The sequence below is a fragment of the Eleutherodactylus coqui genome, chromosome 4 (assembly GCF_035609145.1).
Source record: "Eleutherodactylus coqui strain aEleCoq1 chromosome 4, aEleCoq1.hap1, whole genome shotgun sequence".
NCBI classification, from domain to species: Eukaryota; Metazoa; Chordata; class Amphibia; order Anura; family Eleutherodactylidae; genus Eleutherodactylus; species Eleutherodactylus coqui.
The window spans coordinates 214,601,766-214,745,944 of record NC_089840.1 but is presented as its reverse complement, the minus strand read 5'-3'; the positions used below and the strand labels follow the sequence as shown (position 1 = coordinate 214,745,944).

Here is a 144,179-nt window from a genome sequence, read left to right as displayed (position 1 = left end):
GGCAGTTTTTCACAGAGACGCCTGACGACCGACGAACAGTGGTGTGCAACCTTTGTCGCGCCAAGATCAGCCGGGGAGCCACCACCAACAGCCTCACCACCACCAGCATGCGCAGACATATGATGGCCAAGCACCCCACAAGGTGGGACGAAGGCCGTTCACCGCCTCCGGTTTGCACCGCTGCCTCTCCCCCTGTGCCCCAACCTGCCACTGAGATCCAACCCCGCTCTGAGGACACAGGCACTACCGTCTCCTGGCCTGCACCCACACCCTCACCTCCGCTGTCCTCGGCCCAATCCACCAATGTCTCGCACCGCACCGTCCAGCCGTCGCTAGCGCAAGTGTTTGAGCGCAAGCGCAAGTACGCCGCCACGCACCCGCACGCTCAAGCGTTAACCGTCCACATAGCCAAATTTATCAGCCTTGAGATGCTGCCGTATAGGGTTGTGGAAACGGAGTCCTTCAAAAGTATGATGGCGGCGGCGGCCCCGCGCTACTCAGTTCCCAGTCGCCACTACTTTTCCCGATGTGCCGTCCCAGCCCTGCATGACCACGTCTCCCGCAACATTGTACGCGCCCTCACCAACGCGGTTACTGCCAAGGTCCACTTAACAACGGACACGTGGACAAGCACAGGCGGGCAGGGCCACTACATCTCCCTGACGGCACATTGGGTGAATTTAGTGGAGGCTGGGACAGAGTCAGAGCCTGGGACCACTCACGTCCTACCCACCCCCAGAATTGCGGGGCCCCAGCTCGGTGGTGGTATCTGCAGCGGTGTATGCTTCCTCCACTAAAGCACCCTCCTCCTCCTCCTCCTCCACCGCAACCTCTGTCTCGCAATCAAGATGTGTCAGCAGCAGCAGCACGTCGCGAGCAGTCGGTGTCGCGCGGCGTGGCAGCACAGCGGTGGGCAAGCGTCAGCAGGCCGTGCTGAAACTACTCAGCTTAGGAGATAAGAGGCACACGGCCCACGAACTGCTGCAGGGTCTGACAGAGCAGACCGACCGCTGGCTTGCGCCGCTGAGCCTCCAACCGGGCATGGTCGTGTGTGACAACGGCCGTAACCTGGTGGCGGCTCTGCAGCTCGGCAGCCTCACGCACGTGCCATGCCTGGCCCACGTCTTTAATTTGGTGGTTCAGCGCTTTCTGAAAAGCTACCCACGCTTGTCAGACCTGCTCGTAAAGGTGCGCCGGCTCTGCGCACATTTCCGCAAGTCCCACACGGACGCTGCCACCCTGCGGACCCTGCAACATCGGTTTAATCTGCCAGTGCACCGACTGCTGTGCGACGTGCCCACACGGTGGAACTCTACGCTCCACATGTTGGCCAGGCTCTATGAGCAGCGTAGAGCTATAGTGGAATACCAACTCCAACATGGGCGGCGCAGTGGGAGTCAGCCTCCTCAATTATTTTCAGAAGAGTGGGCCTGGTTGGCAGACATCTGCCAGGTCCTTCGAAACTTTGAGCAGTCTACCCAGGTGGTGAGCGGCGATGCTGCAATCATTAGCGTCACCATTCCTCTGCTATGCATCTTGAGAAGTTCCCTGCAAAGCATAAAGGCAGACGCTTTGCGCTCGGAAACAGAGCCGGGGGAAGACAGTATGTCGCTGGATAGTCAGAGCACCCTCCTGTCTATATCTCAGCGCGTTCAGGAGGAGGAGGAGGAGCATGAGGAGGATGAGGAGGAGGGGGAAGAGACAGCTTGGCCCACTGCTGACGGTACCCATGCTGCTTGCCTGTCATCCTTTCAGCGTGTATGGCCTGAGGAGGAGGAGGAGGAGGGGGATCCTGAAAGTGATCTTCCTAGTGAAGACAGCCATGTGTTGCGTACAGGTACCCTGGCACACATGGCTGACTTCATGTTAGGATGCCTTTCTCGTGACCCTCGCGTTACACGCATTCTGGCCACTACAGATTACTGGGTGTACACACTGCTCGACCCACGGTATAAGGAGAACCTTTCCACTCTCATACCCGAAGAGGAAAGGGGTTCGAGAGTGTTGCTATACCACAGGACCCTGGCGGACAAACTGATGGTAAAATTCCCATACGACAGCGCTAGTGGCCGAAGGCGCAGTTCCGAGGGCCAGGTAGCAGGGGAGGTGCGGAGATCGAGCAGCATGTACAGCACAGGCAGGCCAACACTCTTTAAGGCCCTGGACAGCTTTATGGCTCCCCAGCAAGACTGTGTCACCGCTCCCCAGTCACGGCTCAGTCGGCGGGAGCACTGTAAAAGGATGGTGAGGGAGTACGTAGCCGATCGCACTACCGTCCTCCGTGACGCCTCTGCCACCTACAACTACTGGGTGTCGAAGCTGGACACGTGGCCTGAACTCGCGCTGTATGCCCTGGAGGTGCTTGCTTGTCCTGCGGCTAGCGTCTTGTCAGAGAGGGTGTTTAGTGCGGCTGGGGGAATCATCACAGATAAGCGTACCCGCCTGTCAACCGACAGTGCCGACAGGCTTACACTCATCAAGATGAACAAAGCCTGGATTTCCCCAGACTTCTCTTCTCCACCAGCGGACAGCAGCGACACCTAAGCAATACGTAGGCTGCACCCGCGGATGGAAGCATCGTTCTCTCTCACCATCCAAAATGGGGACATTTCTGCTTCATCAATCTGTGTATAATATTCCTCCTCCTGCTCCTCCTCCTGAAACCTCACGTAATCATGCCGAACGGGCAATTTTTCTTAGGGCCACAAGGCTCACTCATATAATTTTTCTAAACAATTTTTATACGTTTCAATGCTCTTAAAAGCGTTGAAACTTTAACTTGAACCAATTTTTCATTCAACTGGGCTGCCTCCAGGCCTAGTTACCACTTAAGCCACATTAACCAAAGCGATTAATGGGTTTCACCTGCCATCTTGGTTGGGCATGGCCAATTTTTTCTGAGGTACATTAGTACTGTTGGTACACCAATTTTTTTGGGCCCTCACCTACAGTGTAATCATAGTAATTTCTATGTTCTTCGCCTGCACTCATGGTACAGAAAGGTGTGTGGGGTTGGCCTACACTTTAGCTACATAAATGTAACTGGGGCCTTGTCTATACTGCAGCTACTGAAAGAGACTGTTATCTCCCTAAACTGCTGCAATGGGAATGTTACTGGGGCCTGTCTTGAGTGCTACTATTACTGAAATGGAACTAAGACTGCGCTCCCCCTATACTGCTGCTAGTGATATGTTAGTGGGGCCTGTCCCTAATGCTACCGCTGAAATGTTAATAATTCTGGGCTCTGCCTATACCGCTGCTAATGGTATGTCACTGGGGTGTGGAAACAGAGGCTTCACAAAGACATGATTGCGGCGAGGCCATTTCCCACCAACGCTGTTACTGTTAAGGTGCATATAACCACGGACACGTGTAAAGGACACATAGTGCCTCCAAAACATCCCCCTCCTCCTCCAACAATGAAAACATTCTTGGCAAATACCTTTGCATTGGTCCGTCTGGTGGCAGTCCAAGAATTTCACCTTTAACGACACAACAAGAGAGCACCACCACCATCCCCCCGCCACGGCCCACTTAATCCTGGCCACATTCCGAAAACCAACTACATAAAACCGCGCTACCAGGTCCGCAGTCACCACCACATTACCACCAACGAGGTTACTGTTAAGGTACATATTACCAGTCTGACTGGGGCATGCAGTGTGGGCCGAAGCCCACCTGCATTAAGCACGACATTACTACCTCAGCTGTGTTGGGCAATGCAATGGGATATTTTTATGTACCGCCGGTGGCTTCCTGGCACCCACCCATGCTGTGGGTCCACAGGGAGTTTAACCTACATCTGTCCACTTGTAAAGAACCCCAGTCAGACTGGGGCATGCAGTGTGGGCCGAAGCCCACCTGCATTAAGCACGACATTACTACCTCAGCTGTGTTGGGCAATGCAATGGGATATTTTTATGTACCGCCGGTGGGTTCCAGGGAGCCACCCATGCTGTGGGTGCACACAGAGTTTAACCTACATCTGTCCACTTGTAAAGAACCCCAGTCAGACTGGGGCATGCAGTGTGGGCCGAAGCCCACCTGCATTAAGCACGACATTACTACCTCAGCTATGTTGGGCAATGCAATGGGATATATTTATGTACCGCCGGTGGCTTCCTGGCACCCACCCATGCTGTGGGTCCACAGGGAATTATAAATGCATCTGTTTCCACTTCTAAAGAACCCCAGTCAGACTGGGGCATGCAGTGTGGGCCGAAGCCCACCTGCATTAAGCACGACATTACTACCTCAGCTGTGTTGGGCAATGCAATGGGATATTTTTATGTACCGCCGGTGGGTTCCAGGGAGCCACCCATGCTGTAGGTGCACACGGAGTTTAACCTACATCTGTCCACTTGTAAAGAACCCCAGTCAGACTGGGGCATGCAGTGTGGGCCGAAGCCCACCTGCATTAAGCACGACATTACTACCTCAGCTGTGTTGGGCAATGCAATGGGATATATTTATGTACCGCCGGTGGCTTCCTGGCACCCACCCATGTTGTGGGTCCACAGGGAATTATAAATGCATCTGTTTCCACTTCTAAAGAACCCCAGTCAGACTGGGTCATGCAGTGTGGGCCGAAGCCCACCTGTATTACGCACAACATTACTACCTCAGCTGTGTTGGGCAATGCAATGGGATATTTTCATGTACCGCCGGTGGCTTCCTGGCACCCACCCATGCTGTGGGTCCACAGGGAGTTTAACCTACATCTGTCCACTTGTAAAGAACCCCAGTCAGACTGGGGCATGCAGTGTGGGCCGAAGCCCACCTGTATTAAGCACGACATTACTACCTCAGCTGTGTTGGGCAATGCAGTGGGATATTTTTATGTACCGCCGGTGGGTTCCAGGGAGCCACCCATGCTGTAGGTGCACACGGAGTTTAACCTACATCTGTCCACTTGTAAAGAACCCCAGTCAGACTGGGGCATGCAGTGTGGGCCGAAGCCCACCTGCATTAAGCACGACATTACTACCTCAGCTGTGTTGGGCAATGCAATGGGATATATTTATGTACCGCCGGTGGCTTCCTGGCACCCACCCATGCTGTGGGTCCACAGGGAGTTGTAAATGCATCTGATTTCCACTTCTAAGGAACCCCAGTCAGACTGGGGCATGCAGTGTGGGCCGAAGCCCACCTGCATTAAGCACGACATTACTACCTCAGCTGTGATGGGCACTGCAATGGGATATTTTTATGTACCGCCGGTGGGTTCCAGGGAGCCACAGGGACTTCACAATAGGGAGTTGTACCTGCCTGTGACTATGAATTAAAAAGCCCGGTCTGACTGGGGCATGCAGACACCTTGACAGAATGAATAGTGTGTGGCACATAGGTTCCCCATTGCTATGCCCACGTGTGCAGCTCCTGATGGCGGTGGCACAGAATTATATTTCTCATTGCTTCTGTACAGCATTGTGGGCTATCGCCCCGCCCCTTTTAAAGAGGGTCGCTGCCTAGCCGTGCCAACCCTCTGCAGTGTGTGCCTGCGGTTCCTTCTCATGGCAGACGCACTTATAAATAGACATGAGGGTGGTGTGGCATGAGGGCAGCTGAAGGCTGCGCAGGGACAGTTTGGTGTGCGCTGTGGGGGGGGGGGGGGGGTTGGGCAGCATGTAACTCAGGAGAAGTGGCAGCGGAGTGTCATGCAGGCAGTGATTGTGCTTTGTTGGAGGTAGTGTGGTGCTTAGCTAAGGTATGCATTGCTAATGAGGGCTTTTCAAAAGTAAAAGTTGTTGGGAGGGGGGGGGGCCCACTCTTGCCGCTATTGTGGCTTATTAGTGGGACCTGTGAACTTGAGATGCAGCCCAACATGTAGCCCCTCGCCTGCCCTATCCGTTGCTGTGTCGTTCCCATCACTTTCTTGAATTGCTCAGATTTTCACACATGAAAACCTTAGCGAGCATCGGCGAAATACAAAAATGCTCGGGTCGCCCATTGACTTCAATGGGGTTCGTTACTCGAAACGAACCCCCGAGCATCGCGATAATTTCGTCCCGAGTAACGAGCACCCGAGCATTTTGGTGCTCGCTCATCTCTAATGCACATCACTTGCATAGTTTTTCTAATACAACACATTTTGGCCGTAGACAGACGGTTGTAGGCAAGTTGTGTCTGACTATTTAGGTCTGTGTGCTGACATGGTCCCTGCATATTGCTTGTAGTATTCTTGTTCATGAAAAACAGACGGTAATGGAACATGCAGTAACTTATCTTCATACGAATCATGAATCCATGTGAAAAATCGCCCATGCGAATAGCCTTGTAGACTATTATGGGGTCCTGTGCTGTCCGTAGAATACACAGATATCACATGGCCTGAATATATGGCCATGTGAGTGGGTTCTAAGGGTCCTTTTAGATGAGCCAATTCTTGTGTAAACAAGCGAACGAGCCAGTGATGTCACCGCTAGCTCCTTCTCTCTTGGGCAGCCTGTTTAGACCAGTAGGTACATCTTCGGCTCGTTCAATGAGAACGTTCAGAATCCTTCAGTCTTTCACATTCGCTGTTCAAGGGAAATAGAGGGACTAAACAATTGCTGTTTAAACCGAACGATGCAATGATAGTTTTTATGCCTGCATAAAGTGAACACCAAACGAAAAGCGAACGATTCTCGTTAGTCGTTGGCTCGCGTTTAGACCAAACCATTATCGTTCACTTTCACTTGCTTGAATGATTTTTTTAAAACATATTTGGCATATTTGTTGTGCACTTTATGCGCTCAATGCCCTCAACGTTCTCTGCAGTGGATAGCTCAACATCCACTGATGATTCAGAAGATAAATTAAGGTGAATGTCAAAATTAGAAAACCATCTCACCATCTGTTTATCGTTGATTACATGTGAACATTAACATACCAGCCATTTATATGACGAGCATTCCATAACTCCAACACCTCCCAAAGAGATTATTGGATTGCATGTAGTCACTTGTTGCCTCTGAGAAGGTGGGTTAGACCAACAGAACCAGTTAGAAATCTGCTACTGGCAGGTATCTACGACATTCTTCTAATCCCTGGCACAGTCTGACGGTAATGATATCTTTAGAGCAGAGTTAGCAGTCGCTACTGGGCCCCGGGGCTAAAGGCTCCTCTATTATATAAGAAGACGTCAGTATTATAAATGGCATATAGATGGTTAGGGGACTAAGACAGTTACAAAGTTTGCATTGGGGTCACTTATATTTAGCCTCTGCCTAACCTTTCTAGTGTTGTATCGATGGGCTTTTCAAGAGACCCAATGTAGTGGTCCAGAGTAAGCGAGGCCCCTCCATAATGTTAAATGTTTGCCCTGTTTAATCGTATTGTCAGTTTCTTCTGTGTTGTATGATTTGATGTGTATTGCACCTCTGCAGCACTGAATGGGTTATGTCTGAGAAATGTATCTTGTTGTATGTCATACGACTGTGGTATATATATGTGTTTGCAAAGTGGGTGCAAGTGAGTCTTGCAGAGAGAGCACTTCAGTTTAGAGTCTGTGGAAGTTAGCCAGCAACAGAGAAGTCAGTGAGTGAGCCACACAGACACTGTCTGGTCTGTGTGGTCTAGGATGGAAGAAGCTGAGAGGTATTCCTCAGCTTGGCCTGGGCCTGCACTACCCAGGATGTGCCAGTGCTACCTCTAAGCACTGAGAGTGACAGAGAAGGACGCCAGAAGAGTGAGTGATGACTGGTAGAGAGTAAGAAAGAAAGAGAGTTTGCCGGGAGCAGGATCTCACCAATAACTAGGACTGTGGATTGTCTGGATTACCACGAGAAGTCCTCCCTGTCACATCACCTTCTGAGAGTGTAAAGTGTTTCTGAACTGTTACTGTTATTTGTTGGAACTTTATTGGAATTAAGTAAATGGGCATTACTGACCATTCCTGTTATGTCCAGAAAGCTATCCCTCTGCGTGGACTACTTTATTTTCCCCTCAAAATTCACCACAGAGGATGGAACGGCGTTGTCATGAGTGACAACGCACTGTAAGGTAACCGCTAGTTACCCTTTCCCTGTAACCTCCCCCAGCAGTAACTTGGACCTGTCCTGAGCTACCCTCAGGGAAGGAGATGGCAGAGCCACCATGACAGAAAACTTTATCTACCCCGCCCTCTCTACCCCTACCATTGCCTCGAGTGTGGGCCCGCTCCTCGAACGCTGCACCAATAATGCAGAGGAAAGTTGTGGGAGGGCCCCCACTTTGTACTTTTGCATGCGGGCCCCTGAGCCCTCAGCTATGCCTCTGCTTTATAGTTTATCACTTGTATAGATTCTGAACATTTGTGATTTGCCAGGATACAAGGTTATATACACAAAAAGTAGATGACTGAGAAAATGTATCCAGCACTCATAAAAATATAGTGAGTGATGTAGGAAAAAGATAGACTTAGGCCGCCTGTACACGGGCGGAAATCCCGCGGCGGGATTTCTGCCACTGAAAGCCTGCATGAGAGTGCATTACAATACGCACTCCTATGCAGACGGCCGCGTCAAACCAATTAAGTTCAATTATATATATTTTTATATCTATCTCCACTACTTCCTGCTCTCCAAAGTGCTGTTCCTAATCTCTGTTCCCTATATACACAGAACAATCACTGTTTTAAAGACGCTCACCTAGTAGAGTGTTGGACCTCATTTGGCCTTCCGAAAAACAGCAGTCCATCCATCTGCATCAGAGGACTCAAGATTTGCGAAGAAAACCTTCCCCACATCATTCCTTCACCTACAGCAGTCAGAACTGCTGACAGGAAGGGTTCATCGATTCATGCCGCTTGCTCCAAATTCCGAGTCTCCTAGGGTGCAGCAGAAATCTGCATTCATCTGACCAGGAGATGTTTTTGAACTGCTCAGTGATCCAGTTTTTGTGCTCTTTTACCCACTGCAGACTCACCTTTCTATTTCTCTTTGGGTGCATATATATGTTGCTAATTTGCTGCGGATTTTGGCAAAGATTTTAGTGTAAAATTGAATTCAAAATGAAGGGGTGAACTGCAGATCTGCACCAAAATCCTCTGCAAAACAGTGACGTCTGAACGCACCCTTAGGCCTCATGTCCACTGGTTAAATAAGAATTAAAATCTGCAGCGTTTTTCCCGCACGCGGATCCGGGCCCCATAGGAATGCATTGACCACCTGCGGGTAGATAAATACCCGCGGATGGTAATTTAAAAATTTCTGGAGCATGATAAAAAATGGACATGCTCCATTTAGGTGCGGATCATGCATGCGGGAGCTCATAGAGCACATAGCTCAATTGATCTCCCGCATGAAAAATAAAAGACAATTACAGTGCATCCGCAGCCCAAATCTGCGTTACAAATCCGCAGCGGATCTGATTTTCTCCGTGGACATGAGGCCTAAGGCTCTGTGCCTCAGCTCAACTTTTGTGTGCCCTGAATGAAGCTTCTTAGCACACATATCGGTGTATTTTACTGTACTTTACCACCCGCATGGCTTGTTCATTTGTGCGCAGCAAACAAGACACACCGATTGAAATGACTACTTCATCTACTGAGTTCCAGATGGGTTCGTTTCCAGCATATTACGCATCTCCTTGCATATTGTCACTCGTTGACTTCTATGGGGACCTTTTATGTGCAAAAGCATAGAAAAGTAGAGCATTCTGCGCTTTTTTTGTGTGCAATTGAAATGCACGTACAAAATCCGCACATGTGAACGAACCCATAGAAAACAATGAGTTCTATTCTCTGTGTATTGCAATTTTGCACTCACAAATACATGTGCAAATACACCCGTGTGGAGCGACCATTTGGCACTTTTATCTGCACATTTCCGCCAGGTATTTGCACAATAGGCATCGTGTATCTGCGTGTTCATATGTGTGTTTTACTGTACCTTTTGCATGCAGAAAAACACACAACCTTGCTCCCATTCATTGAAATGAGGAATTAATCGAATTAGTTCAGTATGCGCTCTTTCCCTGTGCAAAAGCGTAGAAAAGTAGAGCATGCTGCATATTTATTTTGTGTGAACAAAATGTGTGCACAAAATATGCTAATGTGAACGAACCCATAGAAATTCATGTTTTTTCCCTTGCGTATTGCACATGCAAATTTATAGTGTATAATATGGCTACAAACGGACCTAAATAAGCTGGGGGCTTGGGCTGAAAAATGGCAAATGAAGTTCAATGTTGATAAATGTAAGGTTATGCACATGGGTAGAAGAAATGGATGTCACCAATATACACTAAATGGGATACTGCTAGGGAAAAGTGAGATGGAAAAAGACCTGGGGGTACTAGTGAATTGTAGACTAAACTTGAGTAATCAATGCCAGTCAGCTGCTGCAAAAGCTAATAAAGTCTTGGGGTGCATTAAAAGAGGTATAGGGGCGAAGGATGAGAACTAGAGATGAGCGAACACGTTCGGCTCCGCCCCTTTTTCGCCCGAACACCGAACTTTGCGAACACTTCAGTGTTCGGGCGAAAAAGTTCGGGGGCCGCCGTGGCAGCGCGGGGGGGTGCGGCGGGGAGTGGGGGGGAGAGGGAGAGAGAGAGGGCTCCCCCCTGTTCCCCGCTACTGCCGCCCGCGCCGCCGCGCATCTCCCCGCCCCCCGGCGGCACCCGGACACTTACGCGCGAACACTGCAGTGTTCGGCAAAGCCGGTGTCCGGGTGCGGATGTGTCCGTAACGGACACGTTCGCTCATCCCTAATGAGAACATTATTCTCCCACTATATAAGGCACTTGTCAGGCCTCACATGAAATACTGAGTAGAGTTCAGGTCACCGGTGCTCAGGAAAGATGTTACAGTGCTGGAGGGGGTTCAAAGAAGAGCAACTAAACTAATACACGGAATGAAGGGACTGGAATACCCTGAGAGGCTATCAAAATTGGGACTATGTACCCTGGAAAAACGACGTCTAAGGGGCGACCAAATAACTATATATAAATACATGAGGGGACAATACAAGGATCTCTCCCATGATCTGTTTATACCCAGGACTGCAAAGGTAACAAGAGGGCATCCGCTACGTCTAGAAGAAAGCAGGTTTCACCGCCAACACAGAAGGGGGTTCTTTACTGTAAGAGCAGTGAGACTGTGGAACTCTCTGCCTGAGGATGTGGTGATGGCAAAATCCATAGAGGAGTTTAAAAGGGGACTTGATGTCTTTCTAGAGGAGAAGGATATTACAGGATATCAATCTTAGGTTAATTGTTAATCCGGGTTTACAGGCAGGTAGGAACTATTAGGGGTTGATCCAGGGATTAGTCTTATTGCCATTAGGGAGTTGGGAAGGATTTTTTCCCCAAAAGGGCTAATTGGCTCCTGCCTCTTGGGGTTTTTTGCCTTCCTCTGGATCAACAACATAGGAGGATAAATAGGCTGAACTAGATGGACATTGTCTTCATTCGGCCTTACATACTATGTTACTATGTAAGACGCTGCGCAAATATGTTCGTGTGAATCCAGCCTCGGACAGTAATGGCATGGAAACTGGTTGCCCACTGTGGTAGCCCTTCCATGCTGGGCAATGATGAGTTGTGCATTTATACACATTAGTCAGAGCATCAGCATTGTATTCAGCTGCAATTTGCTTGACTGTGCAGCGCCTGCTAGAACGATTCTTGGCATCCTCCTCTGACCCCTTTTATCGACAAAATGTCTACATCCACACGATCCCCTTTCATGGATGTTTTTCCTTGATCATGCTATTTTCTGTATACTCTGTTAAACAAGAAAATACCAGAAGGTTGTCAGTTTTTATAATCCTGGCCCCAGCTAGTCTTGCACTGATGACCAGGCCTTGTTTGAAGTCACTCAGATCACTCAATTTTCCAGTCTAATATAGATTCATACTAAAATTGATCCATGAAAATCTTTCCTAATTCATTTTATGCTGCACTTCAGTGTCACGTGTCTAGTTTCCAATCGTGAAAAGGTGAGTGGCTCTAATAAAGTGACATTCAGCGTTACACAGCAAGTATGCAATGTCATTGGGCGGCACGCAGTAAATTACGTCCGTCTGAGCCAAGCCTTAGGCGTGCAGGGACTGCAGTCCGAGTGTATATTCAAGTCAACCAAATGCCTTGCTAAAAACTCCATCTTTATTCCCTGTATTGCTGTAAAAAGGAGTACCAGCAGATAAGTATGCTACGCGTTTTGGCAAAATATCCTTCTTCATGGCATAAAACCATGTACAATTAAGTAATTTAAATACTTGGCTGATTTCATCATGTGACCTTGGGGAGGGAGGTATTTAAATGACAATTAGTCACTAAAGTACTCAATTATCAAATCATTCAACAATAACTAATTGTCCTTCCAGCTAAATAAATATTTACATTCCTCACTCAATGGTGTAAGATCCATTGCCTAATGCAGAGTATTACCCAGCTCACTACCATGTATGCTCAATAACTTGCTGATTAGTGGGGTCTCACGACTGGAGAACAAGGATTCTGAGAATGGGGTTCCAGTATCCCTGTCAGGACTCGAACCTGGGAGCTCCTGTGCCCGAGGTGGCGCCTCTTCTGACAAAAGTATTGTAGTGGCCCAAAGTACATATATCTGGCCCCTCCATAATTGTCATACATGTCATGTCTTTTATGTGTATGCAGTGTGCAAAGTGTCTTGTCTGCTGTTATGTGTATTGCACAGCTGCAGCATGTAAGAGGTTAATGTCTGAAAGTGTCTGGGATATGTCTGGAAATTGTAACCAATTGTCTTGAACGTGATAATTGAATGCTATAAATATGAGTGATTGAGAGTTAGGTGTGGTATTCTGTCTTCTTCAAAGGTTGTGAGAGTGCCGATTGCATGGGGGTACCTTCAACCCTCATGTGCTGAAGGGATGGAAGCAGAAGAGAGGTATCCTGAGGTCCCCAATTCCAGGAACCATCTGTAAGGAGTGAGAGAGAAGAAAGGAGTCCGCTGTGCAGTGTTCATGCTACAGAGTACAAGTAAGTGTCAGTGGAGTGCTCCCTTCCCTCATCCTCCTCTAGATTGTTCCCTTTCCAGGAGCGGAATCTTACAGATAACTTAGCCTGAAGGTCCGATGTCATCCTGTGTTGTCCTCCCTGACCTTGCCTAACTGTAAATCCTGCACTGGCGTATGAAGCTTGTATCATAAGAAGTAAAGTTCCAGTCACTGCCCGTTTTCAGTGATTGAGGTATTTAAGCATAACAGTGTGTGGATTATTTCGACTGCCGGAGAACCAACGGTGAGAAGGAACGGTGGAGTCACGAGTGACAACTTCTATGTCTACTACACAACGCTATACAGGTAACCGCTTTCCCAGTGTTGCCTGGAAGAGGCCTAGCAGTACCTTGGCCGAGTTTGCATGTGTCCCTCCGGGGAGGAGTCTGGTAGAGCCACCGTGACAAGTGCCATCTCTACCCCGCCTGCTCCTCAGCGTTGGCCGTGTGTCTTTGTTTGCTGCGGGACATGCATCAGTCCTCTGGATAGCTCCTATGTAAAACCTTGCTCCTATTTCCATGCTATCGTGTTGCCCTGACTGTCTCCACCCTGTGTTTTCTCTAATTAGTCTTCCTATATAAACCTGGCCCTCCCTTAGTGCGCAATTATTGTGCTTTCAGCCTCGAGTCAGGCTCCTCCATTTGCCATGTACCCATCTCTGACTTACCTGACTACTCCACTTGCCTGCTCCTCTGTACTTCATAGCTGCTCCTGTGTACCGACCTCTGGCTTGCTTTACTACGCTATCCGCCCATACCGTTTACGACTAGAGACTCCGAACCTGATTGCTACAATCCCCCTCTTCATGTCCCACACACAGTGACATCACACTGAATGGATCGGTAGTCAAGCATGCACAGCCAGCGCTCCATTCATTTCAATGGGGCTGACAGAAATACCTGAGTACTTGTTGCTCGGTTATCCCTACAGTCCCATTGAAAATGAATGGTGTGGCAGCGCGCTTGCACTGCAAGGCTGCAGTGATGAGGAAGAGGGACACTGGACCCCTGTTCTTGGGAAAAATGGGAGTCTCAGCAGTGAGACCCCCACCAATCAGCAAGTTATCCCCTATCCTTTTGAAAGGGGATAACCTTTAATTCTGGGACAACCCCTTTAACGTTTTCTTGTCCTTTGATCAACTTAAAGGAGTTGCCCTGCATATAAAAATTAATCTACCCTGTTAGATATATAACATATGTTTTCAATTTGAATCAATTAAAAAATTGCTATTGTATCTAGGTATTGCTGTTACGTACTGGTTATGGGACCCCCTGCTATTGCAGATGATTCCCTCTCATAATGTTAACCTAATGTGCCCAGTGATGGTGGTCACACATGTTCCGGTCGAAGTTTCCGCCGCAGATACGGCTCAAAAAAGCATGCAGCGCTTTTTCTTCCATCTAAAAGCCAGGCAGCTGTGCATAAACCAAATGGACCCCATTATAGTCAATAGGGTCCTGAGAAAGAGCCATTCGGCTGTGGGGATTCCCCTTTACTACTCCCCTAACAGTGAAACTCTGAGCACAGATGTTGAAACCACCCTAACTCTATCCCAACTACATGTATCTGTCACATCTGTCTCCTGAGATCTGTTGTACTGCAGGTTCTCTGGAGCTTTCCTGCTCAGGTGTGGGGATTGTGCTGGCTGGGCTTGTGTGTGTCTCCAGTCAGCCAATCACTCCAGGTCAGTACACATATAAGCTGTCTTCCCAGGTGTGGGTGTGGTCAGCTTTCTCTGTTCTCATTCTCTCTCTCTCTGTGGTGTGAACAGGTTCTATGGCTGCAAGAAAGGTTTGTGTCTTGTGGTCTGGTTTGATTATGTCGCTGGGCTCCTGCTTAATGTAGGGACTAGCAGTATAGCCAGGAGCCATGATGTGACCCACTAGCTTCCATATTTTGGTCAAAATGTCAACAAATACATGGCATTTATAGCATTAACATCTGCTACTAGTGTTGGAATGTTTGCTGCTGTATAGTGTGATTATGGCTCTGTTTGTCTTGTAATCCTGTCCAGTTCTTCTTTTAAGTGGTAGCATATGTATGCATCCTAGCTTGGGTACGTGGGTTCCTAGAGGCAGCAAGGGCCCAGATCCGAAGACCGCTGGGCCGCTCCCTATTGGGGCGATGTCCCCACTAAGGCACTCAGATAGGGCTTTGGTCATCTTCCTTTGTAGAAGACAGGGAGATGTGTTAATCGGTAGTTGTTTTACCTGGTGTTCCCTATCCTTGGTAACGTTCATGTGGGCCCCGTGCTCACTTGCTCACATGAACATAACAGTATCCTCTACTACACAAAGGCAGAATGATTCTTTCTATTGTGCAGACCAGCCACTAAGAATAAGCGGGATAAAGTGGGATCGACCTCAGATCCACCTCCATACAAACCCCAAACCTCCATGACATAACTGTACATCATGGAGCATTAAGGGGTTAATTATTATTATTCCAGATTTTATTTAACTTCTCTCCTCTGTTGATTTGGGTCAAAACTTACAACTGATCCCCCCCCCCCCCCCCCCAATGTTAAAATGGTTCTGTATAAATTTTACAAACATATTCAGTATTGATGAGAATACAATATTTCATCGATTTTGACAAAAAATACTGAAAGAGCAACAGTAAAGGTGTGAACATAAATAAAGTGAAAAATTCCAAAAACGGAGATGACTTACCTGGTGTGATGGGTTTACCCAGGGCTAGGGCTGATCGTCACACCTGAAGTCCAAAGTAGCTTGTTAAAAACTGGATAGAGCAAGAAATTCCCTCATCATAAGGATGAAGAGCGTCAACGAGATATCTAAAGTAGATCTCAGTCACGTGTGTATGGAAATCAAAGCAGCTAAATAAGACCTGGCGCTCCAAAGGTTACAGCCATCCAAGATAGAAAGCCAATGTACTTACTTTACAGGGGGGTCTCCACTGAGAACACTCCCTTTATCCTGGTCTGCCAATATCTCAACATTTCTTAAGAGTCCAGATCCACAGTGGAGGTATATAGAGGACTTGATTTACTAATAATCTTATGTTTAGTGTAACGACCCAGACCTAAAAGGCGTATAAGCAGCGGGGCAGATATGAGATGGTAGTCACAGTGGCTCTACTTCTACTCCTGGCAGGTGGTAAAAATGGTGGTCATTGGGCAGAACTAAACCAGTGGTAAAATAATAAATAAAAATAGGCAGCTGTTACGGCCTGGTACCTGCGGAGTCGCATAGGGGAAGATGTTAATTTGTTGTGATGCCAGTCCGTATGTGGGAAGGGACCCATTCCGGACAAAAACTAAAAATACAAAAAGTTGAGAACTAAACAAAAATGTGCGTAGTGGCCCTGGCTCTCCTTTAGTGTTGTGTGGTACCTCAGTGCAGTTGTTGTAGGTGGCGGGAAGTACTTTAGGAAGCAGACTTTAGATGAAAAACAATTCCAAATTTTATTAGGAGAGTGTTCTTCGTCTCAATCGCAGTTACACCATTCCCATTACGTTGACATTATTTAGATCACAGAATCCATGTGTTTGCTGGCTAAATACTGCTTGTTTCTGTTTCTTTCTCCTACTAACACTCCAGCGTAAACTTTATTTCTTTTCCTTCCTCTTCTGTTCTCTCTCTTTTTTTCTTCTCACTCTTGATGTTCCTCTTCAGCAGCGCCAGACCCATTGAAAACATAGGGAGAATATCGCCATCTGGAGATTCCTTCATCGCTGCAGGGAGTCCCCTCATCACAGAACACTGTGATAGCAGTGACAGGGGATTCCTTCATCCAAGGGTTTCACCTTGTTCTTAATGAGGCTGGTGGCAGCAGGGCCGGCCCCATTGAAAACACAGTGAGAACATCACGATCCTCTGCTGCTTCTGTGATAGCAGCAGCAGGGAATTCCTTCATCCCGCGGGGAGTCCCCTCATCACTGAACACTGACAGCAGCGGCAGGGTGTTGTTCAGTGATGAGGGGCCCCTCCGAGGGGATGAAGGAATCCCCTGCCGCCCTATTAAAAGCAATGTGATGAAGGGATTCCCAGCAATGATGTGAGGTGGTTTTCACATGAAAACGCCTCTCATCCAGGGGTTTTTAGAAGGATTGTGAGTGCGATATCAGGTTATGAATCACAGCTCCATGTAGTTCTCACCAGTGTGCAGGAGCCCTTAAGCCGCTTTCACGCGGGCGACAAAATCACGTGCTTTTCTTGCGATGCGACAGTGCTACAAATTGCATGTATGTGAAGCTCATGCTTTTTTTATGGATTCCTTCATATTAGCGATGTTTTGTAGCCTGCAGCATTGCGGGAAAAATAATTGCGGTTTGCTAAATATTACCGCGATTTGCAATGTTTTGTAGACCATGATTCCCTATGGACCCTTCCTATTTGTTGCATTGCATGCAAACGCGGTTTTTGTGCAAAACAATGCGATTTCTACAGTAGGAAATCCTACTGTAAAAGCCCTAAAATAAGCCTTTGCTGCAGAAAAAACCCCAAATACATCACCTAAGAAGCGCTGTCAGCTCCACTGTGTCTTCTTTCAGGTCCTCAGCACTTGTCTTCAGGCATCTATTCCTGGTGAGGGATTTAAAATTCCCGTCTCCAGGTAGCGCTACCACTGATTGGCTCTCGAGCGCCGCGGTTCTGCCAATCAGAGCCTGAGAGGTGATGTATCTTTTTTTCTTTTTGCCGCTAGGGCTTATGTTCGGGGTGGGGCTTATATTTCAAGCCCTCCCCCTAAAATCCCAGCAAAAGAGTGCTAGAAAGTCACTTGACTTTGTAGTGACACCAAATCGCAATAGTGCCGCGAGAAGATGCAGCAATATCGCACAGAGCACAGGTGAGATATCGCTGCACTTTTCTAGGGACAATATTGCGTCGCCCCTGTGGGGGCAGCCGTACATCTGTAAGCCCAAGCTACACTACAAAGTGCTAAAATTTGATAAAGCCAGTCCAGTTAGGGTGCTTTCAAACTTGTGGTTGCGATATCACTGCGTTTTTAAAAACTTGTGATTTTTGGGCAATGCGTTTTTAACATTAGAATGTCCTATTGATATTCCCGTAAAATTCACGTTAAAAATTGCAGTATTATCACGATCGCAAGTGTGAAGGCACCCACACTGGATACTGGGCAAACGTTTGAGAGATATTAAAAGCGTCCAAAAGAACACCCTCATTAAGACTTTAACAATATGAGCTCGATGGAGTTTGCGATGTCACTGAGAACTACTATGCAAAGCAGTCCAAAGAAAATTGAGAAAACATTATGGCGCAAAATCATGGGGAAAAGATCACATCTGGACCTCATTAAGCTAAATAGCCTTTTAAATTATGACGGGGAGGTGTCGCACACGCATATGAACAGGTCCTGTGTGAGAATAAAAGTGCAGTTCTATGCGCAGATGCGCGCAAATACATTGGGCTGAGGCGAGCGTATTTGCAAAAACACTCATATAAAGACGCCCTAAATCTGTACCATGTGAGTTCTCTTGTAGGCCGTATTTACAAGGGTGATTTTCCCATGTGAGTTTCATGCACTGCAAGGTGCACAAAACTCGACAAAAATAGAACCCATTATTTTAAACTGCGCTATATAAATATGTGATTTTTCTTCCATAGCAATGCAGCAAAATGGAAAAACTGCAGCATGTACTATTTTTCTGTGATATCGCAGAAAACTCACCCTTTATTTGCAACGGGCAAGTTAAAAATCGCACTCGCATGAAACTGACATTGTACATTTGTAACATCATTTTTCCTATTGAAACAAAATGTATCACGCTTACATAGAAATTGCAGATTTAAAGAGTACGTTATTGGTCCATGTTTCTCCGACCACTTGCCCATGTAAATATGGCCTTCGAACTGACTTTTGCTAAGACTTCCCTGCCACCCGTTCTCTCCCTTCCCACTGGGGTGTAACAATGCAGGTGAATTTATTCAAAGGTCTATACTTCCAAATTTTAGGGGATGAGTTGCATTTTTAATGGCAGCAGTCTGAGGTACATATGATGTGTTGTATATCCTTTTTTAAATTTTTTTTGAGGGGTATAGAAAAAACTTCCATAAAAAGTCCAAAAATTCTGCCATTGCTTTTGGGATATGTTTTCTCGGCATTCACCGTTTAGTAAAAATATCTCGATAACTTCCTTCTCTGGATCAGCATGATTACTACTAGAGATGAGCGAGCATACTCGCTAAGGACAATTACTCGATCGAGCATTGTCCTTAGCGAGTACCTGCCTGCTCGGCAGAGAAGGTTCGGCTGCAAGCGCGGGTAACAGGTGAGTTGTGGCCATGAGCAGGGGGAGCGGGGGGAGAGAGGGAGAGAGAGATCTTCCCTCCGTTCCTCCCCGCTCTCCCCTGCCGTTCCCCGCCCGCCGCCCTCAGCCGAATCTTTGCTCATGAGTGGACAGGTACTCACTAAGGGCAAAGCTCGATCAAGTAATTGTCCTTAGCGAGTATGCTCGCTCATCTCTAATTACTACAATACCGGATTTATATAGGATTTAAAAAAAATGTTTTTCTGCTTTTGCACAATAAAAACACATTTTTAGGCCTTATTCAGATGACCGTATATCGGCCGGGTTTTCACGCCCGGCTGATATGGGGTGTTTCTCTCTGCAGGGGGAGGAGGCTGGAAGAGCTAGGGGCAGTACACTGAGCTCCCGCCCCCTTTCTGCCCCTCGGTACTATTTGCAATGGAAGGGAGAGGAGCTAACTTCTGGAACTTAGCTCTGCCCCACCCATTGCAAATAGGAGGGAAGGGCGGAAGCTCAGTGCACTGCCCCCGACTTTTCCAGCCTCCTCCCCCTGCAGAGAGGGACGCCGTATATTGGCCGGGCGTGAAAACCCAGCCGATATACAGTTGTCTGAAGCTGCCCATAAAGAAAAACAAATGGATCTGCATCGCCGCATTCTAAAACTCACTTTTATTTTTCTGGTAACGGAGCTCTATGAGGGCTTGTTTTTTGAGGGAAGAGTTGCACTTTTTTATTGAAAACAGCCTCACATCATTGCAGGGATGAAAGGAATCCGCTGCCACGACTGTTATAGGGGCAGCAGAGGATCGCGGCGTTCTCTCATTGCTTTCAATGGGGCTTGCGCTGCTGCTGTCGACCCCATTGAAAACAATGGGGTTGTTCGATCGCTAGTATAGTACACTGCATTACTTGTGTAGTGTATTCCACTAAGACTATATCAGCCTATTAGATTCCACAAGAGGCAGTGTCTAATAGGCCGAGTTACATGGCAGACATGGAAGCCTTTGTCAGGCTTCTGGCTGCCATGGGAACCCATGGGTACTTTGCAATCGCATTGTTGTGTGCCGATGGGTGACAGGAGGAGACACCTCCCCGGTCATCTGCTTACATGCTACAGTTGCTATTGATTGTGGCATGAAGGGGTTAAACTGCCAGGACCTGAGGTTTTTCCGTTACTTTCTGTTAGAACAGGAGCCTGGCTGTCAGTAGTCAGCTACTTCACCACCTAAAAAAGATGTATGTGCAAGTTTAAAGCCCATGAGAGAGCTTAGAAAAAAGGAGTATTGCCGTCTTTAATGGGTTAACGAAAAGGAGAATAAGCAAAAAAACAACATAATTGCAAGAGGAGTGGACTGTCTATGTCTTGCTCCTCATCTAAATATGAACCCGCTGACACCACACCAGATACTTCAGATGCTGTTAATATGGGAGCGAATAATTGCCATGCACCTGGGCCGTCTGCTCAGGCTCCGCTTTAACATGGAGATCAGCCCGCAAATGGAGAAGCAATAACAAATATCAAACCCGCAACGATCAGCAGAATATGGAAGGACTACGAATCAGGAGGATTTAGCGGTGGTCTATTTATCCGCTTACATATTATCTGAGCCATGGATCATATTGCTAAAGAAAGGGTTAAACTTTGTACCAGACCGAGGTTTAGACACTAGTCGATGTGAACAGATTTAGAATCCTAGACTGGTAGAGTTGGAAGGGACCTCCAGGGTCATCGGGTCCACCCCCTGCTCAGTGCAGGATCACTAAATCATTCTAGAGATGTTTGACCAGCCTCTGTTTGAACACTTCCATTGAAGGAGAACTCACCACCTCCCGTGGTAACCTGTTCCACTCATTCCATTGAAGGAGAACTCACCAGCTCCCAAGGCAACCTGTTCCACTCATTCTATTGAAGGAGAACCCACGATTCTTTTTCTTTTTACTCTAAAATAAGTAAAAAACAATAAGTAGGTGTATTGGAGAGCAGCTCAGAGTGATCTGCCACTCAGGTTTGAGAGCCTCACACTGACTATAAAGGTGGCCATACACAGTGGATTAAAGGGAACCTGTCATGTACGTTGCACTACTCTTCTGAGGGCAGCATAAAGTAGTGACTGGCATGCTGATTTCAGTGGTCTGTCATTTATGGTTTAACCCATTACCGCTCTAGGGCGTAAGTTTACGTCCTGGGAGCGGGGTACTTCCCGCAACAGGGCGTAAACTTACGTCTTGAGGATAGCGCGAGATCACACATGATCCCGGAGATCATCGGATATGCGCCCCCAGCTGTTAACCCCTTCCCTGCTGCGATCTAAGTAGATCGCGGCAGGGAAAGAATTCACGGAGGGAGTGCGCTCAGTCTGTGTCTTCGGCCGGCTCTCGCGATGTTATCGCGAGAGCCCGGCCTGTCGCCATGGCAACAGGACGCCAGACACTGGTGTCCTGTGTTGCCAGTGCCTGAGATTGCTCTATAAGCGATAAGGTATGGCAGAGCAGTAGCTCTGCCATGCCTTATTACAGTGATCATCAGGGCAGTGGTGAAAGTCCCTCAGAGGGACACAAATGTTGTAAAAAAAACAAAGATTAAAAAAATGAATTAAAAAAATGTAAAAAAACATTTTTTTATGCTTTTTCTGAGATTAGCATAAAAAACCCCCACATATTTGGTATTGTCACGTCTGTAACGACGCGTACAATAATTTGCCCATGCTGTTGACTGTGCAAGGAAAAAAGCGTTTAAAAAAACGCAAAAAAACTGAGGCAAAATGCTAATTTCCCCAGTCGTCTCCACGACAGCACCAATTGAGATTGCCTCCTCCTGATAGGACAGGAACACACTGAGAGGTTAAAAGCTCCCCCCCTTCCCCACTTTCCTCAGTGTCTTCCTGTCCTGCCAGGAGGCAGGATCTCTGAGAGGGGCTGGTGGAGAAGCCAGCCAGGATTACTTACAGGCGGATCGGAGGGCAGTGGGTCAGCCTGTCCTCCCTTCCCAGCCAGACGACTCCCGGGACGCCACATGGGGTGGTAACCCCCTGGCCAGGTTTCTCCCGCTGCGGCCCATGGGGGGTACAAAGCGGGAGCCTCAGTCCCCCTCGTCCTCCCTGCAGAAGTTACAGCACGGTGCTCCAGGAAGCCCTTTGACGGCGGGGGGCGGGGCGCCGCGTCACGTGTCCAGCGTGATGACTTCATTGCGTCTGCATCAGGAGCGGAGGGGGCGGGGCTTAGCGCAGGAGCACGAAAATTTTAAAAAAATAGGAACCTGAGAGAAGCCAGAACAAACCAGCACTACAGGTCGCAGGGTGTCTACAGCACCGGTATAGTAATGAGTGCTCCAGCCCCAGAGACAGCTGAAACCTCAGCCTCAGCGGCCGTAAGTAGCCAGTGCGGCAAAAAATACAGTGCAAATATCCAGTGTATTGTGTATGGAAAAATTGCATATTTACCCGCAAAAATGCTTTATTTGTCAGGGGGATAAAAAAGACATCCCCCCCCCCAGAACAAAACTCAGAAAATGCATGGAATGCGGGACAAGACTGCCAGCTACGTACCAGAGGCCTCTATGCAAGGCATGCGTAGCTAGGCTAGTCAGAGAGGAATCGGGGGGATTCATGGAGGACGTTAGGAAGCTGGTGAAAGAAGAGGTTAGATCAGCCCTAACGTCACAGCTGGCGCCGCCAGCGAAACGCCAGAAAAGGGCGTATGTTTCTGACAAGCCTTCCAACTCCGAGAGTTCTATCGGGTCGGAGCAAGAGGAACAGGCCTCTGAGGGGTCCTCAGATGAGGAGGACTATAAAAGATACTTATTCCATCAGGACGACTTAACGGAATTGATTAAGTCAGTCAGGGCTACACTAAAAATGGAAGAGCCCAGAGAACCACGTACCCTACAAGATGAGATATTCGGGGGACTAGGGGAGAGGCGCAAGCATACCTTCCCTGTCCACAAGAATATCACCAAAATAATCCAGAAAGAGTGGAGGAAACCAGACGCAAGCTCCTTCTCCACTAGAGGGGTAAAAAGAAGGTACCCATTCGAGGAGGAAGTTTGCGCAAGCTGGGAGGAGGTACCTAAGGTAGACGTCCCAGTGGCCAAAGTGGCCAGGAAAACGACCCTGCCCTTTGAGGACGCCGCGCAATTAAAAGATCCCATGGATCGCAAAGCTGAGGGCCTTCTAAAGAGATCATGGGAGGCAGCGGCAAACATACTTAGGCCAGGGATCGCAGCCACTTGGCTAGAACAGCTACAGCTACACCTAACCAATAAGATGCCGAGGGAACAGATCCTAAATTCCCTTCCGATCCTGCGTATGGCAACAAATTTCCTAGCGGACGCCGCGGCCGAAGCTGTCAAACTCTCGGCGAAAGCTACAGCCCGGTCTAACTCAGCCAGAAGAGTGTTATGGCTGAAATCGTGGTCAGGCGACCTAGCCTCAAAAAATAAGCTATGCGCCCTCCCATTCTACGGCCAGTTTTTGTTCGGACCGGACCTTGACAAGATTCTAGAGAAGGCGGCCGACAAAAAGAAGGGATTCCCAGAAGAAAAGCCACAGAAAGGGAAGACCTTCTTCCGGGCTCGAGTGCAACAGCCCGAGGCCTACCAAGGCAAGGGCAAGACAGGCCGCTGGAGTTACCCCAAGGGGGGCAGAGGAAGGAACATCCTCTTTAACCCCCACCAGGGGGAGCCAAAGCAGAGACCCTGACGCCATCCCTGTAGGGGTAAGGCTGGGGAGCTTTGTGGATCAATGGGCCGCGATTTACGAAGGCCCATGGATCCCAAAGATTTTACAGCAGGGATACCGGATAGAGCAGGTGTCCCTCCCCAGAAGAAAATTCATTATCACGGGAGGCTCCAAACAACAGTTACACCTACTAAGGCAAAGCGTTCGGGACCTGCAACAACTAAACGCAATATCCCCCGTACCGCAAAACGAGGAAACCCAGGGCCATTATTCCAGGCTCTTCCTAGTAAGTAAACCCTGCGGGAAACAGCTAGTGAACCTGAAACCTCTGAACACCTGCATCAGATACAGAAAATTCAAGATGGAGTCCATCTCCTCAACGATAAAGTTGATTCCCAAAGGAGCTTACATGGTATCCATCGATTTAAAGGATGCTTATTTCCACATACCGATCCACAAGGGGTCCCGGAAATACCTAAGGTTCGCAGTGGATATGGGCAAAGGAATAGAGCACCATCAATTCAGATGCCTGCCCTTCGGGATCTCCTCAGCACCCAGAATCTTCACCAAAATTATGGCAGGGGTAGCCGCCTACCTGAGGAAGAAGTCGGTCCTAATAGTACCCTACCTGGACGATATTTTAATAATAGCAGAGTCCAGAGAACTCCTAACAAAACACCTGGGGATAGTGCTAGAACTTCTCCAGTCCTTAGGATGGATCATAAACTGGGAAAAATCCAGCTTAGATCCCGACAAACAGAAAACGTTTCTGGGTATAACACTCGACTCAGAATCGCAATGCTCCTGCCTACCCGAGGAGAAAATACAAAAAATCCGACGTCTAGTCAAAACCTTTCTACGGAGACGATTATGCACAATTCGGGAAGCCATGTCTCTCCTGGGAAGCTTGACGTCATGCATTCCAGGAGTGGCATGGGCCCAGGCTCACACCAGAGCGCTGCAAGCCTCCGTCCTATCCACGTGGGACAAAAGGCAGTCCTCTCTAGGGACAAGAATGTACATCCCAAGCGCGGTGAAAACATCCCTGCGTTGGTGGACATCCCCAGAGAACCTGCGGAGAGGGGTTCATTGGCTACAAAACCCAGCCACTCACATCACAACGGATGCAAGCGCCTGGGGATGGGGAGCGCATGTGGGGAACCAGTTCTTTCAGGGCCCATGGCCTCAAAGGACAAAAGAACAGTCCTCAAATTACAGGGAACTACAGGCTGTATGGCAGGTCCTACAGCAGTTACGGAACTTGCTACGGAACCAGCATATAAAGATACTGTCAGACAATATCACCGCGGTCGCCCATATACGACACCAAGGGGGCACAAGATCTCCCACCCTGCAAAACATCGCACAGAAAATTTTCCACTGGGCAGAGGGCCGGATCCTCTCGATCACGGCAACCCATTTGAAGGGGACGCTAAACCAAAAAGCGGACTTTCTCAGCAGGAGGCAAATAGACCCAGGAGAATGGTCTCTCTCCCTGAAAGCATTCAGAATCCTGATCAACCAGTGGGGGACCCCACAATTGGACCTGTTCGCAACCAGGGAAAATGCCAAAGTAAGCAATTTCTTCTCCCTCTGGCCAGGAGATCGTCTGACAGCAGTAGACGCCCTAGGCCAAGACTGGGGAGAGGGGCTGGTGTTTGCCTTTCCTCTTATACCATTGATCCCCAGAGTCTTACAACATTTCAGAACCCAGGTATGCACACTAATCCTGGTGACCCCCTTCTGGCCCAAAAGAAGCTGGTTCGGTCTTCTAGTAACATTGAGCGTCCAGGACCCAGTCATCTTCCCTACCTGGACAGATCTTCTATCGCAGGGGCCACTGAACCATCTGAGCCTAGGCAAGCTCCACTTAACAGCATGGCTCTTGAGGAATCCTCACTAAAAGAGAAGGGATTCTCAGAGAGAGTAGTAGAAACGTTAATGTCCAGCAGAAAAGACTACCCACCTTATCTACCAGAAAGTTTGGAGAAGGTTTTCCCCATGGAGACAGGGAAGGGATCGCAGGGATTCTATCCCAGACATCCCTCTAATCTTAGAGTTCTTGCAGGAGGGCCTAGAGATGGGCCTCACTCCAAGAACCCTGAAGGTCCAGGTCGCAGCCCTTAGCGCCATATGTGACACAAAGTTCGCAGACAACAGATGGGTCAACAGGTTCCTAGCAGCAGCAACTAGATTACGGCCTAGGCCCATAAATCTTTTTCCAGACTGGAACCTTAATTAGGCCCTAAGGGCCATGACAACGGTACGATGCGAGCCGATCGCAGCACTACCCATAAAAATGCTTACTATCAAGACCATTTTCTTAGTAGCCATCACCTCCGCAAGACGGGTTAGCGAGCTGCAGGCCTTGTCCATTCGCCACCCGTTCCTGAAAATCTCGGACACCAAATTAGTATTTAAAACGGACCCGGCGTTTATGCCAAAAGTAGTATCACATTTTCATAGGTCCCAAGACATAATAATTCCCTCTTTCTTCAGTAAGCCTAAAAACGAGGAAGAAAAAACCCTAAGCTGCCTGGACGTTAGGAGAGCAGTCCTAGACTACATAGAGGCGACAAGCCACTGGAGACGGGACGATAACCTGTTCGTCCAGTTCAGTGGCCCAAATAAAGGGAGCAAAGCAGCGAAAAGCTCCATAGCCAGGTGGATCCGCCTGGCCATCATAGAGTCCTATAAAGCCCTCGGGAAGGAAATCCCCTTAGCTCTTAAAGACCATTCTACAAGGGCAGTAGCATCCTCATGGGCCGAACATAGCTCAGCCTCGGTCAAGCAGATATGCAAGGCCGCAGTCTGGAAGAAACCCCACACGGTCGTTAAACACTATAGGGTAAAAGTGCAGCAGGACGAGGACATGGCCTTCGGCCGCAAAGTCCTCTCGGCAGCAATCCCACCCTAGGGAAACTTTAGTTGGTACGTCTCAATTGGTGCTGTCGTGGAGACGACTGGGGAAAAAATAGATTATACCTACCCGATAATCGGGTTTCCAGGAGTCTCCACGACAGCACCCGTACCTTCACCCCCCCCCCCCTAAATTGATAGAAAAGAAACTATAGAATATAATATAAAAAATATATAATTTTATAAAAAAAAACAAAAAACCCCGGTTAAGGGAAAAAATTTAAGTTAAGCTCCTACCCCGGCAATTCGTTAGAATCCACTGAGGAAAGTGGGGAAAGGGGGGGGGGGGGAGCTTTTAACCTCTCAGTGAGTTCATGTCCTTTCAGGAGGAGGCAATCTCAATTGGTGCTGTCGTGGGGACTACTGGAAACCCGATTATCGGGTAGGTATAATCTATTTTTTTTTTAGCATTTTGCCTCACAAAAAACGCAATAAAAGTGAGCAAAAAAGCCGTATGTACCCCAAAATGGTACCAATAAAAACTACAGCTCGTTTTGCAAAAAATAAGCCCTCATAGAGCTCCATACATCAAAAAATAAAAAGTTACAGGACTTTGAATGCAGCGATTTAGAAAAAAAAAAGATTTCCAAAAAAAGGGGTTTTTATTGCAAAAAAGTAGAAAAACCTAAAAAAAATGTAAGAATTTTGGTATCATTGTAACCAAATAGAATGTCTCATTTATTCTGCATAATTAACGCTGTAAAAAAAAATTTAAAAATCTATGGCAGAATTGATGCGTTTTCTCTCCCTGCTATCATAAAAAAAAAATAAAAGTTTTACAATATAGTTAATGTACCCAAAAATGACACCGATAAAAACTACAGTTCGCCACGCAAAAAACAAGCCCTTATATGGCCGCGTCGACGGAAAAATAAAAAAAGAAAATCCGCCAAAAATTGTTGCGTCCTAAAGCCCAAAATAGGCCATGCCATTAAGGGGTTAAAGAACTGTGTGATTTTCATAACTTACATCTTTATACACGAGCCTGCGGCCTGAAAAGTCATGGTGGCCAGAAAAGAGTGACGGTGGCCGCTAACTATGAGCACCCACCGTAATTGACAGATTTCTAGCTCTGCTCTGTTACAGCTAGAAATGTGGCAGTCATGGCGAGTGGGCAGAGTTAGCGGCCACCGTCACTCTTCTCTGGCCACAGACTTGTGTATAAAGGTGTAAGTTATGAAAAAAAGAGTGTTATATTTTTAAGTGAGAAGAACGGTACTACGGATAGCAATGGCTCACATATCAGATAGGAGCTGCCTCCTAGTGGCCAGTTCCTGTAACTACAAACAGCCAGGATTGCTGGCAGACTGAACAATAAAACTAATCTTTTATATTAGAATTGAAGCTTCCTGCACAACTTTTAGACCCGCCTACTTTCCGGCTTTATATATTTTATATGGCACATCTCGCCCCCTGCTGCAAATGGACAGTTGACCCCCTGTGCCAAGATCAGAACCTGTCAGTCAGTCTGACTGATGGATTTTGCAAGAACTTCAGTCCTGCAGCTTGTAGTGTACAGCTATATACTGCAAGTCTAGGAAGAAAATGGGTTAAAAAGCTCCCATTACAAAAATTACCTCCGTGTAAAAGTTTGTTGATTTAAACAAATAATCTGCATGAATGTGCCAATATCCTTCAGGGCTCTCTCACACGGGCGACAGCGATATCGCCGCGAGAAACAAGCAGTGAAATCGCAGCTGTGTTCCCACAATTTTTGTGCATTATCGCTGCCGCTTACGAATTTCTCACGCGACTTTGTAGCATGATTTTGCTGCTATTTTTTTTTAATTTTTTTTTGGGGGGGGGGGGGGGGAGAAAGAGAATAGGACTTTCTCATGTTAGTCGCATTGCACGAAAATCGCGATTTTGTGCGTTGTGATGCAACAAAAATGAAGGCTCCGTAGGGGAACATGGGCTAAAAAGAAAATTGCAAATCATGGCAAAATGGAGCATGCCATGATTTTTTTTCATGCGAGATGGCATCAGAGAAAACATCACTAATGTGAAGGAACCCATTAGAAAGCATGGGTGTCACAAGTATGCGTTTTCACGTGCTATCGCATCACGGTAGAATCACCCAATTTTGTTGCCCCTGTAAAAGCAGGCTTAACCCTTTCCAATCCAATTTGTATCCTGGTTTTCCTAGGGGGCTTACTCTTTTTTTCTGCCATTATACAACGGCGCTATCTGCTGGCTAAAGCCAGTACTGCATGAAGTGACATGTTGGATAGGCTCCGACAGCAGAGAGGCTGGCAATATACAGTAAGAGAACTCTGACGGACGTCCTCCAACATCAGAGCTGTACAGCCTTAAATCATAATGTCTTCAGAGGTCTGACAGTGGATTAGAAAGGGTTAAGCAACATTCTAGGAAACATATATATATATATATATATATATATATATATATATATATATATATATTATACATAGGCTGCTTTCACACCTGGGTTAGGTCTAAGTTCAGGGTATCCATCTCTCTGCTCTGTTTTTGGAGGAGAAAAACTGAAATAAAATGGAAAGTAATGGATCATTTTTTCCCCATTGATTTTAATTGGGTTTAAAAAAAAAAAAGACAGAAAACAAATGGAAAGGCTTGGGCCTCATGTCCACGGGATAATTTTTATTTTAAATACGCAAATCCGTTTTTCCTGCTCGCGGATCCGCGCCCCATAGGGATGCATTGGACACCCGCAGGTAGTTAAATACCTGGGGATGTCATTTTTCCCGTCAGGCGCGGATCCGTGTGCGGGAAAAAAAATGGACATGCTCCATTTTCGTGCGGGTCTCCCATGGGGACGGCTCCCGCAGGCTTCCATTGAAGCCTATGGAAGCCGTCCGGATCCGCGGGAGACCAGAATTAAACTCACCTGCTCCGGACGATGCAGATGTTCCTTCCTTCACAGCCGGATCTTCTTTCTTCGGCCCGGCGGATGTGCCCGGCGCATGCGCGTGGCACACTGCCAGTATGCCGAGCACATCTGCCGGACCGAAGAAAGAAGATCCGGACGCTAAGGCAGGAAGATCCACATAGTCCGGAGCAGGTGAGTTTATTCTGATTTTTAGGCCTCATGTCCGCGGGGCAGGAGGGACCCGCTGCAGATTCTACATGAACAAGGCCTGATTTTCCCCGTGGAGATGAGGCCTTAAGCTTACTTCCGTTCTATTAGGTTTCCATATTTTTGGATAGGAAAATAGTGCAGTCTGAAGTGTTATTTTTCCGTCTGATACAACAGAAACCTAACGGAACGGAAGTAAACTGAAGTCTTTCGGTTTGCTTTCCGTTTTTTTGAAACCCAATTGACATCAATGGGAAAATATGGATCCGTTGTTTTCTGCATTATTCAGTTTCTCTCCTCTAAATGTAGAGCAGAGAGACGGAAACCCTGAACTGACCCAACGCAGGTGTAAAAAAAGCTGTTTCTATGATGTACACACTGCAGCAAAAATGACATGATAACGTTATTCTATGGGTCAGCACTACAATGCCAAATGTATAGAGTTTTTTTTTGTAATACCTTAAAAAAAGAAATATCTCTGGAAAAAATCTTTTCTTTTTCTGTCGACATCGTTGTTTCTGTTGGTACCATTTTGGAATGCATATGACTTTTTGATTGCCGTTTATTGCTTTTTTTTGTTGGAGACGGGGTGAGCAAAAAGCGCAATGCTTGCAGTTTTTTTTTCTTTTGTTCACCGTGCGGGGTAAATAATGGATTACTTGGATAGATCAGACTTTTATGGACACAGCAATACCAAATATGTTTTGTTTTTCTTTATTCAGATTTTTAAATTAAAAACATGACAATAGGGAGGGGGGTGTTAAACTTTTATTATTTTTTTCTTTTTTTTAATATATACTAAAACTTTTTTAAAGAGGGGACAAGAACTTGCGATGGTTTGATCGCTCCAGCAGTATGATGTAATACCATAGAGTTACATTATACTGCGATCTGACAGGCGATCTATCATGGCTTGACGGCAGCCCTACATGATTTACACTGAGTGACAATCGTTCAGATTCTCACTGCAAGCAAAAATCTGATCGATTTACCGGCCTGTGTAAGAGAGTCCTTACTATTGGTAAATCTGCCCCAAAATCAAAGCCAGGTCAGCATGGACGTTGCGCATTTTTTTGGTGATCTTTAGGCCGAATTAACACAGGCGACAAAATCGTGCAATTTTCTCGCAATGCGACAGCGCTACCAAACACATGTATATGAAGCCCATGCATTCCAGTGGGTTACTTCACATTTGCGCTGTTTTGTAGCCTGTGACATTGCAAGCAAAAAATTGCAGATTTCAAAAGATTGCCGCGATTTGCGATATTTTTGTAGCCCATGTTTCCCTATGCAGCCTTCCTTTCTGATGCGACTTTTTCAGTAGGAAATAAAATACATCACCTAACAGCCGCTGTCACGTCCGCCGCACATCTCCTCAGGTCCCCGACACTTGTTTGAAGTCTTCTGTCAGCACTTCCTGGATTGGGGGTTCAAAAACCCTGCCTCCAGAAAGCACTGGCTGTGATTGGTTCTCAAGCACCATGGCTCAGCCAATCAGAGCCAGCACACAATAAACCAATAACAGCCATTCATTGAATGGCTGTGATTGGTTCATCAAGTGCTGGCTCTAATTGGCTGAGCCGCGGCGCTTGAGAACCAATCAGAGGCAGCGTCTCCTGGAAGTGGAGTTTTTCAAACTTCTGACCAGGAAGCGCTGAGGGAAAACTAGGGCTACCTGTCCACGGGAGTTGCGATATCCTGCAGCAGATCTCTGCCGCGGGAGCCACTACCGGGGAGCAAGAGCCATCTGACGAATCTCTGCAGTGAGCCTATCTGACAGATAGGCTCACCGCAGAGAATCGATATTTTTCTCCGCTCGTGGACAGAGGGGCTGCCCTTTCCATAGCAACGCTAGGGAAAGCGTTCACTATTGTGAGCGATAATGCATTGCAGTACAGAAGTACTGCAATACATTACCATAGCGATCAGAGCTTTTCTGTCTCCTACAGGGACATATAAAATCTAAAAACAATGCAAAAAATAACAAAAAAATCCCTTGTTTGCGCATTTTATATATATAAAAAAAAGCACTTAAACCCACCCACCCCCACACACATATTTGGTATCATTGTATCCGTAATGACCTGTACAATAATCTGAATATACTATGTATCCTTCATGGCAAAAAACATTTAAAAAAAACCAAAAAAAAAACAAAGGCAAAATGCTTATTTTGTTCATTTTGCCTCCCAAAAAGCGTAATAAAAGTGATCACAATAGCTGTATGTACCCCAAATTGTACCAATAAAACCTACAACTCGTCACACAAAAAACAAGCCCCACTGAGCTCCATCAATGGAAAAATAAAAAAGTTATAGGACTTTGAATAAACAATGTAAAAAATATGTTTCCAAAATAAAAGGGTTGTTATTGTGCAAAAACTTAAAAAAAAACATTTTGGTATTGCCATAATTGTACTGACTCACGGAAAAAATGATCAAGACCACTCTCAGGCCTCACGTCCATAGCAAAAATGGAATTTTAAAAACCGTGCGGGTGTCCCGCACAAGCGATCCGCGTCCATAGGGAATCATTGGGCACCCGCAGATGTCATTTTCCCCCGGCGTGTGGATTGCATGTGAAGGAAAACAACCGCAGCAGGCTTCATTTTTGTGCGGTTTTCCGCATTGAAGCCAATGGAAGCCGTCTGGACCCGCAGTACAGATGCAGCTATCACTGTGTTTGTGCCGTGGGACCACAGGATAGAAGAAGTTTAAAAAAAAAAAGATGGCATTGCGCACGCGCCTGACACGCTGCAGGCGCCCCGAGCACATCCGCCGTGCAGCAGAAAGAAGATCCGGCCTGCACAGAGGAGAGCCCCGCAGCAGCCGGACAGGTAAGTATATTGTATTTTCTGGCCTCATGTCTGCGGGCCGGGTGGAATTCGCTGCAGGATTCTGCATGGGGAACCGTGCGACCCGTGGACATGAGGTCTCACACATGAACATGGCTAAGCGCTGTGATTTCGGCGCGGTGTGTTTTAGCGCACGCCATCATTGTGAGGGATGATGAGCTGTGCTAAACACCGAAAAATAGAGCAGACAGCGCTCGAAAATCACAGCGCAGGAAAGCGCCGTCTAGGGCTGCGTTTGAACGTATGTCTCCGAGGCCCTATTGAAATCCGTGGGAGCGTTATATCGCAATTACCACCGCATTCAAAACGCTGCGGTAATCGGGGTAAAACGCAACTGTGTGAGAGCGGCCTTATACTGCTGTAAAAAACAAGGGTAGAACTGATGTTTTCTCTCCCCGCCCTCCCCCCAAAAATAATCAGTTTTACAATTCTTTATAAGTACTCAAAAATGGTACCAATAAAAAGCTTGCCACGCAAAACACAAAAGTCATCTAGTCCGTATGGCCAAAATAGGCCGTGTCCTGAAGGGGTTAAAAAAATGTTAAAAATAGAAAGAAGAAATCGTCGACAACATGGCTCCTATGTGGAAGACACAGCTCTCTGGAACAGTTTTCCCTCTAGTGCTCGCTCTGGCAGGTTGCCCGGTGACAACAGTCAGGCCACGCCTCTTCCCACTATGCAGTTCGGTCGACGACTCCGGATTGGATACTTTTGAAAACAGACGGCGGTTTCGAGGCAGGAGAGCGGTGAGAGCGGCCGGAGCTTCGAGGTGCAGAGGACTGTGTGTCCACACTAGGTAAGGGCGGTAACGGTTCTCTGGCCGGTTCTGGCGGCCATAGTAACGTCTTCATGTGTAGCTACTGGGATTTACTGCCCCTGCTGCTATAGACCTGTGTGCCTCTAACCTGCGGCGCTGCAGCTGTTAGAAAACTACAACTCCCAGGGTGCCTTAACAGTAGCAGGCTACCAGGGCATGCTGGGAGTTGTAGTTCTCCAACTGCTGGAGCGCTGATCTGCTGTATGTGAGTTGTGGCTGATTTCTGTGACCCAGCAGGTGTATTATGTGCACATACATGCCATGATGGCGATTGGTGACACACAGCCAGCACGCAGTGTCATTGCGTCTCCTGCAGGTGGCGAGCAGTGAACTGCGCTCAAAAGTTGGTTATGCCTGTGTATTTTGCCCGCTCCTGGGTGCAGATACACTGTGTATTTGCGTATGGGGGAAAAAAAATGGTTAGCTTGGGGCCTGTGTATTTGCGCCGCAGGCTTCATGCGTATATGTGCCGGCCTGTTCACCTCAACCGCTTTTTGAGGTGCTTAATACGCACCAAAATCGGCCGTGCCGTGTATTTTTTTTATACCATTTTGGAGTAAATACGACATTTTTTTTAATGGTGACAAAAAAGCGCAATTCTGGCTTTTTCTTTCTTTCTGACAACGCCCACCGTTACTTTAATAGATGGGGCTTTCACAGACTCCAAATATGCTGCTGCTGTTTTTTTTTTTTTCTTCATATGGCAAGTGTTTTTATTTAAACTTTATTACTTTTTAAAATTATTAATAAAACTTTTTAAAACTAACTTATTTTTTTCCTTTGTCTCCGGAGGGGACAACGACTTGGGGTGTAATGTAATGCCATAGCATTAGATTATACCACAATCTGACAGAAGGCCCCCGGCTGCCATGGTAACCTCACAGCAACCGGCAATCTTATTGCAGGGGGCAGTGTGGGACCCCTGAACATCGGTCGAGGCATTTAAATAGTAACTGCTCCAATCAGCAGCGCGGCTGAGCGATTGGTATTTAAACCGAAAACGAACGAAAAACCAATTTATCGTTCGTCATTTGATCGTTGTCCGCATTTACACGGAATGGTTATGGTTCATTTTCTCTTGTTTGAATGTTTTTGTAACAGATAAGCGGCTCATAGTATCTTTAGTGGCTGAATTCAAATGTGAGATCCGTTTTTTTTCTGCCACGTAAGGTTTTCCAGTTATGGGGAATAATGTAATCCAATTGCCGTTATATTGTATTTTCTGGAATTATGCCTACACAATTAATCCAGTCGGCTCGCTGTTAACCTGCTTAATGAAAAACGATTGCGCAACCATTTCACAATCACACCGTGTGCTCACTGAACACTACAAGGGTAGGTTTATGTAACATATAGGGTATGTTTCCTCGTGGCAGAAACACTGCGGATCATCCAGCAGTAAGCTGTGATTAATGAACTGTGTTTTTACAGGTCATTGGTCAGACTAAAGAAAAGAATCAAAATCAGAAAACAAAAATACATGTTTAGTATCGCTGCATCCAAAAAAGTCCGATCTATCAATTATTTACCCCGCACGGTGAACGTTGTCCGAAGGGTAAAAAAAAATATATATATAATATATGAATATGGATGCCGGAAATGTGCTCTCTTTTTTTTTTTTTTGTCACTGTCTCCAAGAAAAGCAATAAAGAGATCAAAATGGTACTAACGCGAACTATAGGACGTCCCGCAAGAAATGAGCCCTCGCACAACTATGCTGACGGATAAATAAAGTTATTGCGCGCAGAAAATACCGTATATACCGGCGTATAAGACGACTTTTGAACCCCGAAAAATCTGCTCTGCAGTCGGGGGTCGTCTTATGCGCCGGTAATACAAAAAAAAAAAGTGTAAAATAAAAAAAAAAAAATCATTACTCACCTCCCCCGGCGTTCTGTCGCGCTCCGGCAGGATGTCGCTCGCTCCTCGTCCCCGGCGCAGCGTTGCTTTCTGAATGCGGGGCTTGAAATCCCCGCTTCCAGAAAGCTAATACACACGCCGGCAGCCATGACATCATTGAATGGCTGTGATTGGCTGAAGGCGCACGTGTTAGCAATCACACCCATTCAATGATGTCATTGAATGGCTGTAACTGGCTGCCGGCGTGTGTATTAGCTTTCTGGAAGCGGGGATTTCAAGCCCCGCATTCAGAAAGCAATGCTGCGCCGGGGACGAGGAGCGAGTGACATCCTGCCGGAGCGCGACAGAACGCCGGGGGAGGTGAGTAATGATTTTTTTTTTTTCTCCACTGTATACCGGCGTATAAGGTGAAAGTTGGGGGGTCGTCTTATACGCCCCGTCGCCTTATACGCCGGTATATACGGTAATAAAAAAAAAAAAAAAAGTCTTTGGAAAAAATTAGTATAGCAGAAAAAAAAACTACAGCTGCAGCTTGTGGCCTGTAGGAACAAGACGCACCGAAAGATGGTGGAATTTTTGTTTTGTATCCTTTTTTTTTCTTTTTCATTTTATTCCACATAGAACTTTGAAAAAGTTTTTCAGTACATTATATGGTGCATTAAATAGCACCATTGAAAACTACAACTCGTCCCGCAAAAACCAAGCCCTCATACAGCGATGTCGATGGATAAATAAAGGAGTAATGTTTTGTTGTTTTTTGTTTTTTAAATGGGGGGGGGGAATAAAAAAACGTGGTCACTAAGGGGTTAAACAACTTGAAAATTGTTTTAATTTTACAGAAACATTTGTTATTGTTGTTTTATGAAAATTTTTAAAAAATGTATTGCAGAGTGTAATCGGCCCTAAGGGCCCCCACACACTTGAGGTTTTAACATTTTTTTTTTATTTTTAACGCGATTGTCAATGGGGCTTCCTAATGTTACAAACGCGTCCCACAAACTTGCGCTGCGTCTTTAACATTAGAAAGTCCCATTGACAATCGCGTTAAAGCAATGCAAGTGTGTGGGATCCCGTACTCTTACAAATGGGGATCCCCTTTGCGTAAAATCGAATTTAGGATACTTTTACATGGGGCACTTAAAGGGGCTTTCCACAGCACTGGAGCGTGTCTCGGTGGTCCAACGCTACGTCACCTGACCAGAAGGCCAAGGGATATCCCTGTCGGGCCTTCTATTGGCTGCAGCAGCCACGTGGCTAAACGCATGTGATCGCTGCAGCGCTTGTAGACGATAGACCTAATTGTGTGTTTTTTGCGGGACGTCGTGTAACTTCTATTGATGCCATTTTGCAGTACAGAAGACCTTTTGATGGCTTTTTATTACCTTTTTTTCATCGAGACGGAGTGACAAAAACAAAAAACTCAGTTTTTTTAAATTGGAGCTCATGTTCACAGGTGGGTCAGATTCTGCAAGTGGGAGCCCGCAGGAGAATCCAACCTGCATACCTGTCCGGCTCTTCTTATTACCTTTAAATTTTTTATAACTTTTTATTACCTTTAAATTTTTTTTAACAATTATTAAAACTTTTTTTTAACTGCTTTTTACACTTTTAACCCTTTCCAATCCACTGCCTGACGTTTAAAGACATTCCGATGGAGGGCTGTACAGCTCTGATGTCGGAAGACGTCCGGCAGGGTATTCTTACTGTAGATTACTGGCCGCTCTGTTGTCGGGGACCTCTCCAGCATGCCACATACCGCAGTACTGGCTCTAGCCAACAGATGGCGCCATTGTATAATGGCAGAAAGAGAAAGTCCCCTAGGAAACCCTGAATCCAAAATTGGATTGCAAAGGGTTAATCCCCACAGACAACAAGAGCTTGCACTGGTTTGATCCCTCTGCAGTATAGAATTACATTGGTTGTCAGATCACGGCATAATCTATCAAGTACCCCATGATCGCATCCTGGGGAGCTGATCACAGTGGTAGTGCTGATTGCAGGTGTCAGCTGTAAGAAACAACTGGCACCTGCGTTGTATAGAGCAGGATCGGCTCCCAAACCCAGGTGGTGACAGGGTTAAGCACCAACAACAACTCCTACGACTGTGGCTCTTGTGCTTTCACACCAGAGCATTTCCAGCCTCCATTCGCTATAAACAGGCAGTCGTTCATAAATGGACTGCCTGTTTACACTGAGCAAGAAGTCGCCATTAGTCACCTCATTGCAGACGTGTTTGCCAGGGTCTGGTGGCTACTCAAATCTATGAATGGTGTCAGAAGAGTAGCACACAAGCATGAACAGGTCAAATAACGATGGAACCCCTATATTGTCAGCATATGGGGCTCCTGACCCCCGAAAGCACTAGCTGAGGTGTCCATACATGCATATCGCTGGCTTCGTTGTAGTTCATGGAAGTAGAGAGCCATTTTCAGCAACGGCCTCTATTCCTCTGTCAGGTAGGGGATTAAAAGTGCCGCAGGCAACATTGCTTGTTACATAGCACTTCAGTATGCCATACAGCATATGGCCCTGGTGGCAATGCCCCTTTACATTTGACTATGGCCCTTGATTTAGTATGACCATGTGGCTCTCGGACCAGAGTAAGTTGACCAGTGGGTTGCCTGAATGCTATACTTTAAATTATGTCTATGGAGAAGGGCGCCTAAGGCCACACTCACACATGCGCTCGGCAAAACGTAGGGAGGCTGAAAGTTTACCTATTGAGCGACAGCTGCAGCCTGAACATAAAGGGCCTGTCACACGGAAGATTCGTCCACCCGATCATGGCCGCTGTCGGACGCGCAAATGCTCACTTGTTGGCTGATCACCCCTTAACGTGGCACCAAAAATCAATGGTTTACTCGCCATATTGCCCTGTGTAAATGGGGACATGCTGCTCACAACAATGGAGCCGTGTGCCCAACCGATCGTCCCAATGACTATTTGGTAGTGCTGATTGCTCAATGGATCTGAGTGAGCCCTGATCAGCTCGCAAAAATATGGATCCACACTTCGAAAATCTGCAGGTGTAAAAGGATACGACTCGCTGGATCCAGAGGATTGCACTACAAAATAGCTCCAGTCTATAGACTCATGATTGTAGTGCAAGTCCACGTTACATGGAACTGGAACACGCCACCACTAGCGTGCTGTAGCCCCATACTGTGCGCTGTCCTGTGTGCGGGTTTCATTCAGATTTATTTTTTTCCTCTGTGCTCTTTCTAGTAACCATGGAGCCGTCTGATGGCAGCCACGCACCTCCGAGACCCTCATATCTTGGAATTGACATAACCAAGCCAGAAAGAGGATCTCCTCAAGAGCTTGAAGACATCCGGACAAACCTATCGCAGCAGTTCTTACTACAGGAGGATACTGTATGTAATTCCACCCGGGTAAGGATGATGATGGTTATGAATCGTTTATTTGTAGTCTCACTAAGGGTCCGTTTAGACAAGCCGATTCTTGTTTGACAAAGCGGGTGACATCACTGCTAACTCGTTGGCTCTCGTCCAGCCTGTATGGACAAGCGGGTGACATCACTGCTAACTCGTTGGCTCTGGTGCAGCCTGTATGGACAAGCGGGTGACATGACTGCTAACTCGTTGGCTCTGGTGCAGCCTGTATGGACAAGCGGGTGACATCACTGCTAACTCGTTGGCTCTGGTGCAGCCTGTATGGACAAGCGGATGACATCACTGCTAACTCGTTGGCTCTGGTGCAGCCTGTATGGACAAGCGGGTGACATCACTGCTAACTCGTTGGCTCTGGTGCAGCCTGTATGGACAAGCGGGTGACATGACTGCTAACTCGTTGGCTCTGGTGCAGCCTGTATGGACAAGCGGGTGACATCACTGCTAACTCGTTGGCTCTGGTGCAGCCTGTATGGACAAGCGGGTGACATGACTGCTAACTCGTTGGCTCTGGTGCAGCCTGTATGGACAAGCGGGTGACATCACTGCTAACTCGTTGGCTCTGGTGCAGCCTGTATGGACAAGCGGGTGACATCACTGCTAACTCGTTGGCTCTCGTCCAGCCTGTATGGACAAGCGGGTGACATCACTGCTAACTCGTTGGCTCTGGTGCAGCCTGTATGGACAAGCGGGTGACATGACTGCTAACTCGTTGGCTCTGGTGCAGCCTGTATGGACAAGCGGGTGACATCACTGCTAACTCGTTGGCTCTGGTGCAGCCTGTATGGACAAGCGGATGACATCACTGCTAACTCGTTGGCTCTGGTGCAGCCTGTATGGACAAGCGGCTGACATGACTGCTAACTCGTTGGCTCTGGTGCAGCCTGTATGGACAAGCGGCTGACATCACCGCTAAGTCGTTGGCTCTGGTGCAGCTGAGGAGTGGATTCAACTTAGGTCTAAGTACACCCTAGTTTTGGTATGTGGGTATCTGCTAGTACTCCTCCCTGCCCCCCCTACTGGGTATTTGCAATAACAGTGCTTCCTTTGATATCTTCTTGGAAGCTATCTAGTGGAAACTGCTGATTTGATGGACGGTTTAACCTAATAAGATCAGTTCTACTCATGCTGTCTTGATGTAAACTTTTAGGTCTACTCACCAGATTCATGCCTCTAGCAAACTTCGTCGGCACTGAAAAGTGCCTGCTAGAAAACAATCTAATGACGTATGCTGACATCTGTGCTAACATGAGCACTAACAAGCGCCTGCTAGGTTTCCTCCTAAGAGATTCATATCGCCTAAATCTAGTAGAGTAGCGTGTCTAGCAGACTTTGAGCGCTACAAAGTGCCTGCTAGACCAACCCTGTATGGACAAGCGGGTGCATCTTTGGCTCGTTGGAATCCGACACGGCCATGACTGAACACTGACTTCCACCAATGACAGTGTGGGAATGGGGAGGCCAGCAAGCATAAGAAGCTTATCTGTGGATTCCTCGTTCCCTATCCTATAAGCACCAAAGCTTAGTTTATGGTGTTTATAGGACATGACCGGTTTCCTTTGTTTTTACATGGACAGATGATCACAAATACGGGGGATGAACAATCGTTGCTATGATTGTTCATTTCCACATAGCATATCTCCGGTTTACTTCTGGGAATGTGCCGCTGACATGAGAAAATCCACTCGGCTGTTGAACAAGTTCTTGCTTGATCTTTGGCTGATTGTCAGTGTGTTCAGACGGGCTGATGATCAGGCAGGTGAAGGTTCATGCCCGATCCTTGGTAAGTGTAAAAGAGCCTTTAGTCAGGTTGCTATAATGTCAGGCAGATCCCATGAAATGCAGACCTTGGTTTAATCTGTTTCACAGCATGTCGGTCTACTGTACGACTGTATATTGTAATGATGGTTTGAGGGCGGCAGTTGATCAGTCAGTTTGCATATTGTTTACTTCCAGAATAGTTCATTGGATGGTAAAGAGCCCATGCAGGTCTACCTCCGCATACGACCCTTTACTGGGACAGAGAATGAACAGAAAGAATCTCAGGTGAGTGACACAGCTGGAGGTAAGGCTATTTTCACACTGCATTTTGCAATGTCCATCATATGTAAACTAGAGGATTTCTCAACATATACCGCAGCATAGGAACAATGTGGCATCTGTTGCCTCTAGACTCAAATGAAGGAAGTAGAAACATAAGCTGCACAATATGATTCCCCCCCCCCCCCCCCCCTCCCCAAGTGTCTTTGTATTGAATGGCACGGTAGGCTGCTCTGTTCCTTGCAGGGAACAGAAGGTGTATGACAAAGGCTGAAGTGACACTTGTGGCCTCCATAGGGATAAAGTGGAGCCATGTGATATGTTTGCTGTATGCACTGGGCGCTTTCCTGGTGGATCCTGCAAAGCCCAGTCCGAAAGTTACTTTAGGATGGGATTACATGTGACCGAAATGCTGCAGAATTCTGCAGCATTTCCTCATCTAAAACAGTCAAGATCCACATTTGTGCGGATTTTGACAGAAATTGGTTGCATGCCTGCAGCTGATTTCAGCAGGCACAGCGCTCGTCTCTGAAGTCTTTGGCTGTTGCTTCTTCAGTACTAAGCCCAGTGCTGCTGGTCACTCTGGCCCGTAGCGCTGTGGGGTGAAGGAAGCTCCGACTGCTGACTACTTCAGAGGTAAGCAGTGTGCCTGCACAGAAGCTGTAGGTTTTGACTGTTTTGAATGCGGAAATGCTGCAGAACGTCCACCGCAGATATTCCGCAGCAAATCAGTGACTTGTAAACACGCCTTAGGGGTATGTTTGCAGGACGCTGACTTGCTGCAGATTTTGTCGTGGATTTTGGTGCATGTCTGCAGCAGATTTCATACTTTTTATTTGAATTCAATTGGAAGGGCGAAATCTGCTGCAGAGCTGTGACAAAATCTGCAGCAAGTCAGCGACCTGTAAACCTACACTAAAGGGGTTTTCCATAGCTAAGATATTAATGACCCTTTCCTCAGGATCGGTCATCAGTATCACATTGGTGGGATCTCTAGCGGTGCACCCCCACCAATCATATGTTTGAAGAGCCCATTGACGTCTGGTTCATTGGTCACATGGTCAAAGGGCAGCTGTCTCATTACGGCGAATGGGATTCAGCTGCTGTACAAGGTACAGCCACGATGAATTGTATAGTGCTGTGCCTGGTATGAAGTGAAGCGGCTGCCACCTTCATCCAAGTACTATGACCACTTCAAACAGCTGACTAGTGGATTATAGAGTATTAGAACCCCAGTGATCTGATATTGAGGACCTAACCTGAGGATGGGTCATCAATATGTTAAAGTGGGGTTAAAGGGCTTTTCCAAAACCATTTTAATTTAGGCTCTTTTTGCAGTAATCTTGTTGGTGTTTTTTTTTAGGATTGTGTCAGCATCCCTGATCCCTGCAGTGTGCTGGTGAAGCCTCCTATCAGTTCCCAGGCTTGCCGACTGAGTGATCGAGCTAGCAGTTCAGTGGCGCAGAAGTTCACCTTTACTCATGTAAGAGCCTTACCACTGATAACGTATTCTGTAACTTGAGCAAGATGTTATGCTTTATGTAAAATAATGGTTACTGTATCGTTAACAGGTCTTTGGTCCTGAAACGACGCAAAGTGGTTTCTTCGAAGGTACTATAAAGAAGCAAGTGACTGACTTCATGAAAGGACACAATCGTCTCATCTTTACGTACGGTGTCACCAATGCTGGTAAAACGTTTACTTTCCAAGGTAAGCTCCACAGTGCAGAGATAATTGTCTTCATTGCCACAACCTAACAGAGGATGCAAACCTCTACATACCTAGATCAGGTTTTGGCTAAGTCTTCAGTTCACACCTGCGCTATTTTTGTGGTATGTTGAATGAAAATAATGGAAAGCCTAAAACTGGCACTTTGTCATTGGCAACACCTAATATACCCTTCTATTATAGATGACGTCTGATGGGTTTTTATCTTGACACTTGGGATTTTACTGGACAGAATAGCGCGGCGTGCTCCTCTGCTGCATCTGGTATTTTGTGGAGCTTGGAAAGTAGATACAGTTGTATTCAGTTTAAACAATACTCTGAGAAAAACAGCCTGGACTCCAACTGATACACTGTAACAAACTACGCAGGGGCTACTAAACTGTTTTTGCCGATAGATCATTGCCTGGACTGGAAATGACTGTATCCATTACAGCGCTGTGAGCAGGACTAGCTCTGCCTTTTGGATATAAACAAATATTTTCCTTCACTGACAGCAAACCTAAATCAAAATGGCTTGAAATATAAGCTCTACCCCAAAAATAAGCCCTAGCTACACTACGGGGGAAAAAAACAAACCAAAACGATACTCGCCTAGCAGGCGCTGTCCAGGTCCCTCTGGTGCTGCTGCAGTCTTCCGTGCAGCCCCCAACCCAGACAGAGCATCTCTTTCTGGTAATGTGACTTAAATACCACGCCTGCTGTCAGCAATTGCTCTGATTGGCTGAGGCAGCGCTCACGAACCAATCACAGCCATTCAATGAATGTCTGTGATTGATTCATCAAGCGGCGGGAAGTGTGACTTGTGAACTAATCGGAGCAATTGCTTGCGGGAGACAGTATATTCAAGCCATGTTACCAGGAAGAGATGCTCTGTCTGCGTTAGACTACACTGAAGCCTGCCGGAGACCAGCGGGAGAGACTCGCACTGCGCCTGCTGGGTGAGGATAAGACACCCCCTGAAAATAAGACCCCGTGCCTCTTTTGGGGCAAAAAATAATACACTGTTTTATTTTGGGGGAAACACAGTAGCTGATAACGGTGTAAATTGGCTGTGAGAAAAAATCCATTCTAAAATCTGTCATAATCTAGACCAACGGTACTTATTTCACGTAGTTTTTGATGCAGATTTTCCATTGCAAACAATCTGCACCATTTCCTTCTACGTGGAAGCGTGCCCATAATAAATTGTGTGAAGACTTTTAAGGCTCATGCCCACAGACTGAGCAGGGTACGCCTGCGGATTTACGCCGCAGGAGTATCGTGTTTAAAAACGTGAGTGATCGCGTAAATTCTGCGGTCTCCATTAATACAAGAATAACCTAATAGCTGCGGATTTCCGCCGAGGGAAACACTGCAGAAATTCGTTCGTGGGCATTAGCCCATGTTCTACGAGTCATAGGTGCAACAAAGAAGTATAACCTTTCTGGAAATGTACATGACAGTAAAATGTTGCGACTGCTATTGAGGCAGGGTAGCGTCTCCTGCTTGTAGTGACCACGGGAGGTTTTCAGTTTCTGTGGTGTTGTCAGGTCTGTGTTAGTAAATGTAATTCTCCATTCTAGGCACAAGATGGCGCCCTGTCTCCATAGGAAGCTTTTCACATAGATTGCATTGACAAAGATGAGATGGCTGAGCTGCTTTGCTTTTATAAAACTGTTTAGCCCCCTATTGGGCAGAGTCCGCACACTGCAAGCTTTCCAGTGCAGATTACACAGCAAGTCTTACATGCACATTTCACCCTGTATATTGCAGAGAGTGAAGGCTGCAGTGCAAATGCTGATGCCCTTAGTGATTCTGCAGTGTGTGAATTTACCATTGGAGTATTGAGCAACTAACTCTTTATCCTAATATGGTGAATGTTAATCAAGTGAGATCTCCTCCTCCTCCTCACTTATGCTTTATCATTTGTAATGTTTAAAATAGTTTCTTAACGTAATTCACTTTGGCCTCTTGGTAATTAATTATCGCAATGGGAAACAACAAAGCAGTCTTGCTCGCATGGCATACGAGTGCTATTCAGTGTCTTTAACCCCTTAGTGACGAAGCCTGTTTATGCCTTCGTGGCGGAGCCAAATTTTGGATATCTGACATGTCTCTTTAAAATAGAATAACTCCGTAAAGGTTTTGCATATCCAAGTGATTCTGACATTGTTTTTTCGCCACATGTTGTACTTCATCTAGGTGGTGAAAATAGTCCAATAGAGTTTATGAATATTTATTAAAAGTGCCAAAATTGGGAAAATTGTGGAAGAAAAGAATTTTCAATTGCAATATCTCAAATATGTGCAAACATACTGTTTACATTTTTGGCAAGATAGAAATATATATCTGTTTACTTTATTCTGGACGCACACATGAAACCCCCCTTTTTTTTTTTTTTACCATTTAGGAGACGTACAAATTTAACATTACTTTTCAGCATTTTGAGGAACACTTTGTTTTCCTACACCAAGCTAAGATTGCAAAGACTCATAGGTGTCACAATGATACCCCCACAAATGACCCCATTTTAAAAACTACACCACATAATGTATTCACTGAGGGGGGTCAGGAGTATTCTTACTCTAGTTTTTTGTTTTTTTTTTTTCTTCCAGGAATTAATGCAATTAAGAGGAGAAAAAATAAAATTTCATTTTTGAAACTGATGAAACTTCAACTTCAACTGGCCCCCCGTAACCTCTCCAGGCTCTCAGTTACTTTTGTTGGCTAGGAACTGTGAGACTTTAAATTTCCTGAGCAATCCTTGACTTTTGTGCATGCATCTGCCAGCTTGCTGACAGGGCGCATGTGCCAAAGCCAGGGTGTAAGGTCCACGGATAAAGATCCCATCGGGAGACATGCCCGGGGACCTTTTTTAGCTATGTAATTTCATCTCCCCTTATGGATATGATCCATAAGGTGAGATAAAACTAACTTTTTAAACTTTTTATTTGAAATTTTTTTTAACTTTACGTGATCACCGTTATCAATGGATAACAGTGATCATGTGACCAGGAACAGTTTACAGCGGTCCCCGGTCACATCTCGCTGCACACTGCACTCTGATCTCAGACATGCTTAAGAGTTGTTCATAACAGTAGAATAGCCAATCGCAGGCTTCAGTGGTGAAGTGGTAGCTTCTGTGACTGCTGTAGAAGTGGTCTTTTACTCTGCTCTGGGGGGGCTATTTTAAATGGGCAAATATGGCTTATTTTATCTTGTTTTAGATTCCCAGCCAGATGGATCAAGTGGATTGGAAAGGGTTAAAGGGCGTTTCCAGGACTTAATTTCCCTGCCATCCACTGCCATTTAATTTTCCTGCCACTCCCAGCTCTTATTTATTTTGGATGGGAAAGCGCACTTGTGGTTTCATTGGAATTACTCAACAGAAAAGGAACGGATAGGATTTTATTAGAACTTTTTATTTTTTGAAAATTAAATGTGTGTTATGAGCATTTCACATCAGGAAGATGACACTGGGGAACACAATTTTTGTCGCATCCGTAAACACGCTAGTTCTTAATATGAGTGTGCCGATCTCAAATCTGAAATGATTTTTTTTTTTTTTTTTTTTTTTTTTTTTTTTTTTCCTCTGAAAGCTACATTTTTTTTAAATTTTTTTTTTTTTGCAATTCAAGATTTTAGGTTTTCATCTTAATGTAAAATTTTCAACATTTAGTTTAACAAAACGAAGTAGAATGTCTTCTTGGGCATCATCCTGGTGAGAATATAATTTTATATAATGCAGTAAAAACTCTAACATATGATTGCATCAGAATTTGTCTACAATTTTGAAATAGTACAAATTAAACACTTAAGCATAAAATTTGCGCAAAACTAATTTAGATTCTCTTCAGGGAGGAATTTGTAGCTCTTACATCTGTGTACTTGCTGAGGACAATCTCGTTTGATGCTCCCGCAGTAGTTTGCCATCATATTCCTCTCCCATTGCCCCTGCTAACACTCTTCCATCGTCTTCAGATCTTGATGAAGGTGTTCTCCCTGCTCATCACTAATTTCTCCAAGGTTTTTGGGAAACTTATCAAGGTGACTGTTCAGGAAGTGAATCTAAAAGCTCCTGTTACATCCAATGTCGCTGAAGGCCAACAGCATCTTTTGAACCAGAAGTTCATAGTTTTCAGCTTTTTTGTTGTGAAAGAAGTTCTTTGTAACGGCCACAATAGACAGCCATGTTGCTCTCTCCTCCTTATTCATCTTCCTGGGAAATTCTTCGTCACGTATGAAGGTTCGAATTTGAGGTCCATCGAACACACCTGCTTTTATCTTCTCGAAAGAGAAGGCAGGAAAAGCAGAAACAATATGTTGAAGCACTCACTTTCTCTATTCAAAGTCTTAACAAACTGCTTCATTTAGCCAGGTTTGATGTGAAGCGGGGAAGGGGATGATCCTGTCTTGACTAACTATAGGTTCATTCACAATATTTGGAATCCCTACTTCCAGAGCTTCACGTTTCAGCCACTCCTTCTGTGTCTAGTGTTTTTTTCCAAGCTCGGCTGTCCCACAAACACAGAAAGCAAGGATACTTAGTGAAACCTCTCTGTTGTCCAAGGAGGAGATTTACCATTTTAGGATCCACACAAATGATCCAGTTATGCCCCTGATACTTCAGTAAGTCGAGGACAATTTTTATGTCATTATAATCTTCTCGCAAATGAACTGAATGACCAATTGGAACCGCTGCATAAACATTCCCGTTGTGTAAGAGAACACATTTAAGACTCCGTTTAGTGCTATCAAGAAATAGCTGCCATTCTGTTGGACTGTAAGTGGTAACACCTAACTGGCTGAGAAGACTACTGATATCATGACAGTAAACAAAGTGTTTGTCTTCAGAAAAGAAGTCCACAAAAATTTGTTCACGCTTCCTGAAATGGGATACTTGAGCTGACTGGTGAAGTACATTCTTTTCTTGAAGCCTCGAGGCTAGTAACTCGGCTGCTTTTTTTTGATAGGCCCAAATCTTTTACGAAGTCATTCAATTCCAGTTGGCCAAACTGCTCAGGGGTTAATGACTGGCATCAGAAGAAGATCCTTCAGATTCTACTACCATTTCCTCATGCATCTTATTAAAATCCCCTTGATCACCATGTTCACATTCTCCATCCATAGAAGAGACAAAACCATTGAAAACTGAAACTGGGCGTGTCTTGAGTGTGGGATAGGTTGTATAGCTGAAGGAATATTAGGATATGTGATCATATGCTGTTTTTTTTTTTTTTTTATCCAAATAATTTTTATTAACATTTTCAAACGAACAATACAACATTTTCTCACAGATTTTGTCCAGACGTGATTACATAAAATCCTCCAATCTCTCCCTTTGCCTGTTATCCAATAATAGCATACAATATTTACCACCGCTAGTCAAAGACAGTTCAAAATGTACACTGTATGTTATCACTTGAGCACACTACTGGATACAGGTTTGCTATGTTAGATAAGTTTAACCTTAACAAGTAGTATTTTTTTTATTTTTGATCAAGGAATAACAACAATACCTCATCTTGCTGAGGAACTTGAAAAGTTAGTTTGTAAACTGTTCTGGATCTTAGTATTTCTCCGGATTTTTAAAACAACTTTAAAACTTGAACTTTTGCCAGGAGCACCAAATCTCATTGAATTTATGTAGACTATTGTTGTTTTTTGCATGTATTTTTTCATAGTAATAATGATCCGTTACCATATCCAGTACCTCCGTTACTGTAGGGGGGGTCGCCACTCTCCATTTCCTTGCGATCATACTTTTTGCTGCCAGCAGGAAATGGCAAATCCATTTCCTATTTCTTGGAGGTATGGATTCGCATTCCACAAATAGTAAAGCTACTTGGGGAGACTTCATCAGCCTCACTCCTGTTATGGTTTGTATCCTGTTGAAGACCTCCCCCCAGTAAGGCTGAACCACCGGGCACGACCAAAATATGTGGTACAGAGTCCCCTCCCCCCCGCATCCTCTCCAGCAACCGCCATCCCCCCCTCCAAAACATCTAGCCATCTTTGCAGGAGTGTAATACCATCTAGAGATGATTTTCTGATGTGTCTGGAGTAAGCCAGCTGAGTGAGTAGCTTTGTTCGTCCAATTGAACGACCGCAGCCATTGGGCCGAGGAAAAGCTCTTTTTCAGATCTTTCTCCCAATTTATTAAATGCATTCTTTTTTGGTCATTCATGCCCCCAGAAATAGTCGTAAATTGTTTTGGTCAGTCGGCGCTGCCCAGACCTTGTTTTTTGAAGCAATAATTCTAGTTGAGTAGGGATAGAGCATTTCTCCAAATGGGATCTGTTTAGGAAGGAAACAACTTTTATGTATGAGAAGAGCTCTGAGTTGGGTAAACCAAACCTTCCTTGGAGATTATCAAATGTGAGTATTTCACCTTTCTCAAAGAGGTCTGATATCCATGTAAAACCTTTTTTAATCCATTCTTTAATGTTAATATCTTGTATGTAGTATATAAGGATTTCAAAGGGGAGCTTGGCTACTCCTGTTCTAGGAGTGGATCTATATATATGTGCAAGATCTTTCCAGCATTGCACGGTCCTAATCATTATTGGGGAAAGATCTTGTGCCACCGGATGTATGCTGATGTGAGGATTAAGTACCTCTATTATGGAGGCAAGGATGAGTAATCCTAGAGGTCTGTTTTGATTAATGTGTTTTTCTATATGGCCCCAAGGTGAGGATATAGGTTCTCTCAGCCATGCTCCAGCTTGACCTGCTATAGTAGCCTGATAGTATGACCAAAGATTTGGAACTCCGAGACCTCCCTGGTCTCTACGCAGATAAAGAATCGAGGCTGCCACTCTAGGCCTCTTCCCTCCCCAAATGAATGATAGAAGTTGTTTCTGGAGACTTTTAACTGCAGTTTTCGGGATAGGATATGCTAGCGTCCGGAAAAGGTACAGAATCTTCGGGAGAAAGATCATTTTGTATAATATTATTTTACCTACCCATGACAGCTCCTTCTTTGATATATTAGTCAAATCTAGGTTTAGTGAGTGAAATAGTGGGTTTAGGTTGGATGGAATGATGTTTGTTTTAGATTGGCATAGCTTGATCCCTAGATATGGTAGTTCCGCCGGCCATTTAAATGGGAATTCTTTTTGGATGTCTGATTTTAGTTTTTTGTCAATGTTTATTCCCAATATTAGTGATTTATCCGCATTGAGACTGTAGTAAGAGGCGGCACTGAAACGTGCAATGCACTCCCGTACTTCCCTCAGTGAGTTTAGAGGATCTTCCAAAGTTAGCACCACATCATCAGCAAATAATCCTATCTTGTGCTGTCTTATGTTATTAGGTATCCCTTTGATTTTTAAGTTGGTCCTAATTGCTTCTGCTAGTGGCTCAATTACCATTACAAATAGTAAGGGGGAGAGGGGGCACCCCTGCCGGGTGCCGTTCGTTATATAGAAAGGGGTGGACAGAGCGCCGTCCACCAAAATCCTTGCTGAGGGTCTCACGTAGAGTGGTCGAACCGCCTGCAGGAACTTTTCTCCCACATCGAATTTTTTGAGAACCGCGAAAGCGAATTCCCAGTGGACCCTATCGAACGCCTTCTCTGCATCCAGGGAAAGGAGGAGAGAAGGCGTCCGACTCGAGTCCATAATCCCCAACAGGTTCTGGGTTCTGCGCGCACCATCAGCTGCATTTCTGCCTTTTGTAAACCCATTTTGGTCGCTATGAATTACTTCTGGCAAAACCTCCAATAGCCGCAAGGCTAGGATTTTAGAGTAAAGCTTGGTATCAGAGTTCAAAAGCGAGATGGGTCTAAAGTTCGCTGGAGCTATAGGATCTTTGCCTGGTTTTGGTAAAGTTATTATGATTGCTTGTGCCATTTCCTCAGGCATCTCGCTTCTACTCATAAAGTCGTTAAATATAGAAGTCAGTCGGGGTGATAGAACAGACGCAAATGATTTATAGTATTCATTCGATAGACCGTCTGGTCCAGGGGATTTATAATTCTTAGATAGTGTAATTACCTTGTTGACCTCCTCTAATGAAATAGGTTTGTTTAAATCAGTGTTTAGTGGGCCTAGCGAAGGTAGGGATATGCTATCCAGGAACTGTCTTATGATCTCGGGAGTGGGTTGGGGGGTATCTTTACAGTTACTCAGGTTATATAATTTAGCATAAAATTTTTGGAATTGTTCCGCGATTTGTTGCGGGTGGGATATGCGCATATTAGGATTCGACGGGCATTTTAAGTATGGAATTTTAGTTTTTATTTGTCTTTTCTTGACTAGACTTGCCATCAGCTTCGAAGGCTTGTCTATGTTAGAATAATAATTTGCTTTTGAGAATACCTGGCCTTTATTATAGTTTTCTAGAAGTTCATTTCTTAGTTCCTTTCGCAAAGCACACAGTTCTGAATGTTTGTTATGGGGTGGGAGTTTTTGTTCTATTTCTTCTTGTATCTTAATTTTTTCCAGTAGGGAAGTAATTCTGGCTTGCTTGTTCTTTCTCTCTATGTTCTTTAATTTGATTAAGGTCCCCCTGATCACCGCCTTATGTGCATTCCAAATTGTAAATTTACCTGTTTCGGGATTTTCGTTTAGTTTAAAGTATTCCAGTAAGTCTTGCTTAATTAGTTCCTGGGTATGTGGTGTTTTAAATAAATTTATGTCGTTCCTCCAAATTCTAGTAGGGTTGAAAGGGGGGCCCACTTTAAGGATGATGCTAACTGGGGAGTGGTCTGACCATGTAGTTATACCTATAGACGATACTGTTACCGACGGAAGGGTCCATCTATCAACTAAAAATAGATCAATGCGGGAGAATGTTTTGAATCTGGGTGAAAAGAAAGTGTACTCCCTAGAAGAGGTGTTAAGGCATCGAAAAGCATCATACATACCCTCCCTAAGAAGCCATGGTTGTAAGATAGGTGCTGTCCTATGGCAAGCTGTTGAGTCTATTTCCTTGTTTGGTATAATGTTGAAATCCCCGCATATAATTAATTTACCTTTCTGTACTTTCCTCAGTTTTTTCATTATTTTATTTAGAAACGAAATTTGGGAACTATTAGGGGCATAAATATTGGCTATAGTAAGGGGGGTCTCGTTAAGTATTCCCTGGAGAATGATATATCTGCCCTTTACGTCAATAAATTGATTTTCTACTGAAAAGCGGAAACCTTCTCTGAAGGCTATAACCACTCCCGCATGTTTTTTGTTTTGGGCCGAGGCCGAGAAGACCTGAGGGAAGAGTTTATTTGTGAATTTGGACGATGCAAGCTCCGTAAAGTGTGTTTCCTGCACACATAGAATATCTGCTTTATTTATTCTTGCATCCCTCCAAATCATTGCTCTTTTAAAGGGAGTGTTGAGCCCTTTTGCATTTTGCGAGATTATCTTAATGGACATGGATATATATAGATAAAGCATATGATATGGATTTTTCCTGGCAACATAAAACAATCAACGTAACATAGAATGCATACTGTAGGTAAAAGAACAATTACGCGACTCTTCCCTTGCTCCATTTTTCTCAGTTGGGAACAGTAGAATAGGAAGAGGGCGCGCAACCTCAAACAAAGAATGCCTGAAAGTATTCAGGGTTAACCTGTTAAAAGGTGAGGGAGGGGTAAGAGTTCGCCTTGTAGAACAAACCCTCGGTTACTCACGTAAAATGTGAGCTCAGACCCTTGAACCATGCCTTTTGCATCAAGCGTTTGCTTCTCCTGCCAATGGAGTTGACGGCAGCACTCTCCTGCTGGTTTCTTTTTTGGAGAAAGGATGTTTGGACAGGTGCGCTTCCTCCAAAATCGGAATATTCCACTGCTGTAAGATCTTTTTTCCTGCTTCCAGAGAGGAGATAACATGCAAAGAGTTATTTCTGTATATTAAAATTTTTGTTGGGAAGCCCCACTTGTAAGGAATGTTCGCAGTCCGTAGGGAAGTAGTTATTTGCGAAAGAGCCCTCCTAGCTTTTATCGTAAGCTGCGACAAATCAGCGAATAAACTTATATTGGCATAGGCCGGTGGTAAAGAGTGACTTTGTCTGACTGCAAGCATCAGATTTTCTTTTATGTGATAAAAATGCAGTCTTGCTATCACATCTCTCGGCACTGAGTCCGGTAAGAAGCTTGGTTTAGCTAACCTATGTATTCTGTCAATTATGCAGTCCTGGTCGTTTGCATTGGGTAGAATTGACTTAATTAAATTGACAAGAAATTGCTTTAATTCTGACTGAGGAACACTTTCAGGAACCCCCCGTATCTTTACATTATTCCTCCTACTCCTGTCTTCTAGGTCTGCTAGCTTGTTCTTGATAGCTTCAACTTCCTCCTCCACTGTGTAATGGGCATCTATCAAACTATTGTGTGATGAAGTGATTTCACCCATTTTCGTTTCTAGGTGATCTGTGCGCCCTTCTAGTTCTTGTAGTGCTTTATTGGCAGATGATGATAGGGCTTGAATATCTCTTTGCAGAGAGCTATGAAGCGCTAGAATCATATTTTTGATGAAAGCCTCTGATGCTGGAGCATCAGAGGAAGGAACATTTAAGAGAAGCTCTTCTCCAAACTGTAATTTTTGCTGGCATGAGTTTGGAGATGGAGAAAGACAGGGTCTCTGCTTCTCTGGGCTTGTGGAGGGGGAGGATTGTAGGGAGGCAGATGGGGACCGGGAGCCTCTCGGCGCCATCTTGGATGGGCCTGCTACCTCGCTATGCAGTGCTTCATAATCATCACTCACCCCTTCTTGAGGGAGATCCCTCGGAGGTTTCTTCCGTGACTTCTCCTTATTAGCAGCTGACTGAGGCGCTCTCTCCGAGATATGTGCGGGAGAAAGCTGTACTTCCTCGCTGGCTCCGGAACGAGTGAGCGGCGCGGCGCCATCTTGTGTACTCCGCTGCGGCCTCCCCGAGCTCCGAGAGGAGAAGAAGTCCGACACTTTAGTAAGTGGAGTTTTTGTGTTCCTCCTTTTCGGCATCTCTTCTACCGGGCGTGCGGTGGCTTCTCTGCACCGTCCGACGGGTCTGGGGTCGCTGATAGTCGCTTTATAGGGTTTGTTGTAGCGGAGCAAGCCTTCACACGACTTCTCTCCGCTGCATCAGGCCACGCCCCCCATCATATGCTGTTTTTCTTGCTTATGCCCTTTGTATTAGTCAGGCAGAAATAAGTTACTGCTGTGGTTCTTGGGTTCACGCCACACCATGGGAATACCAAAAGGCATGCCTTTGTGTTTTCCTTTCGTCCGGTCATGAAGCATTTCCTCACAATTATGACACAATATGAGGAGCCCAATTCTTGTCTTGATCGCCAAGGGGAACTCGAAAATAGGCAACATAAGCACGTGTCACAAATGATATATTGTGCCTTTGACGTTAAAATGTGTAGCAGCCACATATATAACCGGTGTCAGGACTATTCTTACATTTATGACTACTCGAAGTCCTGATTCAATCTAAAATAAAAACAAAACGGGGTGTTTTTATCAGATAATTTTTTTACATTTAAAAACGACTACAATTATGTAAAAGTGATGATTGTAAAAGATTAATTCCCTTGTAGTTATGTTCAATCTAATTGTCGTTGCCCTTTAACTGTAACAAAAAGAAATTTAAATTGCATGAAAACTAGAACATGCACAAAAATGTCTTTGAGATTTGGAATCTGCAGAATGCAGACGTAAAAATATATAGAAATGGTTCTAAAACCAAAAAATGAAGAAGAAAAAATTGTTCCCCAGTGTAATTTGTAGAAGTCCTTTAAATATATGTATATTGATTTTATATAATAAGACTATTCATTTCTAATTTCACTAATGATATCCTAATCTGCAGAACAGCAGTGTGATGTCGGAGGCTGTTCTGCATATGTACATTAGAGCTCCATCAGAGGGCTGTCCTGCATAGTGTTAGAAACATGCTGGAGCTGTGTAGCTCCGATACTGGAGTGGAAGAGGGTCAAAGAAAGCTGTTGCATCCTATGAGTTAGGGCTGTTAGAGATATACATTTCTAATCTCTACTTCTCAGGTGTGTGCAGGCTACAAAGCAGTGAGTCTACTGCATGCACACAGCTGTGGCTTCGTAGGCAGAGAGGGAAGATAGGTGATTATTGAAAATCATGGCCCCCAGACTCAGCAGCCCTTGTCCTGTGAGCCCATAACTGTAGTTTTAAGGAGTCTAAAAAAAAAAGTCAGCACTACCCAATGGAGCTATATCACAATAGAAATATATAGGTGCACGTTAAACCATGGCTGCAACATACAGTAGAAGCAGAAACCAAAAATGGCAACAGCACGCAAAATAAATTTACTATCTGAGGTATACATACCCATAATCAATACTCTAACCACATTAAATAATGCAAGGTTTTTGGTATATAACTTGATTAAATTACACTGGCCCATCTACCAACGTCTAGGTGACCACCTGGTATTAGCGTTAGGACTAGAGATGAGCGAGTACCAAACTGCTCGGGTGCTCGTTACTCGAGTCGAACTTTTCATAATGCTTGAGAGCTCGTTTTGAGTAACGAACCCCACTGAAGTCAATGGGAGACTCAAGCATTTTTCAAGCTGACGATGCTCCGCATAGGAGAGGTTGTGTGAAACGCCTGAAAACATCAGACAGTCATTAAAATACCTCAGAAACGGATAGGGAACGGCAGGGGCAGCATGCATAGGTGCATCTGAGGCTCCCAGGTCGCACTATCAAGCCAAATTGGGGGCAAGAGCCTGCCAGTCACCCCCCTAACAGTTTACTTGAGACAGTCCATAGACAGCAAGGCTCACGCGCTGGCACATCTTAGCTAAGCATCACACTAGCTGCAACCAAGGCCAATCACCGCCTGCGGGTGACACCACTGCCTCTTCTCCTGTGTTACATGCTGGCTTTGCTGTCCAACCCCACCCCTCGCACGAGCCTGCGTTCACAGTGCACACAGAATTTTCCTGCGCAGCCTTCAGCTGCCCTCATGCCACACGCTGGCTTGATAGCCACACTACCCTCATGTCTATTTATAAGTGCCTCTGGTTCCTCCTCATCCAGTACGCACACACTGCAGTGGATTGGCAGGGCAAGGGCAGCGACCCTTTTTAATCAGAATTGATAAATTGATGTACAATCTTAATTACAATCCCGTGTCGCCTCCGTCACAAAATTGTCTGGAGCCGCAAACGTGGGCATAAAGGGGAATCTGATGCCAGTACTTCTACACGTCTCCATAATGCAGCAGTGCATACTAACACCAAAGATTGGTTTGAAGCTGGAGGTGTCGCTGTATTAGCCACCACAGGTATACAGTGACCCTGTGAAAGTCTCATTAAATCTGTTACGCTTCCTGTGAACGCTCCAATCCAGTATCCCAGTATCTCGGATAACTGGTAATTTTGTAACACGAGAGAGAATAATAATAATAAACTTTATTTGTATAGCGCCAACATATTCCGCAGCGCTTACATAGACAGGGGAATACAGAAAGACAAAAGTACAAACATAATACATGCTGACCAGTGCTGATCCCCAGACCCCAAGGAGAAGGAGGTGGCACAATAAGCCCAAGAAAACGTGACTGAGGTAGGAACCGCAATACTCTGTGTGGGAAGCACTTGAGCGGGCCCAGGGTCCGAGTCGGTCCCAGCCTCCACCTGGTTGACTCAATGTGCGTCAGTTACGGTTTCTTTCATCGCTCCAAAGACTGGATGAACCACGAAGAAGTTCCACCGGCCAAACCTGGCACAGTTGCATCACCCCCCCCCCCCCCCCCCCCAGGACCTCGGCCTCTGCCCAGACCCTCAGCAATCGTGGGCGTAAAGCGGACTCAGATGCTAGTGCTGCTGTGAACGTCTCATTAATTCAGTTACGCTTCTTTTGATTGGTCCAACCCATTGTCTCAGATAACTGTGGTAACACGACAGCATATATATGTTGACCAGCGCTGATCCCCAGACCCCAAACAGGAGGGGAAGGGGGCATAATTAGCCTGAGAAACCATGACCGAGGTAGGACCCGCAATCCTCTGTGTGGAAAGCAAGTTAGCAGGCCCAGGGTCAGGCTCGGTCCCAGCCTCCACCTTGTGTGACCCAATGTGCCGTGAGTTACATAGCTACGGGAAACCCATGTGTACCCACACAATTTATTCTGTGTATGTGTCAGATGGCTGAACAATGCAATGGGAAACCTTTGTGCGCCCACAGCATAGGCGAACCCATGAAACCCAAGGACAGTATTAAGCATGAAGAAAGAGTGCCCAAACATGGCAGAGTTTCACCCCGCCCAGGACCTTGGCCTCTGCCCACTCTTCTGCCCAATTCCGCTGTTTTCCACCGGTGGAGAAGAGAAGTCTGGTGAAATCCAGCATTTGTTCATCTTAATGAGTGTAAGCATATCGGCGTTGTCAGTTGACAGGCAGGTACGCTTATCTGTGATTTCCCCCCCAGCAGCACTAAACACCCTCTCTGATAAGATGCTAGCGGCAGGGCAGGCCAGCACCTCCAAGGCGTACGATCGGCTATGTACTCCCTCACCATCTTTTTACAGTGCTCCCTCCGACTCAGCCTTGACTAGGGAGTGGTGACAATCTGGCTGGGAAGCCATAAAACTGGCAAAGGCCTTAGAGTGTTCCCCTGCCTGCACTGGACATGCTGCGTGATCCCCGCGCCTCCCCTGCTAGTTGGCCCTCGGAACTATGTCTCCTACCGCTAGCGCTGTCAGATGGGAAATTTAGCATCAGTTTTTCCACCAGGGCCCTGTGGTATTGCTCTCGTACTTCTTTCCTGCTCAATTTGAGAGTGGAAAGTGGTTCTTATACTGTGGGTCGAGAAGGGCATACACCCAGTAATCCGTGTTGGCCAGAATCGTCTTACCCGAGGGTCACGAGAAAGGCAGCCTAACATGAAGTCAGCCATGTGTGCCAGGGTCCCAGTACGCTGACCTCACTAGAAGGAGGACTTTCATGATCCTCCTCTTTAGCCCATACACGCTTAACAGATGAGGGAAGCAGCATGGGACCCTCTACAGTGTGGCCAGCAGTCTCCTCCTCCTCCTCCTCCTCCTCCAAAATGCGCTGAGATACAGATGTGAGGGTTGTCTGGCTATCAAGCAACATACTGTCATCCCCCGTCTCCTGTTCTAACTGCAAAGCGTCAGCCTTTATGCTTTGCAGCGAACTTCTCAGCAGGCAAAGCAGCGGGATGGTAACGCTAATAATGGCCGCATCACTGCTCACAATTTGTGTAGACTCAAAGTTTCCGGGGACCTGACAGATGTCTGCCATCCATGCCCACTCCTCTGAAGAACTGCGGAGGCTGACTACCACTCTGCCGGCCATGGTGCAGCTGGTATTCCACAATTGCTCTACGCTGCTTCTAATGCCTGGCCAACATATGCAGCGTAGAATTCAAGCGTGTGGGCACGTCGCACAGCAGTCGATGCTCTGGCAGCTGGAACCGATGTTGCAGTGTCCTGAGGGTGGTAGCATCCGTGGTGGACACACGCGGCGCACCTTGCCGAGCAGGTCAGACAAGTGGGGGTAGTTTTTCAGAAACCATTGAACACGTGGACCAGGCATGGCACGTGTGTGAGGCTGCCGAGCTGCCACCAGGTTACGGCCATTGTCTCACACGACCATGCCTGGTTAGAGGCTCAGTGGCGAAAGCCAGAGGTTGGTCTGCTCCATCAAACCCTGTAACAGCTCTGGGGCGGTGTGCCTCTTGTCACCTAAGCTGATTAGTTTCAGCACGGCTTGCTGACGCTTGCCCACCGCAGTGCTGCTGCGCCTCGCGCTACAGACTGCTGGTGACGTGCTCCCACTTCTTAATTGAGAGGTGGAGGTGGCGAAGGTGTAGTGTCCCTGCCCGCCAGCACTTGTCCACATGTCCTTCATTAAGTGGACCTTCCTAGTAACCACGTTGTTGAGGGCACGGTTTATGTTCCGGGAGACCTGCTGGTGTAGGGCGGGGACCGCGCATCAGAAAAAATAGTGCCGACTGAGTACTAAGAGACCGCCGCCACCATCATGCTGCGGAAAGCCTCTGTTTCCACTAGCCTGTATGGCAGCATCTCCAGGCTGAGTAATTTGGCAATGTGCACTTTTAAAGATTGTGCATGTGGGTGGGTGTATTTCCGCTTTCGCTCCAACGCTTGTGTTAGCGACAGCTAAACGCTGCGCTGGGACACATTGGTGGAGGTGAGGGTGTGGGTGCAGGCTGGGAGGCGCTCTTGCCTGTGTCCTGGGAGGGGGATTGGATCTGTGTGGCAGGTTGTGGCACAGGGGAAGAGGCAGTGGTGTGACCCGGAGGCAGTGAATGGCCTTCGTTCCACCTTGTGGGGTGCTTGGCCATCATATGCTTGCGCATGCTGGTAGGGGTGGCTCCCCGGTGGATCTTGGTGCGGCACAGGTTGCACACCACTGTTCGGTCATCTGCGCTCTCACTAAAAAACATCCACACCTTTGAACACCTAGCCCTCTGCACGGAGGCTTGCCGCGAGGGGGTGCTGTAGGAAACAGTTGGGGGATTCTTTGCTCTGGCTCTGCCTCTCCTCATGACTAACCCAATGCCTCTTCCAACCTGTCCTGCTGCTGCACTTGCCTCCCCCTCTGACGGCCTGTCTTCAGTAGGCTTAGCAAACCAGGTGGGGTCAGTCACCTCATCGTCCGGCAGCTCTTCCTCTGAATCCTCTGTGCGCTCCTCCCTCAGACTTGCTGCCTTTACAACGACCTCACTGAGAGACAATGGTGTCTCATCATCCTCATCCACCAAAAGCTCTTGAGACAGTTGCCAGAAGTCCCCAGCCTCATCACCTGGACTCAGGGAAATTTCCAAATGTTGGGCATCGGTCACGACAAACTCCTCAGGTGGTTGAGGAACCGTATTTTCTATCCCATGGCAGGGACCCGAAAACAGTTCCTGGGAGTCTGCCTGCTCAGAATCTCTCCTATTCCTGTAGTGACAAGGCTGGGAGGAAGGAGGAGCAGCCTGAGGATTCAGAGGTGCAGTCCCTAATCCGGTAGGAGGAGCAGCCTGAGGATTCAGAGGTGCAGTCCCTAATCCGGTAGGAGTGGACTGCGTGGGAGACTGGGTGTTCGATACATTGCTGGACGCATTATCCGCGGTCCACGACAGGACCTGATCGCACTGCTGTGCTTGTAATAAAGGTCTACCACGCAAAATGTGAGATGAAGCTGGGGAGCGGAGAGATGCGGCGCTCTCCTAATCCCTCAGCAGCCGGCTCTGATTCACCCCGCCCAGGACCTTGGCCTCTGGCCACACCCTTACTTGGACGCCCACGTCCTCGAACCTTACCCCTACTCCTCATGTCGGATAAAGGATAGAGCAGGGCCCAAATAAATTAACCCACTGTGTAGCACTGAGAACTGTGGCTAATTCACCACACAGAGAGACTTGTAGATACCAGAGGCTCTATGCTGTGACAGAAAAAAATTAAACCGCTGTCTTGCGCTGATACCTAGGGGTAATTTACCACTCAGAGACTTGTAGATAATAGAGGCTGTATGGAGTGGCAGAAAAAAATTAACCCAGTGGATAGTGCTGATAACTGCGGCTACTTCACCGCACACAGACAATGAGAGATGTGAGATACTCTGCAGAGCCCCAGGAAAAATTAACCCACTGTTTAGCGCTGATAATTACAGCTAATTCACAGCACACAGCGAATGGGAGATGTTAGATGCTCTGCACTGGCCCTGCCAACAATTAACCGACTGTTTAGCAATGAAAACTGTGGCTAATTCACCGCACTCAGAGAATGGTAGATGTGAAATTCTCTGCACATGCCTAGATGCTTGAAAAAAAATTTGTGCACTACCGCTCCCAGCCAGCCAAAAAAAGTAATGCACACAATGAGGAGTAGTCCTAAGGAGGACTGTTTGGTTCTTGTAGTCAGGATCCCTGCCTAACCGCAACCTAATCCCTACTCTAACACTTTCCCTATCTCAGTAGCTCTTTCCCTAACCTCTGCCAACATGCGTCTGAGGCGAGCCGTGGGCGGCACCATTTTAAGTATTTGGTGGTCACCTGATCCCACCAGCCACTCGCTGCTGTAGACGTGCACAGGGTTAGCACGTCACAGCAGGAAGTGGTAATGCCTTCCCTGCATGCTTAGTGGCTAAAAAATGGGGAAATGAAATTGACTCGAGTACCGCGTGGTGCTCGACTCGAGTAGCGAGCATCTCAAGTAGCCTAAGACTCGAACGAGCATTAAGCTCAGATGAGTGTGCTCGCTCATCTCTAGTTAGGAGCCATCTGAAAGCCTGGTCACCTGGACATTGGTAGATGGGCCAATGTAATTTGATCAAATTATATACCAAGAACCTTGCATTATTTAATGTGGTTGGAGTAAAGATTATAGATATGTATACCTCTGATAGTAAACTTATTTTGCATGCTGTTGCCATTTTTGGCTTCTGCTTTAAGGAGTCTGTCATTGAGAATCTGCCAGACAACGTCACATCAACATTTAATTTATAGATGGGAAAATAAGGGGGAGCAACACACTGGTGGTACATCATGTAAAAACGGGGGTTTTCACACTGCTGATATACTGCTTAGACTATCTGGGCGTCCTACAGGCACTTGTGTGACGTTTTTGGAAAAACAAAAGGGGGGGGGCAATGGGGGTAGATTAAAGGCTAAAACTGTTCTGATGATCTTTTTGGCTTTAAGGCATGGGGGGAAAAAAACTACAGCGCTAAAAATGCCAATAATTGCTGTCTCGCTGTACTGAATGTCCATCGGCATTAGGATAAGGTTCTACACCCCCCTCCCCCCAGGAGTTTTGAAATTCTGTTCTTTTTGATCCTTTTTTAAGCTTCCTCTTTAGCTGGTAAGCCAGTATATATGTATACTTCAATTACAAAGCGTTCGGGGTGCTCTGCAAGCTGTTTTTCTTGTCTTTCCTGGTTTCTATTAATCCTTTTATTTATCTCTGTGCAAAAATGTTAAAACTGCAGCGTGGCCATATATTGTGCAAGTGGATCTAGTATTTTTTATACCGCGCTGTCGCTTGTTAACTCAAACAAGGTAATTCATCTTCAAGCCGAGCAGTAAAGTGGGACATCGCTCACAAACTTATTCTAAGCCATCTTTGTAGAGCTCTGCTACAAACCATATAATCGGCTTTCTAAATGATCCAACGGAGGGCTGTTAATCAGAGGCCTGAACTCTGCTGCTCGGGCAGTTTTCAATGAGTTTCTCTAGTTTTATGCATTTTCCCCACTTCTTGCTTGTTACGTACCGCCAAAACTGCAACTATTTACAGTTGTCTGAGAAGTCCCATTGATCTATTGACAGATGCTGTACTCTACTGTTGCCAATGGTTTGGGGATCGGAGATGATATACAGCCCTATTAATTTTTGATGCATTGCTTGGTCCTGTGTGTGGTCTGGTGTATTGATAATGCAATAACGGTGCCTGAAATTTAGTGTACTTCCAGCAATGCTCTCCTGGCCGATCAGGCATGGAGAGACCTAACGGAGGCAACCGTATGATTCCCAGCTAGAATAGTTTGTTCTGATTAATAAGACAAGCTCACAGTACTCGCCAGCCATCGTGTAAAGTCGCCTTTGGAACTAGTTCGTCTAGCGTGCAGTTTTGTCTCTGCACACCTGATATCAGATTAGCTAGGAGGTACACTTGAGGCTAACTTCACACTGGGGTGTGCAACATCGGGCCGTGAAACTTGGCCTGATATCGCACTTGCCAACGTGCAATGTCCCAGTGGATGACAGGTGTTTTTGTGTTAAAACCGCCTCCCATCACTTCAGGGAGGTAGCTGTCCTCCGGATCGGCAGGTGTTCCCTGTTTTCAATGGGGAAAACGTTGCATATCGCATACTGTGTGCAATGTCTTTTCCGGCTCCATTGAAAACAATGGCTGAGGCATTGCGAGGGAACGTCCAAAGATGTGATATACCGTGATTTTGCTCCAAATATAAGCCCTAGCTTCACTACATGAGGAGAGGGGTAAAAAACCCCAATACTTAGCAGGCAGCGTCCGGGTCCCTCACTCTGCTCTGCAGAGTCCCGGTAGCTTGCTTGCAATCCTCAGCAGCCAACGGAACATTGGTACCTGGTAACTGAGTTTGTAAACCCCGCCTCCAGGAAGCGATGGCTGACTGGCTGAGCCGCGGTGCTTAATAACGAATCACAGCCATCGCATGGAATGGCTGTGATTGGCTCAGCCGCAGCGTTCGAGAACCAATCGCAGCCATTCAATGTGATGGCTGTGATTGGCTGAGCCGCGGTGCTTGATAACCAATCATAGCCATCACACTGGTTGTGGTTGGCTCAGCTGCAGCGCTCAAGAACCAATCGCAGCCATTCAATGTGATTGCTATGATTGGTTATCGAGTGCCGCGGATCAGCCAATGCAGCGCTCGTTGAACCCATCAATTAGCCATCGCTTCCTGGAGGCGGGGTTAACAAACTCCTTTACCAGGAAGCTATCTTATGTAGGTGACTGCAAGATGGCTGTCAGAACTCCGCAGACCATCGGGAGGGACCTGGACCGTGCTAGGTAAGTGGCACACATTTTTTTTTTTTTTAAATAACCTTCCCATTTATTTCAATAGCATTTATTTCAATAGCAGCCTTGCAGACATGCGCTCGAGCACTATTTTCGAGGGTTGTTCTATTTTTTTGCATTTAGCGCACTTCATCAATGATTGAGTGTGCTAAAGCTGTTGTTGGAGGCAGGAATGCTGCCAGCGAAAGTTAAATTGCAACACTTTGCCTCTATTGTAAAACATCCCCCGAAAATAAGACCTGGTGCCTCTTTCGGGGCAAAAATTTAATACTGTCTTATTTTAAGGAAACGCTGTATAATTTCTTGATTTGTTATACAGATTAGTTGTTTAAGGGACGGCAGATTGTCAACCAGTATGGCCGCTACATTCAGTTATATAAACCACATAAAATCAAATGAAGAAAAAACAAGGCAGGAAATGGAGGACACCTAGTGATAGCTTTAAAAGTGGAACGCCACTCTTAAAGGACAACTTTGACAAACCCATTTTTTCCATTCCTGCCCCTTCACCTGATTGCCTGTCTCCTGTCTGATGCTTATCGGGCACCATCTTGATGCGGAGATTTCTCCCTAATCACGTTCTCTATGATCCAACACTCCCACGATGCATCAGCGCTGCAGCACATGACCAGCTAGAGCCAATACTATCTCTGCCGGATGGATAATATAATTATCGTTGCCCTCTCTATTCACATCGGTAAGCTACGGAACAGACGTATATAGTCAGGAGGATAAGCTGTGATCTCCTTCATTATAATTGTGTGACAGGAGCCTCTAATCATCAGCAGTAACTGTTATAGGGAGTGTCCTGTCTGCCTCTAAGAGCTCGTATGGTGGGGTCCATCATACAGGGGTTATGGTGAATACAAAACTTACTTTTTGAGTAGCATAAAGCCAAGTAAATCTCCGATGGCCAAAATGAGATCACATGACCCACCTGAGAGTTGACCGGGTTGTTTGCCTGGCATCACACGGACGGACGCAATATGCAGACAATAGAGATGAGCAAGCACCAAAATGCTCGAGTGCTCGTTACTTGAGTCGAACTTTCAGTGTTGCTCGAGAGTTCGTTTCGAGTAACGAACCCCATTGAAGTCAATGGGTGACTCGAGCATTTTTGTATATGACTGGTGCTCCGCTAAGGTTTTCATTTGTGAAAATCTTAGCAAATCACCAAAGTCATGTAAAAAACACATAAATGGATAGGGCAGGCGAGGAGCAACATGCAGGGCTGCATTTCGGGCTCCGAGGTCTCACTATTAAGCCACAATAGGGGCAAGAGTGAGACCCCCCCCCCCCCCCTCCCGCACTGTCAGCATAACGATCGTTCTCCTCTGCCACAGCTGTAACAGCTGTGGCAGAGAAGAACGATGTTAGCCCATTGAATTCAATGGAGCCGGCAATACAGCCGGCTCCATTGAAAGCAATGGGCTGCCGGCGAGCGCGGGATGAATTTTCGGGAAGGGCTTAAATATATAAACCCTTCCCTGCAATTCATCCAGAAATGTGTAAAAATAAAAAAAAAAAAATATATATATATATATATATATATATATATATATATATATATATATATATATACATATATACATATATACATATATACATACACTCACCTGGTCCCGGCAGACGGAGTTCAGCCACGGCCAGCTGGTAGTTCTCCTGAACTGCTCTCTGTAGTATTCAGCAGCCGGGGATTTAAAATCCCCGCCTGCTGAATGAGCTGCTCTGATTGGTCACACCCTGATTGGCTCAGCTCAGCTGTCATTCAGCTGAGAGCTGCGCTGAGCCAATCAGAGGCAGCACTCACTCACCCATTCATGAATGGGTGTGTGAGTGAGATCTGCCTCTGATTGGTCAGGCTGTGACCAATCAGAGGCAGCTCATTCAGCAGGCGGGGATTTTAAATCCCCGGCTGCTGAATACTACAGAGAGCAGTTCAGGAGAACTGCCAGCTGGCCTTGGCTGAACTCCGTCTGCCGGGACCAGGTGAGTATATATATTTTTTTTATTTTTACACATTTCTGGATGAATTGCAGGGAAGGGCTTATATATTTAAGCCCTTCCCGAATATTCATTGTGTGATCGCCGGCAGCCCATTGCTTTCAATGGAACCGGCTGTATTGCCGGCTCCATAGAATTCAATGGTCAGTGCTCGTTTAATCGAGACGAGCACCGCGTGGTGCTCGTCTCGAGTAACGAGCATCTCGAGCACCCTAATACTCGAACGAGCATCAAGCTCGGGAGAGTATGCTCGCTCATCTCTAGCAGACAATAGAACCCATTGATTTATATGGGTTCATTCACATGCATGTGTTTTGGGGTGTGCTTTTCCGCTGTCCAAAAAAACCCAAAAAGAAACATGTTCCATCTTAGTATTTGCACACTAATTGTGCAATTAGTACAGGGAAAAACCTATCTGGAACAACTCATTAGATGAATTGGCCATTTCAATCAGTGTGTTTTATGTCCTGTGTGCAAAACCTGCTCTGTTGGCAGAAAAAGTGCAGTAAATTACGCCAACATGCATGCAAAACCCCCTGTTCATGGCGCAAATAAGTTGCGCCAAGGCGTGCACAACTGCGTGTACTTCAATGTGAAGCTGGCATGTCAGAAAGTAGTAAGCGGGGTGATGCAAGCTGAGTTATACAGTATATACTGGGGGGGCTAGGTATGTAACGAATTAAGAGTGGCCCTTTAATAACGTCCTCCTGTATGACTGTTACGGTAGGAGATGCTATGACTGGTAGGGGTCCGACCCCTGTGCCTCTTGCCGATCCTGAGAAAGACCAGATTGAGGTCTCTTCTGACATTTCTTCTGCACAGTTGTGGCCCTCAGCTATGAACTGTGTAGCAGCCGGCAAAACTGCTCCTTTCAGGTAAAAGCGTATTCGGTCGTCTCGGCCTTAAACATAAACTACTTCACACTATATAGTAATTTAAAGTGGCTTGTCTGATACTTTTGCTTATTAGTTCCATAAAGGACGTCCCGATATTCCCACCTCAGTAACTTTGACACATCCTGATAGATTTGGGCATCACTTCTGCAGCTCCTCATCTCTTCCTAGAATCAGTGTCCCGTCTGGTGAGGCCGTCCCAATATCCAGGCAGACACTGAATAGGGGTGGCACCGCTCTCGCCATTCACTTCTGTGGGAGTTAATGGAACAAGCATGCTCGGTTTCTGTTAATCCGAAAGAAGTGAATGGAGAAAGCTGCACATGTGCACCTCCACTCTCTCCCCGCATCCACTGCCTGTTGGTGAGCCGGGAATCATGGGCCCCGTAGTTCTTTAGATAGGTGATGGATCCACATCGCCAGATATTTGACACATGTCTAGGATATTCCATAATTGCCTAAGATGTACATACCCCTGCAACTCTCTTAAGGACCAGGGTGTTTCAGTCCTAAAAGACCAGACGCTTTTCAGGGATTTTACCCATTTGCTGGTTTTTGTAACCATTTTTTTTCGACCATCTTTATCCCCCATGACGTGATAGATCCCTGGGGGGTCCTTCACATTGTGTGGTTTTTTTTTTGGTTTTTTTTCATGCCTCTTCATTGTAGCTGGAGCATCCATAGGAGCCCCAGTTACAGTGGAAGACCTTCCCCTGCAGTGACAGCAGTCACTAACAGCTGGTCTGGGTCTGCTAGAACCCTTCAGCTCTGCTGTGGTAGGAAACACCCCGGCGAGTCATGTCATTGTACAGTCGAATAGCAGAAGTAACACTTCTCCTTTACAGGCTACATGGCTATCAAATCGGCACTATGTAGCGAAGAGAGAAAGCAGAAGGCAGAAGCGTTAACTGCTTCTCCTCTGGGTCCTCCAGCTGTGTCTTACAGCTGACGACCTGACCTGCTCCTACTTCATTGCAGCAGCAGAGGCCTTAATCCCGTGCCGTACTTCTGCTATCTCGATTTACCGCACTTGGTCCTTAAAAGGTTAAGGCGGTCACACATGCACAAATGGGGCTCACTCAACGGTTCATACTCAACAGTATCCCTTTTAACCATTTGTGTGTGCCTATGGATTGCCATATACCGATTTAGTGATTGTTCTATTTTTCCATGCTGTAGACTTAAATTTGTCCTCTTTCTTGGCAGGTACAAAGTATGATGCCGGTGTATTACCAAGGTCAATGGAACTGCTTTTTAATACCATTAAAGGGAAGGTTTATTCTAAGATGGACATTAAGCCTACCCGATGTAGAGACTTCATCAGGCTGACAAAAGATCAAGTGAAGACAGAAAACGCAATGAAAAATAGTATCCTTCGTCACACAAAAGAGGTAGTGTATGTGTTGGCTCTTGTTTCTGTGTCTGATGGTTGCTCTAGATGCTATTCTATGTACATGTGGTTAACCTAAATGGGTACGGTCATCTAATAGGATATGCAGCGGCTGCTGGGGATTTGGAGCTCTGTATGTGGAAAACTGTGCCCTGACTGTTGTTTAGGTCTATACGGAAACTGGGGCCGAATTTCGATCGAACATATGATAAAAAGTGGAGGTTCTCTTTAGCCGTCGCCCCAACAATTATCTAATATGTATTGTCTGCTTAGATTGTGGGTTTGCTTTGTTTTTGGATGTAGACTTGGGAATAAAGGGCTAGCAAGACCCCCTCTTCACAGTAACGGAGCATCTTATACCCTAAAGTAAAGAGTTCTGTCGGCTTGTGGATGTTAGAGGGTACATTATTTTTTACCTCTGTGTTGTGGCTGCTGAATTATTATAGCATCTATCTAAAAGGCCAAGCCGGTGAGAATGTTTTTTTTTTTTTTATGTAGTATACATATGAGCTAGTTTTGCCTTGGTTGTTGTTGTTTTCTATCTGAAACTTCTGGCGTCTGTCTCCTCAGGTGGTCTTGGAATATCAGCTCTGACCATCTAAGATGTACTTGGGGTTATGTATTCAGTTTTTAGCCCTTTTTTTTTTTCTATTTTCACTCTGTTATGCTGTTGTGTAGACCCTATCACTGACACTGCCTAGAGGGGGTGGGGAAGGGACACAGACTATCTATTACTGATGGTCATACAGCTCATGTCACAGTTAGTTATAGTGGAGGAGATCACAGCTCATCCGTCTGACTGACTGTATACTTATGATCAGATGCTTATTTAGAAGAATGTAATGATTAAACTGTTCACCCAGCAGGCACAAGTAGTACAACTTGAACTTAAATGCTGTGCTGATGCATCACGGGATTGATTTGAAAGTGAAATTTTAACCATCAAGATGGTGTCTGATAAGCATCAGACAAGGGGCTGCACTGCATGAGAGAACAATATACAGAGAAGACCTCCAGAGTGACAGGCAATCAGTTGAGGGTGATGGGGATGGAAAAAAATGTGGTTTCACCGGAATGAGCCTTTTTAGAACTAAGGTTATCCACCAATTGTTTGTCAGGCTTTTTTTTCTTTTTTTTGCTTTGCCTGGGAACGAGCCTCTCACGTTTATGAGCAATTTTTTATTTTTCGTTCTTATATTATTAGACTTTTATATTTACATATAGCTCATATTAATTAACGGCTGACTCAGGGTAGCCTCTTTGGAGAAAGAGGGATTCATGTTTGCTATACAGGATCCAGTCATAAACGCATTTTAAAAGCCCCCACACTTACTGATGACACGTACAGAAGATGCCACATGGTGGCAGAAACCATACAATACATCACACAGACCGATTACTTACACAGATCTAATCAAATAGCAGATGTAATCCACCATGAGATTGTAGACAAGCACAAACTATCATACTCATGTTCCTTACAACAAGTACATTTCAGACAGTCCTAGAAAACAACATACACACATTGTATAGGACAGAGCAATAATGGCAGACCACACAATCGGCCACGACAGACCAGACATAACAAAACTACATCATCCCAAACACTCACAACATTCACAATGCATATACTGAGAAAATCGCTAGACACACTGAACCGGTGCAGGAGGTGAGATGTCCGCAGAGAACAGAGCGGGTACTTACCACCGGGGTGGGACTACATGCACTATACAAGTCTAGAAACTTTACACCTAAACAAAAACCTATTTAAGTTGCTGCAGAAAGCAGCCGAGTTAAACATTTCAACACACAATAACTTTTTTCTTTTTAGGTTGACTACCAGTGTAGCTTTCGGAGTAACAATAGTGGGACCGCTGGTGATGCAACAGAATTTGATGATGGTAAGATTGTGTGTTTGTGTGTGTGGCCGCTTGTCTTCTGCATTCAGCTGCTCCCCGATCGGAGCGCCCGGCTGTTATACAACCGAGTGGAGGATGCAGAAGACAAGCAGGGTGTCTCCGGTTGTCTTCTGCATCCAGCTGTTCCTCGCTCGGAGCGCCTGGCTGTTATACAACAGAGTGCTCCGAGCGGGATATGATGAACAGAGCTGGACAGCGGTGTTCTTCATACCCCAGCTGTGTTCAGGGAGTAGGATACAGCTGAAACAATAGTATCAGCTGTATCCCGCTGTGAATTCCTGATGAGGCTAATGGTTGTCTTTTAGCATGCTGAAAGATCAGCGACGCCTTAACGAAAACTGCTTGATGTCAGTGCAGTTATACACAATGATTATCGCTGAAAAGACAGATTTTGACACAATCGTTGTGTCTGAATGGACCTGTAGTGATGTCTGATCTCTGGAGGTGCCATTGATCAACAGAACAAGGCCCTGAGCCGCTGTTTCTCTAGAACACACTATTTTTACAGACCAGCATGGCTGCAGTCTGTGTCCTTGAGGGAGTGAACAGTAGAAGTGCTGATGGGTTCCCTCAAGGACCTGAAAGCTGCTTGGTGGTTTTGTGTTATGCTCTGCATTTACAAGAGCACTTCGCCATAATGGTGTATGAACATGTCTCCTTTTTCTGAAACGTCTTCTTCCATAGCCAGCGGATTATCAAACTCTGAATTTGACGAACACGCAAAGGAGTCTGAATTCAAGTTAGATGTTGACGGTTCTGTTAAATTCTCCGTCTGGATTTCCTTTTGTGAAATCTACAACGAGTTGATCTACGATCTTCTGGATCCCGTGTCAGGCGATAAGTGCTACAAGAGAAAAACCTTAAAGCTGGCTCAGGACCTAAAAGGATTCTCTTTTGTGAAAGGTGAGCTGTGGGCGCACGTTATAATTTGCTTTATATTCTGATACCCTGCGGTTCTAGTTCCATGTCCAGCAATATGCTGGATCCTTTCTGCTTAATTTACACTGAAATGTGCAGAATTATTTCCACACTTTGGTCACAGCAATCATGTCACTAATGGGAACATATGACCCCCCCGCAGAGAAGCCCCAGCTTTCTTCTTATACATCTAGTAGAAAATTTCAGGGTACATGTGCTATGCTTCTGTTTGCAGAGCCTATGTTCCAAAAATCAGGAGGCATGGTAGAAAAAAAATAGAGAGCTTTCTTCTGTTATAGCTACCGTGTTTCCCCGATAGTAAGACACCCCCGATTGTAAGACGTATCGGGGGTTTCAGGGGGGGTCGGCTAATATAAGCCGTACCCCGAAAGTAAGACATATGTCTTACTTTCGGGGAAACACGGGGGTATTGCCGCCTCCCTCTCATCTAGCTGCGCGCCGCCTCCTGCCCACGTCCGCACAGTCCCCCTCTCCATACGTCGCCGCGTCTGCCACCTCCCTCTGATCCCTACATAGGGGTTGTCCCGCGCCGAAACGGGTTTTTTTTTTCAACCCCCCCCCCCCCCCCCGGTTCGGCGCGGGACAACCCCGATGCAGGGGTTAAAAAAAAACAAAACGGTTAGTACTTACCCGAATCCCGGCGGCCCGGCGTCTTCATACTCACCTGCTGAAGATGGCCGCCGGGATCTTCTGTCTCGGTGGACCGCAGAGCTTCTGTGCGGTCCATTGCCGATTCCAGCCTCCTGATTGGCTGGATTCGGCACGTGACGGGGCGGAGCTACACGGAGCCGGCATCCAGCACGAGCGGCCCCATTGAAGAAAGCAGAAGACCCGGACTGCGCAAGCGCGTCTAATTTGGCCATTAGACGCCGAAAATTAGACGGCTCCATGGAAACGAGGACGCTAGCAACGGAGCAGGTAAGTGAAAAACTTCTTATAACTTCTGTATGGCTCATAATTAATGCACAATGTACATTACAAAGTGCATTAATATGGCCATACAGAAGTTTTTTCCAATTTTTTTCCAATATAAGACATACCCTGAAAGTAAGACATAGTGGGGCTTTTGGGGATAAAAAGAAAGTAAGACACTGTCTTACTTTTGGGGAAACACGGTATTATATAGGTTGAGCACATAAAGCCTCATGTCCACGACAGTGGTGGTAAAATGCTGCAGGTCTCCCCATAATGTTTACCGGTGTTGGTAAATACAGAGTTTGCTGGCAGAGACCTACTGTGCATGCGCACGCTCATACATAGTGCCCTTTTTTTTTTATGCCCTGCTCTGTGTCATAGCGGGTTGCGTATGATAACGCCACCCATACGCAATGTATTGTGTATAGACAGCGTTTGCAAAAGCTGCCTATACAAATGTCTAGGGATCATGCTATGTGGTACACCAAGAAATAGAGCATGCTGCGTATCTACATGCACATGTGCATTGATCAATGAAAGTCCATTTACTTTCATTGACTCCATTCACCGTGGCCGTGCATCATATGCTTAGTTCGTGGTGAAAAAACGTCGATGGACATGAGCCCTTAGGTTCAAAGTGTTTTATATAACATTCTGAAGACTTTAGTGTCACAACATAGATCATAGACCAATCTTGTGTAGGTCTGAGGTTGTGTAACCGTACTTGTTAATATATGGCAGCTGTTTGCTATGTAGTTTCCCTGATATATAAATGTTGCTTGTATTCCTCTGCAGATCTCCAATGGATACAGGTTACAGATGCTAAGGAGGCGTGCCGAATTCTTGCTCTGGGGAAAAAACTCCAAAGTATTGCTTTCACAAAACTGAATAGTTCTTCAAGTAGAAGGTAGTGTTTTCAAAGACAAATGCTGTTTTAGCGGGGCTCTTGACTTCTGTGAAGGCGGTGTTCATGGGTACAAGGAACAAATGTTAGACCTGCTATATATAGTATGCAAGAATATCCATGGAGACATTTGTGTCCTGTAAGGCCGCCTGCAGATGGCCAGGTCGGATCCGGCTGCGAGAATTCTCGCAGCGGGACCCGAGCATCTGCAGAGAGCAGCATGTCACTCACCTGCTCCCGCGGCCCGGCTCTTTCATGTGCCGGCTGCGAGCCCCGCACAGGAATAGAGCACGCCGCGATTTGTTTGCCGCGGCCAAATCGTGGCCGTCTGCCTAGAATTGCGTTTGTGAACGCAATCCTATGGCAGCTTCCAGGGGCGGAAATTCCGCGGGAAATCCCTCCACGGAATTTCCGCCCGTCTGCAGGCGGCCTAAGTGTGTTAGTACAAAAAAAAAACCGATTCCTTACAGTAAATTGACGTATAAATCTTGTAGCATTCTCCATCTAGATACACCTCAAAGAATGTGAACAAATGTGATCTATAATCCTAGCCACTAAGCTTTCTGCTGGAACAACCTGTCCTCGACTCCAGAAACCTATATGGAATAGTAACATTAAATGATCACTTCATGCTTTTTAATCACACGTTTATTTCTTCTGCAGTCACAGCATCTTTACTGTTCGTCTCATAAAAATCGAAGATGCAGATGCTCCTCGCGTGGTAAAAGTCAGCGAGTAAGTAAAGAAGTTATCTCCCTAAACTTCCTCCCTCCCCTTTCTCTCCAAGCCATCATTTTTGATCATGTTGAGGTCATTGGCCTACCTGTTGTACTTTCCAAAAGTCGGAAGTAGAGGAACTGCATGTGACAGAGATGGGGGGGGGGGGGGGGGGTGTAATACTTCACTTTTTCTTTTTTTTATTCCCTTGTCCACCTACTATACTGTGTGTTCTATGGGGTGCATATACTTTCCGCTTTAAATGTTCCCCTTATCACATTTGCACTTTAACTTTGTGTTTAATAACGAATCCCTTTACTTGCCTAAAATGATGCCTCTGTCCTGAGAAATCCTTCTAAAGTGCTGGCCTCTGGGGGTCCCAGTTCTTCCTAATTTGCCGTCCTCTGCCTGTTAAGTCCAAATTTTGTAACGGGGATAACCACATATATAGATGGGTATTGTATGATGCTGCTAATAGAAGTCTATGGAGAAGCGAGGAGGGAAACTGCAGGGGCAGAGAGACTCAGACATGACCGCTGCTGCAAATAATGGGTTACTTGGGAAAAAATGAAATAAACAATTGCTGCCAGCGGCCATACTTGCTGATCTGCAATTTAAAACGCGGCCAAATCTGCACCGACTACAGTGACTAAAATCTACTGTAGGTGCAGATTTAGCCACTGTGGAATTGCTGTGGCTAATTGGTACTCATGCAATTCCCTAGTTTTATAATTTAAATAATATATATATTGCACTGCAGCGATAATGGATTTCCTTTTTTTAAAATTTCTGGCTAATCACCATAAGCTAGTATTGTTTGAATTAGAGACCTTTTTTCTTGGCCTCTACTTAATCTTATTAGACAACAGGAATCAATGATTTTTATCTAATCCTTTAAAAAGACGGGCATGTAATGGTTTGGTTTTAGTCTAATCTTCTAAATATGGTGTTGTGTTGTTAGATTAACTCTGTGTGACTTGGCTGGTTCGGAAAGATGCACAAGAACTCAGAATGAAGGTGAAAGACTGAAAGAAAGCGGGAACATTAATACATCACTACTGATCCTTGGCAAATGCATCAACGCACTGAAGAACAGTCAGCAGTCCAAGTAGGTGTTTATCTGCAGTTCTGTCTGTGCCTTCTGTCTGTAAGACGTAAATAATGGCGCAATGCTGAAACAAGACTATTTGTATATCTAGATCCGAGGTCCCCAACCTTTTACACCACATGAGCCACATTCAACTCTGAGCGATGGGGGGGGGGGGGGGGGGGGGGGGAATCATTTAGCTAGGGTTACATGGGAACTTTGGCTGCAAAACCCTCTGTATACACTTTGTGATCACAAGTTGATGCAACCAGACAATTGCAAAAGTCCTAACTTTGCAACTTATTGCCATGTGACTGCATTCAGCTATGTTAGGATGTGATGTAGCAGGGCGATGGGGAAATTTCTTCACTTGCCAGAGGTCATCATAAAACTCTTGTTGGAAAAACAAGATACTGTGAAATTGCAAATATTAACAATAAAAAACACATTTCAGTGTGAAATTTGATGCTAGTGTTACGCCAGCCGACTTGGCACAGTTTTGGTCGTTATGATGCCTGAAATAAGGTCAATTGCCTGTGCATATGGTTGTAATGCAGAACTCCCATGGGCAGCCACATGTGGCTCCCTGATCTAGATCATACATTTAAAAAAAAATAAAAAAGTAATTTAACTTGTAATGTACCCTGTTTCCCTGAAAATAAGACATAGCATGATTTTCCAGAATTTTTGAGGATGCAAAATGATTTTTCAGGCTTTTTGAGGATGCTCGAAATATAAGCCCTGCTAACAGTTAAAGTCAATTTAAATAGCGTCCAGGCCATGTAAAAAAGTGAAAAATTTTTTAACAAAAATTAATATAAGACACTGTCTTATTTTCGGGGAAACATGGTAGTTACGATTTTTTTTTTTCTTTCTCAAAGTTATTTATATTTGGGCCATATAAATCTCTTTAAGTAAAGGGGTTTTCTACTTTTCTAGAAGTAAAACCGCGATTGCTGATTCTTGGGATAAGCCTCTAATCCTGATTGATTGCTGTGGGCTGATATTCCTGATTTGGTGTCCGTTACTGGAATGGAGAGTAGCGCCTTTCATTGTTGACCTTACGGCTCAGCTGCTTGTCCGGTTTTCTCTGCCCCATTGACTTAAAGGGGTTGTCCCGCGCCGAAACGGGGTTTTTTTTTTTTTCAACAGCCCCCCCCGTTCGGCGCGAGACAACCCCGATGCAGGGGTTAAACAAGAACACCGGACAGCGCTTACCTGAATCCCCGCGCTCCGGTGACTTCTTACTTACCTGCTGAAGATGGCCGCCGGGATCTTCTCCCTCGGTGGACCGCAGGGCTTCTGTGTGGTCCATTTCCGATTCCAGCCTCCTGATTGGCTGGAATCGGCACGTGACGGGGCGGAGCTACACGGAGCCCCATTGAGAAAAGAAGAAGACCCGGACTGCGCAAGCGCGTCTAATTTGGCCATTAGACGCTGAAAATTAGACGGGCTCCATGGAAACGAGGACGCCAGCAACGGAACAGGTAAGTGAAAAATCTCTTATAACTTCTGTATGGCTCATAATTAATGCACAATGTACATTACAAAGTGCATTAATATGGCCATACAGAAGTGTATAGACCCACTTGCTGCCGTGGGACAACCCCTTTAAGCACCGTATACTCGTAATTCCGCTGATCAGTGGTGTGGGACCACCACTAATAAAACTGATGCCCAGTCTTTGTAGAACCAGCTATATATAATGTGCTGGCTGCAAGCAGTCTTATAACTCCGCCTTGATTTCAAGGGATAGTCCCGACAGGACTGCGCTCTTCCACTTGCTGTTTTGGGTTTTATAGAGGACCATCCTGAACTATACCCTGAAGTGAAGAAATACTGTAAAGAGCAGCGACATGTTTGTACAATGTGTCTACAAGGTGGGACAGTCCCTTGTGAGCAAAGAAAAAAAAATATATTGCATTATTGAAGAGTCAACTGAAATTGTGAGATGAAGACTCCCCTCTTCATTCCCTGCATACGTCATGTAGGAAATGTACGGTATACTGATACATGCAAAAGTGACAGTGCTGGATCTCTGTAAGATGGGTCCGGTCTAGCGGACCTATTATACTTTTGTAGTCTAACTACTCTAATATTACATCTGTAAAGCGCTTTTTTAATTTTTTTTTTTTTAGATCTTCTAAAAATTGTCATTCTTTTTCCTGTTTGCTCTAGAACCCAGCAGCATGTACCATTTCGAGAAAGCAAGCTTACCCACTATCTACAGAGCTTTTTCAGCGGTAAAGGGAAGGTGTGCATGATCGTAAACATTAGTCAGGTCGCCTCTGCCTATGATGAGACCCTTAATGTGCTCAAATTTTCAGCTATTGCACAAAAGGTATGTAAACTGGTGACTTGGAGCTTCTAGATGTCACAAAAAGACAATTCTTACAATTCCTTATGGATTGTGAGTGTAATGGCTTATTCACATGTCACAGATTTAGCTCCTTTCATTGCTGCAGTTTTTACAAAAAATGGTGTAAATGCATCGATTTTGCAAAATTGTTGACTAACGCTTATTTTATGGTTTTCCTCAATTTCCCTAACAGTATTTCACTCTTATTCTTCACATATTTTCTAGGTTCTAATATTGGATTCCTGTCCGGCTGCGGACAGCCTATCCAATGGACAAGGAAAGACTGCCAGGGAAGTATCCTTCATAATAAACAATGCTGACAAGAAGAGGTTGCTATCGCGAAAACGTGCCACGGTACAGTGGGAAAGCCGCTTGGATGACATAGAAGATGGAGATCATGAGGAAGACTATGAAAATTCTGATGACGAAGACCCTCTTGACTGCACCAATCTAGATGAGCTTGATGATGATGAAGATGAGGATGATGAGGAGGTGGTAGATGAAGATGAGATTATCATGAAGAAAGAAGCTTATGAGGTATGTTACTGTAACTTTTTTCACCTGCAGTGCAATTTAATCTGGCTAACTAATGAACATCAACTCTTACTACTCACTATGTAGAAACTGCTGGAACTTGTGGAAGATCTGAAAACCAAGCTGGTTAATGAGCAGAAGGACAAACTTCTTATGGAACTTAAAATAAGAGAAGAGGTAGCAAATGAGTTCACCGCACACTTCATGCAACGGGAACATGACTTTAGGTAGGGGACCTTTTCAGATCTGTATCTGTGAATTTGTCTGCATTCATTTTGTGAATTGGTAAAAGGATATTCCCATCTGAGTTTTTACAGTATATCCACAGGATACACCGATGGCTGCAGGGCGCCTCTCTGGGACCTTTTGCATCTTGGCTGGGAGTGTAGGAACAGTTGAACAGGCTTCGTACACTGCTGGTGTCTGCTGTCTTTGACAACTGGCACCCGGCCGCAGTAGAACTCCCATCGTACCTGTTAAACATTTTAAATGTCAGTTCTGCAGTGGCCTTTAAAACAGTTGTAACAAGATTACATGTTCCCTATCCACAGGATAGATCACTTACTGATTGGTAGGAGACTCTAATGGGATCTTGTGTCCCTCATCATCCTCATTGCATAGTTACTGCACCACTCAGTGAGGACCCTGAATGAAGTGTTGGTTGCGTGTTGCACAATGGCACACAACTCATTTGCAGCAGGACTGCAGTGATACCTGGGCAGCGCCTACTTTGGTATTTCCGTCAGCCCCATTGAAATTAATGCAGCGCTAACCGTGCATGCTTGGCCAGCACTCCATTCATTCTGACGTCGCTGTGGGGAGAAAAGCGACCCTCATGGTGACATGCAGAACAGTATACAGGACTGAGACCCCTGCTGATCACCAAGTTATTCCCTCTCTTGTGGATTGGGGGGGATAACTTGTAATCTTTGTACAACCTTTTTAAATGGATTTTGGTTAGATATTTCTGCATAGCACATTAGTTTTTATTTAACTGCAGTCTACTGAGTAAAACAAAGTGGTAAATAACTCTATTTGCAAGTTTCTGTAGTGGTGCAGAAAACTGTACTACCTTAAACTAGAATAGCTGCATCCTGGTACGACATGTGGAAGCTGCCATCAGCCTTACATTTGATGCTCAAACGGCTTTAGGTGCTGAACTATAGTAAATGGGGAAAGCCACAATAAGACATCCTTTCAGTGTACGTGAGTAAGGCCGTGTTTGGGCAGATATGTGTGCGTTGCACCCGAAACTCTTGGGTACAACTTGCAGCGGACATCAGACACCCCCGTCCGTGTGCAGCACAGTGCAAATTTGTCATCCTACTCGTCTGTGAAATGCACCAGAATAGGATGGGAATTTGCACATCTAAGCATTGATCTGTGAAAAATTCACACTTCAATAGCCTAATAAGCTATAATTTGGTCTGAGACACACACTGGGATTAATGTCCATGTGAATGGGCCCTATTTCATTGTATTGTTCACTACAGTATAACATCTCTGCATCGGTAACTTTTGGCCGTTGCCTCCCCTGTATGGAGCTCAACATTTAGTTAGTGAAGCTCCAGCTTTTTTTTTTTTCTCTCATTCGCTTTCAGCGTGTATGCCCCGAGCATATCTATAAGGCCCCTTGCACCCAGCATATGCTAGATGAGTGTCCTGTTTGGCTTACGTTGGGTTGTTACTAGAAATGAGCGAGCATACTCGATAAGGCAAACTACTCGAGCGAGTAGTGACTTAGTCGAGTATCTGCCCGCTCGTCTCTAAAGATTCGGCTGCCGGCGCGGTTGACAGGTGAGTTGCGGGGGGGAGAGTGGGAGAAAGATCCCCCCCCTCCGTTTCTCCCCGCCGCTCCCCGCCCCCTGCCGGCACCCGAATCTTTAGAGACAAGCGGGCAGGTACTCGAATAAGGCACTACTCGCTCGAGTAGTTTGCCTTATCGAGTATGCTCGTTCATCTCTAGTTGTTACTCATCGACCTATTCTCCCTTCTGCCTCACTGTGGAGTAGTCTGGGGCACTTTCCTAATATGGAAGGGACACCATGCCGCCAACGTTCTCATACGATGGGTGGCCAACATATGCTACTGTATGCCTGTAAAGTGGGAATACCTCCAACATATAATATCAACCAAAGCATACAACGAGATGTGAGCAGAGCTGATTTTCTACTCCATTTTATTTGTGACTTTTTTGTTACAGTGAACGTTTGCAAAAAGAAAAAGAGCTCTTAGAAGAACGGTGTGAAGAAAGAATGGAGATCTTTAAGGATTTAGTGAGAAAATGCTCTAGTGAAGATGATGCAGAGGAAACCGCCAAAGAACCATGCTGTGTACCAGAACCTGCCGTCCAGGTGTGCACATGATTGTACTAGTAGTTTTTTTTTTTTCCTCTTTTTAAAAGGGGTTTTCTAGTTGCTTTTTTTTTATACTATTGATTACCTTTCCGTATGATATGCCATCAATGCTGCTGAAGATCCCCACCCATCAGCTGTTTGCCAGGCCTCTTGTTGGTGTGGACAGAGCCAGAAGTTGACTGCTCTGTCCAGAATGCAGCGGTCTGGGCTGGTATTGAAGGTACCGCTGCCATTGAATTAAAAAGGTGTTCCTACAAAGCCAACCTGGGCCACTGTGGCTATAGCTGTCTGCACTGGCAATGGGCCTTGTGAACAGCTGATTTAGCAGGGATCCTGAGTGGTGGTCCCCCGCCATCACCTATTGAGGACTGCAATCCTGGAAAGCCTATTTAATGTTTATAGGGACTGCTTCATGGTTCATTGATAGGACCCGACAGATTGAAATCCAATTTCCAATATATGAGCAGTGCCAGACATGTTTTTTGACAGCCACTTCTTTCCCCTTCTGTCGTGAAATACCATTCACTTTTCTTAGTGCAGTTGTGGTATACAGGTTCCTGGTTATTGTAACAGTTGCCTCTGTATAGCTGTTTGCACATTCAGTGGTGGTTGATTTTTAACCAATTGTGAGAGATGCTTGCAGCAAGGGTCGCTGTGTGCTCTTATGCCAGAAGGAAAAAATATTCATATATGCCCAGGGAGCCCTTTCTGGAAATTCACTTTTTGGATGAATAAGACACACTGCGCTGCCTTTTTTTTAAAATCCCGCATGCTGAATTTTTTTTTTTAGACATTTTTTTTTTATTTCTTAAGCACACGTTCTTTGAAAGTGCAGTGTGTTGGCCAGCAAAAGTGCAAATCCCTTGACTGAAACAGGATTTTGTTGCCATTGAATCACTTTCTCGTCACATTCGTTGGGGGACACAGCAAGACCTTGGGTATAGCTCCTGCCATTAGGAGGCGGACACGAAGCAAAAAAAGTCACTCCCTCCTACCAGCTATACTCCTCCCATAGACATGAAGCTAAAATAATTGGTACATGCACACTAGGAGGGAACCATTTGAAGACATGAAGTCGACCACTACAGACCATAACCAGAAAAGCAAATGCTAATTAAAGGAAAAATCAGGACAAGAGAAGAAATTACACCACAAGTTGCAAGCAAAGAGTAAATTGCTGGGTGTGTGCGGTCTGCCCAAATGAATGTGGTTAGAAAGGGATTTTATGGTAAGCTGCAAAAATCCTGCTTTCTTGTTTGTGTCATTTGGGGAGTACAGCAAAATCATGGGATGTTCTACCTTGGCGGTAGGTACAATCACTGGTGGTTGCCATGGATTACTGGTTCCTGTGGGTGAGGGAGAGACATACTGCATCCTCATGGGGATTGAAGAACCAGTGAGAAAGGGAAAGAACAGTGTCTTTGGGGTGCTACTTCCAAAAAAGGAGCAAATCATGATAATGTTAAAAGGAGTCCATCTGGACCATTTACTGAATAGTAGGGCCCGTAGACCACTTTGGCTTTGACAGGGGATGCTGCACATGGCCGTAGGTGAGCTTAGAAATTGAGGAGGCTGGCTGAATCTCCTCAGTGAGGGGTAGGGTGGGGTGGGGTTGGAGCAGGCCGATCTGTAGCAGTACAGAGTGGGGGAAGTAATTCGTCACCCTCCCCACCCAATGAGACCAGAAGTTCCAGCTTCTGTAGTGGCTGTCCCATAGCAGTTGAGGACACGTAGAGGAATGTGTTTTTCTGCTGAGAAATAATTCTGCCACTTGGGGTTTAACTTCATGTGAAAACAGGCAACAGACTCTTACTAGAGATGGACTTCCTTTTAACTTGCAGACACTGAGATGGATTACAGGACGTGTGGGTGAAGCTTTGTTTCCTGCTTTCTCATGCTGCCCATGGAAGTCTGTGGCGAGGAGGAGGGAGCTGCAGGAGGGTGACAGCAGCATAGAAGCACAGCTGCGCTACGGTTTACTAGATCATAGGAACATAGGATGTTAGACTGAATTAGATTACAATATGTCCTTTGAGCATATTACACCTCCAATGTTGATCCAGAGGAAGGCGAAAAAACTGATGAAGCCAATTTTCCTCTTTTAAGGGAAAATCATAGCTACAGAAATTTCAATTGTACTGCTGCTGTTGCACATGAGGGTCGGCTAGAGAGATAGAAAAGTATATTGTGCTTTCCTGTTTGTAGACTAACTTGTGTGGTTTCCATAAACCTCAACCTAGGGAAGAGTGAGAGTTGGAGATGAAGCCTGCAGAGGGGGAAACTGGTGAAAAATTCAGGTTATATGTCATTTAATGGCCAGACATTCCTCATGTACATACATGACAGCTTATTATGTAAAGTCAGCTTAAAGTGTGCTTTTATATGGGCCTGTAACAGATGAGCCTTGCTTTCTCCTTATCAGGCAGATGAGCCCACCATGCCCCTTCAAGGACTCTTCTCTTCTATGCAGAGTGACTTGGCTGAGATCAAGCAGCATGCAGTGGAGGCTCATCACCAGATCGCTGCCATTCCAGATGATCAAGAAGGGGCTGCATTGGAGCAAAACCTAAAACAAGTTACCAATGATCTTTGTGAAATGCAAGAGGAGCTAAAAAGGAAATCTACTGGTAGGTTGTTAGTCGTATTGAAGATGATATCTAATTTACTAGGCCAAACTGTCACTTTTCACATAGATGCATTTTAGCAACTGAGTTTCATCCACAGCACGACCCCTTTATGAACCAAGCAAGTTTACTGGGGGTGGGGGGTGTAGTTCATTACGAGACAGGCGTCCTTGTAGTTTCTTATAAATGTGGTGGCAAATACTAATATAAATGATGGCACTTTGACTAAAATCCTACACCATGGATCGATTGACTTGCATTAGGCTGCATTTGTTGCAAAAATATCCTCCAGGGCTGCCATTAGGGATAGACTACCTGACAGAATATGGTATTTATTGCATGCGTTATACTCAGAGCAATCAAGTTCGTGTCTCCCTTGGACTTCAAATGCGTTTTTCTTTTTAACCCCTTAATGCTACAGGATGTACAGTTATGTCCTGCAGGTTCAGGGTGCGTATGGAGGGGGATCGCAGGTCAATCCTGCTTGATACAATGCGGGTGCTGGCTGTTTGTTACAGCTGACACCTGCCCACAACAGCTCCGATAAGCCGCAAAGCTCATTGCAGCTGTTAACCTTTTAAATGCTGCTGTCAATTGTAATTAAATGTAAAATTAATGTAAACATATATTTTGTTTTTATTTAAAAAAAATTTAAGTAAGAAGGTTAAAAAAAACCCAAACAACCATTTGCCATATTTTATAAAAAAAATAATCTAAATAATAAAACATATTTGGTATCGCTGCGTCCATAAAAGTCCGATCTATCAAAGTAGCATGTTCTTGATCCCGCATGGTGAACATCGTCAAAAAAGTCACTACTTTGGTCTCTCCGTCTCCAAGAAACAACATAATAAAAAGCGATCAAAAAGTCATATTTACTCCAAAAATTGTACCTATAGAAACTACTGGACGTCCCGCAAAAAAAGAGCCCTCCTACAATTATATTGACAGAAAAAAAAAGTCATGGCTGTCAGAAGATGACGGCACAAAATAAAAAAAAAATTTAATACAGCAAAAAAGACTAACTTTGGTATCATAGTAATCGTACTGACCCATAAAATAAAGCTGTGTAATTTTTATTGCATTGTGTACACCGTAGAAACAAGATGCAACCAAAGATGGCAGAATTTTGTTTTTGTTTTTCCATTTCTACTGAAAAACTTAAAAAAACACAAACAAACAAAAAAGTGCTTTATATGGCACCATTGAAAAATACAACTTGACCTGCAAAAAAACAAGCTCTCAGACATCTACATTGATGGGTAAATAAGAGTTAGGATTTTTAAAGTTTAACCTTCCCCTCCATTCCTTTTCCTGTATTTATACTTGGCCAAATCTTACTAAAGCGCTGTGGCCCCTGTGACCACAAACAATAGGTAACCCAACAAAATTCACTTACACAAGGTGGCTGAGGCCCTTGTGCTGTACAGTGCTGTACTCCCCAAATGTGTGCTACAAAAACAGACTATGCTTTTACCTAATGGACAGGCCTCAATAAACCGGCCCCTCATTACCTATTAATACCGCTACTAAGGAACAAAGGAAAGGGAGAGTGATCTGAGTACCGGCGGTGCAGCACAACAGTTTACAAACTTAACAACACTGACTCTCTTCCCCCACCCCCCAAACCCAATACAATAAGGAAAATGTATAAAGATAAAAAGAACAGCGACTATATAGCCAGGTGAATGCTCCCCAGAAGCTTCTTACTGAACAGCTGGATGTGGCATGCCAGCCACCACGCAGATCCCGCTGAAGTGTAGCATGCCAGCCACTGCGCCGATCCTGCTGAAGTGTGGCCTGACCCTGTCCGTAAACCTATCTAGTCTTAACTACAGGCCAAACGCAGTCCTGAGTAACTTTGCAGTACCGTGAATATCATAAAAATGAAACTGAAAGTGATACCTTAAATTACAGCGTAAAAAAAAAATACAGCTCCTCCCGCTCCAAAACAAACAAAAAAAAAAACATGATACAGCTGTGTTGACAGAAAAATAAAAATGTATTCTTGTTTAAAGGCAAGGAGGTAAAAACAAAAGGGAAAACTAGAGAAATTGCTGGCAAAAGGTCTAACATTTTGCTAAAACTGTTAATGATTGCATGTTTATACCACATACTAAGGTTAATCAAAATGTACGCACTTCATCTGTAAATATATTTCTGCAGATCTGAGAAGTCAAATGAGTCAGTGTGGGAAATTTAAACTTCAGCTTGAGGAAGCTAACGAGGTAAGCCCTGTGCAATACACTGGTCTAATGCCCCTTCGTATATTGCGCAGTAACTATTCTAATTCTCGTTTTTTTTCCCCCCCTTTTAATCCCTAGGCCCTATCAACGCACAAACAGCAAATTGAGCAACTCTTGGACATGAATCAGCAGAAGGACACAGCAATTACAAAGCTTCAAGAGCTAATCTCTCATTGGGAGGCTAAATGTGAAGATTATGTAAGTAAACCCTGGACGCATTAGATTACCTATACAGAAACTAGAGCTCTAGAAAACTGGTTCTAAACGTACAACTTCTAAAGGCCCATTTAGACACAACGATGATTGCTCAAATGCAATCTTTTGAGCGATAATCGTGTGCATTTACACAGCAAGATGATTGCTCAAAATTCACTCAAATGGCAGACGGACAGTTTTGAGCGTTCACTCTGCAGAAGCTCTTAAGGAGCTAATTAACTACTTAAGAGCTTATTAGTGTGTAAATGAAGGCTCCTGCTGTATGCAAAAGACAGCGGGAGCGCTGCCGTCTGTTTACAGCTGCTGTGTTCTCGCAGCGCTCCGGCCAGGGTATACTTTTTTTTTTCTTTGAGCTTTCAGCTGGTATGCTGTTGAGAAGTCCCAGTGGGATATCAGCTGATAGAATGTTATCCGTGCCACCCGCTGAGAAAATCAGCGTGCTGCACTGATGAGGCTCATAGCTCATTTCTAGCTGGCTAGAAATGAGCGATGAATGAACAGTACATGATGGCAGCGCATTTAGACAAAACCATTATCTTTGAGTGAATTTTGAGTGATGATCATTGTTTCTAAATGGGCCTTAAGTATGTAAGGCCAAAAAAAGATATGTCCATCCAGTCCACCCGATTTTTTTTTTTACATTTTTTTTTTTGTCTGCCTTTTTGTTTCCCTTGAATGGGGGAGAGGTGCAATATCAAGATAAGCCATTGCCCTATGGACTGCCTGAGGAGAATTACGGTCATCTACAGTATTGGTGGGGAGGCCTTAAGCCGCAGGCTCCTGCCGATCTGCTAGTGATAACCTTTCCTAGGAATAGGTCATTGATGATCTGGAAAAGCACTTTACTGTGCAAATTGTCCCCCTGTTGCTGGAGTGAAGTGTACTTTTCACTGGAACTAGTCCCTTAAATACGGGGCTGGTGCTGTACATGGGTAGTTCTCGCTTTCTGTGTTCCTGAGCTTTGGTGACAGCTTTGATACTTTGTTATCCACCAATGCAATAGTTTTCTCTTTTGTTCGCAGGAGAAAAAACTAAATACAATTCGAGGAGAAATGGATAAAGGCAACAGCACTTCAAGTCGGAAGCGGCCACCAGATAACCACAATTTACCTGAGAACCAACCTCCATCGAAGAAAGGTACCTATTCAGATCAACCAAGGTCCAGAAACCCATTTTCCTGTGTCTCAATGCAAAGGCAAAATGCTGCAAACCGCAAACTTTATCGCCTGAAAAGAAGGAAGTCTGGGCTTTTAAATTAAAAATTGCAATCATTTTAGAGTACACTCTGAATATGCCACACTTTCCACTCTGTACTTTTGTATGTTAAATTTAAAATAAAACCCTTACTTTTGTATTTGCTGCTTCTAACTTTTCCTTTCCCCAACTAACCGCATGTCTCTTCTATCCTGGAAGTAACACCCCGCCTGCAACATATTTGGCTTACAATCTCTGCTTGCATAGTACAAAGTTAATTTTCCCAATTATTAGTTTTCCTATGCTGTGTTTTTAAGAACACTGGTGCCTTGCTTGTAATAATGGAAATTCATATGACCAACTGAATGGAAAATGCATTCTTGCTATAGTATACTTAGGGCTCATGCCTACGGACGTAGCGAAATACGCCTGCGGTTTTATGCTGCTGGGATAAACGCGCTTTTTACCGCGTTTTTACACAGTCTCCATTAGTACTATATTAATGGAGAACTCCTGCCGTGGAAAAACGCACGGATACTGGGTTCCTACGGGACTTGCACTGCAGAAATCTCGTGGTTTTGGCGCAGCGAAAGTCTGCAGGATAAACGCAGCTTCAAGACCCGAGGCAATTAGTTGTGGGTTTTGGAGCTGCTTCGCCACATGCTTTTCCATTGCGGCTGGCTCTCCAAACAGAGGAGCGAGGCCGCAATGGAAAAAAAAAAAAAAAGAATTGACATGCTGCGTTCCGGGAATCCGCACCGGCTAATGCCGGCACTGCCGTAATGGATTGTCTGCCCCGTGTGGATGAGATTTTTGACAAATCTCGTCCACATGGCCAGCTAATAGTTGGATTAGCGTCTGCAGGCGCATTTGCCGCAGCAAAACTCTGCAGCGAAGCTAGCCTTAAATGGAACATGCTGTGATTTCCCTCACAGCTGCATTATTCCACCGCAGGGAACGTGGCGTAAATCCGTCCGTGGGCATTAGCCCTAAAGTTAACTCATTTGATGTGATTTTGGCATAGACTTCATCATTTACTTCATCATAAGGCACTTAAAAGCATTGTCTCATCAGACTAGCCCTCTTACAATACAGTCCCACTCCTAGGACCCCTGGCAAACTGCTTTGGATTTGGGGAAGCCACAGCCATCCCGATACTTGCCTTGCGGCTGCCATTGCAGGGAAAATTGTAGTATTGCATGGAAGTAATTCAGAAGAATGGCTGCCTCTATGTAATGAAAGGGTGGTTCAAGTCCTCCAAAACAGGAGCGGCTTTGAGTGCCTGTATGTTTTGGCTCATAGAGCCGGGGGACCCTCCTCTCATGTCATATGCTATAATAGGGTAAGAGTTGTCTTTGTGAAACAGCCACTTTAATCCCTCTACAGTTTAGGACAAGCTGTGTTGGTTCTGCAGGATAAGGATGGACAGAGCTTGTTATAATTCAAATGGCTGTAGGTCTGGATCTATCAGTGCCACCAACAGGGTTTGGGGTTTATTTTAAACCCACGGTTCCTAACTTTAAGAAGACACCAAAAGCATCTAGGTATCTCTTACAGCACCAAAGCCACAGCTGTTTGAGGTGGGGTCAGGAATACTGATTTTACAACTCTTTACAGCCTATGCAAAGCAGAGGGGAGGGCATGATTTGATTATCCCATCTATATTCTGGTCTTTGGGGAGGGATTGCAAAGACTGGTGTCCTGGCTTTCTATTGTAAGCAATAAGGCATTGCAGTACAGAAGTCTTGCAGTGCATCATCATAGTTGTCATAGCTTACAGGGACATAAATGTAAAAAAAAAAAAAAAACCTAAAATGGTACCAATAAGAACTACAACTTGTCGCACAAGAAAACAAGCCCCCGCAGAGCTTTGTCCATAAAAGGGGTTTTTATTTTAGAAAAACCAAAAAATAATTTGTTTAAAACCTACAGAAAAAGTAATTTGTGCTGCATGTTAAACGCTGTAAAGAAAAAAAATAGTTTTCACAATAAATGATGTATCCAAGAATAGTACCAAAAATGTACAGTTTGCCATGCGATAAACAAGCTCTCATCTGGCCATATTGATGGAAAAATAGTTATGGCTTTTAGAAAGTAGAGCTGAAAATCACAAAAGAATCATTGTCCTTTTGATGCAAAATGGGCGGTGTCCTTTAAGGGGTTAAATGGTTTGAACAACATTTTTACAATTAAGTGAACCACCTTGATCTGGCTTCAGAAGCATCTGATGACTTAAAGGAGTCTGAGTTAGTTATGCAGAGTTGTGGCCCACAGAGGGGCATCCCAAGTGGGGTAATGCCCTACAGGACATCTGTATACCCAGAGGTTCATATAGGTTATTGCTGAAACAACCCTTTGGTTGGCAAGCCATTTTGGATTTGCGGTTGGATTATATGGATGTATTGTTTTAGAAAAGGAACCCGTCGCCAGTAGCCACAATCCCTACCTGTATCTGTACACATTATGCGCGAGGTGAAAGATACTTTTAGAATCCCGAGCGCTTCATAAAGTGATTCATAAATGGATATGGATTTTTCAATTAGATGCTACAAATAGCCCATGTAATTTTAGATGAAAAGATAACAAGTGATGACTAATAACACATGCTCTTCTAATTAACCTGACTTCAACCAAAAACAGGAGAAACTGGAATCAATTCATGTTTAGTGAAAGCATACAATGAAAAATGGGTAGCAAACTAAAATGCATCGCTTGCCATACAATAGCTATTAGAGAAGACTGCTATTACAGCCGCTATCATTTTTAGTCCTTAAGTGCCCATTAATGGGTCACGGTTTAAAGATCACATATCCACGGTAAGCATTACTAGCTGTACAATACCAAGGAACGCCTAAAAAAATGTAGTTTATGGGTACTTGAGGGCTAGATTTGGGGAAACGCTGTTTTATCAGGCAGCGTAAGAGCATGGTGCCTTTCAAAGTGCTACTAGTAATGCATAACTATAAGCCCCTACATACAGCTTAGTGTGATCTTTGCAACATCTTGTATGTAACATAAGCATGGTCAACTATGTTTGTTCTAAGGAAGCCTTTTAGATTCTCCTTAAATGGTGGTTTCATGTCAACCCAATCCCTATACTATTGGGGCATATGGACTTCAAAGGCGGGTCCCCTGTCTGCACACATGTTTGAGAGCAGCTTATGTTTTTGCAGACATGACCTGTCCTTCCGTTACATGGACACCTGGGTAGCTGCCATGCAGTATTACATTTCAACGGCAGTTGCTGGGGAAGCATTTGATGCCCATGGCTTTCCCCCAGCAATCTGCAAAGCTGTGTGCCAGGAGTGGGGCTACATACTAAATGGGATAAAGTCTTATGAGACCAGAGTTTAGCTACCGTGCCTAATCTGAAGTGGTCTTGGGGCACACTCCTGTCTCCCCATTTTGTTCTTGCTGCCTCTGCATCCTGAACCAATGATTAGACAGGAAGCGTGTCTTTGACTACTTTAAACTCTAGTTGCAGATCACAGCTGTAATCTTTTCTCGTTAGGGAGAGCACCTAGACAGTGAGTGAGGAGACTCAAAAGGCCATTCATGCTCTTCTGGGTAATATGCAAATAAGGGAGATGGAATAATACCTATTGGAAGGCAGCATTCCTTCAAGCCAAAGTTAGACTCTTTATACAAGCCTTGTAACAATGACTGTGATTTAAAAGCAAGGCCAGACTCTAGGTCAGAAACCATCCCAGACCACTCACTAGCAAAGCCAGACTTGGGCCTCATGTCCACGGGGAAAAGATGATTTAAAATCTGCAGCGTTTTTCCCGCACGTGGATCCGCGCCCCATAGGGATGCATTGAACACCCGCAGGTAGTTAAATACCTGCGGATGTCATTTTCCCCTTGAGGCACGGATTGCGTGTGCGGGGAAAAAAAACGCGACCTGCTCCATTTTAGTGCGGGTCTCCCGCAGGCTTCTATGGAAGCCGTCCGGATCTGTGGAACACCCGTACTAGAATTAAAACGTACCTGTCCAGACGCAGCAGATCTTCCCTTCGTTGCAGCCGAATCTTCTTTCTTTCTTCGGCCCGGCGGATGTGCTCGGTGCATGCGCGCGGCACGCTGCCGGCGTGCCGAGCACATCCGCCGAGCCGAAGAAAGAAGATCCGTCCGCGACGGAGGGAAGATCCGCAGCGTCTGGACAGGTGAGTTTATTATTTTTAGCCTCATGTCCCTGAGAAAGGAGGGACCCGCTGCGGGATTCTGCATGGAGAATCCGTGGCCGGCCTGATTTTTTTCCCCCGTGGACATGAGGCCTGACTCTACACTGATGAAGGGCAAATACCCTGAAACAGCTGTATGTGCATGGAGTCTGGCTTTGTTTTTAATTCCCAGTCATTGTTACAGGGCTTGTATAAAGAGTCTAACTTTGGCTTGAAGGAATGCTGCCTTCCAGTAGGTGGCACTGTGGAGGTGGTATTCTATCCTCCCTTATTTGCTAAGGCTACCTACACACGGACAAGCAGGATATTGTGAAATCCACCCAAAATCCTGCATGCTTTTTACATGGGGAATGTGAGGCATTTTCCTGTCAAACGCCTACTATCCCTACAGTAAAGTTATGATTCTCCAAAGCTGCTGATCGGCGAGTGTTTTCAATGGGAAACACTCATGCACTCAGCATTGTTTCTTGTGGGATTGAAAACGATGGGCGATGCGTTCCAAGGGAACGTCCAGAGATGGAACACATCACTCATGTATATAACCCCAGCCAAAAGAATGCGGCTCATATTTGTGCCTCACAGTGCAGAAATCTCACACGATTTTCATGACCATGTGGAAGCGGCCTGATAGTGCTTGTTCCTTAGCTGCTTTTAGCTCTGAGTAATATATAAATGGCAGGTAACCTAGTATGTTAGGTGGAAAAAAGACATCCATCCAGCTCAGCCAACTTCCCACAATGTTGATCCAGAGGAAGTTTAAGTACAAACAAAATCCCCGTATGTACTTACTTGCATATCCATTTTGCGCTCCTAACTGGAGGGTCGTTGATATTTTTGAACAGAAAATTAAAGTACTGCAGAAGTGCCACTGACCTTTTTAAAGGGAACCAGTCATGGCCTTTAGGCTGTCCTCCTCCTGTGCAGCATAAGGCCCCATTCACACGAGCTCGCAACACATGCCGAAGTAAGCCGCACAAAAAATCGCGGCAAATTGTACGTTTCCTTAGGAATCCATTGTTCTGATAAAGACTTTAAGAGCGTTAAAAAAACCACACCTAACAGGACATGCGGGCCCGAAATTCTGCAACCGAAATTCCCAGCAGCGCATAAAGAAAGGACCTGGAGTTTCCATAGACTCTCATGGAAGTTGGATAACACCCAACATCCAACTTCATCACTAATTAAACTCGGGACTTAATTAAGGGAAACTCCTGTTCACGCTATTTTTGCGCAGTTAGCAGCTAAGTTTGGCGCGCATTGTCTGCTCATTTGAACAAGGCCTAAAGAAGTGAGTGTCATGCTGATTTCAGTGGCGTTCCGCGCCCCCCCCCCCCCCTCACCCCCAATCCCCTGTTCCTCAAACTTGTTGCTTGCCAGGAGACATAAGAATAAGTTAGTCTTGCTTATTCATGTGATACTGTTAGCCCCGCCCACCCTATGTGATTGACAGCGTTCAATATGCAATATAATGGCCAGAAAACTGTTAATCACAGAGTGGGCGGGCCAACAGCAACCCATGAGTGAACTGGACTCTTAGTTGAGGTCCGTTTAGACAGAATGAGCGGTCAAGCAAATGATGCCTTGGAGCCCGTCCCAGTGATGCTTGCAATAGCGAGTACCGTTGGCATCATTCGCAGCGCTCTTCCCCCTTCCCGCCCGCCTCCATTCACAGCAAGCAGACAGTTGTTTAGGAGTGACTGACTGCTGTTTACACTGAAATGTCATTCTGTTTTCTGCATGCATACACAATTCTTACACAGTCTCTGCATGCATTTACACGGGATGAGTATCATTCATATTGCTGCGGGAAGTTGAATTATTTTGAAAGATAATCATTCTGTATAGAAGAGACATTAGAAGCTGCAGGAACAATCTGTAAGCCCTTTAAAAACAAAAAAAACCCACTGCACATTACCCCTTAAGGCTATTTCTCATACAGGCGATTGCAATTTTACCGCTAGAAGATTGTGGCTTTGTTCCAACAATTTTTTTTTTATAATAAAATAGAGAAGCTGTTGCATCGCTGCCGCCTGCGATTAAAAAAAACAAAAAAACAAAAAAAAAAACATGATTTTATCGCAAAAGTCAACAAGGCTTTATAATGTTATAAGTAGAGATGAGCGAACGTACTCGGATAAGCACTACTCGTCCGAGTAATGTGCTTTATCCGAGTATCGCTGTACTCGTGCTGAAAGATTCAGGACGCGCTGCGGAGCGGGGAGCTGCAGGGGAGAGCGGGGAGGAACGGAGGGGAGATCTTTCTCTCCTTCTCTCCCGCCCGCTCTGCCCCGCTCCCCGCTGCGACTCACCTGTCAGCAGCGGCAGCTCCCGAATCTTTCAGCACGAGTACAGCGGTACTCGGATAAGGCACATTACTCGGACGAGTAGTGCTTATCCGAGTACGTTCGCTCATCTCTAGTTATAAGCTCATCACCGAAAATGGCAAGCTCATGCGTTGCAATGAGATAAAAAGAAGGCTCTATGGGAGATTTCAGATAGATAGATATATAGATATATATATTTGCACATTTGCAGAAAGATGGAGCATGCTGCGATTCTTTTTTTTTTTTGTTTCTCCACATCTACAATGTCTTAACTCATCGAAATCATTGGTTTCATAATTGTGCATTTTTACCCACTCTTGCATTTATTTATTGAATCCACCCTTAGGGACAGACTGCTGAAACCAGTGACTATTACTTCCTTTTGCTGCCCTCGGCAATGACCAGCTAAGGCTGGATTTGCACGGGTGAGAAAATCGTGTGAAATTTGTGCTTTGCCAGACTCACAAATTTTAACCCCATTCTTTTGAATCTCATTCACATGAGCGATGTTTTCCTGCATGGCACCATGATGCGATGCAGGAAACAAGATGTGGCATGTTCTTTCTGCTGCATGCTCTTGTAGCGCCCATTGCTTCCAATGGGGCTGGCGGCAGCAGCTCACCACATACTAGGTGCTCACAATCCCTCCTATTGAAAACAAGGGGAGAAACTTGGCGACTCTCTGCCTTGCATCCCTGGAGAATTCACATGGTGGGGAGCGTGATTATGGGGTTGAGATTCACAGCCTCGTATCACGCTTGCCCCTGTGAAGTTGGCCTAAAAGAAATGACAGATTTACTTTACCCAATAAGGAATATATAGCGACCTATACCGATGTCCCCTAGTAAAGTATCCCTAAAAGCACAAACCTATCAGTCACCCATCAGTCAATAGTTATTCCTGGTTCCGCCCAGATAAATGGCAGCAGCCAGGATAATTGAAAACTGCATAACCCAATCAGTAATTATAGGAAGCTTACCTACCAAATCCAAGCATCACCGGGAGAGAGCATTGCTGATTTTACTGGTAGATCTCATTGGTTATTGCGTAGATCACCAAAGCCTTAAGCTAGATTCACACGGATGTATCTGCACTTCCAATACGCAGAGAATTGAACCCATTCGTTTACAGGCACATATTTTTCCTACACATCTCGGTTGCGCTAAAACCGCAGCATGCTCGATCTTCCTGCGGATTTGTGCACCAAAGGTCCCATAGAAGTCAATGTGGGGTGCAGAGATGTGTGGTACGCTGCGTAATTCCACTGGGGAAAAAAATGCATCCTAAACTCATTCGACTATATCTTTGATTGTAGCACATATGAACTTGCCTCGAGGCCACGAAAAGTATAGTAAATATGTGGCCATTACTTGTTCCGATTTCCATTTAAGTTTGTTGTCCTAATCATCTTGACCCAGAGGAGTAGAGAAACCTTTCTAAACCATTCCATTTGGGATCCTTCCCCTATAAAGGGATTTTCCTCAACATGGGTCACCTATATAAGAACTCTAGGGGGCAGCTGTCTGAGGCTGGCGCCACATGAACGGATCAGATTCCGCAAGCGGATTTCCACCGCAGGAGATCTGCGATTCATAGTAGGAATGAATTGTGAGTGGTTTTCTGCACACATGCACAGTGCATCGTCTGCGTGAAAAACGATCGCAAGCAGGTAATTGCATTAGAAAGTTGCCCAACCCCCTGGAAAAACCCTTTTATGAGAAGGGAACACCCAGATGATCGTCTCTTGAGCTTTTGTCGTGTTGAGAGCTGTTGAACAGTGTATCTCAACTCCAGTCCTCAGGACCCCCAACAGGTCATGTTTTCAAGATGGCCTATAGTAAGATCACTGGTAGCAATGTCTGAGGCACTGACAATAATTACATCATCTGTGCAATACTAAGGAAATCCTGAAGACATGGCCTGTTTTGGGGTCCTGAGGACTGGAGTTGAGAAACACTGCTCTAGAACCATGCCTCCAGAACGGGACACTGCTCGCTGTGTGTGTGTGTGTGGTTTTTTTTTTTTTCCTCCGTTTGCAGTCCCAGTTCTCAGGAAAGTCCTGCATGAGAACAATGAATCTGTCCATATCGCATTCCCTGGCTTCTGCAATGGACAGTGGTGTGTGCAGCTCTGAAAAACTCCGTTCTGCACTCTTTCCTTGCATTCCTGCTTCCTTTTATTCATTTTGTTATCAGGTCTCCTAGCAACCTGCGAACCATCCGCCTACAACTCTGCGCCTATCCGCAATATAATTGCGGATTCACCATGATTCGAACTCTTCTATAGAGATCAATAGAGCCTATCCATATGGAATCCACGCTACAATAGAACATGCTGGGATTTTTATTCCACTCGTGGAAATCGCACATCATGGCTGATCGAAGCTGCGGAAGTTAATGCTTTACAATGGACGAATATTACTCTGTATCGTCCATCCGGGTGCCGATTGCGAATTCCGCAATTCAAATCCGTTCGTGTGCCACCAGCATAAAGTGGTCACTTCACTGCATACCAGGCACAGCGCTGTGTGTTCATTAGTGGCTGTGCCTGGTATAGTAGCTCAGTTTCATTCACTTGAATGGGACTGATTAATGTGATCTCACTGATCCGAGAAGAGGCCTCACCTGAGTGCTACAGCCTCCATAATAATCTGATCAGTGGGGGTCTCAAGTGGCAGAACCAAGGGCATACATACCATAAAAGCAGACCGTGCAACTGATACAGGGCCCTTGGAGAGAGGGGGCCCCAGCTGTGATTGCCCCATCCCTTTTTCGACTCAATAGTAAGACCATGTGCAGGACAATCGGATGGGGAATTGTCTCAAGGGTCATTTCAAAGGGCATGGAATGGGAAACAAACACTAGGCCCAGCTGTCCTGGATGGCAGAACTTGACGCCATAATGGAGGGCCAATCCCTTCTATATACGCTTGTGTGGAACACCACCGAACTAATATTAAGAGAGAGATGCATACATATTGATATATATGATGATTTCTTTTTAATTGATGCACTCCATTAGATTGATCAGTCGGGGTCCCAGGGGATGAAAAATGCTCCCCACTAAATATATATTGATGGTCATCAACTGAAAATATGCCCACCCCCTCCTAAAAAAACAAAACAAAAACCCTCCAATGACTTATGCACATCAATCATGATATTCTCTCCTGGGGTTTGCCTGATATACACTATTAATTGCGCTGTCAAGATTTCCTTTTTCATTAAAATGAACAAAATTGATCTTTTGATGTACTTTTTTTTATTATTCTTTAAACAATCTCTAACTTTTGCTTTTTAGATTTTGTTGATCCTAATGACAATTGGATGAAAAGTGTTGAAAAGCACAAAGATGCCTTGAAGAACAGAGATGAAAGCGCCATACTGCATGAATTGGAAGCCGTTAAAGTTAAGAATGAGAATTATGAAGTTCAAACGGCGGAACTCACTCAGTCTGTCGTCGAATTAGAAGAAAAGCTTGCTGGGTACGAAGAGAGATTGAATGAGTTGGAATCAAAAAATAAAAGCCTGGTCTCTGAAATGCAAATTCAAAAAGACCTCATACTCAGCATGGAAGGGACTATTCAACTATTAAAGCAGGAGGTATCTCAGAACCAATTAAACATTGCCAATAAGGTTGCTCAGATCAAATCTATTCAAAGTACATTGGATGACTTTGGGAAGACTGATCCTAGTCAAGACTCGGGCAGGGTGGAGTTTTTTACTCTAACTGATATAATAGAAGAGTCAACCAATACGAACCTTGGTCAAAGTCAAGGTGGCAAAATGGCATCCGAGCGAGAGAGTGCATTTTATAATGCCATAGACGGTCTCTGGAAAAAATGCCAAGACGTTCTTCAAGAATCCTCTAAAAAAAACAAACAGATGCTGCAGCTGGAAAGACAACTCCATGACCTGAAATGCGAGATGGCCATGATTCAAAATGTAAGCCAGAGCAAGATGTCCTCCCAAGACTCTGTTCTCAAGGAAACAGAGGAACTTATTGTCCAACTTCGAGAACAATTGTCAGAAACAACCAAGCGTTTGGAGAGCCTTAAAATGCAAGAAATTGACTATAAGAATCAGTTATTATCAAGTAGCCAACAGATAAAGGACCTGAGACTCCTTGTGGATTCTTACAAAGAGAAATCTGAAAAGCTTAGCCGCCTGGAAGAAGAGAGTAAAGGAAAATCTGTTGCTATTGAGACACTGGAGAAACGCTTGGCAGAACTCCAGACGGAACACATGGGTTGTGAAAAGAACCAGAAGAAATTAAATGATGAGAAGATTGAATTAGAACAAAAGATTAAAGTAGTGCAGGAAGAACGTACAGCTGCTGAAACTGCTAAGAACGAGAGGGAACAGCAAGTTAAAGAGTCGGTAGGAGAGATGGAACTGTAAGTGTCAAGGTTGTTTGAATGGCATCCGTAGTCTAGGGGAGGGATTTAAGTCCTAGCCAAAGCTTGTCTTCATTGTTGTAAATTAAGTATTGATTTGGGAAGTCTTACGGAGTTTTCTCATTCATAGCATTGGACATTGTATCAGAAGCCAGACTTTGAATGAGACCAGAAATGTATGTTTTATGTAACAGTGACAGATTTCTCTGCTGATGAACTGCTCCACGCCAGCTGGTATCTGTCTTACGCCGCCTGCAGACGGCCGGGTCGAATCCCGCAGCAAGAATTCTTGCAGCGGGACCCGACCCCCTGCAGAGAGCAGCGCATCACTCACCTGCTCCCGCGGCCCCGAATCTTTCATGTGCCAGCTGCCGGGCAGCCGGCGCATGCGCAGACCGGAGCTGACGGCCGGAGAGTGACATAGAGCATGCTGCGATTTGTTTTCTGCGCGTGATTTCGCGCAGACAAATTGCGGCCATCTGCATAGGATTGCGTATTGTAATGCAATGCTATGCAGTCGTGTATGGGCGGATAATCTGCGGGGAGACCCGCCATGGAATTTCCGCCTGTGTACAAGGGGGCCTTATGCAGAATATACTCTTAATTGTTTGTTTTTCTTTTGATTTTTTTTTTTTCTTCTTCTATTGGGGCTTTAAGGTTAAAGAAGGAACTTTTACAAAAAGATAACCAGTTGAAAACGGTACAGCTGGACCTTCAGAGGAAAGAGGAGGACTACACGGAGTTAAAGGATAAATTAGCCGATGCAAAAAAGCAAATGCAGCAGGTGGAAAAAGAGGTCAGTGGCTTTAAGTTGCATGTAAAGTAGTAAATCAGTTTCAGTAAGGCCGGGTTCACATCACCGTATGTTTACAGCGTATTACATGGGCTCTGTACACCCGTGTGGTACACGGTAACTCGCAGGCAATCCATGGCATTGCCTTATGCGGTTCCGCTCACATTAGCGCATCGGAATTGAATGGTAAGCAAGCGCAAAAAAAGGACACAGTATATTTTACTGCAAATATATGCAAGATACAGCCCATGCTCTCTATGGATGCGCGTGTAGGTGTCGGGGGTATACCCATCATCGCTAAGTGATGGCGCAGGAAATATAAAGACACCAAAAAAAAACCGGTGTACTGTACATGATCACGTGTGAGTATGTGGTCATGTGCAGTACAATTTTGCCCCCGTGTGCATTCTTCAAATTGCAACTTTTTAATTTAACAAGTTTTCTTCTCAGTTCAGGCCCTAAAACACAGCTTTAAAGGACACTTGTCAGATGGAACATGCTGTTTAAGCTGCAAGTATCATGTTATAGAACAGGAGGAGCTGAGCTGATTGATAACAGGATTTTTGGTATAACTTACCGTAAAACTTGGGTTGTCAGGAGTACCAGCATAGAGCTAGGGCGACCGAAGAATGCCGCCTGAGAGAGGAAATCTTGCCAAGTCAGACAGAGCGCACTGGTGACAGGCGCAATCCTTGAGACGAGCCGCAATCGATAAGTGTAAACCAAAGTCTTGATTTACGTGGATCTGGATACCACATCCAGTGAGGTAATATGCGACATGTTGATAACAATCTTCTCCTGATGACAAAAAACGACTAACAAAAAGTCTGAGAGACGAGTAGCCAAGCCGATCTAGACGATAATTCAGGGTTTTAAACAAATTCCACTGTAACACCTTCAGTACAAATAAGTGTCCAGAAAAGAGCTGGGATGGCACCAGCGGCAAAGGAGATGAAACTTCAGAGAGCTGGGGCCTTCTGGCTGTCGACCTACTTGAACGGCAGGTTCCACAGAAATCCAGACTGTAAACACAGCCTTCATAGTCCCACCAATGCCGAAGGAAGCGGAATGATTCCAGGCGCCAAAAAAGAAAAGTGTCCGGTCGGAATCCCATGTTGACCATTGCTGGCAAGCTTGTGGGGAGAGTTGCTGGTTTTCCCTGGTTGACTGTGTTGAAGAAGTCATATATGCAGCTGACTGCCACCAGAATGTGGGGTACCTAGAATACTGGCACAAGGCCGCACAGTTAAAGTGCGGCATAACCCTGTTGCTGCGCATCCATACGCGACATCAGTTATCTTCTAAGCTGTAGGTGAAAGGGACTTGCGCCAAGAGATCCTTCAGTTCATCTCAGCTAGGCAGGCAGTCGTTAAATGATAGCTCCGATGTCGAAGAGTTAGTAGGAAGCATCCCAGGCGGACACGTTTGATCAACAGCTACCATAGAGGATGGGAGATGAAGACAAATGGCTCAAAAATACCATTACTATCAGCCCTCTGAAACTGCGACAATGGCTACAGCTTCCACCCTCCGCATGAAACCTATGGGTTTTCGAAGAAGGCTAGCCTTGAAAATGGCGACCCTCTGGGTTGTGTCATTGCAACCGCATGATTCTAACTAGGCACAAGAAATTTTGGCATTATGGCAAGATTACACAAGTATGTGCATTTCGCTGGTCCCTTTGCGTTAACATCAGGAGTAGGGAGGGACGAGCACTAAGAATTGAAAACTTTGTAAGTGTATACCATTTCATGATCTCCTGCAAGCAATAATACAGGAGGAAATAGTGCAGGAGGATTGCAGCGAGCTTTTGGAGCCGCCTGAAGTAAACGCTTTATCTGCCGGACAATGCTCTATAAGGCGGGGTCTAAAAACTGAACCAGACATGTTATATAGCGCAAAAAAGAAAACCTCTGACCACCAGCGGCTCTGTCATACTGGTTGCAGAGGGCCTGCGCCAAACGAGAGGACCTTGAAAAATGGCATTTGTGTCCCGAGATGTTAACACCAGGGACCATAACAGAACAGAGTCCATGAATGCCTGAGACAGCTAAGCTAAGAGGCTGCCCAGTAAAAACTTTTCTGACGCAATTCACGCATCTGAAAGAACGCGTGACTGCCATACAGAGCGAATTGACTTTTGCCAAATGGGACACTATGGGATGCATGACCTTGCAACTGTTCTGTATAGTGAAGCAGTTTGCGGACAGGCTCCAATGTTGGCCCAGAACTTCCCACATTGTACTTGCATAGGCAGGTTCCAAGGAGACTGCTCTAGGAGCGTAGTCGAAGAGTGCTTTGAGTTTACAGGGTACTGCTTACGGCAACAGTCCGGCCATACAAATAGCGGAGGATATGGGTCCCAGTCCGCTGCCAAGGCAGGGTCAGCAGGGAATATTGTTGCACAGGTAGCTTTCTTGTATCGCAGAAGTCAGGAGTGACCCACGTCCACATGTATACTTCTGACTAAACTAGCAGTCCAGTCCTCCTAGAGTGCACTAGATACCATATGGTTCTGAGACCGCCTTGAGTGGGATTGGACCATTAGTGATTCAGTATCTCGTAGAGCTGACTGGATGGGTGCCCGTAGACTGATCTACTGTCCCAATGCTCCCTGTTGTAGGATGGCCCCCCAGACTTACCCTAGACTTTGATGTCTGTAAAACGAGAGATTCTCTGATTGGACGTCAGTCTCGTATTATGGAGAGAGCCCACATAGTATGGGCGAAGTGGTGGTGGAGGGGAAGGACACGCTGTGCATGCAGTGGACATGCAGCCTCCATAGCATAGTCCCAACCCCTACGGGGCAGTGATTGTCACTGGCAACTTTGCGACACATAGGTCGTATCACCATACAACGGTCACCTCTTGGCCACAGTACCTGCCACTTAGAACCCTGCGCATGCGGAACACTGCGTTCCGGCTGGTGGCAAACACATTCTGCATAGTAGTCATTGACTGCGAATATACACAACCTGCCATATGCAACACACAAGCTGCTATAACATAGGATGCACGGTGGTAGAATGCATCAAGCGCTCATTATGCAAATGCTGCGTGGCTGCAGATATCACAGGTCGTGGTGGTGGCCATAGCCACATGCCGCGCTATACCTACATGGCACGTGGGGGCTATTCAGACATGGCACGTGGCGGCAATGCAATCCGCTAGGCGGCCATATAAACATTTGCCACGCGGCAGCAGCTTTAGTAAGAAGCCGCCCTGTGGCAACGACTATGTAAACCTACATCCCGGCCGGTAACTATCTACTGCACAAGGGCATGATCGTGCCACCTTTTCTCCTGTGGGTCGGGCGTAACAGCATGGCACAGACACCGTACTGTTCACCCTTCCCGTTGGAGGCCAGGGAGAGACCTGCCTCTCCGTATTTCCACAATCTATGTCTTTTCCTGAAGACCAACACTAAACACATTTGCCTCTTGCAAACATTGAACTAGCTTGGTGCTTGCAGGAGGGGTATAGCCAGTAGGAGGAGTTAACACTTTTATTCTTGGTGTCAACTCCTATTGGCAAAAGCTATACCCACGGTCAAAGCGGTGTCCCCCAATGATAGATGAGAAATATAGTTTTGTAGGGAAAGATTGAATATAACTTATTTAATTATTTGCTCATTCAGCACTTAGTGGTCCAGTAGGTGGTCTTATCAGTGATTGACAGCTATCTGTATGTGACTGTTCATACAGAAATAGCTGTCGATCACTAATGGAACCGCCCACTGGACCACTAAGTGCTGAATGAGCAGAGAATGAAATGAATATATAACAAGTAACAGTGGATCTTCCTCCACAAAACTGTATAACAATGTCGGTCTGCTCGGCTCCTCCTGCTCTATAACATAATGCAGTTTGGACAGCATGTTCCAGCTAACAGGTTCCCTTTAATTGCTTGCTACCGTTAGAATAAGGACTAGAGCTTAGCTTTAAATTGATACCAGGTTTGATTATCTCTGTACAGTATTGTACACAGTTCTTGTTGAAGTCAGGCAGCAGCAGGAAAAACTTTACTTGCTGGGGTGATACGTTATGGGTGTGTGTATTGACTATTGAATAAATATATGGTGATTATTAGTCAGTAAACTTACAAGAGTTCTCTGGGATTTAGATATCGATCACCTATCCTCAGGATAGGTCATATATATCAGATCGGTGGGAGTCGGACACTCAGGTGAGCGCTGCGGCCTCTTCCCTGGCATATGACGTCATGTTCATCTGTCACATGGACTGAGTTGCTATTCCAAGCACAGACAGTATACAATATACTACACTATGCCTGGTGGTAATAATCTTTGTGGTGCCAACATATTACTCAGCGCTTATAAGACAGGTGGAACACAAACAAAAATATAAAGATACAAAAACCACAGTTACACGTAGTAATCGATTGATGGAAACAAAAGGGGTGAGGGTCCTGCTCCAATGAGCTTACATACTACAAATAATGGGGTGATACAGAAGGTAAAGGGCTGGAGATGTGCAGGGTAGGGAGTGTAGGATGCTATACACACAGACAATGGCCAGACTTAAGCTGTGTGATGGCTGAATCGGTATGACTGCAGGGGGCGGTTGATGGCGGCTAGCAGAGATTGCAGTCAGTAGGGCAGGGAACATGTTATCAGGCAGAGTAAAGAGGGGTTTGGTTTAGGAGATGTGGTATGCCTCCCAGAAGAGATGCGTTTTTAGAGCACGCCTGAAGTTTTGTGTGTCAGGGATTGCTTGGATTATTTTAGGTAGCATGTTCCAGAGGACTGGTGCGGCTCTAGAGAAGTCTTCAAGGCTGGAATGAGAGTGGAGGGCGCAGGCTGAGTAGTGGATTGAGATGAGGAAAACAATGTAGAGCGGTGCTATGGAGAACATGATGGATGAAGGTAGAGAGTTTGAATTGAATTCTGTATTTAACGGGCAGCCAGTGCATTGACTGGCACAGGGCAGAGGCATCCGAGTAGTGGCTGGACAAGAAGATGAAGCCTGGCTGCTTCATTCAGGATGGATGGGAGGAGGAAGAGTCTGGCACGGGGAAGGCCAATCAGTAGTGAGTTGCAATAATCGAGCCAAGAGTGGATGACGGCAGCAGTAAGCCTTTTTAGCGTGTCCATGGTGAGAAAAGGGCAGATTCTTGAGATGTTCTTGAGGTGCAGCTGACATGTTCGGGCCCGAGATTGCATATAGAGGGTTTAAGGTGAGATCGGAGTCGAATATGATCCCAAGGCAGCGGGCATGCTGTTTGGGAGTTATGGTGGTGCCACACACTAAGATGGAGATGTCAGGATGAGGTCGGTTAGTAGAGGGCGGAAACAGGAGAAGGTCCGTTTTCGAGAGGTTGAGTTTTAGGAAGAGAGGACAGCAGACAGACAGTCGGTGGCGTTCTGGAGGAACGGCGTGGTGAGGTCACGGGAAGAGGTGTATAACTTGGTGTCATCAGCATAGAGATGGTACTGAAAGCTAAATCTACTGATGGTTTGTAATACAGTCAAGTGGTTGAATATAGCAAAAAAAACGTAATCAAATCTGAAATGTCTTCCAGATTTCTGCAATGCGTGAAGAGAAAAAGAGCCTAACTAACAAAATTAATGAGTACGAGAAGATGAAGAAGCAAATGTCTTGTGAGATAGAAGTAAAACAGAGGACAATTCAGCAACTTAGCAAGGTTATTCTCAAGCTTTGGCCGCAGGCTACACCTGTTTGGCACTGCAGTTACTTTGATTCAAAAGTTCTTATGTGTACTGTGTGTAATACCTCTAACCTGCCAACAGGCTGTCTCTCTATAAAGTAATTGGCCAGTGTGACCGTCACTTTGCATATGATGAAGGTAGTAATATATTTAACCCTTGCAATGCTTCCCATCAGTAATTATGGTGACTATTGTCACTGTGACTCCTGACTACTTCTTCCTGCAGTGGTAATATAGAAGAAGACATAGTTTGCAATGTGTAAGTAAATGGAGTGCTCAAACACAGGTGGTGACATCACTCACTAGTTTCTACCTGCCTGTCCGCTTCTGAGGTTAAGAACAGCGTGGGACTGAAGGAGAGATGCGTGCGGATATATTTTTTTTAACCCCATGAATGTTTTGTATACCCCATGGGGACTGGCCATTCACTCAAAAATTTTGATAGATTCCAATGAGGCTTTCTGACAGATTGAAAGGGTATTCCCATTTTATAGTTAAGATCTTTTGTCTTTTATCTTTAGGATGCATTGGGCACCAGCTGTGCCTCCTCAGGGGTCCCAGAGGATGGGCCCCCACCAATTATAAAGTGATGTTGTATAGCCATAAAATATGTAAATCCCCAATTAAAAGAGAACATTTCTAAAGTTTTGCAAGCAAGGAAAATCAGCAAAATTGCTCTATACACGACCAATGTTGGCCTTGCTTGACAGCCAACACCCGCCCAAAACAGACTCTGTTGGAAATAACTCTGATTGTGGCTGTTAAGCTTTTAAGTGCTCTGTCCATTTTGATAGCAGCAATTAAATGTAGTGAACAGGCTTGTGATGTCTCTAAAAGCCACCTTTCTGAAGGCCCCCAGGGTTGTCATGAATGATTACCTACTAAGATGTGCCTGATTCCCTTCTTCATAGGATGCTGATTAAAATGCACTATAATGCAATATTATAGTATTGCATTACTGTGCAATTTCCCATAGGGAGACCATGGACACCTGAGATACGCGAGTAGCTGGGAGGGTTAAGTGATGGCTTGTCACGGCGGCACTTACCAAACTTTCCCGGAGGGATACACGCAGTCAAGGCCAGAGTATTACTGCAGGCCACTGTAGACACCCCTATGATAGGGAATGCCAATGACACAGGAAAAATGGGGGTTGTAGTTGTCGCGGGTGACGCCACCGTTCCTACGCACCGGAATGACCTTCGGCGGAAAATAAACACGGACAGAGACAGTCTTTGAGTACCACGGGTCCTTAGGAACGGTTAGGGCCCGGCATAAACTTTTACTTGCAAACTTGAACAGACTGCAAAAAGCACTTCATTTTAAGACCTTACAGTGCAGGAAAATGACTCTCAAATGTAGTAAAGATTTTTTCTCTTTCAGTACCTCCACCTCGACTTAGAGATGCGTGGGTGTGACAATTAAAGGGCCACAAAGGAAAATTAGAGAGAGGTAGTACCTCTGCACTGGCCTTGTCCGAAGAATTACTTACAATTGCTCTCTCACTATGGGGAACTCACTCCACTCACATCCAGAATTCAGATATTACGGGAAATCTCTCCTCCTCTTCCATCTTCACCACAAGGAAGCTGAAGGTGCTTCCATGTGGCTCTGTGTTAGGTGAAACTCCGGTAGCAGACAAAATGGAATACCCCTTCCCGCTCTCAATCACCCCTATTTATACCTTCTCTCATACCACGTAACATGACAGATGTGATAAATTTACATGCAGACTTGCATTTTATTAAAGTTAACCTCTCAAGCGCCGCAGTTATGCAACACACACACTGGAAATGACAAGACATATTTTTCATAGTGCATCCACATGAAACAAACATGTATGACATTGGTATTAGTGTATCTTGACGACACTGGAAGCTAGGGGTTTTACAGGAGGAATGCCCCTGACACACCCCTAGCTCCCGATAGGGCCAAGGGTGTAAGGTCCTGGTAGCACAGTGTGCCTACATGTCTCATTTCTCTGCAGCGTAATGCCTTACATTATAAGCTTGAAATGCTGCCATGTTAGTAGTGTAACATGGCAGCATTACCATGTAATAATGTAAGGCTAAAAATAAAACTTACCTTTACCCTAAGGTCCCCCGCTCACAGGTGCCGTCCTCACTGCTACTGGTCCGCTGCCTGCACTCTCACCTCCGTGTTGGACGCTCCCCCACTCACTGCTGCCGCCCCCAGCTGTTGTGCTCCGCCGCCAGCACTGTGAGATTTCTTGCAGTCGCTCCATCGGTGACAGCTGCGGCCATGAGCGCTTGTGGTCCGCATCAGGTGGGGGTGGAACGTGTCCGGTGTATGCTCCTCCACTCTGCGGGTGACGCATAGCACTCTGTTTCCCACCGATCATCTGGCCTCCCTGCAGCCACTGCTATGTCAACGTGACATCAGGTGGGGGTTACCTCTTCTGAAGCGCCGCTGGACAAATCGCTTCGGCACTGTTTTGCTGCAGTGCTAGTCCAGTCAGGCGGGTAGTGCCTTGTGCCTCGGACGGCAGGCAGTGAGTTTGCACCACGGCCCGCTGGAAGTATTCTGTAACTTGTGGTGGGCTTCCAGGACCTATTTGGCTGCCTGCTGTGCAGCCAATCAAGTACAGGGGGCGTCACCCCCTGTCAATCTTGAGTTCCTGGTGGCGTCAAGATACACTAATACATATGCCATTTATAGAGGGGACCAGGATAATGTACTGGGCCACTACAACTGTATAAGCAGTCAAACTATCACAAGTTCAAGTCCCTCAAAGGGACTAGATAGGTAAAAGAAAAAAAATTGTAATTATTAGAGTAAAGATTAAGAGTTAAAAAAAAAAACATTTTCCACTCATCACATTAAAAGAAAAGTTGGTATCTGCATCTGAAAATGTCCAATTTATTAAAATATCACATTAATTCCCCACAGTGAACCCTATCAGTAGAAAAATAAGCAATGTGAGAGGGGGTTAATATACCGTGTCTGCTTAAGGGTACCCTTAGCTGACTCTTGAAATTCCATTCATAGAGCAATGTACAACCTTTTAGTTCGTCCCCAGTGAGAGCAGAACAACTGAAATGCCAATCATGGGTCATATAAAGCAGTGGAATAGAATATCACAGTGCTGGAGGTTACAATAACATTTTCACACATTGTTTACAGAGTTCGTTTATTACTAGAGCATCCACTAGAGTCACGTTGGGTAACCATTCTGACATGAAATTGCATTGTATGTACTGATCAGTTTTGATTTATGTTCTTATAAAGGTTACTGCAGAACGACGGATATTTAGAGATTGCTTTGTATTTTTATAGGAACACCGCAATAATGAGAAAGCTGATAACACTGCGCAGCTTTACCAGAAGACTTGTCAAGGTAATACGCTTTATATCTTACCTTCACATCTCATGACCTACTTTTAAAGAACACATGTTCATTAGATTTTTAGCCTACAGTCTTACAGATTAAATGATTTTTACTACACTCTGAAAGTACATTAAATGTAAAACTGTTATCAGATAGTGACATATATGGGGAATAGTTTTTCAAAACAGTCTGGTTCTCTTGCCTATAGCTGCTAGAGATCCCACGCTCACCTCTCCATAGACACCTATAGGCAGCATGTAATCTGATCCCTCAATGAGCTGATAATTCCCCTCCACTTCCAAGACATAGTTTAGCAGTACAGTAGAACCTCAACTAATGTCATTAATCCATCTGGAAGCAATAAACTTTAGTAGAAATCAATGTTAGATAAGGGCATTATTTCCATAGGAATTAATGTATATCCAATTAATTGGTTCTAGATGTTCCAAAAAACACACCATACCCCATTTAATAGAGAATAACTCTGGTCTTTAATACCAAAAACAATAACAATACTGAATGAATATAAAACACAACTGTAAAGAATAAATTAACATTTAACAGGTTTTAGCATACAGTGCTTTGACATAGGACTGCAGAGACATTATTATAGCAGTACATATCACTGTGTTATCTGTGCTTTGACATAGGACTGCAGTATTTACTTGCAAAAGTTTCTTTTGCAGTACAGTGGGGATTCAGGAGGCAGGCAGCGTTCAGCCGGCACTTTGGGGATTCAGCTGCTGTACTGTGTCAGGAGACAGGCAGACACAGCAACGTTCAGCCGGCACTGTGGAGAGGGGAGGGGAAGGAGTAGGCGCACGCTGGTGCAGGAGAAGCAGGAAGTGACCGGCATCAGCTGCACGCCGGCTCACTGAGCAGCGCCCAGGATCATGGAGTGGTCGGCGCCCTTATCTGAGGAATGCAACTTTATTTGAGGGACCGCCACTGCCTGACACTTCGACTTAAGTTGAAAACAGTGTTACTTAAGAGCAATGCTACTCAAGGGTTTACTGTATTTCAGAGTGAGCAAGGAGTGTGAGGGAGGGGATGAGCTTGATAAGTAAGGAAGGGAGGCTTTTTCTGGGCTAGAATTTTAATATAGACATTCTTATCAGCATCTGTACTTCGTCCACTCGTCACCTGATCCTGAGTTAATAGGGCAGCATTCAAATGGGCCAAAAAAATATGCCAAGGCATTCTATCTGGTGCACCAAAGGCGGAGGAGTTAAGTGAGCTGACCCTTGTGGCTAAAGTGTTGGTCCACAGACCTCCCCTCCAAAAAGTTTCTCACTGGCCTGCCCTTTACAAGAATGCAACTCTTCAGCAGCCACCTAGACAAAATGATTTCTGAGGCGACATACGGCAATATAGGTCCGACCGCTAGCACAATGCTAAGAAGAGGCCTGCTTTTCGTTCCTTTCATCGCTCTACCCCACAGCTTTCGGAGTTGCATCATTCCCCACAGGACTGCAAAAATTTAGCTTCCTCCAAACCACACTCTTCCTGGCAACCTTATCCTTAAGCAACCAAGCCCTTCTTGACTAAGTCCTCCTCAGCATGAAGGGCAACCCCCACTCCGGTCATCCAGGCTGAGGGGGCCTCTTCTGCTATTCAGGAATGTGTGATTTGCTCACATCCAAGATTCCTGGGTGCATGTGATCATCTCTTCTGGATACACATTAGATTTTCATTCTATCTCCCCAGAGCCCTTTTTTTTTTGCTTATCACCACCGTTTGATCTGACCAGACTATTCCAATATCTACGACCCATTCAAGATTTACTTGACTAAGGTGACATTGTCTTTGTTCCTTTGTATAAACATTTTACCAAATTTTATTCCAACATGTTCGTTGTTCCCGAAAAGGACAAATTGGTTCTCCCAGTCCTAGACCTGAAGTTTGTCAACCGCTATGTCAAAATACGTAATTTTCATATGGAATCCATCTGAATGGTGATTCCTTCTATAGATCAAGGTGAATGTCTATCATTGATAGACATCAAGGACACCTAACTCCACATCCTGATTTGCCAGTCCCACTAGCATTTTATTTGGTTTGCAGTCCAGTCAAATCATTTGCAATTCTTTGTCTTGCCAATCAGTCTATCAACAGCTTATGTGGCGCTTCCTCATTTCCAGGGGATCGTGGCGATCCCTTTTCTAAACACAATACTGATCAAGGCTCCAACCCACAGGGCCAGCCAGGAGAGCCTCAAGACAGCGCTGGATAGTCTGACATTTTGGGTAGAGCATTAATTGTCCAAAGTCCTCAGCAGATCATCTTTCTGACCTTTTCTTCGATATGGTTCAGGCTAAGGTACAACTCCCAAGAGACAAGTTTACACTTCACAGAAAGCGGACGCTTTGCTGGAGGTCACAAACTCCCGTCTCCATTGACCAAGTGCTAAGGCTGATGGTAGCCATGTTCAAGGCAGTCTCGTATGTGGAATTCTACACTTGTCTACTACATTGAGCCATCCTAGCCAGCTGGAACAGATCACGAACGTCCCTGCATCGGCCCTTGATCCTACCTCAGTCAGTCCGTTGTTACCTCCTCTGGTGGCTGACATCATTCAACCTCTTTCTTTTTCCCCCGCCATCGAGGCAATGACACCGCTACCCGCGGCCCATCCGCAATGTTAATTATGGATGGACCATAGGTCGGACAGCTTCCATTGACTTTAACCCCTTCGCGCAAAAGTATCTAAGTAGATCGCGGCAGGGAAAGAGTTCACAGAGGGATCGCGCTCCCTCTGTGTCTCCGGCCGGCTCTCGCGATGTCATCGCGAGAGCCCGGCCTGTCACCATGGCAACAGGACACCAGACACCGGCGTCCTGTATTGCCTATGATCGCTGTATAAGCGATAAGGCATGGCAGAGCAGTAGCTCTGCCATGCCTTATGACAGCGATCATAGGCACAGTGCTGCAAGTCCCTCAGAGGGACTCAAATAGTGAAAAAAAAAGAAAAGAAAAATGTAAAATAAAGAAAAATGTTTAAAAAAAATGTAAAAAACCCCCTTTTTATGCTTTTTCTAATATTAGCATAAAAAAAGTAAAAAAAAAAATTAAAACCCCACATATTGGGTATTGACGCGTTCGTAATGACGTGTACAAAAAGTTGAACACACTTTTTATTTTGTACGGCAAAAAGCGTAAAAAAAAGCTAAAAAACAGAGGCAAAATGCTAATTTTTAGCATTTTGCCTCACAAAAAATGCAATAAAAGTGATCAAAAAAGCCGTACATTCCCCAAAATAGTACCAACAAAAACTACAGCTCGTCTTGCAAAAAATAAGCCCTCATAGAGCTCCGTACATAGAAAAATAAAAAAAGTTACAGGACTTTGAATGCAGCTATAGAGAAAAAAAATTTCCCAAAAAAAAGGGTTTTTATTGCAAAAAAGTGTAAAAACCTAAAAAAAATATAAGAATTTTGGTATCGTTGTAACCATACCGACCCGCAGAAAAAAATTTGTGCTTCATTTATGCTGCATGATTAACGCTGTAAAAAAAAAAAAAAATCTATGGCAGAATTGGTGCGTTTTCTCTCCCTGTTATCATAAAAAAAATAATAAAAGTTTTACGATATAGTCTATGTACCCAAAAGTGGCACCGATAAAAACTACAGCTCGCCACTCAATAAACAAGCCCTTATAAGGCCGTGTCGACGGAAAAATAAAAAAGTTATGGCTTTTGAAAAATGGAGATGGAAAAATACCAAAAATCGCTTGGTCCTCAACGCCAAAATAGGCCATGTGATTAAGGGGTTAAGGGAAGCCGTCCGTACTTGGTCTGCAGAAAAAAACATGCGATTTTAAATTCACTTGCAGAAATCACAATCGCTATCCACTCATCTGAGTGGATATGCAAATGTTCTATTCTTTCAATGTGTTCAGGTGACGATTGCATTTTCCTCAATTCAAATCCGGTTTTGTGAACCCAGCCTAGGTCTGGAAATGTAAGTAGTCTACTTGCCTTCCTCGGCGTTCCCCTGCTGTCACCTGCGTGCATCCGGTGGACTACGTGTGCGAGCGCATAGAATGTAAGGACTAGCCCTGTATTCTATGCACGCACCCATGTAGTCTCATTCGTGTAGTGCCAGGGTATTGTTGCTGTATATACCTGACATACAGTTGTGTAGAGGCACTTAAAGAAAACTGTTTAATGAAAGTTTTTGTATCTTTGGCTCTCAGATGTTAAAGCAAAAGAAAAGATCATTGAAGACATGAAGCTCGCACTTCTTGAGCAAGAGCAGACACAGGAAGAACAAGAGCAAGCGCTCGAAGCTAAAACAGAAGAAGCCGAGAAATTGGCTGAAGGTAAATCTGTTGTATGGAAAAAGAGTCGTTTCTCGTCTGTTATCATTGGGGGACACAGCTCTGACCTTGGGGTATAGCTTCTGGAGTATAGGAGGCGACACTAAGCATAAACGTGTTAACTCCTCCCACTAGCTATACCCCTCTTGCAAGCATCGTGCTAGCTCAGTTCTTAGCTTAGTGTCGTAGGAGGCAGACTGTCTCTTCTACAGAGACTATTTTTTTTCATGTTTTACTTTTCACTTCAACTTTTTTTTTTCCGGAGACCAGGGAATAACGGAGAGGCAGGACTCTCCCTGTTAACCCACCGAGGAGGGCGAACAGAGGGGTACTAACCCTCTGTTGTCTGCCCGGTCCCCTCAGAAGACAAGTAGGCACATTCCGGCCCTAACCTGGATGTGCCCCGCCAGTCATAGAGCCCCCATTTTCTTAAAGGCAGGTGATGGTGGGGAAAAGCTCTCCTGGAGCCGAGAAGCCACCCTACCTCGGTCAAGAGGTAAGTACTAGAGATGAGCGAACGTACTCGGTAAGGCCGATTTAGCAATCCAGGCAATCGCACCACAGTGTCTGTGTCCATGATGACACGCGAACAGCGGCCGGCAAGAGCCACATACTATGTGCACTCTCGCTATGGAACGAGATTACATCCAGCTGAAGAATATCTTGTCTTACAAACAATGAGGCTCAAGCTGATTGTCGGCAGGACCCCAGGCTGCTGAGACCTGTGGTGCCTTCCACGCCTGAAGCAGCACATACACCGGTCTGAGAGGGGTTGAGTTTTCTCCTCAGTAGTTCCCTGCATCCTAGGTCGGAGTCCAGGGGCCAGTGATACCAAGTGCGCTCTCTGCTGTGGTACGAGATTTACAGCCAGCAGAGAATATCTCGGTTTATGGACAATGTTAATCGAACTGATTGTCACCAGTATTCCGACCTTAATGGCAGGCCAGACCGGGTAGAACCTGGGCTAACAGCTAGCTGCCCCTCCGCCGTTCCCTGCAGGCAACGCTATATATATATGATCTTGCTATAGTACGAGATTGCATTCACCCAAAATATGTCGTCCTATGGACAATATTGTCGAACTGCCTTTGGGCCTTCCTTCTGCCTTGTTTTCAGATGGAAAGAGTACTATTCACAGGAATCTGTGAATACATAGTTTTTTCATCTCCGCCCCGCATGAGCTCGCGCTCTGGACTTTTATGCAACGGCTAGCTCCCTTGGGATTATCACCTGCAGCTCCCCGCAGGCAACTGTAGGGTGATCCCCGATTTCAGTCTGGAACCGCATACTCCGGGCGCTCCCTCCACAGAAGAGAGGACGTGCAGCCAGAGAGCATCTCGTTTTCTGCACAGTCTGGACTTGTTGGCGTATAGTGGTGATTCCGGGTCCCAACTCCGACAAGGAGCTATAGATACGTCTATGGGTGCCCCTCCAGTCAGCCCCTTGTCATGCCGCTCCACTGTGAGTCCGCTCTCTTTCAGGCGGTCACGGAACTACAAGGCATGTTGTGCTTTCTATGAACGCTGGACTGCTAGTTCTACAGCTGTGTCCGTACGAACGTGGATAGCTCAGGTCGTCTGGACTACAGGAGACAGAGCCCCCTGCTGACCCTGTTCGGGTGCAGAACAGGCCACGTTTCTCCAATATTGTGGATGGGGAGACTGGCAATAGGAGTACTCTGTAATCAGAGCAGTCGCTAGTTTCGGATCAGCTGTAGGGCGAGACTAATTGTATAGGGAAGTTAATACGTCCAACGGAATTAAGTCGGACGGATCCAGCAGCATGCTGCGATCCTCTTACATTGTTCTCCCTGCATTATTGCTTGCAGGAGAGCGTAAAACAGTATTTACTTGCACTGTCTGCAATTCTTAGAGTTCGTCCCTCTTTACTGCTGATGTTTCCTCAAAGGGACCAGTGAGAGCCCCGTACCGGTGTACCCGTGCTGCCTTGTGCAGCCCACGTTTTTGTGCCTAGTGGATTCATGCGTATGCAATGAATCCCAGTACAGGGCCAGCCCTAGTTGATTACCCACTTAGTCTCCATTCCAAAGGACATGTGCCTTCAGAAGCCCATGGGGTCATGCAGAAGGTGGATTCTGTGGGCATTGTCGCAGGATCACGGGGCTGATAAATCTCTTCAGACGGGCTCTTTTCGCTCTACAGCTCATCAGGCAGCCGACGTCATGGACGGGGGTTGTCAGGATGCACAGCATCAATGTCATACTGCTGCGTATATGACTTCTTGAAGATAATCAAACCAGGTACCTCCCACTGCAAGCCTTCCAGCCTTGGTCAACACGGGACTCCAGTCTGAAGCGGTGGTAGGTCGCAACAAGTTGCTTCTTCATTGGCGTCTGGAAGCGACCTGCTTCCTTTCTCACGACGAGACTGTGAAGGTGAGATTGACAACCTGGAGGTATATGAAAGCTGACATACAACTAAGTCGACTGGCGGAAGGCCCACAACTCTCTGAAGTTTTCAGCGCTGATGTCTCCACAGCTGTGTTTTGGATGCCTATTTTGTACCAAAGTTTGTCATCAGGAGACCTGCTGTATATTCTCCCGCTGTCGCTGGTATCCGGACCCAGTAAGGTATTCGGTGGGCACCTTTCTCGGTAGGCCCAAGGAACGCTCCGGTGGCAAGCGGGCTCGGTCTGACTACGTAAGAGTACCTCTCTCAGGTAGCAGTCTTCAGTCGCGATGGCTCGTTGCTGATAATCCTGGCAACTCCGAGTGGATTCCTGCGTTTCCAAGGTGGACTCCTTGCAATGACTCTGCTTCGCCAGCGAAGCTATATTCTCAGGCCGTGTTGCAGCTCATATTACTCGGATGGCGGGTGCCTCGTCAGAAGCTCCTTGTCAGGAGCTTCTTTCTCCCGGAGGGTGGATGGGGCCGTACTTGGGCCCCTTTATGCTCAGCCTCTGAGCAGGCTGGATGCCTAGGCATCCATTAACGCTGGTCGCAGTTGAAGAACAGATTTGCTTCTTTAATCATGCGACTTCTTATATTTTCCTGCCCCCTTGGGTACTGCTCTAGAACGTCCCAAGGTCTTTGCTGTGTCCCCCAATGATACAGACGAGAAAACTGGATTTTGTAAGAACTTACCGTAAAATCTCTTTCTCGTCTTGTTCATTGGAGGACACAGCACCCACCCAGTGTGGTATTAGGACTGTTACATATACTCCTCTTGTTTGGAGGGTCCTCAGTGCTGTTGTACACGGTGTTGGAATGAGTTACAGTTCGTGAGTATGTTGTTTATTATCTATGTTGTATCCTACTGGCTGCTCCTACTGCTTGCACACAAACTAAGCTAGCATGCTGCTTGCAGGAGGGGTATAACTAGTGGGAGGAGTTAACACTTTTATGCTTAGTGTCGCCTCCTAGTGGCAGAAGCTATACCCAAGGTCAGAGCTGTGTCCCCCAATGAACAAGACGAGAAAGAGATTTTACGGTATGTTCTTACAAAATCTAATTTATATTCAGATTGTTTATGACACCGCTGTGGATATTGTACTATTGTGTTGCAGCTTTCTAGTCTCCTACTTGACATCCATTCCCTCAGCAGAGAAGACAGGCATGCTGCAGACCACAAACATAATTATCTGTAATCCTTTTCATTGTTGAGCCAACAAAATGTCTTTTCCTTCTCTAAGGTGATTTCCATATCTCAGAAAGGCCATTTACGAAGCCGGAGTTATCCGCTCGTGTGATTTGTTTTAATATTCTACTCAGTTCTTTTGTGGCTTTTTGTCTGCGACAGCTGGGTGGCGGCCAATATGGCCATCATAAAACTCCCACAGGGGTTACACCGCTTTCTCCAAATTATGAATAGCAAAGCAGATTTTTGTTAATTAGCCCATCAAAATAAAGCTGATCCGAGATGGGCAGCAATCAGAATGATTTGCTGATAACTTTGGGAAGTCTGCTTGAGTCATGTGTTAAAGGGCCACATTATTCATTCATTAGGTAGCTATTCCCCAGTATATATAAGTGACATAATGGTACTTTGGTTACTTATTTCTTTCTGTGTGACGTTCCCAGCTTATTTTTCCTCTAATGTTCAAGTGATCTCAATTCTGACCTGCTCAGTTCTACTTGGCTTTAGGCTGCTCTCACACAGTAGTTTGTAAAAGCGTTTGACGGCATTTTTAAATGCACCCCATCATTGCAATAGGTGATGAGCTGCGTTAAAAATCGCTGAAACACAATAAACTAGAGCAGGCAGCGATAGAGACGCCGCACTCAAACGCTCGTCTGAGAAGCAGTAGAGCCATTTTACAGCATTTAGTGTTTTAAACGCCGCGGTAAATGCTGTAAAAACCACCTCTGTAAGAGCAGCCTTATGCTGTCTGGAAATAGTCCATTTGTCAGCATGTGTTATGCTGTTGCATGAATCTTATCACAGAGACTGTCTAGAGGAGGGCGGAGACACTCCTATCACAGATACTGATGAGTATGACACTGCTTCTGTCACACAGTTATAATAGAGGAGATCACAGCTCATCCTCCTGACTGTATACTTATGGTCTGTAGCTTATTTAGGTGAATATAGAAGGTAATGATGATTAACCTGACCTCCAAGCAGCTAGAAATGGTATAGCCTCTAGCTAATTCTGCGCTGATGTATCAAGGGATAGATGTGAAAGTGAAACCAAAATCTCTCACCATTAAGATAGTGGCTAATAAGCATCAGACAGGAGGCTGCACTGCATGTAAGTGGCTGCAATACACAGAGGAGACCTCCACAATGTGACAGGCAATCAGGTGAAGAGAGGCAGCAATACAAATGTGTATTTATCAGAGTGGCCCTTTATTATCTAGAGGTGGGGGGGGGGGAGTCTGTGTTCATTCTTTTATAGCATGGAGAGCGGGTCCAAAAAAAAGGTTTGCTCCCTGGATAACTGCGCCTTTTGCATGGCAGTCAAGGTTATAGCACTGTGTGTTTGTATATGCCCAATCCGATGAAATGGCGTGTAACATTTTGTGCATGTAATTATCTTCTATAAAGAGCTGGAGACATGGAAACAAAAGTATAGAGAGAAAATATCAGGCAAAGAAAATGTCATAGAGCTGAGGAGAGAAAGCAGTAACACAGAACCAAGCAAGCCTGAAGTAGTGAAGCTACAGAACCAGCTAAAGGTAAGTCTGATTGTGCTACCATCACGTGGCTGTAGTAGTTATACAGGGATCTCCTAAGAGTTTTTAACATTTTTTTTTTAATTTGCATTTTCAAATATAGCAAAATGTACATTAAATACAATGTACAGGTAAGACCTAAAGATTGCACATGGCCTAATATTATGTAAATGGGTGGTTTCATTTGAAAAGCTAGGCGATCATGCCCCATCGTACCTAGTTCTAATAGCCTGTAAGGACTTGTTAACATCAGTGTTGGAGGTACGTTTTGAAACTGTCGTAGCTGAATTCCGGTAAAAAAAAACAAAACAACAAAATAACACAATGCTGCGGTGTTTCTCTCTGTAAAATGACGCAAACCCCACCGGAAACTCAACGGAACTCATTATAGTCAATGGGACACTGAGTTCAACGCCCTTCGGTTCCGTCATATGACTGTCCTGTTTGGGCACTGGGTGGGTGCCAGTTTCCTGCTCCATAATGAAATACAGAACCCATAATTGCCCAAAATGTGAACGAGCCCTTATCGTCAATAAATAAGTATACCATTCATATCGCAAATCACTGGCAACCGTCTTCCAGAACGAAATCTTATCAGTCACATAACTCTTGTAAACACTCATAGACAGTAGGTTGTATCATCTGCTATAGCTGTTTCCATTAACCTGCCCAATATTATGTCATTTACTTGATAATTATCAGCAAATATGGGTTAACACCCAAGTTCTATCAAACTTTGTTCACACTGGAAGTGGAATGTGTGCTGGAGGGATTCCTGACGTAGGCCCCCTGTCGACAGGCGTTGCGAAGTCCTGCGGTGAATCTCCACTGCGGGAGCCACTGTCCGGAAGCAGGAGCCGGCAGACGAATCTCCGCGTTTAGCCTATCTGCCAGAGCATGCTGTGAATCGCAATGATTCTCCGTTCGGGGACTTGGGGCCGGCACTTTCCATAACAATGCTATGGAAAGCTGCAGACAGCGTGATTCGCCGGCGAAATCACGCCTGTGGACAGGGGGCCTTCTACTTCAACAGATATCAGCAAACAATAGCATCACCCATAGGCTAGTGGTATAGGGTTTTTTTGTAGGTAAAAATGCATAGTCAAGTACATTAATCTATCCAGCAAAAAGAAAACAGATATACCGTCCGAACGTAGGCCAAAAAAAGCACTCTGTATATGGTAGACTCCGGGGCAGATTTATTATTCAAAATACAACAATTTTCTGGTCAAATTATACTAGAAAGCTGTCTAGTCTAAGTTTGCACTGTGTACCTTTTAAACAGAATTGGTAAATATGCCCCATAGAATGTATATTTATCTGTTATGGTTTTTATTCTGTCTTGTAAAAGATAGGATGGAAGCCATGTGCACATGGGATGTGGTCCTCGTTGAGGATCATCACCCCTGGTGAGCAAGGCCCCGAGTTGATATTGATATATTAGTGTAGTGGGACCATGGCCCCTTACAGCTGTACCCATTGAAATCTGCAATTTGGATTGTCTTGGATCTAATTGGACATCCTGTGTTTTTTAACATGGGGTTCCCTCTGGGTAGTTTACTCCGTGTTGTTTGCTATGTTGATCTCAGTAGTTGTTTTAATAGAATATGCCTTCAGCTGGTAGACCAGTATGGTATGAGCCTGAATGCATAAACACTTTGAATAAGTATGTCATAGTATAGTAACATAGTATGTTAGGCTGAAAGAAGACAAATGTCCATTTGGTTCAGCCTGTTCCCCCTCGCCTTGTTGATCCAGAGGAAGGCAAAAAACCCCAATGAGGCAGAAGCCAATTTAGAAAAAAAATCCTCCCGACTCCATAATGGCAGTCAGAATAATCCCTGGATCAACATTTGAAAGTTCCTACCTGACTCCAAGACCCAGATTGTCAATAATTCTCCTAAATAATATTGAAGTGTTGAGCTGGATCTAATGCCCACTGAGTGTGACTCCAGTCTTCATGCCTCTGCCCGAATGGCAACTTCATGACACATTAGCCTAAATAGGTTTGAGACTTCTCTCCCAACATCAAGCCGCTGACAGCTTCCTCCTGTTTCCATGATGTGTTTAAAAGGAACCTGTCACCTCCTCTAAGGACCATAAACTAAGTTATGGTGCTTATAGGATATGTCCCGTTGAATCCAGAGGTGTAGTCTTTATACTTTCCAGATCCACGTTCCTGCGCTGTTACCCCGGGAAGCCAACGCTCCGACTAGCCCTATGACTCTTCATTCAGTATGCGCGCGCTCCTGTAGACAGCAGTAAAGTGTTCATGGACTGAATGAAAACAGTTACACAGATAGATGGTGCGCCAACTTCCCAGGGTGACCGCACAGGAAAGGGGGAGACTGATATGTTTAGGGATGTGTTTAGTCACTGCTTCGCGGATTACCTAATTTATTACTATAGATACCCTGTATTTGTTCACTATTTGTATGCTTGACACACACCTGTTTAAGGCTACATTCACACGGGCAAGCACATTACGGGCTGAGAAGCCTGGCCTGATATTGCACTTATCAACGTGCATTTGCATGCAAAAACACCTCACTTTGGTGAAATTGCCATCCTTCAGTGCTTGTTTCACGTGTTTTGAAGGATCGGCAAATGTTTCCTATTGATTTCAATTTGAAATATCACACAGAACTTGTTTGCACATCGCACTTGCATGTGATGTGTCAGACTATCCCGTTGTAAACAATAGGCCATGCGTTCCACGGGATGCGAAAAATTGGGACATACAGTGGTTTGTTTTTTTTACCTTGCACCATCGCTCATGTGTATGAGTCTATTCAAAAGATGGAGTCCATACTTGTGCGTGATTTGTGCTTGTGTGAATGTGGACTAAGGCTAATGGGGCCGTGAGTCACGGGCGAGCACGATATGGGGCCGTGAGTCACGGGCGAGCACGATATGGGGCCGTGAGTCACGGGCCATCACGATATGGGGCCGTGAGTCACGGGCCATCACGATATGGGGCCGTGAGTCACGGGCCATCACGATATGGGGCCGTGAGTCACGGGCCATCACGATATGGGGCCGTGAGTCACGGGCCATCACGATATGGGGCTGTGAGTCACGGGCCATCACAATATGGGGCCGTGAGTCACGGGCCATCACGATATGGGGCCGTGAGTCACGGGCCATCACGATATGGGGCCGTGAGTCACGGGCCATCACGATATGGGGCCGTGAGTCACGGGCCATCACGATATGGGGCCGTGAGTCACGGGCCATCACGATATGGGGCCGTGAGTCACGGGCCATCACGATATGGGGCCGTGAGTCACGGGCCATCACGATATGGGGCCGTGAGTCACGGGCCATCACGATATGGGGCCGTGAGTCACGGGCGAGCACGATATGGGGCCGTGAGTCACGGGCGAGCACGATATGGGGCCGTGAGTCACGGGCGAGCACGATATGGGGCCGTGAGTCACGGGCGAGCACGATATGGGGCCGTGAGTCACGGGCGAGCACGATATGGGGCCGTGTGTCGCGGGCCATCGCGATATGGGGCCGTGAGTCGCGGGCCATCGCGATATGGGGCCGTGAGTCGCGGGCCATCGCGATATGGGGCCGTGAGTCGCGGGCCATCGCGATATGGGGCCCCATATCGTGCTCCCCATCTATAGATAGATAGAGGTGTTTGCTGCATCTTGGTGCCATGCAGGAAAGCATTGCTAATGGGATTTATATTTGTGCGTCTCGCAACGCACAAATTTCGCTCAATCTTCTCTCCCGTGTTATAGCAGTCTAAAAGTTTGAAACGTTGCAGTTTTTCTTGTACTGGAGGAATAAAACATCTATAGTTTGGATGCCGTGACATGCAGTTGGATTACTCTTTTGGCCTCCGTCGGGTGAATGAGGTTTAACATGTACGCCAAGAGCTCTCCCGGCATATAAGTTAAATGTACAATCCACAGCATGACTACTTACCTGACCGCTGTTAATTCTCAGTGTGTTCTGCACGTATGTTGAGGTGTCTTATCAGGGCCACATATGGCTGCTGCAGGTCCACAACCATTTTCAGTTGTGGTAGTGCTTTTTGTCGACACAATAAAAACCAATTCCACTATAGACTGTTTTTAAAAAATCCCCTTCCCCAGCCTATATACGAGTATACACGTGCGAGCACACTCTGGTAGCATAAATGCCTAGTAATTGTCATGATGATCTTTATTATTATGTAGGAACTGGAAGAGAAATGTAGCAATGACAAAAAGAAATGGTTTGAAGAAAGAAAGACTCTTATCGCCCAGGCTAGAGAATCTGAGAATCAAAGGAACAGGGAGATGAGAAAATTTGCAGATGACCGAGAACGTTATGGAAAGCAGCAGGCAGAAATGGTAAACCTATTTATATGTGCATTATTTATTCCCTTTTTAAATACATTGGGGAAAAATATTCATTCTCTGCTGTCTTTTTTGATGTAACATAAACTGAAGCAATGCGTTTCAGTGCTGCATGAAGTACTTGTGCATGATTGTTTGGCAATATGTGTTCTAAAACATTTTTGAGGACATTAACCCTTAGGGATGATGTGAGTTTTGTTGCTCATAATTTCCACTGATTCTCTTTTGAGTTATGTCCGAAGCAGACGTTTGAAGTTATGGTGATCCAAGGTGAGCCTGGTTTAGACACAATTATCGCTCAAAAAATATTTTGAGCGATAATCGTTGTGTGCTTTTTTATAGCGCAAGGTGATCACTCAAACATTAAGCGATCACCTTGCACTCCGAGCGGGAAATACAGAAAACAAGAAGGGCCACTTGTCTTCTGCATTCAGCTGTTCTCTGCTCGGAGTGCCCGAGTGGGGTATGAAGAACACAGCTGGACAGCTGTGTTCTTCATACCCCGCCTGTCTTCAGGGAGCGGGATACAGCTGAAACAATAGTATCAGCTATATCCCGCTGTGAATTCCTGATAACTGATTGCTGAGCTTTCAGCACGCTGAAAAATCAGCGATTCCTTGACAAAAACTGCACAATGTCAGTGCAGTTAGACACTACGATTATCGGTCAAAAGATGGCTTTGAGCGATTTTTGAGTGAAAATCGTCGTCTAAATCAGCCTTAAGTCACTGCATTTTAATAAGTCAGACAGGTTTCTAAAAAAATTAGATTTTTCTTGGTCGCTTCCTTAGGAGAAATGGGAAATCATGGGTATAGGCTGCTGCCACTAGGAGGCTTGACACTAAGAAGAAAAAAAGGTAGGCTCCTCCTAGCAGGCTCTACCCACCTAGAGGCACTGAGCTAATCCATTTTTACCTTAGTGTCAGTAGGAGGCAGACAAAGATCAGGTTCTCCAGATCTGTTCTACCTACTTTCAGTTAGTATTTCTACCTTTTTAAATTTTCCTTTTTTCCTAGCATGTCTCATATTGCAGTGAAAATTGTAATCCCAGACGATTACTCATCCCTTTACTTACCTTTCACAAAACAGTCTTGGGTAAAAGGCAGTAGGATGGAGAAGAAGTCCAGAAACGCTAAGTCTAGCCCTTGACTAAAACCCATTGACCCTGAGCCATCTGTCAAATGCAAATTGGGGGAGTCAGGAAAATAAAGTCACACTTGAGTTCTTTGCAAGGTTTCTCCTGCATTTTTTGTTTCAGGAACATGCAAAAATCCTGCAGACTGACCTACTGTAGGTTGTTTTTTTTCTACTGCTAACTTCTTTTAATGACCACAGACTATAAAGTGCCTTAAAATGATACCTTTCCTCAAGAAAGAAGAAAACTATCTCCTGAGTGCCACCTATAGATGACTACCCCATGTCTGACCCATAAAAACAAGAGTGGGGATTCCAGCCAAATCAGACACCCATCTAGTTTGGTCTCTGGATTGACTGATATCATTTGTCATGTTTTTAATGGGTCAGACATTGATATAGCTATCTATAGGTGGCATTAGACGGAGAGTTTTCTTCTTTCTGGAGGAGAGGTATTTGACATCCTTTTTCTGAGGGGCATTGTCTGGAAGACTCCCTAGACCAGCTTCATCTTCGCAAGGAGACTCATTCCCTTTGAAAAGTTTTCACACTATCTCCCTAAGTCAAAATCACAAGATGCTCCAAAGAAAATCCCACTGACATTATTATAGACCCCAGGTTTTTGATTGCGTCTTAGCTTTGTATTGCCTGGACTCCATAGGACCCAATAATGTTGAGAAGTAGTTACTGCAATTGTGCTTGTATCTACTCATGCCACGTATTAGTGCTTCTAATTATACGGTATTGGCATCATTAGATATCTGCGGTATGTGATGTCATAGGCCTAGGTATAGTTTTGGAATTTCTTTTGATAATCTACCATTCTAGAAAGCAAGCTGAAATTTGAATGAGCAGAATTTGCCTTTCACAAACCACTTTGTCCTCTAGGAACAACTTTGTGCGCAGCTGGCTGAGAAGGATAAAACACTACTGACGTGGCGGGAAGAACGGGACAGCCTCCTCTCCGCATTGGAAGTGCAGTTGAAAACTCTACTTTCTAGCAATGCAGAAAAAGAGAAAGAAATTGAAATCCTTAAAAGCGCTAATGAAGGAGGAGCTCCGACCCCTCCGGTATGTGCGCTGTGTTGTGCAAGCTATTTCTTTGACACGCTACTATGTCCTTGTATGTTAATGCTTACTATACATGCCTCATACGGTATCTATTTGGGCCAAAAGTCATGATGGGGTTTCAAATGTTGTTGGAATGAAACACGCAAATATTTTTTACACTGAGGGGAAGTTTTTGAGTGATCTTACTATCGAAAATGAGGGAGTTTGGAAAGAAGCCCTACCAATATACCATACTGTAGGACATCGTGAAAGGGCTATTGCGGTCAGTAGTTAAAATCACAAGTCTTTACCTATCTTCCTGATGTGTGAAAACTAAGATTAGTGGGTGTCCGACCGCTAAGACCCCCACTGATCCCGAGAATGGGTTATTTGTGTTCCCCCTTTTTCACAGTTCCCGATCCATTAGCCTATTTCTGTGATATAGGGTAGTGCAGGCTCATGGATTATAGTGATATGTCTCCTGTATTTATCTGTGCAGTAGTTTGGGAGAAACTCACATTTTATTAGTAGTAACAACACAGAGAACTAGTCCTCCATATTGATGAGCTGTAGCCTAGCTGCACCCACCACGTCCTCCAGCCAATGATTGGCAGCTCTCAATACACAGTAATAAGCAGACAGCTGTCAATCAGTGGCTGGAGGGTCAGCAGGGCCAGTCTGCAGCTCATTTATCAAGGACTACTATCTATAGTCCTCTATGCATGTAGTCCTACTGGTAAAATGTAAAATTCTCTCAAACGACCGACACATACATACAAGAGACATATCGCTGTAATTAGTGTGACTGCTACTATGTTGTGCTGCAAAAAGATGGTGACAGATTCTCTTTGATAACGTAGGAATCTTCTGCTGTGGAAGAACTGAAGAGGCAACTGGCTGCAAGTGAGGCCACAATCAAGGAGTATCAGGACCAACTAGCCAAGCTGGAACGTTCCCCTTTCTCAGCAGCTTCTGCAACAGAGAAGGAAAACAATGAGGTTGCAAAACCTGTAAGGCTTTATAGTTCACTTTGATCACACTTTTTTGGTGTTCTAAATATATTGCTTTATGTGTATTTAAAGCGGCTGGAATGTTATTTTTCTGACACAGAGCTAAATCTGCTGCATAGACAGTTACATGATAAAATTGTGTCTGCTTTCAGCTGCGCACGGAGGGAGTTTACTGTATACTGATTATATAAAGGAACACTCAGACTCTGAAATAGGCATTTATGGGTTTTTTGTCTCATGTTCTTATTATAAGACAGTATATACTAAGCTCCCAAACTTCACCTAGTGGCGGATAGCTGAGAATTTATCATTAATTCTGTGTGCGTGAAAGGGATATACGACTCGTATTTAGAAAGTAGAGGCAGGACACCTTCAGCCTCTCCCCGCCAGCATCATCTAGTGCAGGGTTCCCCAACTCCAGTCCTCAGGGACCCCAACAGGTCATGTTTTCAGGATTTCTCAGTATTGCACAGGGGATGTAATTATTGTCGGTGCCTCAGACATTGCCACAAGTGTTCTTACTATAGGAGATCCTGAAAACATGATCTGTTGGGGGTCCCTGAGGACTGGAGTTGGGAAACGCTGATCTAGAGTGACAGCACTCTCCCAATACGCAAACAGGGGGAGAGCTGTCGCCCTAGGTGATCTGGATGGGAGACGCCAGCACGGTTCCGTCCAAATGACTCCAAACCCTATCCGGGGTGGATCAAAGTATGTTTTCTCCGAAACGTCGCAGCATTTCAGAGTAAGACATTCGTGTACACAACATACATACTGTACCTGTCCATGCTACCCTTGGTTCAGGCATCACGAGCCTGGTTGCAAGTTCTCTTTAAAGAGGTTTTCCCACTACTTAAAATTGCTTCTCAGACACTCTATATTTGTTGCTGCTGACCTGGACCTGTGACTGCTGCAGCCAATCACTGGACACAGCTGTGACCGCCTATAGCCAGTGATTGGCTGCAGCAGTCAAGTCCTGGACAGCAGCAACCAGAAACTGCGAAGCAATTTTAGGCTGGGTTCACACGAACGTATATCGGCTCGGTTTTCATGCCAAGCCAATATACGGTGTCCTCATCTGCAGGGGGGGAGGGGTGGGGGGAAGAGCCAGGAGCAGTGCTCTGAGCTCCCGCCCCCTCTTTGCCTCCTCTCCGCCCCTCTGCACTATTTGCAATGAGAGGAGGCAGGATGGGGCGGGGCTAAGCTGCAGTAATTAGCCCCGCCCTCGTCCCGCCTCTCCTCATTGAAAATAGTGCAGGGATGTGGAGAGGAGGCAGAGAGGGGGTGGGAGTTCAGAGCACTGCTCCTGGCTCTTCCAGCCTCCACCCCCTGCAGAGAGAGATGCCGTATATCAGCCGGCGGCCGATATACGATCGTCTGAATGCGCCCTTAATTTGTGGAAAAACACCCTTAAGGGGCTCTTGGCCAGAGCACTTTAGCCACTCTCTGACCGATCTTCCAAAATATGTTACTGCTAGCATGTTGGTCTTTTTAAGGAGGTCAAATAGAGAAAAAAAAAAAGAATTATTTTCCGCAAGTAAAGTCCATTCCCACTGTTGTATACATAATTCCTGAGCATCACTGTTTGTGTATATTCTTATGTGATAGCTGAATATGATCATTCCATATTGTCAATCTTTCAACATAGTTTTTCAATTTTTGTATAGAAATCATCTATGTATAGTAACCTCGTTAATACAGTGCATTACTAATGCTGTAGTGGTCTTCAGTTGCAGTTTGTATTTGGCTAGACTATATTGGCTATTAGATATACGCATTTGTTTTCTGCTACTAATGTAATAATGCTACTAATGTCCTTTTTCTTCCATGTTTAATGTTACATTTTGGTACATTTTGTCATAGGTAATGAAGACACAAGGTGAAACTTCAATGCCGTGCCAAGAAAAGAAATGTTCCACCTCCACCACTAATGATTCTGTATCTGACACTCAGGTGAGAACTTTTTTTTCTTTTCCCCAAATATGTTTTTATTGTTTTTTTAACAGAATTTGTAGACAATACGATTTTGCGTACAGTAAGTAAAACCTAAACGCTCATTAAGCATAGTCATTTGTAAAAGAAAGAACACTGGTCTGGGTTAGAACATACACAAAATATGAAATTCCACTTTTAAGAGTTTTAGGTCACAGTAATAGAACAGTAAGTCAGACTGAAGATATGATATATTAGGCAGCAGCACTGAGTGTGCGGTACACTAAATTGTAACATTTAAGTTGATCCATATTGAGGTAATGGGGACAAAGATGATTTAGCAAGCAATATCAGAAGCATCATAAGAAATCAAAGGTACAGTCAAATTGGGACATCGGACCCAAGTAGAGGAATTTGTTCCTCGTGTTGTTCTACCAAGCCAGTAATTCTTCTTGAAACCTAGAAATTTGGTTGATTTAATCGGCGGTGGGAGGTGATTGGGAATGGCAGTATAGAGATATTAAAAGCCTAGTGGCAAGGTCGTGCTTGGTGGGTTTGAGGCCATGGGAGGATAAATAAAGCAAAATTAATTAAGGTCTGAGGCTAATCTCCATCAGGCCAATTTTTGGATTACTTGTTTAACTGCAGAAATATAAGAGTTAAGGTGCTTTTACACAGAATGAATATTGTTCGGATTCCCGCAATCCAGCAAGAATCTGAACGATTTTATTGTAAATGTATACAGGGACTGAACGACGAACGAGAACCCATTCGCTTCTCATTTAGTTTCTGCATGCATAAAACTGAACGACTGATCGTTCCATGTAAACAGGCAGTTGTCCACTGTCTGCTTTACTGTGAATAGAGGCAGGCGGGCCGGAGATCCCTATCTGGACGTCCACTTCATTTCACAGTGAACAGGCAGTCGTTCATAGATGAGAGATTGCTTGTTTATACAGGCCGAACGTTGTTTGATTTTCATGCCTGCCTAACGAACAAAAAGCGAAGGATTTACTGTTCATTATTCAGCTGTTGCCAGCATTGACACTGAACGATTATTGTTCAGATTCGCACAATCCAGCCATAATCTGAATGATGATCCTCCTACTTTTAAAGGGCCCTAATATAACCCAACTGTGAGAGCTATTCTGTTTCTACATAATGTATCCCTATCAACCAGACTGCTGAACATGTCTCAGCTAGTCAACTCACAGTGCTTGTTGGCAGAACAGGGACTACAGCCTGGCAGCAGCCGTGCCATGGCTTCCTATACCCCAGCCATTGTTGTTATTGAGAACTAAAATATATAGGTGGTGAAACTTCTTACATTTTCCTTTGGGATCAGCACCCAGTACTGAGTGATTAGCTGTAGAATTAATCTCTGGGTGAACTATTACACTGAGGCATCATGAAGGTGTAGGCATCATCTCTGGCACTGGGTACCCATGTTTCTGTTTACCAAGATGTACTAATATCTGATTGTTTTTTATAGTATTCTGCTACTGTAGTTTGCCAGAGGCTAATACAATGGTATTGACAGAGTTACTGTTGCATATCGCTGTAGTAGTCGGAGGATTTGGCTATTGTTATAAATAAGGTGCATTGCTAAATAACCCAAAAAGCAATCAGAATGGATCCCGGTTGGGTTGCTTTCTGACGACCTCTTGTAATTTAGATCACTCCACTCTTTTGTCTTAACTCATGACTAAGTGAATAATGAGAATGTCTGTCTTTTTCTTTACAGTCGCAGTACGGATCAGATGTCGTGTTAGATTCCTCTATGATTTCTACAGAGAATGGAAGAACCAGCAGGTTTCCAAAACCTCAGTGTGAAATCCGGTTTAGCCCGGTGAAACCCAACAAAATGGAAGTAAAACATCACGGTGACAGCTCGCCTTTAACAGTAAAAATATCAAGGTCCACAAGAAAGAGGAAGAGCACGGACATGGCGCAGGTAATGTTTACAGTAGTAGTTTGTCTCCTTTCTAGATTTCTATTTTAATTCATATCTCAGTGATGTGCCTAATGTATATATTGGCTGTACTTTAATTACCTCTGTCAGGATGCTTTAAATAACAGCATTTATTAGACTCCAATAAAAGGGGTGGTACGCCAGTCACGGAGAGTGCCCGTTGTACAGCTTCTTGAAGTGGAGCTCAATGCCTTGCTCACATGGCAGAATCTACCGCATTGGTACTGCCTGTAAAGCCGTAGCAGACATCTGTGACTATTTGTAGTGGATCTACACACTGATTTAGCCCTGTCAATCACGGAATGCGGAATCACATTGGAATTCTGCGCATGGATTTTACCCATTGATGGGGATAAATGCGCATGTGGATCCACAGCAAAAAACGTGGCAGAAGAGCTGTAGATTTGTGCAGCGATGTTACAGGTGGAGAATGTACTGAATATTCCTCCATGCAAACATAACTAGTGGTGCTGTGCACTACTTCCCCAGGCTTCAAAAGGCTTATGGGTGCTGAAACGGGAAGATAGCCCTGTGAATCAGCAGATCTCTACAGCGAGCGTTCTGTGCGCCAGCTTGTGTTACTCATCATAGGCATGTGACGGATGCGGGTTTTTCTAGTGCGAACTATAAAGTTGTGGGTTTTTTTGTTTGTTTTAGTCGGAAAATCCTTTTAAACCCCAAATAAAGGGCTGGAGAACTAGTGACCACCTTTTTGCTGTGAGGTGATATCGTAAGAGTGCTGGGAGCTACTCCCTACCGAACACTTCTGGTAGTAGAGCTGACCATGCTGGATTTAGACAGCAGTGTATAGTTAATAATCTCATTTAATATGTACAACGGGAGACTTATTTTTACCAGTGTTTCATTTTAAAGAGGATCAGTTACTCCCATGACGGTTCTGTTTTAGTTATACTTGTATTCCTTATGACATAACAATTCTGCAGCAGCTTTATTATGTCTTTCCTGTGCGATTCCTCTGTTGTTCCGCTAGCAATGTATGAATAAATTGATAACTGGGTGTTACCATATCCCTTTCTTGAAAGATTTGTGGCCATACATCATATGATACAGTCAGCACTGATTGGGCAATGTCAGACAGTGTATGGACACGACGCTCCCCTTGGTAACACCCAGTTGTCAAATTATTCATTTCTCAGAGGAATAACAGGAACATTTCTAAGAAAAGATGCTCCAGAATTGATATATTACGAGGGATGCAAATACTAAAAAACATAACAGGAGATCCGATTGTGTCTCTTTAAATGTATCTGCCAGTTGAAATACTTTCATGAAGAAGATTGCCTTTTCTATGACATTTTTTTTTACTTTCTATATACACAAATCCTGAAATCTTTTTTTTTCACACCAGCCATTGAACCTAATACTAGTCTGAAACTTCTTGTTCTTTAGAGATCACATCTCAGCAGTCATCTCTGACTTGTATGCAAAAATTCTGCATAGGGGTGGAAACAAAACAAAAATTGACAGGGACAGAAACTATGTGAGATGGAGACCAAAAGGTCTTTTGACAGCTATGGTTCCGTCCCTGTGATACTGGTTCTGTCAGTTCAGAGCTGATGGCAATGCTGGACATCTTCTGATTTCAAAGCGAAGTAAGCATGCTGCACTAAGTTTCCTTGGCTGACCACTACGGTCCAATGCTGGAAGTAAAGCTCTTTCCAGGCAACATGTTTTTTAATCCAGCACTGGTTCCATACATAGTTGATGGCCACAGCTCACCTACTTCCCCCTCCCTGCACATTAGCTCTGCATATGTCACAGAGTATGCCCACAGTACTTCTCTTTCATATAAGTCGCTGGGTCTGCTCTTGTCCTTCATGTCTATGGCCCATAAAGCTGCTGTAAGCAAATCTCAGAATGCTGTTAACATCCTCTATGGCGAAATGGCCTCTCCCGTAGTCATGTACAGAGAATAGAATGAAAATAAATTGTACAGTAAGAAGATTAAAATGGCTTAGAGAAAAATAATGTTTTTCAACAATCTGGTTTTAAGTATTTAAAAAAAAAAAGTGAATATTAGCTAGAATGATCCACAAAATGTGTACTATTACGGAAATTCTGTAAATTAGTCCAAACATTTTGACTGTAATAAATGTCTATTTCTCTACTTGATTTTCTTCAAGACTAAAATACTTTTGAGCTGCTGGAAACTTAGATGTAAAGAGGCAGAGGGGTCTGCGGGCATTTGTCAGGTATTGAATTTCCTTCATGGCTTGGATGAATTCATTACCTAGAAGTCATAATTCATGTACACCCCTCGTAGGGTTTGGTTGTTACTGTTGGGCGTGTTAATTAAAGGATAAATGGCCAATTACTAAATAAAAGACAGCTGAGTACACAAATTCTTCAATGTGTAAAATGTATGATAAATCATGTAACTATAGATGAGCGAGCGTACTCGCTAAGGCAAACTACCGAGCGAGTAGTGCCTTATGCGAGTACCTGCCCGCTCGTCTCTAAAGATTCGGGTGCCGGCGCGGAGTGGCGGGGGAGAGCGGAGAGGAACAGGGGGGAGATCTCTCTCACTCTCTCCCCCCCGCTCCCTCCCGCAACTCGCCGCTCTCCCCCGCCGGCACCCGAATCTTTTGCGACGAGTGGGCAGGTCCTCGCATAAGGCACTACTCGCTCGAGTAGTTTGCCCTAGCAAGTATGCTCGCTCATCTCTCCATGTAACAATTGCAGTACTGCCCAAAAATGTTAGGCGGGTGTGGAAAAATCCTGCAAAGTAAGATAGATTTAAAAAATAGGAATGTTAATAGTTTTATTTTTGTCAATTAAAATGCAGAGCGAATGAACAAAAGTGAAATCTAAATCACATCAATATTTGGTGAGAACACCCTTGTCTTCATAACAGCATCACAGACAGCCCAAAGAGCATCTTCATATCAATTCATATTAAAAAACAGAAAGTTCACAAACTGGAGCAAAAAAATGTATGCACTCTGATGTGTCCTTAGTTGTAGTATATGCATGCCTCCTCTGGACTACCAACAGGTACATGGCTAGTGAACAGCCGCACGTCATGTGATCACAAACCCATAGGAATCATAGAATGGTAGAGACCTCCAGGGTCATCAGGTCCAACCTCCTGCTCATTGCATGATCACTAAATCATCCCAGACAGATGTCTGTTCAGCCTCAGTTTGAACACTTCCATTGAAGGAGACCTCACCACCTCCCTTGGCAATCTGTTCCACTCATTGATCACTCTCACTTTCTCGTCTGTATCATGAGGGGCACAGCTAAAGACCGTGGGTATAGCTTCTGCCACTAGGAGGCCATACTTAGCATAAAAGTGTTAACTCCTCCTACTAGCTATACCCCTCCTTTAAGGTAGATCCGTACTGTCCTGTAGAACCCATTCACATGGCAGTATTTTTGTGCTGTGCGCTGTCAGCGTATTCCAAGGAGAGCATACGGCCGCATTACAGTCTATGAGCCATTCGCTGCATGCATGCTTGTGTCAAGAGTAAGGGCAGTCTCACACAAACGGATTTAATTTGTGGATTTCACGATCACCATCCACGCGTATGATACACGGTAATGCGACAGGCATCAAGTGCATTGGCTTCCACCATTTCGCTCACACTTACGTGCAGGAATTGCAGATTCTGCGAGCACAAGATAAATTGCAGCGTGCTCTATTTTTACTATGGATTCCGAGCGTTTAAGCCCCATTGAAACGCAGTGCATACGCAATTAGCATTGCATATGGATGTGGATTCATACGCATGTTGCTAGGAGACCAAATAACAAATAGTATATTGAAATCAGGAATTTGTGGGCAGACAATGCAGGACACAGTCTGGGAAGCAACACACCATCCAGACTGCTGTCTGCACCCCCCGCTTGTTCTTTTGAGCTCTTCCTCCACAAGAAGAAGGTTTTTTAAAAAATTGGTTTATACTATTTCCAAAAAAAAGTAGTATAAACCAGCCAAGTCTAGAGAGCAGCATCCCGTTCTAAAGGCTCTCAGAACATCCTTCACCACGACAGCACCAGAGAGAATGTTGGCTGGGCGATAGAAGGGTGGTTGAACAACTTTCTGATGTCATTCTCTGCTTGCGTTAATCTTCCGCGTGTACGGTACGCTGTCCATTTGCGTGGAAAAGCATACGCAACTCGCTTCGGTGGTCATATGCAGGTCATCCACTGTGGATATACACTTGCGGAATCCGACCTGGTTATGTGAGCGGAGCCTAAGACGTGAGTTGTATAGGGTTCATAAACATCAGAGCGCACGCGAACGGTGTCTGTGCCTGTGCAATGTTTTTCCTATAGGTGTAGTTTGCATTACTGTGTGAATTGGGCCTTAATTTTGGAAAAATATCTTGTTTAATTACAAACCGTATTTGTCAAGTTATTTGTATATGGATAGGCAAATTGTCCATAATGAGCGCTGACTGACAATATAGCATGTGATTTAGACTTGGGGGCCCATTTAATCAAGCTTTTTTTCCCTGTTCTTGCATTGTCCGTATATATTTGTCAGACAGCAAGTGGGCCCATTTTAGCCTATGAGGCTATTCACATGTAAATTGTCATACATGATGGCCCATGTGAAAAAAAAAATCGCAGTGTGTCCTATTCTGGTCTGTTTCACATATGAGTCGGGTATGGAAATGCGCATGCACATCAGACGGCACACGGATGGGGTGTTTGTGTGCTGTCTAATGCGACTGGGAATCTCTTATCAATGTCGGAATGCGGTCAAACATTTATATGTTACAATAAGCTAGGAGTTTGATGTCCGCATACAAATTGCAATCGACGACAGATGAGCCGATTATCATTTTCGAACACTGCGTGTGTTTGCAGAAGACAGTGACTGCCAATGATTATTAGATTGATTATCGCCCTGTGTAAAAGGCCCTTTATGTGATTCCCCCCTAGATATTGTAAATGCACAGCTTGGTCCTGGATTAGCACAGCTTTACATAATTCTCCCTGTTGAGCTGCTTTATTAATCGTTTTTTGAGACATGATGGCAATCGGCCGTAACATTTCAGTTCTAACTTTGCCACCATTTGTCCTGTCCTAAATGTGTGCGCCTCCTGACCAGAACACCGTATTGTGGCCAATCTGTATTTCTCCTGCAACTGACCATCTGATAAGCTTCATCCTCTTCATTTACCGTATGCCTTTTAACAAACACCTGCATGATCTCTGATTTAATGAGTGATATGAAAGGGACTTTTCTCTATGGGAGTACTGCGGTTAACCCAGGACATATTTATTATGGATGGCCTACAGCTTTCCATATAACTTCATCTTAATAATGAGGGTTAATTAAGAGGAACACTTGCAGAGATTAAGAAGCATTGACTCTCGGTAGCCGTGCCCCAAATCTCATATGGACTAATATTTTATTCTTATGTAATTCTGCCCAGCAGCTGATTTAATAAAACAAGTGGTAAAGCTTTGTAGGAGGTGGACCTATATAAAAGCCCTGCTAACGTGATCCTTGGATAAAAGCAATATAAATGCTAATCCTATGTAGAATATAATAAAGGATTGGAATATAGAGGACCTACCAGAATAAGATTTAAAAAGGATAAAACTATTGATGTTCTCGGAAAACCCCTTTAAGGGGAACTGGTCACCACCATCTCACCCTAATGCTAACTTCATTGGCCAGCAGGGAATGGAAAAAATCAACCACTTGTAATTAGTGTTGACCAATTATTAAAATATTCGGGACGTGAGTACCTGACCCGTGAGTACCTGACCCGAGTACCTCACCCTAATACTAACTTCATTGGCCAGCAGGGAATGGAAAAAATCAACCACTTGTAATTAGTGTTGACCAATTATTAAAATATTCGGGACGTGAGTACCTGACCCGATTAATTGGAACAACCAATTCTGACTCCCATTGATTTCAATGGGAAAAAAAATCTGCTTCGCTAACATGTAAGTGTGTGTGGTTTCTTCTATTAATATGGCTCAGTTGTTAGCACTGTTAACTTTTAGTACTGGGGTCCTAGGTTCAAATCCCTTTACGGCTAATATCTGTATGGGCTTTGAAAAACTCCATCTAGTTGTTGCCCTTGGTCAGATTTGAACATGAAACTTCAGCACTGTAAACCAGCAACACTAACAACTGAGTCACCACACTTGTCTGTTGTGCTCTGGATGAGGAGAACAAAAAAAACACGATCTGGATGTTGCTCTTGGTCAGCTTTGAACCTACAACAGTGCTAACAACTGAGCCACCACATCGGTCCTTTCTGCTCCAAAGGAGGAGAAGAATAAATACAAATAGAACCTAAAAATACTATTGACATGTGCCCTTGGACAGATTTGAACCTAGAACTCCAGCCACTGCAAAGCAGCAGTGCTAAGAACTGAGCCACCGCACTTCTTTCTTATCCCTTCTCCAAAGGAGAAGAAGATGAAGAACAAGAATAATAAACACAAAGAAAACAATACAAACTCCATGAAAATGTTTTCCATAACTAGTCGTAAACCTAGAACCTCAGTGCTACAAGGCAACAGTGCTAGTCACTGAGCCACCAAGTTTTATCCTCCTGCCTCTTCTCTGGAGGAGGAGAAGGGGAAAAATGAAGGTGAAGATCGTCTTATTCTCTTTCATCACCTTCTTCTTTTCCCATCCTTCTTCTTATGATCATGATTAACATTCAATCAATTCTGGGTCACCCTATGGATCAACTCTTGCCATTTCATTCTCCTTGGATGTCTTCTCTTCCTCCTTCTGACGAAGAGGAAGAAGAAAGAACAAGCATAGTAGCTCAGTCATTAGAATTGTTGCATTGCAGTTCTGGAGACCTTTGTTGAAATCTATCTAAGGCAACATCTGCATGGACTTCTATCTTTGTGTTTCTCTGTCTCCTCCACCAGAAGAGGAAGAACAAGTATGGTGACTCAGTTGTTGGCACTGCTGCCTTGCAGCACAGGAGCTCTATGTTCAAAACTGACCACGGTCAACATCTGGATGGGGTTTATATGTTCTCTTTGTGATTATTCTTACTGTTGTTCTCTGGCGTTGGACATACAGGTGTGGGGGCTCAGTTGTTAGTGTTGCTTTGCAGTGCTTGAGTTGTAGGTTTAAATTTGGCAAGGGCAACATCTAGCTGGGATTTTTCATGCGTATTTGTGCATTCCCATTGATTTTAATGGGCTATTTCGGTCAGCAATACGGACCACAATAGGACATATTTTTTTCATGCAACTAGAAATTGCATGAAGAATACACATGTGAGTAAATCCTTTGAAATGAATGAGTTCTATTCAGCCCCTATTATGCGCAGAAAAAAAATATCCAAGTGCTATGGTGTGTTTTTACGCCCGTGTGAATAAGCCATTAATCATACATTTTTTTCCCTCAGCAGGTTTGAACTTGTGATCGTTTGATTCCTGCAATACTTCAGTAATGCAGTGTATTGTGTTTTTAACATTCATATGTTAAGTCCTGCCAGGGAATAATATGGCAGCCCTGGGATCCTTTACTAGGCCAGAGATATCATGGCAAACATCGGCACCCTGTGATCGCATCATAGGGGGCAATGGTTGACAGCGTACATATCTTGGTCAGGGTTGACAGTGCATATAAGCTGTCAAACAGCCGTGATCAGTGCTAGTTAGTACCCCAACGCCACTTTTACATGAGCCTATTACGGGTCGATTTATGTGTCTGTAATACCAATGAGTGTCCCAGTCCGACAGGGTCTTATTAAAATGCAAAGCATCACAGGGATCTAGATTTTGAGTCACTAGAGCTGCATTTGGGCCAGGACACACTTTCAAATTATGGGTCCATCAATGCAGCGGTAATACGCTTATTTGAAACTGTCCTTAACGTCCCTTTACACAGTACGACTATCGCTCCTGTACTTTTATATAGGAGCGATAGTCATTAGGGAATAGTTGGAGAGTGACTGTAGATTGCTCTGGCTGCCAACCTCTATTCACAAACAAGCGACTATTGGCCTGTGTGAATAGGCAGTTGTTCAACTTTGGACTGCCTGTTTACACTGACCAATAGTTGTTTGGTTTTTAAGCACGTTTAAAAACAAAGCAACTCTGACAAGTGAGCGATTTCTCAGTCAGTGCCCTGACAGCGGCTGCTTGTACACGGGACGACCATCACCCAAATTGACTGTTTTCAGCTATGATTCGGGCAATATTTGCACCATGTAATGGTACCTTAAAACAACAGATAGTCTGAGATATAAATCCAGTACTGATAAAACTACATGACTATTGCTGGAAATATGTGAAGATTCCCACAAGGGATCAAAAAGCTATTTTTCATTCCTTAAACAGAAGTAGAGCAAATTGGCCAGGATACTTTTTGCTACAATCTTACAGATTTTGCTCATGGAAAATCTCTAGATACGGGTGGAGAAGTGGAGGCTCACAGGGCAATGTAGAATATCTGAAAACTGAGCACTAAAATGTATGACTCACATGATATTTAGGCACAAATAAATGTGTTAAGCTTCAATTGTGGCGCTGCAACCAGTTTTGTCTCGAGTGCTGTCACTATTTGTCTGATAAGTGGACATCTTTTGAGGACAAAGTAGAAGCTTTGATAATTTTCTGCCTTAGTGCTCCCTTTCTCATGTTGACCTCCAGGCAAAAGTAAAGTAACCACAACAACACGTTATAATATACAGCCGCTAGACAATGTTCTCGGTGACAGAGGAGCACTACCGGCTTCATAAAAGACTTTTCTCTTCCATTGCCGTTCAGCGCTTCGGGAAGACTGAGACGTCTTATAAAGAAGTGTTTTATTCTCTGTACTCTTTCAGTTGTTGAAATCCTAAAAAATACAATTGTTTGAAAAAAGTTTGTTTCACCTTGTAATAACAACGTTTCCTTTTTATGATAAGGATCTTGTGAAAAGCGAAAATAGGAGGAATGCAAGAACTAATAAAATAACCCTATCCTTGGCAAGTCCGGCAGCCAGCGTTTCTAGCTCCAAGGTCTGTATGTTGTGCTTATGCTACAGTATAACATGAACTTTATCTCTGACACTTGGGTATTCCTTGACCTGTTATTTTATGGTCATGTGTTTTACTTCTTCGTAGATCATAGTTAATAACTGCATAGATTCATCAGTATGGACATGTAATTGGCTTATTGTATTGAATTTATCTGTATGTGTAATATAGTCTTCAGTGGGTTGGTGGTGGACGTGGAAAAGTTACATAAATGTCTAACTGAAAGGGGTTTCTGAAAGTAAAAAAAAATATGGGTGAAAGAGCCAAAGTTAAATTCTGCTATGCATGGGATGTGACCATTTAAGCCTGTGATTGGTTGAGCAGTCACATGACCCTAGCCAGCTTCTTCTGGTTTCGGAGCTGCCAAGACCGGGCCTCCAGTGCTGGACCAGAGGTGCAAGGTCTCCACTCGTCTTCACTTCCAGATGCAGGGAACCGTCAGTAACTTAGTATGCTAGGTTGAAAAAAGACACATCCAGTTCAGCCTGTGTCGACCCCATAATGGCAGTCAGAATAATTCCTGGATCAACATTTGAAAAGTCCCTACCTGTCTCCAAGATTGGTTATTTAATGTCTATATCCTGGAATGTCATAGTGCTCTAAAAAGACATCTAGTCCACTCTTAAACTCCTCTATCAATTTTGCTATCACCATGTCCTCAGGCAAAGAGTTCCATAGTCTCACTGCTCTTACAGTAAAGAACCCCCTTCTGTGCTGGAGATGCTTACTTATTAACAATAACTTGTTTAATCTACATGATCTTTTTCCACCAAAATTCTCTGTTTAACCCTCTTTTAAGGTGTTAATTTCATGATTGCACTATAGATAGGTTGCTGCACATTAAAGGGGTTGTTCAGTTTTGAGTTATTTATAGTCTACGATCTTTAAGATAGACCATCACTAGCAGATGGTTGGGGGTTTGCTGCTCAGAAATACCACTACTCAGCCATTCACTGGGTTGCTACACTCTGGTACAGAGCTAATTTCTGCCAGAAGCAGACAGCTCTGTTTCCACAACATTGGCCAGGCTAGGTAATGCAACCCAAGGTCTCATTGATACGAATAAGAATGTAGACTGTAGTAGCAAGTCAGGCTATTGCAGTGGGAACGGAGCTGTCTACTTCCTGCAGAAATCAGCTCCTTACCCAACAACTGATTAGTGAGAGTCCTGAGTGGTGAACCCCCACCAATTTCTGCTATTGAAATGTATCCTGAGGATGTGCCATCCATAGCTCATAACTAGACAATCCCATGAAAACCAAAGACTGTTTTATGTGAATGCAGTCTATTGTTCCCTGTTACCAGACATTTCAGACTGTAGATAGGGTTGACTTGAGATTATTAACAAGGCGTTCAGGCCAATGTCCACGCTTTGACCACTACTTTATTGCTTGTATTGTCAGATCCTTTTCCTTTTTAGGAACTTTGGGTTTAACAATACTTGTTGACAACATATACATCGCCATTTATTATAGAAATGACATAATATTTGTATATGCGGGACTTAAAATGAATTTCTGTTTCCAGAAACGAACAATGACAAAGCAGCCGTCTACTTCAAGTACCGCATCAACTCAGAAGAAAGATGGGACGTTACAGAAGCTTGGAGAATTTCTACACAGCTCTCCTACCATCTTTCAGACTAAAGGTATTGTACCCCTGAGCTGTTGACCCTTTTTTTGAACGATCTAATTCTGGGATGAGGAGATTAATGGCATGATTCTTATTTTTAAGCAAAAAAATTCTTTGAGACTATTGGAGCGCCGAAGAGCACTAATGGAAGCAGCAGCAAAATTGCTGATGAAAATAAGCCGAAAAGAGCTCGGAGAAAACTGTACACTACGGAGATCTCAGCTCCCCTCGACATTCCTGCTCATGCGGTAAGTAGCAATCAGCTGGTCTTCAAGGATTCAGTTGATGTGAACCCACACTAGAATCAAACTGTACATTGTAAGACCCTAACCTCTTTGCTTAAATGGGACGAGCAAATAGACATAATAGAGAGGAGTACCCTGCAAGGGACCCAGAGCAGAGAGCTGCAGCACACTTTCGAGCTCTCTCAGGCAGTCAATGTATTTCATAGATTGGCGCTAAATATCACTACATTATTATGGCCTCCATGAGGAGGCTGAATCCTTCCACAATAAAATAAGATCTCATGATGACGAAATGCGCTAGTTTTGGTGTCTTTCATAACTCATGTGTTTTATGGCACTTTTACACCAAACAAGAACCTCATGATTCTTGTTTGTAAGAGTGAATGAGCCGATGACGTCATCACCAGGCCGTTCGCACTCGTGCATCCTCTTTACACAGGCAAACCTTTGTTGGGAATCTTGAACTTCTCGTTCAGTGTTTCACATTCCTATGTGAAACACTGAACGATCAATATTTAAACGCAACGAGAAGCCAACGATGATTTTGTATCCCGGCTGAAACTGAACGACGAACAAGAAGCACAGAATTCTTGTTTATGGTTGGCTCACGTTTACACTGAACGATCATCGTTCACTTTCCTTTATTTGAACGATAATCGATCCATCCAAATGCACTTTTGTTGTCTTCTGCTGGTAGATCTCTTTTTACACAGGCAGTTAATCTGCCTATGCCAATGACCGACAATGGGCATGTCAGTCAGCGCTCGTTACCTCTGTGTATATAGGCAGATTATCTGCACTGTGAGGACAACTTATCGGTAATATGATTGTTTGTGCCCATACATTTGTCCGTGATTGGCTGCTTGTCTCCCTATTTACACAGGCGGATGTGCAGCCAACCAGCAAGCATTTTTATGTTCTCTTAAATAAGCCTATCAGCCAACGAACGAGCATTTGCTTGTTCGTCGGCTGATCATTGTTTACATGGCCCAGTTGTTGCGCCGTTAATCATTCTTTGTAAGAGAATCATAAACGTAAGCAAAGGGTCAGCATGTTCATATTGAACATACCTGATCCTCTGTTCCTATGAGAGATAAGCAGCTGTCAGAAGTGTCTGGTCACAGCTCATTCCTCTCTCCCATTGTAAAACTCATGCATGTTTATGTTGATAGAAGTAGGAATAGTACTTGTCGAACAGCTATCTGAAGCATATAGCTGTGTCTAAAGACTTTTCTCCTTTAAACACACAATATTGCCATAGTCACCGTCTTGTGACCTACCCGAAAATAAGCCCTAGCCAGATTTTCAGGGAAGCTTGAAATATGAGCCCTGGTTACACTACATTAAAAAAAAAACCACATGGACTACATTACCTAGCAAGCTTGGCCCAGGACACTCCCGCTCCTCTTCATAGCTTCCCTGCAGAACACTTTTGACCATCCTATAATGTTAACTATTGTTTCTATTTTTTTCCCAGATCATCATGGACACTAATGAAAAAGAAAGTGATCATCTTATAATGAAGAGACGCCTGAGAACGAGAACTGCCAAATAAACCTTCCTTAGTTATAGCTATGTACCTTGTGGTATATGGAGATAATATACGGTATATATATATAGATCTGACCCTGTTCATTTTACTTGTACAAAGTTATCTCATATATAGTGAAGTGATTTATATAAATGTATATCTTGAGCTTTGTATATATATATATAGCTGCGCAGGGCTTAAATGTACTTTTCTGGGACATCTCACTTAAATAAAGGCCAGTGTTTTTCCCTTATCTTGTTTGTCAGCTTTGAGAGACATTATGGTGTCACTAGCAATAATTGTGGTTTATTACCAATTCAGTCACCCTGGATTCAGTGTTTTAGGACCTGTTCACATCATGTGTTGTCCTTACGTTTAGTGAGTACGACGGAAGAACTCTCACCATAAACATTAAAAGGTGCCCAAGGCTTGATAGAGACCAAAGAAGTCCTTTCATCCTCTATGTGGTTGATATGAAATAGTGTAATTAGACCGGTGGAGTCCAGTTAAAAAAAATATACTTTAAACATATACATTTTTTTGTCTTATTTTTAAGAGTAGGACTCTATGGATGACCAATGCCGTTGTATTACACCTATTGTCAACTGATGATGTTCCTCCTGTAGGATATGGTGCAGTACATGTGGTCCTAACTACAGAAAACCCGCACTGTATATAGTGCGTGCCAACCTTGAGGTGATAGTCGCCATATCATAGCACACCTCTTTTGACTGTAGGGAAAATTATGTACATTTACACGCAGGAGCAGGAATTTGATAGACGCACTTAAATGGGTTGTGTGATCACAAAAATATTTTTTTACCATGGGTTAAAACAAAAAAAGAGGGCATACGCACTTGCCTTCAGCTCATAAGTACATAGCTGTGTAGCTCCTGTGGCCACGACATCCGGTGCAGACGTCCTCCTCCCATTAGTTGTCTTCTGCGACCAATCAGAAGCTTTGGCATCTCAGTCTGAACTCTAGCATCAGCGCTCGCATCCTTGGTCCCATGATGGCAGGAATTAGGGGTGCTGACGCTGCAGTCTCTGATTGGTCGTAGCAAACACCTTACCGCTGGAGGGCATCCACAGCATGGTCCACAGTAGCCTCTGAGTTGTGTCCAGGGGAACCGAAGACAAGTAAATGTCTTTTTTTTTGTTTTAATCCATGGCCAGCTATTTCATTTTTATGTATTTTTTTGTAATCACACAAGCCTTTCTCTAAAACAGCCTGTTAGGTCACCAACCAGGGGAGGTATTCTAGATTTAGTATTTACTTATGAGGATCTGGTGTCTGGGGTTAAGGTGGAAGACAATTATAGTAAAAGAAAAGAAGTCTGCCTATAAGACACTGGAAGTGAAGGAGAGTTGTACAATATTACACAGAAGGTAAAACATTTTAATGTTAAAGCACAAAAAGAGGAATAAATGGCCAAATCCATTAAGGAGGGGGATAAAACTTTTTTCAGGTATATTAGTGACAGAAGAAAACTGTGGAATTACAAAACTTAAAAATAAGGTTAATAACTATATTTAATTGGAACAAGGCCATCACTAACTATTTGAATAGCTACCTTTTTTTCTGACTATAAGAAGCAAATTTTATCTCTAGAAAATAGAGACAAAATTTCTATGCGTCTTGTTTTGTGAATGTGTCTTACGGCCCTCAAACAACTGAAAGATTTATTGATTTATTTGTATAAAGTCTTAATTGCCATTAACACTTTATCTCTTCATTTGCATGTGAAAGGACCTCCAGGAGTTGTTTGCAGAGCCCAGCATGTGTTTAAACATACGCCCAGCTGTGCAAACAGCTGTCCACACATTCCATTGTTCTCCTAGTGGCTGACAGCAGATTGCATTGTTCTCCTCCTGGCTAGTGTAAATATTCCCAAGGGAGAACATCCTGCCGTCTTTTGAAAGATGTGCAAAATACATTCACATGGAATGCATTTGCTCAGTCTTTCAGCGGCTGAATGATGGATTAGCAGTCAACTAAAATCCATCATTCAAACGAAAAGTGCACGATGCCCGCGATTACATGTAACAATTATCGCTCATTTTAGTTCATTTGGAAGAATTGTGAGTGATAATCGTTGCGTGTAAAAGGGTCTTTAGAAAAAGTTGTTTATCTGTCCTTCAGGGAAGAAGGGAGTGCAGGGGAGGTTTTATGGTTGCACAGTCATCTTCTAAAGCTAGGTCCATGCGTTCTTGTGTGAAAGCACTGGCACACTTATCTCTAGGATGTCCTGTCGGGCATCTATTGCCCGACAGATCGTCACGTGTAAAAGTACCCTAAGAAAATTCTTAGCTCTGTCTAACTGTGTGTGTGTCAGCTGTAGTTTAGACAGATGGCAATATGGAGGCTTAGGGGAGACGAGGGGGATGTGCAGCAAGAGGGATTCCTCTGTGCTGATTAATTGGAGTCTTTAGAGAGTTTTGTTGCCTTTCTTCTGTCAGTTTGATGGCCGAGGAGGGAGCGTTAGGAGGGGTCTCTCTGCACTGAAAAGCTGCCTCTTCATTTCTGTGTCCTGACCTGCAGTATTTTATGTCATATTTTTAAACCCATGTCTGATATTTCCAGCTCTACGCTGTTCCAGGGCCTTGAAATGTACAATCGGGCCCACATTTTTCTCTCTTTTGCCCCACAATTCCCTGAACATAACAATAGGAAGCTGCCATTATAGTACAAGTGTTCCTGCCAGTATAATGCTGCTCCATACTGGTAATAGACACAAGTTATTTAAGAGAAAACCAGTGTGATATTCAGGATTCCAACCCATCTATATCTACATATATTCTGCTATCATGTTCCTATATCAGAGTGTCAGACGCAGATGTCCCCCTAACAGGGTGACGGCTGCAGATAAACCCCATAACAGTGTGTCAGTTGCAGAGGTCTACTCTATGAAATATTTTTGCACACCATTTGGTTTGTAATATTGTTTCTTATTTTTTTTCCAAATAAAAATTGGGTGCTTCTTATAGTCTGAAAAATACGGTACTTTTGTTCGATATTTTCAGAAGCTGGTTTGCAGAATAATCATATGTTTGGGCCTCTTTGTACTTCTATTTGTAAGGCCTCATGTCCACAGGGAAAATGGGATTTAAAAATCTGCGTGGGTCTCCCGCGCATGCGATACGCGCCCATAGGGTATCATTGGGTACCCGCACTTAATTAAATACCTGCGGATGTCATTTTTCCCCGGCACACGCGGGAACACAACGACAGCATTCTCCATTTTCTGCGGTTTTCCCGCATGGACAGCTTCCATTGAAGTCAATGGAAGCCGTCTGTGCTGCAGAACCACGGGAAAGCAAGATTTTTTTTTTTAACCCCTTCCCGCTCCATGACGTACCGGTACGTCATCGGGATAGCGCGAGATCATGACTGACCTCGCGCTATCCCGCAGCGGGAGCCGGCTGTCAGTCACAGCCGGCATCCCGCTGCAACAGCGGGGGGGCATCGGAGATGCGCCCCCCGCTGTTAACCCCTTCCCTGCCGCGATCTAAGTAGATTGCGGCAGGGAAAGAGTTCACAGAGGGAGCGCGCTCCCTCTGTGTCTCCGGCCGGCTCTCGCGATGTCATCGCGAGAGCCCGGCCTGTCACCATGGCAACAAGACGCCAGACACTGGCGTCCTGTATTGCCTGTGTCTATGATCACTGTATAAGTGATAAGGCATGGCAGAGCAGAGCAAAAAAAAGAAAAATGTAAAAAAAAAACCCCTTTTTTATGCTTTTTCTAATATTGGCATACAAAAAGGTAAAAAAATATTAAAACCCCACATATTGGGTATTGACGCGTCCGTAACGACGTGTACAAAAAGTTGAACATGCTTTTTATTTTGTACGGCAAAAAGCGTAAAAAAAAAAAAAAAAGCTAAAAAACAGAGGCAAAATGCTAATTTTTAGCATTTTGCCTCCCAAAAAATGAAATAAAAGTGATCAAAAAAGCCGTACATTCCCCAAAATGGTACCAATAAAAACTACAGCTCGTCTCGCAAAAAATAAGCCCTTATAGAGCTCCGTACATAGAATAATAAAAAAGTTACAGGACTTTGAATGCAGCTATAGAGAAAAAAAATGATTTCCAAAAAAAAGGGGTTTTATTGCAAAAAAGTTTAAAAATCAAAAAAAAATATAAGAATTTTGGTATCGTTGTAACTGTACCGACCCGCAGAAAAAATGTAGTGTGTCATGTATGCTGCATGATTAACGCTGTAAAAAAAAAAAAGAAAATCTATGGCAGAATTGGTGCGTTTTCTCTCCCTGTTATCATAAAAAAACAATAAAAGTTTTACGATATAGTCTATGTACCCAAAAGTGGCACCGATATAAACTACAGCTCGCCAACGCAAAAAACAAGCCCTTATACGGCCGCGTCGACGGAAAAATAAAAAAATTATGGCTTTTGAAAAATGGAGATGGAAAAATTCCAAAAATCGCTTGGTCCTCAGTGCCAAAATAGGCCATGTCATTAAGGGGTTAAAAGAAAGCATGGCGCATGCTTCTGAGCGCATCCGCAGTGCAGAAGAAAGAAAATCCGTCTGTGACGGAGGAGACCCGCATACCATCCGGACAGGTGAGTAAATGTATTTTTTGGCCTCATATCTGTGGGCACGGCTGGAAACCGCTTCGGAATTCTGCACTGGGAATCCGTGCATGCCCGTGGACATGAGCCCTTAGGGCTCACATCTGATGAACTTGCAGATTTAAAGCTGAATAAGGTGATGGCTCCAGATGGCATCCATCCCCAAAGTTCTTAAAAAAAACTCCATCTGTGATTGCTGCACCTCTAACTGATTTGTTTAACCAGTCCCTTCTAACAGC

At 44.9% G+C, this 144,179-nt stretch overlaps 1 protein-coding gene across 2 annotated transcripts; it reads left to right on the top strand.

The window, feature by feature from the left end:
- Positions 1–33,389: 33,389 nt before the first annotated feature.
- KIF20B (kinesin family member 20B) lies at positions 33,390–139,601 on the top strand. 2 transcript variants are annotated; one of them, XM_066600723.1, is made up of 34 exons: positions 33,390–33,476; positions 38,583–38,749; positions 40,724–40,813; positions 42,171–42,290; positions 42,379–42,517; positions 67,124–67,308; positions 69,139–69,208; positions 69,911–70,129; positions 71,876–71,987; positions 72,648–72,719; positions 73,663–73,809; positions 75,967–76,129; positions 76,373–76,684; positions 76,769–76,908; positions 78,885–79,035; positions 81,461–81,665; positions 83,829–83,890; positions 83,987–84,106; positions 85,147–85,261; positions 95,125–96,220; positions 96,878–97,016; positions 102,555–102,677; positions 105,999–106,059; positions 110,245–110,370; positions 115,374–115,504; positions 119,695–119,850; positions 121,878–122,060; positions 122,900–123,049; positions 124,913–125,002; positions 126,726–126,935; positions 135,830–135,922; positions 137,468–137,588; positions 137,675–137,820; positions 139,295–139,601. In XM_066600723.1, exons 2-34 carry the CDS (start codon positions 38,588–38,590, stop codon positions 139,370–139,372), a joined length of 5,487 nt encoding a protein of 1,828 aa, XP_066456820.1. In that variant the 5' UTR covers positions 33,390–33,476; positions 38,583–38,587; the 3' UTR covers positions 139,373–139,601. The 2 variants fall into 2 exon arrangements, with proteins under 2 accessions (XP_066456820.1, XP_066456821.1); XM_066600724.1 differs by lacking the exon at positions 102,555–102,677.
- The last annotated feature ends 4,578 nt before the right edge of the window (positions 139,602–144,179 follow it).

Excerpts from the sequence above, each read along its gene's own strand:
- KIF20B (XM_066600723.1), top strand. The coding sequence starts at position 38,588 with ATGGAGCCGTCTGATGGCAGCCACGCACCTCCGAGACCCTCATATCTT. Across the intron at positions 42,291-42,378 it reads AGAAGTTCACCTTTACTCAT|GTCTTTGGTCCTGAAACGAC; the intron begins GTAAGAGCCTTA and ends TATCGTTAACAG. Across the intron at positions 106,060-110,244 it reads TTACCAGAAGACTTGTCAAG|ATGTTAAAGCAAAAGAAAAG; the intron begins GTAATACGCTTT and ends TTTGGCTCTCAG.